At 44.3% G+C, this 119,836-nt stretch overlaps 5 protein-coding genes and 2 long non-coding RNA genes across 20 annotated transcripts; 3 read left to right on the top strand and 4 right to left on the bottom strand.

Annotated features, from left to right (window-relative positions):
• Positions 1-7,797: 7,797 nt before the first annotated feature.
• Positions 7,798-87,120, top strand: xpo1b (exportin 1 (CRM1 homolog, yeast) b). 4 transcript variants are annotated; one of them, XM_045714168.1, is made up of 25 exons: positions 7,798-8,184; positions 9,913-10,044; positions 12,312-12,413; positions 20,824-20,896; positions 36,054-36,115; positions 36,233-36,277; positions 41,092-41,273; positions 44,072-44,120; positions 44,678-44,797; positions 49,441-49,569; positions 49,644-49,802; positions 50,801-50,998; positions 55,421-55,559; positions 56,379-56,560; positions 60,585-60,741; positions 61,150-61,313; positions 62,402-62,536; positions 65,817-66,000; positions 66,417-66,523; positions 70,003-70,197; positions 71,196-71,364; positions 79,183-79,317; positions 81,137-81,296; positions 84,884-84,980; positions 85,341-87,120. In XM_045714168.1, exons 2-25 carry the CDS (start codon positions 9,919-9,921, stop codon positions 85,485-85,487), a joined length of 3,216 nt encoding a protein of 1,071 aa, XP_045570124.1. In that variant the 5' UTR covers positions 7,798-8,184; positions 9,913-9,918; the 3' UTR covers positions 85,488-87,120. The 4 variants fall into 4 exon arrangements, with proteins under 4 accessions (XP_045570124.1, XP_045570126.1, XP_045570125.1 ...); XM_045714170.1 differs by having other exon boundaries at positions 9,880-10,044; XM_045714169.1 differs by having other exon boundaries at positions 7,802-7,915.
• On the bottom strand, positions 17,815-18,546 carry LOC123740649 (uncharacterized). 3 transcript variants are annotated; one of them, XR_006768499.1, is made up of 4 exons: positions 18,487-18,546; positions 18,354-18,422; positions 18,110-18,252; positions 17,961-17,976 (listed from the first exon to the last, which is right to left on the bottom strand). It is a non-coding gene; the product is annotated as an uncharacterized lncRNA (long non-coding RNA). The 3 variants fall into 3 exon arrangements; XR_006768500.1 differs by lacking the exons at positions 18,354-18,422; positions 18,487-18,546 and adding an exon at positions 17,815-17,838 and having other exon boundaries at positions 17,871-18,008; positions 18,110-18,216; XR_006768498.1 differs by lacking the exon at positions 17,961-17,976 and having other exon boundaries at positions 18,242-18,257; positions 18,322-18,422.
• On the bottom strand, positions 19,176-19,922 carry LOC123740648 (uncharacterized). 4 transcript variants are annotated; one of them, XR_006768495.1, is made up of 4 exons: positions 19,884-19,922; positions 19,544-19,612; positions 19,226-19,479; positions 19,176-19,193 (listed from the first exon to the last, which is right to left on the bottom strand). It is a non-coding gene; the product is annotated as an uncharacterized lncRNA (long non-coding RNA). The 4 variants fall into 4 exon arrangements; XR_006768496.1 differs by having other exon boundaries at positions 19,226-19,442; XR_006768497.1 differs by lacking the exon at positions 19,544-19,612 and having other exon boundaries at positions 19,226-19,543; positions 19,884-19,900.
• LOC123740647 (general transcription factor II-I repeat domain-containing protein 2A-like) lies at positions 26,456-30,415 on the top strand. Its single transcript, XM_045714174.1, has 2 exons — positions 26,456-29,500; positions 29,554-30,415. The coding sequence occupies exon 1, from the start codon at positions 26,771-26,773 to the stop codon at positions 27,671-27,673; it is 903 nt and encodes a 300-aa protein (XP_045570130.1). The 5' UTR covers positions 26,456-26,770; the 3' UTR covers positions 27,674-29,500; positions 29,554-30,415.
• LOC123740646 (uncharacterized) lies at positions 83,108-84,877 on the top strand. 2 transcript variants are annotated; one of them, XM_045714173.1, is made up of 2 exons: positions 83,108-84,445; positions 84,605-84,877. In XM_045714173.1, the coding sequence occupies exons 1-2, from the start codon at positions 83,151-83,153 to the stop codon at positions 84,786-84,788; spliced, it is 1,479 nt and encodes a 492-aa protein (XP_045570129.1). In that variant the 5' UTR covers positions 83,108-83,150; the 3' UTR covers positions 84,789-84,877. The 2 variants fall into 2 exon arrangements, with proteins under 2 accessions (XP_045570129.1, XP_045570128.1); XM_045714172.1 differs by having other exon boundaries at positions 83,108-84,525; positions 84,601-84,877.
• Positions 87,121-90,262: 3,142 nt separating the features above from the next.
• On the bottom strand, positions 90,263-108,856 carry sanbr (SANT and BTB domain regulator of CSR). Of its 5 annotated transcripts, none has more exons than XM_045714165.1 (21): positions 108,764-108,856; positions 107,752-107,903; positions 106,913-107,102; positions 103,154-103,244; positions 102,695-102,936; positions 102,389-102,447; positions 101,307-101,467; positions 101,140-101,226; positions 100,805-100,915; positions 97,395-97,518; positions 97,061-97,213; positions 96,399-96,553; positions 96,189-96,306; positions 95,538-95,570; positions 95,180-95,279; positions 92,437-92,525; positions 92,327-92,355; positions 92,173-92,246; positions 91,975-92,063; positions 91,237-91,328; positions 90,263-91,042 (listed from the first exon to the last, which is right to left on the bottom strand). In XM_045714165.1, exons 2-21 carry the CDS (start codon positions 107,899-107,901, stop codon positions 91,006-91,008), a joined length of 2,184 nt encoding a protein of 727 aa, XP_045570121.1. In that variant the 5' UTR covers positions 107,902-107,903; positions 108,764-108,856; the 3' UTR covers positions 90,263-91,005. The 5 variants fall into 5 exon arrangements, with proteins under 5 accessions (XP_045570121.1, XP_045570119.1, XP_045570120.1 ...); XM_045714163.1 differs by having other exon boundaries at positions 108,286-108,829; XM_045714164.1 differs by having other exon boundaries at positions 108,296-108,829.
• Positions 108,857-109,086: 230 nt separating this feature from the next.
• pex13 (peroxisomal biogenesis factor 13) lies at positions 109,087-118,074 on the bottom strand. Its single transcript, NM_001173852.1, is given in 4 exon segments — positions 109,087-110,915; positions 116,264-116,386; positions 116,681-117,435; positions 117,928-118,074. Coding segments are annotated over 4 exon segments (1,362 nt in total). The 5' UTR covers positions 118,005-118,074; the 3' UTR covers positions 109,087-110,508.
• Between the last annotated feature and the right edge of the window lie 1,762 nt (positions 118,075-119,836).

Raw genomic sequence — 119,836 nt, 5'->3', positions numbered from 1 at the left:
CTCAAACAAAACCAGGAGAGTAAGAGAGACTCCAGATATTACGCACGGGTGTAAATCAACCCTCAAACAAAACCAGGAGAGTAAGATAGACTCCAGATATTACGCACGGGTGTAAATCAACCCTCAAACAAAACCAGGAGAGTAAGAGAGACTCCAGATATTACGCACGGGTGTAAATCATATGCTGCCTGATTTGTCTGCCAATCTATTAATATGTTATATTCAAATCAGACAAACTGTCATTTCAAGCGCAGGCTTGTTACTGTGCCTGCAGCCTGTCACGTTAGTAGGATCTGGAAATCACCTTATTGATTAATGAAGATAATCCATGTACACAACAGTCTTCTTCTCTCTGTAGGCGGCCTGATGAAGGCTAGCGAATGATAAACCTGTTGGTTTTGTATCAATAAAGAACAATGTTTCTATCAATTTCAATTGTCTTAGAAGTTGTGACTGAATAATACCTGACATATCTGTTCCTCATACCTATTCATTGAACCCTTTGCAATGTAAACAACAGAAACTGAACTTATATAGCCTTTATTTAACCAGGTTAGAATCCCTTTGAGAATAGAAACCTCTTTTCTCTTGAGGCAGACCTAAAACTCAGAATCTTAATTCAACAGTCTGTGCACACTCTGCATCCCAAATGGCACCCTATTCCCTTCATAGTGCACTACTTTTGACCAGGGCCCTATATAATGCACTACTTTTGACCAGAGCCATATGGGACTAGGGTGCCATTTGAGCCGTCCGTTTGTCTACCTGTTAAATTTAAACCTGAAGGAGCTGAGATCACTGAGGGAGGTTACTCAAACGCTTTTTTTCTCAAGTTCCTGGAAAGTCGACAGCCCTGTTTGTTTTTCTTTCAAGGTGGAATTTCTTGGAATTTGACATTGACTTCAAGAGAAGGGGAAGATGAGAGAAAATCTAAGCCAGAGGGGACTACACACACTCTTTCAAACATTTACTGAATGAACTGCATGGCTGAGGACTTATCTTGGCTTGTGTATATATATATATATATATATATATATATGGTTTACCTGATTTACTCTTAATTGCTGTTATCTTTCAGGCTTGGCTGTAGTAGGCTAGTGAAGGCATCAAGTTCACAAATAGACAGGAAGATAACAATTTTTTTCTGTGTAGCCAGCACATATTGTTAAAATATGCTTCAACCCAAAAAGCTTTGTTGAATACGGGTGAATTGACAAATATTCTTCAACCCAAACAGCTTTGTAGAATACGGGTGAATTAACTAATATGCTTCAACCCAAATAGCTTTGTAGAATACAGGTCAATTAACAGTTGACAAAAAAAGGAAAATGTGAACTTCCACTGGACACCTGCTCGTCGAACATCTCATTCCAAAATCATGGGCATTACTATGGAGTTGGTCCCGCCTTTGCTGCTATAACATCCTCCACTCTTATGGGAAGCCTTTCCACAAGCTGTGAGTGTTGCAACTGAGGACAGGCAATATTTGTGCGCTACGCCCTTCAGCATTCGGTGGTCCCTTAGAACTTGTGTTTGGCCTACCACTTAGGGCTGAGCCGCTGTTGCTCCTAGACGTTTCCACTTTACAATAACAGCACTTACAGTTGACTGGGGCAGCTCTAGCAGGGCAGAAATTTGACGAACTGACTTGTTGTAAAGGTGGCATCCTATGACAGTGCCACGTTGAATATCACTGATCTCTTCAGTACGGGCCATTCTACTGCCAATGTTTGTCTATGGAGATTGCATGGCGGTGTGCTCAATATTATACACCTGTCAGCAACGGGTGTGGCTGAAATAGTCAAATCCACTAATTTGAAGGGGTGTCCACATACTTTTGGTCATGTAGTGTGCATTGTATAATGGCAATCAAAATTTTGCAGAATAGCATGCAATGACATTGTGCATGGTCTGCTTATTTGATGACCATGTTTGTTTGTGTGCAAAAGTATAGAAAATTAAAACCACACACTGATTATTGCACATGTGTAATAGCCATGTAATGATTGAAAATCTATTATTAATGTCTCTCTCTATGATAGCTCAAACCACACTGAGCACATTGAATTTGAGGGTAACAGTGTTGTGTTGCTGGGTAAGGTAGCCTATAGAATAATGAACGTACGTCCTTCTGAAACCCCGCTCTCAATTATGTTAGCGGATGACTTTACTAGTACAGCTTGCCAACACTAAATCCAGTATTTTTCCATCAAGTGGCACGCTGGGTCACGTGACAGTGAGGGTTAAAAAAAAACGCTGTCATGTTTGCATCCTTTACAGAGCAGCAATGATACTACATATTTGTTTAACTCTCCTAAATTGCAATCTGGACTAATGTTACATGGTCTTTGATGCTAGCGTCATGTTCTGAACTGAAGAGGTACACCACATAGGTAGAGGTACACCTCACATCTATAGAACATCTACAGTACATCTATAGAACATCTACAGTACATCTATAGTACATCTACAGTACATCTATAGAACATCTACAGTACATCTACAGTACATCTATAGAACATCTACAGTACATCTATAGAACATCTACAGTACATCTACATCTATTATTATTATTAGTATTATTTACCTCATCTGAATTCCACAACAGAAGCTAGCAAGAGGTTAGCCATTTTCACTGGCTAACGTTGAAGTTCAGCTAGCCACGGTTAGCTGTCCTCAGCTATCCATTAGCTCGAAAAGCTATCGCCAGTTTTTGTACAGCGCGACTCAGACCAGAGCATACCGGACCTATTCTCTCTCCTTTCCCCGACTTCTACCGCAGGCTCTGGACATTTACACCTGGATCTTGCAGCTAACTAGCTGCTACCTGAGTGACTATTGGCAACGTCGGTCACGGAAATAACACACATTATTACGGAGCTAGCCAGCTAGCCAGCTGAAGAGTTCCGTCAGCCACTCCTGGGCTATTCCTGAGCTAGCCAGCTGAAGTGTCTCCTGGGCTACAACTCACCTATCCTGACCCGTTTTACTGCCGATCCGGAGCCCCATCGGGTCTTCACGACTGGACCACCGACGTTATCTGCCCGAGGGAGTTATCCAACTGGCCCCTCCGTCGCGACGTAACCTGATCGCCCATCTGCGGCCCGCTAATCGTTAGCTGTCTTTTCGGCTGCGATCTGAATAGGTCTATCGGACACTTTTCTTGGGCCACTATAACTAACTATTTTGCCAACTTGGACAGGTCCCCCCTTCCACACGGAACCCCACTAACCCACAGACGGAAACGCACGAGCTGGCTAAAAAACAGACCTCCCTCCCATCTTCCACCAGCTTGCTACCTATGGCCCGGCTAGCTGTCTGAATCTCACTGGACCCTTTGATCACTCGGCTAAGCATGCCTCTCCTTAATGTCAATATGCCTTCTCCATTGCTGTTCTGGTTAGTGTTTATTGGCTTATTTCACTGTAGAGCCTCTAGCCCTGCTCATTATACCTTATCCAACCTCTCAGTTCCTCCACCCACACATGCTATGACATCTTCTGGTTTCAATGATGTTTCTAGAGACAATATCTCTCTCACTATCACTAAATGCCTAGGTTTACCTCCTCTGTACTCACATCCCACCATACCTTTGTCTGTACATTATACCTTGAAGCTATTTTATCGCCCCCAGAAACCTGCTCCTTTTTCTCTCTATTCTGGACGTCACAGACGACCAATTCTTATAGCTTTTAGCCGTACCCTCATACTTATTCTTCTCTGCTCCTCTGGGGATGTAGAGGTGAATCCAGGCCCTGCAGTGCCTGGCTCCACTCCTACTCCCCAGGCGCTCTCTTTTGATGACTTCTGTAACCGTAATAACCTTGGTTTCATGCATGTTAACATTAGAAGCCTCCTCCCTAAGTTTGTTTTATTCACTGCTTTAGCACACTCCGCCAACCCGGATGTCCTAGCTGTGTCTGAATCTTGGCTTAGGAAGTCCACCAAAAACTCTGAAATCTTCATCCCTAACTACAACGTTTTCAGACAAGATAGAACGACCAAAGGGGGCGGTGTTGCAATCTACTGCAGAGATAGCCTGCAGAGTTCTGTCCTGCTATCCAGGTCTGTACCCAAACAATTTGAACTTCTAATTTTAAAAATCCACCTCTCCAAAAACAAGTCTCTCACCGTTGCCGCCTGCTATAGACCCCCTCGGCCCCTAGTTGTGCTCTGGACACCATATGTGAACTGATTGCCCCCATCTATCTTCAGAGCTCGTGCTACTAGGTGACCTAAACTGGGACATGCTTAACACCCCAGCCATCCTACAATCCAAGCTTGATGCCCTCAATCTCACACAAATTATTAATGAACCCACCAGGTACAACCCCAAAGCCGCAAACACTGGCACCCTCATAGATATCATCCTAACCAACGTGCCCTCTAAATACACCTCTGCTGTTTTCAACCAAGATCTCAGCGATCACTGCCTCATTGCCTGCACCCGTAATGGGTCAGCGGTCAAACGACCTCCACTCATCACTGTCAAACGCTCCCTGAAACATTTCAACGAGCAAGCCTTTCTAATCGACCTGGCCCTGGTATCCTGGAAGGATATTGACCTCATCCCGTCAGTAGAGGATGCCTGGTTATTTTTTAAAAATGCCTTCCTCACCATCTTAAATAAGCATGCCCCTTTCAAGAAATTTAGAACCAGGAACAGATATAGCCCTTGGTTCTCCCCAGACCTGACTGCCCTTAACCAACACAAAAATATCCTGTGGCGTTCTGCATTAGCATCGAACTGCCCCCGCGATATGCAACTTTTTAGGGAAGTTAGAAACCAATACACACAGGCAGTTAGAAACGCCAAGGCTAGCTTTTTCAAACAGAAATTCGCCCGTGCAACTCCAACTCTAAAAAGTTCTGGGACATTGTAAAGTCCATGGAGAATAAGAACACCTCCTCCCAACTGCCCACTGCACTGAGGATAGGAAACTCTGTCACCACCGATAAGCCCACTATAATTGAGAATTTCAATAAGCATTTTTCTACGGCTGGCCATGCTTTCCACCTAACTACCCCTACTGCATTCAACAGCACTGCACCCCCCACAGCAACTCGCCCAAGCCTCCCCCATTTCTCCTTCTCCCAAATCCATTCAGCTGATGTTCTGAAAGAGCTGCAAAATCTGGACCCCTACAAATCAGCTGGGCTTGACAATCTGGACCCTTTCTTTCTAAAATTATCTGCCGAAATTATTGCAACCCCTATTACTAGCCTGTTCAACCTCTCTTTCGTGTCGTCTGAGATTCCCATAGATTGGAAAGCAGCTGCTGTCATCCCCCCTCTTCAAAGGAGGTGACACTCTTGACCCAAATTGCTACAGACCTATATCCATCCTACCCTGCCTTTCTAAGGTCTTCGAAAGCCAAGTCAACAAACAGATTACCGACCATTTCGAATCCCACCGCACCCTCTCCGCTATGCAATCTGGTTTCAGAGCTGGTCATGGGTGCACCTCAGCCACGCTCAAGGTCCTAAACGACATCGTAACCGCCATCGATAAGAAACATTACTGTGCTGCCGTATTCATTGACCTGGCCAAAGCTTTTGACTCTGTTAATCACCACATCCTCATCGGCAGACTCAGTAGCCTTGGTTTCTCAAACGATTGCGTCGCCTGGTTCACCAACTACTTCTCTGACAGAGTTCAGTGTGTCAAATCGGAGGGCCTACTGTCTGGACCTCTGGCAGTCTCTATGGGGGTACCACAGGGTTCAATTCTTGGGCCAACTCTTTTCTCTGTATACATAAATGATGTCGCTCTTGCTGCTGGTGAATCTCTGATCCACCTCTACGCAGACGACACCATTCTGTACACTTCTGGCCCTTCTTTGGACACTGTGTTAACAACCCTCCAGACGAGCTTCAATGCCATTCAACTCTCCTTCCGTGGTCTCCAACTGCTCCTAAACACAAATAAAACTAAATGCATGCTCTTCAACCGATCGCTGCCTGCACCTGCCCGCCTGTCCAGCATCACTTCTCTGGACGGTTCTAACTTAGAATTTGTGGACAACTACAAATACCTAGGTGTCTGGTTAGACTGTAAACTCTCCTTCCAGACTCACATCAATCATCTCCAATCCAAAGTGAAATCTCGAATTGGCTTCCTATTTCGCAACAAAGCATCCTTCACTCATGCTGCCAAACATACCCTCGTAAAACTGACCATCCTACCAATCCTCGACTTCGGCGATGTCATTTACAAAATAGCTTCCAATACCCTACTCAACAAGCTGGATGCAGTCTATCACAATGCCATCCGTTTTGTCACCAAAGCCCCATATACTACCCACCACTGCGACCTGTACGCTCTCGTCGGCTGGCCTTCGCTTCATAATCGTCGCCAAACACATTGGCTCCAGGTCATCTACAAGACTCTGCTAGGTAAAGTCCCCCCTTATCTCCGCTCACTGGTCACCATAGCAGCACCCACCTGTAGCACGCGCTCCAGCAGGTATATCTCTCTGGTCACCCCTAAAGCCAACTCCTCCTTTGGTCGTCTCTCCTTCCAGTTCTCTGCTGCCAATGACTGGAACGAACTACAAAAATCTCTGAAACTGGAAACACTTATCTCCCTCACTAGCTTTAAGCACCAGCTGTCAGAGCAGCTCACAGATCACTGCACCTGTACATAGCCCATCTATAATTTAGCCCAAACTACTACCTTCTTCCCCTTCTGTATTTATTTATTTTATTTATTTTGCTCCTTTGCACCATATTATTTATATTTTATCTTTGAACTTTCTTCAAACTACAAATCTACCATTCCAGTGTTTTTCTTGCTATACTTTATTTACTTTGCCACCATGGCATTTTTTTGCCTTTACCTCCCTTATCTCACATCATTTGCTCACATTGTATATAGTCTTATTTTTTTATTATTATTTTTTTTTTTTTTTATTCTACTGCATCATTGATTGTATGTTGTTTTACTCCATGTGTAACTCTGTGTTTTTGTATGTTGTCGAACTGCTTTGCTTTATCTTGGCCAGGTCGCAATTGTAAATGAGAACTTGTTCTCAACTTGCCTACCTGGTTAAATAAAGGTGAAAAAATAAATAAAATAGCGTGGACATTTCCCTTCCATGTCATTTTTGTCAGCTTGTGCAGTGCGCGGATTCATTGTAACCACTCCCACTCGTGGCTGGTGGAAAATTACCAGCAACAGGCTCACGAGTCAGGCGATTGTATTGTGGACTGTATCTCCTCTACCTAATGTAAACACGTTTGTGTAGTGTGTGGTCTTTGTATCTCGTGTAGGTTGCACAGCACAGATTAGTGAATTGCAATGTCATGATCACAACAAAACAGCGTGATGGTGAGCTGGGTCGATAACGAAATGAAATGCTGTTCTGATAAGTCACACATCCTTTTGCAATGGATACAGTGTTAGAAAAATACATTTCTCTAAACGTCAATCAAGTCAAGACTATTGAGCAATACTAGCGACACTTCTGAAGTTGCAAAGTGACTGTAGATTGTAACAAACGCGCACACAATGGCAAAACAATATTGAAAGCACTATTTGCCATTCACGTTAGAGGCATCGAAAAGTCCATTCTGCTTGATCGGAGTCCGCCCTCTTTTTCTGACCACGGGCGGGAGCAGTCGCGTGGGTGCCTGGACGAATTTAAGTTGATTGACAATGGAGTTACCCAATAGAGTTAAAGCAACGATGTCCGTAAAAAACAACCCCACCAATGGGAGTGTAAAGTGGGCGTGACGTTAGTCCAAACTTTCCGCGGCGCCATCGGCTGAAAACTAAACCGAGATGGAATCTCCCAGTCTGAACCGGTTTCAACCGGTTATGTGAGTTAGTTGCTTCAACGAGGAGAAGAGGCGCAGGAATACAATCTCTCAAACCGCCCCGCTGCAAAAAAATATTATAGTAAAGAATTAAATTGTAAATCAAGGTTTATTTTATTTCGTAAAATGAATCGGAGTATATTACTGAGCGTGCCGTGATAATAGTTGCGGAATCCACATCTGTGATCCTTATTAACTAGCCATCAATACACATTGTGGAATTGGAGCCAGCTAACGTTTCAGAGATAACAGTAACGTTAGCTAGTCTATTTCTTACTAAACAACAACGATATTGTATATAGCCTTGTAGCTAGCTTCCCTGGGGGGAAAATACAATCTTCTTTCAGTCAGAGGCTTGGACTTTTGGTAGGTAACTCAGGGGTGCAAAGTAGCATTTGACTTGGGGGTAAAAATCTATATTTTAGACTTTAATTTCACTTTTGGAATGTAAAATCCAGAGAGCATCAGTAATAAAGTGTAACTACTAGTTAGGTAAGTAAGTGGTAACGTTGCTGTGTGATGCACTTTACAAGGGATGCTGGTGTGTGAGGAACTCCTAGGGTTGGGTGTGAGTAGTGTGTGGTGATGATAGCAGGCAATGCTGAGGACCGGGGGTGACAACAACATATATATGAATTCGTCCACTACTTCCTCAGAAACAGCGTCCGAGGTGTGAACGGATGTATTTTGTTGCTAGTTTGCTAACGTTAATTGTGCTAACTTTACCAGTGATGCGCCGTGTTCGTGCGCTGTTTTGAACTATTATTTTACTAAGACATAAAAACATTAAGATGCATTAGGGTCATAGCTACTTTTCAAAGTTATTTAAAAAAAAAAAGATGTATTTTGTTAGTCGTGTATTACTTGCAGTAGTTAACCCGAGGCCAGCCTGCAGTGGGAGGGTTGGGGAGGCGGGTGTCTGGTAGTCAGGGTGATGATAGTTAGCTAGCTATGGAGGACCACACGGTTTCTCTGGTGGAGGAGACTTCCTTTTGTCTTGACATCAACGACAGTCTTATCAATAGCTTGCTACCGAATCACAATTTAGCCAGGGGCAATGCGCTGCTGGTGCTGAGTGTATTTACTATTTTTTATCGAATTGAGATTGTTGAATTTTCCCCCAATTTTTTTAAACGAACTTGTAAACTAGCCTACCTGTATCCAGTTTCGCTAACTTGTTATTGCTTACGAAGTGTTGCAGGTAATGGATAAATGTCACGTGGGCTGTTTACCCCACGTTTTATTGCCGCGTTCATATCAACTGGGAACTAGTACATTTCCATGTCCGACTTCAGTGTCGGGGGAAAAATCGATTTGAACAGTCATCAAACTCGGGCCTCTTTCTAGAGCTCCGACTTCCCCACCTGAAGATCAAAGACGTCATGATTTGACTTTGTATTTTTCCGTGTCCCCAGTTGTTTTGAACGCGGCATTATATAGACCTGGAACGCACCCAATACCACCTAACGTTATCTACACCGTCACACGGTAGCTATCAACCGAAGTTGGTGGTTGTGTTAAGCGAGATAAACTGATTGATTTCATCGGATGTAAGACGATAAAGTAGCATATTTCAGTATTCTTCTACATTCATCAGTGTTTAAACTGTCAAAATAAGGTGTGTTTGAACTTCAAAATAACCACGCCTGTCAGGTACCAGATGTAAACAAAGTGACGTCCTGTGGCACGTGGTTCGATTGTGTTCTGGAGGTGGCATGATAATGTGATATTTTCAGTCTGTCAGACAATCTTTCATGTTTGTTTATTAAACGATATCAGAAAAAGCTTTTTATGAATTGTCAAAATACAACTGTCAGAACGTTCCTTTATGGAAAGGGTATATGCCTGATCTAAACTTAGCTGTCTGTCATTGTGTTTTGTTTTTCAGTGTATTTTCTTATTTATAACTTTGGGTAGTTTGTGTGACAAGATATAACTAATTGGAAAAAGTGAGCAAGGTGCCAGCTCATGTCACACACACACACACACACACACACACACACACACACACACACACACACACACACACACACACACACACACACACACACACACACACAGTCTAACCCCCCTCCTTGCTGTCCATCCTTGCAGAGCTCTATGCCAGCAGTTATGACAGTGTTAGCAGACCATGCAGCGCAGCAGCTGCTGGACTTCAGCCAGAAACTAGACATCAACCTGTTGGACAACGTGGTCAACTGTCTGTACCACGGGGTCGGAACACAGGTAAGTAGTACTGGCACTTGACCTTTTCCCCCCTTACTATAACTGACTTCTCCCCTTACTACCACTGACTTCCCCCCTTACTACCACTGACTTTCCCCCCTTACTACCACTGACTTCCCCCCTTACTACCACTGACTTCCCCCCTTACTACCACTGACTTCCCCCCTTACTACCACTGACTTTCCCCCTTACTACCACTGACTTCCCCCCTTACTACCACTGACTTCCCCCTTACTACCACTGACTTCCCCCCCTTACTACCACTGACTTCCCCCTTACTACCACTGACTTCCCCCTTACTACCACTGACTTCCCCCCTTACTACCACTGACTTTCCCCCTTACTACCACTGACTTTCCCCCTTACTACCACTGACTTTCCCCCTTACTACCACTGACTTCCCCCTTACTACCACTGACTTTCCCCCCTTACTACCACTGACTTTCCCCCCTTACTACCACTGACTTTACCCCTTACTACCACTGACTTTACCCCCTTACTACCACTGACTTTACCGCCTTACTACCACTGACTTTACCCCCTTACTACCACTGACTTCCCCCCTTACTACCACTGACTTTACCCCCTTACTACGACTGACTTTACCCCTTACTACCACTGACTTTACCCCCTTACTACCACTGACTTTCCTGATAGCTACTTTATTGAGGACAAATGTACTGACTATGACTGAGATGTGTGGTTGTCCCACCTAGCTATCTGTAGATGAATGTACTGACTGTAAGTCACTCTGGATAAGAGTGTCTGCTAAATGACTAAAATGTAGTTGTCAAGTAACCACAAAGCTGGTGGAGTTTTGCGGGATTTGTAATTTTGCTATGATGGTCGCTTGCCCAGGTGCCTTACTAAGTTTTACTTCTAACTTTTTGGGGACAGATAGAAGAACAGGGAGTGAAACAAGTTAGTATTGCAGAAAATAATGTCTGAAATGGTGACGTATGAACAGGACATCTTTTCTATCACACTCTGTCATTGGTGAGGGGTTTACCGGACACTCAGATTTTTTACCAGACAAAATATATATTTTTTCTGTTAAAAATGGCAGAAATGGATGAGAATGCTTTATAATGTTTCTAAAACAATAAATGTATTACTAGAAATAAGTAATGTGGCTGGTATATTTCTTATTTATTTCATTTTTTAACCAATATGCCGACGTTTATATATACACTACTGTTCAAAAGTTTGGGGTCACTTAGAAATGTCCTTGTTTTAGAAAGAAAAGCACATTTTTTTATTCATTAAAATAACATCAAATTGACCAGAAATACAGTGTAGACATTGTTAATGTTGTAAATGACTGTTGTAGCTGGAAACGGCTGATTTTTTTTAATGGAATATCTACATAGGCGTACAGAGACCGATTATCAGCAACCATCACTCCTGTGTTCCAACAGCACGTTGTGTTAGCTAATCCAAGTTTATCATTTTAAAAGGCTAATTGATCATTAGAAAACCCTTTTGCAATTATGCTAGCTGGCCTTCTAGGCAGAGTTCCTCTGTCCAGTGTCTGTGTTCTTTTGCCCATCTTAATCTTTTCTTTTTATTGGCCAGTCTGAGATATGGCTTTTTCTTTGCAACTCTGCCTAGAAGGCCAGCATCCCAGAGTCTCCTCTTCACTGTTGACGTTGAGACTGGTGTTTTGTGGGTACTATTTAATGAAGCTGCCAGTTGAGGACTTGTGAGGCGTCTGTTTCTCAAACTAGACACTCTAATGTACTTGTCCTCTTGCTCAGTTGTGCACCGGGGCCTCCCACTCCTCTTTCTATTCTGGTTAGAGCCAGTTTGCGCTGTTCTGTGAAGGGAGTAGTACACAGCGTTGTACGAGATCTTCAGTTTCTTGGCAATTTCTCGAATGGAATAGCCTTCATTTCTCAGAACAAGAATAGACTGATGAGTTTCAGAAGAAAGTTCTTTGTTTCTGGCCATTTTGAGCCTGTAATCGAACCTAGAAATGCTGATTCTCCAGATACTCAACTAGTATAAAGGCCTGTTTTATTGCTTCTTTAATCAGAAGTACAGTTTTCAGCTGTGCTAACATAAGACCAATAAAATTTGATTTGATTTGAAATGGACATCTTACTCGCCAATGTCTACCCGCATTTGGCAGGTGGCGGGTGTTCATTTTAGGCCGTGTGTGTGTGTGTGTGTGTGTGTGTGTGTGTGTGTGTTTGTGTGTGTGAGAGATAGGCACACACTCTATGTTTCAAAATCGGATTTCATCCATTCTTGTTCCTGCATTGCAGCAAAGGATGGCTCAGGAGGTTCTGACCCAGCTGAAAGAGCACCCGGATGCTTGGACCAGAGTGGACACCATACTGGAGTTCTCCCAGAGTATGAACACCAAAGTAAGTGAAAAACCTGCAGGGAGCACGTGCTGGTGGAGGGTCGCAGCACTCTAGCTGTGAGTAATCTGCAGGGAGCACGTGCTGGTGGAGGGTCGCAGCACTTTAGCTGTGAGTAACCTGCAGGGAGCACGTGCTGGTGGAGGGTCGCAGCACTCTAGCTGTGAGTAATCTGCAGGGAGCACGTGCTGGTGGAGGGTCGCAGCACTTTAGCTGTGAGTAATCTGCAGGGAGCACGTGCTGGTGGAGGGTCGCAGCACTTTAGCTGTGAGTAATCTGCAGGGAGCACGTGCTGGTGGAGGGTCGCAGCACTTTAGCTGTGAGGAACCTGCAGGGAGCACGTGCTGGTGGAGGGTCGCAGCACTCTAGCTGTGAGTAATCTGCAGGGAGCACGTGCTGGTGGAGGGTCACAGCACTTTAGCTGTGAGTAATCTGCAGGGAGCACGTGCTGGTGGAGGGTCGCAGCACTCTAGCTGTGAGGAACCTGCAGGGAGCACGTGCTGGTGGAGGGTCGCAGCACTCTAGCTGTGAGGAACCTGCAGGGAGCACGTGCTGGTGGAGGGTCGCAGCACTCTAGCTGTGAGGAACCTGCAGGGAGCACGTGCTGGTGGAGGGTCACAGCACTCTAGCTGTGAGGAAGTTAGGTGCTGGTAGTTACAACTCACTTGTCACTCAGTCGGTAGAGCATTACGCTTGTAACGCCAGGATAGTGGGTTCGATTTCCCCACATCACATGTATGTGAAATGTACCTAAAAGTCTCTTTGGATAAAAACGTCTGCTAAATGGCAGATACAGTGTTGTTACTTACTCAGGCCTTTTTCCCTTGAGGAGCATATGGCATCGCCAGCAGCGCTCTCACATAGAACAACAACTTCAAACTAAAACACACACTCAAACATGAGTTGTTAAGTTCTGTCTGCCGAGCCCAATGGTAGGTTATCATGTAGTTCTGTCTGCCGAGCCCAATGGTAGGTTATCATGTAGTTCTGTCTGCCGAGCCCAATGGTAGGTTATCATGTAGTTCTGTCTGCCGAGCCCAATGGTAGGTTATCATGTAGTTCTGTCTGCCGAGCCCAATGGTAGGTTATCATGTAGTTCTGTCTGCCGAGCCCAATGGTAGGTTATCATGTAGTTCTGTCTGCCGAGCCCAATGGTAGGTTATCATGTAGTTCTGTCTGCCGAGCCCAATGGTAGGTTATCATGTAGTTCTGTCTGCCGAGCCCAATGGTAGGTTATCATGTAGTTCTGTCTGCCGAGCCCAATGGTAGGTTATCATGTAGTTCTGTCTGCCGAGCCCAATGGTAGGTTATCATGTAGTTCTGTCTGCCGAGCCCAATGGTAGGTTATCATGTAGTTCTGTCTGCCGAGCCCAATGGTAGGTTATCATGTAGTTCTGTCTGCCGAGCCCTGTCGTTCTCCCTTTGTCACAAATGACCTGATTTGCCAGTAATATTTCTGGAGGGATGGTTGGTTGTTTTGGTCTGTCTTTGGTGTTGATAGATTTGGGAGTTGTAACACTGATGTAGGTTTACTCTGTTACTCCTCCTGAGAGACCCCCTACCACCCCCATCCTACCACCCCCATTCTCAGGACCCCGCTCTATCAGCTTGAGTCAAACTAGGCATCTCCACAGTGAAATCCCTTAGTGTGGTACTCACTACACGTAAATACAATCATAGTGAGCAATAGTAACAGCGTCTTTTTGTAGGGACTAACGGAGGATAAGTGGGCAAAGCCTATGGGGGAGATTCATGTTTTGTTGTCTAAACTCTGAAAATAACACAGGCTTAGAATAACTTCTGTTTTGTTCTATGAGATAATCTTCATCAGCTAAAATACATTTTTGTGAATTTTTTAAGAATTTATGTAATCAAAAAAGCTACCAATGTGCTGACATGTAAACATGTTAAATACACTGCATGCACAGCTTCATCTAAATGGACATCCAAAATCTGGTTAAATAGCCGTGTAACACAGCTCTGTTAAATAGCCGCGTAACACAGCTCTGTTAAATAGCCGCGGAACACAGCTCTGGTTAAATAGCCGTGGAACACAGCTCTTGTTAAATAGCCGTGGAACACAGCTCTGGTTAAATAGCCGTGGAACACAGCTCTGGTTAAATAGCCGTGGAACACAGCTCTGGTTAAATAGCCGTGGAACACAGCTCTGTTAAATAGCCGTGGAACACAGCTCTGGTTAAATAGCCGTGGAACACAGCTCTGTTAAATAGCCGTGTAACACAGCTCTGTTAAATAGCCGTGGAACACAGCTCTGGTTAAATAGCCGTGTAACACAGCTCTTGTTAAATAGCCGTGTAACACAGCTCTGGTTAAATAGCCGTGTAACACAGCTCTGGTTAAATAGCCGTGGAACACAGCTCTTGTTAAATAGCCGTGGAACACAGCTCTGGTTAAATAGCCGTGTAACACAGCTCTGGTTAAATAGCCGTGGAACACAGCTCTGGTTAAATAGCCGTGGAACACAGCTCTGGTTAAATAGCCGTGTAACACAGCTCTGTTAAATAGCCGTGGAACACAGCTCTGGTTAAATAGCCGTGTAACACAGCTCTTGTTAAATAGCCGTGTAACACAGCTCTGGTTAAATAGCCGTGTAACACAGCTCTGGTTAAATAGCCGTGTAACACAGCTCTGGTTAAATAGCCGTGGAACACAGCTCTGGTTAAATAGCCGTGGAACACAGCTCTGGTTAAATAGCCGTGGAACACAGCTCTGGTTAAATAGCCGTGGAACACAGCTCTGGTTAAATAGCCGTGGAACACAGCTCTGGTTAAATAGCCGTGGAACACAGCTCTGGTTAAATAGCCGTGTAACACAGCTCTGGTTAAATAGCCGTGGAACACAGCTCTGGTTAAATAGCCGTGGAACACAGCTCTGGTTAAATAGCCGTGGAACACAGCTCTGTTAAATAGCCGTGTAACACAGCTCTGTTAAATAGCCGTGTCACACAGCTCTGGTTAAATAGCCGTGGAACACAGCTCTGGTTAAATAGCCGTGGAACACAGCTCTGGTTAAATAGCCGTGTAACACAGCTCTGGTTAAATAGCCGTGGAACACAGCTCTGGTTAAATAGCCGTGTAACACAGCTCTGTTAAATAGCCGTGGAACACAGCTCTGGTTAAATAGCCGTGGAACACAGCTCTGGTTAAATAGCCGTGTAACACAGCTCTGGTTAAATAGCCGTGGAACACAGCTCTGGTTAAATAGCCGTGTAACACAGCTCTGTTAAATAGCCGTGTAACACAGCTCTGTTAAATAAGTTAGTATGTTATATTTGCCTCCCCAAATTGTTTGGTTAGTTGTAAAGGGGTACGAAGACAGGAGGGAGATTCCATGCTAGCTAGCTAGCCAAGCTAACGTAGCTAACATGCTTAGCTTACCTTATAAGACATACCCTAAGTCTCCTCTTGACAACACCGTTCGGGAAACAATAAAACAAGCACCTTCCTGCTGAAGAGCTATGGGTGCAGGCTGGAGCAAAACAATATACCATCCTGGTAAGCAGAAAGCTAACAAACTTGTTTAGCTAAGTAGTGGCGTGAAATTTTTTCAACCTAATGTTGTTGTTCCAATTCTATTACAGTTAGCAACAGACTTATTTTGAGCACATAAAGGCTTCATAGTCCATAAAGGTCATGTTAACTGACTGATATTTGCTCATAGAACAAAACATATATAAGTTCTCCTAAGCCTGTGGTCACCTCAAACCCCATTAATTTCCCTCACAACAAGTGCCAATGAAGCAGAGGTAGAAAATGCTAACTCATTTCTGTTTTTTAGGACTACAAGCTGGGCAGCTCTATTCCTTCCTTGCACTCGCATACAGCTTAAATAGCTCTACATACTGAAAGCTTATGCACACATCCAAATCAACTTGACAATCCAATGATAGGTATTACTTTCTAGTTTATTTGCAAAACAAACACACATTAAGGTGGGCAAAGGGAGGGTTCTCCTGTCCAGTATTTGTGTAACCATCAAAGGGGCTCTTGTTTAGATCTCTGTATTTTCTATAAGTGTTGAAAATGAAATGTAATTTTTAAGTTTTCCTCAAAGTGATGGTAATGTTTGCCTTTTCCTTTTTGTTGCTTGCCTGTTGCCCTTTAACCCTGACATCCATTACTAATGTCTTGAGTTGATCTACCAACAGTATTGTTATAGTTTCAAATTCATTACTTGCCCCAAAATGAGGTCTTTAGAGGAAAAGACAGGAAAGAAGGAATCAGAAAAGGTAAAACACCTCTTGGATTTGTCTAAATTCTGCATTCACCTTTTTCTTTCATTTATTGACAAAATAAAAGAGACAACAGTGCATCATTTTTTGACTAAAGCACTTGTTGTGAACATTTGGGTTTATTAATAGTTGATAACTACTTTCAAATAACTTAGTTTTCCTAAAGAAATTGAATTGAATGAATTCAAGTTGTTACTACTTGCTATTTGCTATTGATATGAATCCTAATGTTCCGTTATGTTGATTGGTTGTAATAGGAGGAAAAGGGGTGTCTCATCCTGTGCACCTTGACACTGCTAGGCTTTGACGGCAGGCCTACACAAGGTCTACCCTTTTCATTCCCTTTGACTCTGTTCTGTTCAGCACTTTCTATTACATCTGCTTCAGTGGGCTGAGGAAGTGGGGTACAGACTGAAGTCAGTCAGTCATTAGGGTAGAGGAAGTGGGGTACAGACTGCAGTCAGTCATTAGGGTAGAGGGAGTGGGGTACAGACTGCAGTCAGTCAGTCATTAGGGTAGTAATAATATAGATGAGAGGTCTAGTAGTGAGCGACTTGATATTTCACCTGAAGGGATCACAACTCTGTCTATTTCTATGTCTCTCTCTGTGTCTCTCTCTCTCTCTCTCTCTCTCTCTCTCTCTCTCTGATCTTCTCTCCATCCCTAAACCTTGCAATGCGGCGCCGGTGGCAGCGGAAAAAGTGTTGCAAGACCTCACCCTCTGTCTTTCATTTAATTTTTACCTTGTTTTATTTCTGCCCTGTTTTATTTCTGCCTTGTTTTATTTCTGTCTGGTGATAATTGAAGGTGTATCAGTCAAAAGGTTCTCAAGATGTTCACTAGGCATCGCCTGACACCTGCTATTGGTGGAGACCAACAGTTAGTAGTGATGACAGTGTAGTGCACCTTTAATGAACCGCCCCACCAGCTTTAAAACTAACAACTTTCAATCTCATTTATTTGTTGAATCACTGACTGTCTTCCATCTTACCTTTTGAAACAGTGATCCCTACTGTCTTCCATCTTACCTTTTGAAACAGTGATCCCTACTGTCTTCCATCTTACCTTTTGAAACAGTGATCCCTACTGTCTTCCACCTTACCTTTTGAAACAGTGATCCCTACTGTCTTCCATCTTACCTTTTGAAACAGTGATCCCTGTTGTCTTCCACCTTACCTTTTGAAACGGTGATCCCTACTGTCTTCCACCTTTTGAAACAGTGATCCCTGCTGTCTTCCACCTTACCTTTTGAAACAGTGATCCCTACTGTCTTCCACCTTTTGAAACAGTGATCCCTGCTGTCTTCCACCTTACCTTTTGAAACAGTGATCCCTACTGTCTTCCACCTTTTGAAACAGTGATCCCTGCTGTCTTCCACCTTTCCTTTTGAAACAGTGATCCCTACTGTCTTCCACCTTTTGAAACAGTGATCCCTGCTGTCTTCCACCTTTTGAAACAGTGATCCCTACTGTCTTCCACCTTACCTTTTGAAACAGTGATCCCTACTGTCTTCCACCTTACCTTTTGAAACAGTGATCCCTACTGTCTTCCACCTTACCTTTTGAAACAGTGATCCCTACTGTCTTCCACCTTACCTTTTGAAACAGTGATCCCTGCTGTCTTCCACCTTTTGAAACAGTGATCCCTGCTGTCTTCCACCTTTTGAAACAGTGATCCCTGCTGTCTTCCACCTTTTGAAACAGTGATCCCTGCTGTCTTCCACCTTACCTTTTGAAACAGTGATCCCTACTGTCTTCCACCTTTTGAAACAGTGATCCCTGTTGTCTTCCACCTTTTGAAACAGTGATCCCTGCTGTCTTCCACCTTTTGAAACAGTGATCCCTACTGTCTTCCACCTTTTGAAACAGTGATCCCTGCTGTCTTCCACCTTTTGAAACAGTGATCCCTACTGTCTTCCACCTTTTGAAACAGTGATCCCTACTGTCTTCCACCTTTTGAAACAGTGATCCCTACTGTCTTCCACCTTACCTTTTGAAACAGTGATCCCTGCTGTCTTCCACCTTACCTTTTGTAACAGTGATCCCTGTTGTCTTCCATCTTAGCTTTTGAAACAGTGATCCCTGCTGTCTTCCACCTTACCTTTTGAAACAGTGATCCCTGTTGTCTTCCATCTTACCTTTTGAAACAGTGATCCCTACTGTCTTCCACCTTACCTTTTGAAACAGCGATCCCTGCTGTCTTCCACCTTTTGAAACAGTGATCCCTACTGTCTTCCACCTTTTGAAACAGTGATCCCTACTGTCTTCCACCTTACCTTTTGAAACAGTGATTGATCCCTGCTGTCTTCCACCTTTTGAAACGGTGATCCCTACTTTCTTTCACTTTACTTTTGAAACGGTGATCCCTACTGCCTTCCACCTTACCTTTTGAAACAGTGATCCTACTGTCTTCCACCTTGCCTTTTGAAACAGTGATCCCTACTGTCTTTCACCTTTCCTTTTGAAACAGTGATCCCTGCTGTCTTCCACCTTACCTTTTGAAACAGTGATCCCTACTGTCTTCCACCTTACCTTTTGAAACAGTGATCCCTACTGTCTTCCACCTTTTGAAACAGTGATCCCTGCTGTCTTCCACCTTACCTTTTGAAACAGTGATCCCTGCTGTCTTCCACCTTACCTTTTGAAACAGTGATCCCTACTGTCTTCCACCTTACCTTTTGAAACAGTGATCCCTACTGTCTTCCACCTTACCTTTTGAAACAGTGATCCCTACTGTCTTCCACCTTACCTTTTGAAACAGTGATCCCTACTGTCTTCCACCTTACCTTTTGAAACAGTGATCCCTGCTGTCTTCCACCTTTTGAAACAGTGATCCCTACTGTCTTCCACCTTTTGAAACAGTGATCCCTGCTGTCTTCCACCTTTTGAAACAGTGATCCCTGCTGTCTTCCACCTTACCTTTTGAAACAGTGATCCCTGCTGTCTTCCACCTTTTGAAACAGTGATCCTTACCGTCTTCCACCTTTTGAAACAGTGATTCCTACTGTCTTCCACCTTACCTTTTGAAACAGTGATCCCTACTGTCTTCCACCTTTTGAAACAGTGATCCCTACTGTCTTCCACCTTTTGAAACAGTGATCCCTACGGTCTTCCACCTTACCTTTAGTAACAGTGATCCTTACCGTCTTCCACCTTACCTTTTGAAACAGTGATCCCTGCTATCTTCCACCTTTTGAAACAGTGATCCCTACTGTCTTCCACCTTACCTTTTGAAACAGCGATCCCTGCAGTTGAAATACTGTTGATCCAAATAACAATAGACCAAATGATAAAATACACTAACTTGTAACATTTAAGTCCTTTTTAAATGTTTGTTTTGCTTGACTTTATAAAAGCATATCATTCATTTGATAGATAAAGGACAAATGAAAACCTGTGGCTGGTCTTGCTGTTTCTTATGAGACACACAAATTTAAGGTGAAAATTGGTCCATGTCTAGAATGGTACCCTATTCCCTCTATAGTGCACTCCTTTTAACCAGAGCTGGTAGTGCACTATATAAGGGATATGATGCCATTTGGGATGCACACACAACCTGATTAGTTTGGTTCTTATGAGGGAAGGGATTCGTTAGGTGCAGTAAGACACCAGTCTTACCCTGGTTGTTCCTAAACAGACCAACGTTTTCATTTCTGATAACAACCTCTTAAACCAATTGCTTAGACATAGTTTTAATACCAAATCTGCAATGTCTCTCAGGCTACTAGGTGTAAGGTAACTAATAATATCTTTATTTTATATAGTATTTTTTATTACAAGTAGAATCTGTCACTTTAAAAACCAAATAAACAGTAGTATTTAACAAAACAAATGTTGTGAGGTGTATTAGTGTTCTTCCCCTCGGTCTTTCACCTTCTGGTGTGGTCCTGGGAGAAACAGCAGGACTTCTACATGCCTTCAGCCCTACGGTGGCTCGTAGAGAACAAAACTAAAATACCACTTTTATTCAAATGTTTACATACTAAAAATCTGCATGAAATGTAGTTCAATCCGATTGAAACAGATGAAAAATATTTTAGGCAGTCTCAATTCATGTTTTTTGTTGTTTCTGTTGCTCCAAAATATACACCAAATGTTTTTAATGTTCAGCGTTGCTATGACCACTGTCACCTCACGCTGTTTCTCTCCTTGTGCGTTACAGTACTATGCTCTGCAGATTCTGGAAACGGTTATCAAAACAAGATGGAAGATTCTACCCAGAAACCAGTGTGAAGGTAAGCCTCGCTGCCCCTGCACAAATCACATTTATTTTCGAAAGCCCTTTTTATGTCAGCAGTTGTCGCTAAGTGCTTTACAGATACCCAGCCTAAGAGCAAGCAATGCAGAATTAATTTATTAACCTTAATTTAACTAGGCAAGTCAGTTAAGAACAAATTCTTATTTACCATGACGGCCTACACCGGACAAACCCAGACGACGCTGGACCAATCGCCTTATGAGACTTCCAATCACAGCTGGTTGTGATACAGCCTGGATTCGAACCAGTGTGTCTGTAGTGACGCCGCTAGCACTGAGATGCAGTGTATTAGACCGCTGCGCCACTCGGGAGCCCAGTGGCACACTGTCTAGAAAAACTCCCTGGAAGGCAGAAACCTAGAGAGGAACCAGGCTCTGAGGGGTGGCCAGTCCTCTCCTGGCTGTACTGGGTAGAGAGGAACCAGGCTCTGAGGGGTGGCCAGTCCTCTCCTGGCTGTACTGGGTAGAGAGGAACCAGGCTCTGAGGGGTGACCAGTCCTCTCCTGGCTGTACTGGGTAGAGAGGAACCAGGCTCTGAGGGGTGGCCAGTCCTCTCCTGGCTGTACTGGGTAGAGAGGAACCAGGCTCTGAGGGGTGACCAGTCCTCTCCTGGCTGTACTGGGTAGAGAGGAACCAGGCTCTGAGGGGTGACCAGTCCTCTCCTGGCTGTACTGGGTAGAGAGGAACCAGGCTCTGAGGGGTGGCCAGTCCTCTCCTGGCTGTACTGGGTAGAGAGGAACCAGGCTCTGAGGGGTGGCCAGTCCTCTCCTGGCTGTACTGGGTAGAGAGGAACCAGGCTCTGAGGGGTGACCAGACCTCTCCTGGCTGTACTGGGTAGAGAGGAACCAGGCTCTGAGGGGTGACCAGTCCTCTCCTGGCTGTACTGGGTAGAGAGGAACCAGGCTCTGAGGGGTGACCAGTCCTCTCCTGGCTGTACTGGGTAGAGAGGAACCAGGCTCTGAGGGGTGGCCAGTCCTCTCCTGGCTGTACTGGGTAGAGAGGAACCAGGCTCTGAGGGGTGGCCAGTCCTCTCCTGGCTGTACTGGGTAGAGAGGAACCAGGCTCTGAGGGGTGGCCAGTCCTCTCCTGGCTGTACTGGGTTGAGAGGAACCAGGCTCTGAGGGGTGGCCAGTCCTCTCCTGGCTGTACTGGGTAGAGAGGAACCAGGCTCTGAGGGGTGGCCAGTCCTCTCCTGGCTGTTCTGGGTAGAGAGGAACCAGGCTCTGAGGGGTGGCCAGTCCTCTCCTGGCTGTACTGGGTAGAGAGGAACCAGGCTCTGAGGGGTGGCCAGTCCTCTCCTGGCTGTACTGGGTAGAGAGGAACCAGGCTCTGAGGGGTGACCAGTCCTCTCCTGGCTGTACTGGGTAGAGAGGAACCAGGCTCTGAGGGGTGGCCAGTCCTCTCCTGGCTGTACTGGGTAGAGAGGAACCAGGCTCTGAGGGGTGGCCAGTCCTCTCCTGGCTGTACTGGGTAGAGAGGAACCAGGCTCTGAGGGGTGACCAGTCCTCTCCTGGCTGTACTGGGTAGAGAGGAACCAGGCTCTGAGGGGTGGCCAGTCCTCTCCTGGCTGTACTGGGTAGAGAGGAACCAGGCTCTGAGGGGTGACCAGTCCTCTCCTGGCTGTACCAGATGGGCATTAAGGCCAGATTGTTGTCAAACAATCACCTTTCGCCCCTCTCAGCCTCGCTCGCCAACCAAACCATTCCCTCACCTCATGTCTGAGGACAGGGTGGAACAGGACAGCAGACTGTTCAATGTGTGTTGACACGACTGTAGGTGAATTTGGACACGGTATTTGTGTCTTAGTTTCACTGCTCTGTCTCTTAAGACACATGTTCTTGCTCATTAAGAGTTGGAGAAGAACCCATGGGGAGAATCAGCTGTCCTTTGGAATATTGCTCCTGACAACTCAAGACGTCTTAATTGTGGAGGCAGCGACACCCTCTCTCTCTCCCCTTAACCCGGCCGACGTGCGGTTGCCAAGATGGGCCGTGTTCCCCTCTAAGCACGCCGGTTCACTTTCTGCTTGGCTGAGTCCTGTTCACTTCTGCAGAAAGGCTGGGTTCTGTCTCTGGCAGTTCTTTACACAAGGGAAAAGCTAGGGGGAAAGAATAAAACAGGCTGCTGTTCGTTGAGGGATTGTAAAGGGACTTGTGCTGTAACTTTAGCCAGCGACCACTGGTGTGAGTCTATCCGTCCCAGCATGTTCATCTTAGTTAAAACATGTAGATAGAAAGCCATGACAGACAGGCTGAGGCTCAATATGTTGGTCGAAGATCTAGCATCAGCTACACAGGAGATCTGATCAATTTAGGGACCAATAAGGCTCTGACCTTATTGTGCAATCCCGGTCACTTGAATCATTTGAATCATTTTCTTCACTAGGTAGTGTGTATATTAGACTTGGGCAGTATACTGTGTACAGGGGATTTGGAAATGGCCACCGAATGGTTTTTCAATACAGTCCATACTGTTGAAACTACTGTATTTCTTTGAAGTTTTTCAATAAATTGTAATATTTGTAGCTACTTTTTAAGTAAATACCTGCAGTGCAATAGGTTAGGAGATAAAGCAGGTTGGGTTCTTCATTTCACCTGTCACATTATTTTACATTATGAAGCTTAGTGTTGTTCCCCAGAACAGTTGAGCCAGTCATGTGTTTGTAATTAGCACAATGGGAGAAAGCAGGAGTCAAGCTGTGTATTGACAGGGCTCAGTGTTCTATATGGAAAGTCAACAGAGTTTTTGTTGCTTCAATAGAGTGATCAGAGACATGTAACTATAGTGTTCCTTCACAGAAAATACATCAGTGCTACACATTCAGCAGAAAACAGCCTCATTTTCATCAGATGACAACAAAAGTGCAACTCTATTTGGCTGGCAGCCACACCAGTAAATACTTTTGCAATGAAAAAGCAATGTGTTATTGATGGATGATGGAGAACAGTAGCTCCACATCAGAGTGCTGTCTGCTGATAGAATGATGGAGAACAGTAGCTCCACATCAGTCAGAGCGCTGTCTGCTGATAGAATGATGGAGAACAGTAGCTCCACATCAGTCAGAGTGCTGTCTGCTGATAGAATGATGGAGAACAGTAGCTCCACATCAGTCAGAATGCTGTCTGCTGATAGAATGCCTTTTTTCTGAATTCTCATCCGAGCGGAGAAGTGCAGCTGAAGCACAAAATTAGTCTGATGCTGAGCAGAAATTACAATAAGAAGCATTCTACATCTGTGTTTACAAAACGCAGCAAGACATTCTGCGTGAAAAACGGAGAGATTGTGCGTTAATGCGACCCCTAATATCAACTTGCTAGTTATCTAAGTAGTGACTGAATTAATAAGGTGATGGGCATCGTATTGTGTTAGCTTTCCGCCGTGTTTGAGAAGTCAAAATAATTTGATTGAGTTATCTGTATAGCTGTCAATCTTCATTTCCTATAGATTTTTTTCCCTCTCTTCGTTCTCGCCCGTCTTCTCAGAGCAGGCAGGCCCGTTGCCCTAGCGACTCGATTCCACACAGACACAGCAGGTACACATTCTGCTCCAGAGCCACTACTGTTCTTCCTTTAGACAAGCATGGTCAAAACTTTGTTCATTTTCACAATGTCTCTCATTCACATTCTCTTTTAAATGTCCAAACTCACCAAAAATGACATTCGGTAGCTCCTACCTATATATGTATAACTTTATGAGTTGGATTGCCTGTCTTTGCGATTTGTTTATTTTCGTTTGCACTCGTTATCATATTTAGCTAATAACCGACCATGGAAATTCGCTATTACTTGTGCTGATATGCACCAATTTGTAAGTCGCTCTGGATAAGTGTGTCTGCTAAATGACATAAATGTAACCGCAATGCAGATTTTTTTAGTTGTTGTGTGTTTTTGGCGCCCACTTGTGTACTAAGCCGGTAATACCGTAACTCCGGGGATGAAAGGACGATATGAAAATCTGCATACCGCCCAACGCTAGTGATATATTTATTATTATTATTATTATTTAAATCAATCAACTGAGATTCGAAACACTCTGTCTGCCCCCAAAACTGAGCCAGTATTCAAACTCAGCATGCACTACTCGCTATAATTGCCCTACTCGCTATAAATCAAATCAAAAACTTTATTTGTCACATGCGCCGAAATGCCATGAAATGCTTACTTACAAGCCCTTAACCAACAGTGCAGTTCAAGAAGAGTTAAGAAAATATTTACCAAATAAACTAAAGTAAAAAATAAGAAGTAACACAATAACATAACAATAACGAGGCTATATACAGGGGGTACCGGTACAGAGTCAGTGTGGAGGTACCAAGTCAGTGTGGAGGTTATATACAGGGGGTACAGGTACCGAGTCAGTGTGGAGGTTATATACAGGGGGTACCGGTACAGAGTCAGTGTGGAGGTTATATACAGGGGGTACCGGTACAGAGTCAGTGTGGAGGTTATATACAGGGGGTACCGGTACAGAGTCAGTGTGGAGGTTATATACAGGGGGTACCGGTACAGAGTCAGTGTGGAGGTTATATACAGGGGGTACCGGTACAGAGTCAGTGTGGAGGTTATATACAGGGGGTACAGGTACCGAGTCAGTGTGGAGGCTATATACAGGGGGTACCGGTACAGAGTCAATGTGGAGGGTATATACAGGGGGTACAGGTACCGAGTCAGTGTGCGGGGGTACAGGTTAGAGGTAATTTGTACATGTAGGTAGGGGTGAAGTGACTATGCATAGATAATAAACAGTGAGTATCATCAGTGTACAAAACAAATGGGGGGGGTCAATGTAATAGTCCGGTGGCCACTTGATTATTTGTTCAGCAGTCTTATGGCTTGGGGGTAGAAGCTGTTAAGGAGCCTTTTGGTCCTAGACTTGGTGCTCCGGTACCGCTTGCCGTGCGGTAGCAGAGAAGACAGTCTATGACTCGGGTGACTGGAGTCTCTGACAATTTTATGGGCTTTCCTCTGACACCGCCTATTATATAGGTCCTGGATGGCAGGAAGCTTGGCACCAGTGATGTACTGGGCCGTACACACTACCCTCTGTAGTGCCTTACGGTCAGATGCCGAGCAGTTGCCATACCAGGCGGTGATGCAACTGGTCAGGATGCTCTCTGGTGCAGCTGTAGAACTTTTTGAGGATCTGGGGACACATACCAAATATTTTCAGTCTCCTGAGGGGGAATAGGTTTTGTTGTGGCCTCTTCACGACTGTTGGTGTGTTTGGACCATGAAAGATCGTTGGTGATATGGACACCAAGGAACTTGAAACTCTCGACCCGCTCCACTACAGCCCCGTTGATGTTAATGGGGGGCCTGTTCGGCCCGCCTTTTCCTGTAGTCCACGATCAGCTCCTTCATCTTGTTCACGTTGAGGGAGAGGTTATTGTCCTGGCACCACCCTGCCAGTTCTCTGACCTCTCCATAGGCTGTGTCATCGTTGTCGGTGATCAGGCCTACCACTGTTGTGTCGTCTGCAAACTTAATGATGGTGTTGGAGTCGTGTTTTGGCCACGTAGTCGTGGGTGAACAGGGAATACAGGAGGGAACTAAGTACACACCCCAGAGGGGCCCGAGTGTTGAGGATCAGCGTGGCTGACGTGTTGTTGCCTACCCTTACCACCTGGGGGCGGCCTGTTTAAACAATGAGTTTAAACGCTATGTGCATGATAACAGCATACCCATTCATAAACTGGTCGCGGTCACTACAGACGGGGCACCAGCAATGCGTGGGCTGCATTCGGGCTTCGTTGCACTGTGCCGTCGTGATCCGATTTCCCAGAGTTTTTGAACGATCACTGTGTGATCCATCAGCAAGCACTAGCTAGTAAAGTCGTGGACTTGTCTCATGTCATGACACTAGCTAGTAAAGCAGTGGACTTGTCTCATGTCATGACACTAGCTAGTAAAGTAGTGGACTTGTCTCATGTCCTGACACTAGCTAGTAAAGTAGTGGACTTGTCTCATGTCCTGACACTAGCTAGTAAAGTAGTGGACTTGTCTCATGTCATGACACTAGCTAGTAAAGTAGTGGACTTGTCTCATGTCATGACACTAGCTAGTAAAGTCGTGGACTTGTCTCATGTCATGACACTAGCTAGTAAAGCAGTGGACTTGTCTCATGTCATGACACTAGCTAGTAAAGTAGTGGACTTGTCTCATGTCCTGACACTAGCTAGTAAAGTAGTGGACTTGTCTCATGTCATGACACTAGCTAGTAAAGTAGTGGACTTGTCTCATGTCATGACACTAGCTAGTAAAGTAGTGGACTTGTCTCATGTCATGACACTAGCTAGTAAAGTAGTGGACTTGTCTCATGTCATGACACTAGCTAGTAAAGTAGTGGACTTGTCTCATGTCATGACACTAGCTAGTAAAGTAGTGGACTTGTCTCATGTCATGACACTAGCTAGTAAAGTAGTGGACTTGTCTCATGTCATGACACTAGCTAGTAAAGTAGTGGACTTGTCTCATGTCATGACACTAGCTAGTAAAGTAGTGGACTTGTCTCATGTCATGACACTAGCTAGTAAAGTAGTGGACTTGTCTCATGTCATGACACCTGTCTTTATGATTGTTAATTCGATTAGTGCAAAAGGACTTCAGCACCGCTTGTTTAAATCTTTATTAGATGAGCTTGATGCCGCGTACGGTGACTTGATTCTCCACACTTGCGTAAGGTGGTTGAGTCGCGGGAAAGTACTGCAGCGATTTGTTGACTTGCTGCCCGAGATCAAATCATTTCTGGAGTCATGAAGTGAGGAGCGTGAGGGACTGTCTGATGATGCATGTCCTCACGGACATAACAGCCAAACTGAACCAGCTCAACTACGAGCTTCAGGGAAAAGACAAAGACGTGATACACATGATCAGTGCTGTCAATGCCTTTAAGGCCAAGGCCTTTCAGCTGAGGAATGGAAGGCTGGTGCACTTCCCAAACCTGGAGAAAATGTCACTAAACATCGGAAACAAAGATTATTTTCTCCCTCCAAGAATTCTGTTCCCACCTGGAGAAACAGGCATCTGAATTCAACAGGTGTTTTCAGGAGTTAAATGACACGGGGAGGTTGTAACATTTTATCTCAAACCCTTTCCTCTCCATTGACATGGAGGAGGTGTCCGCCAAATTCCAGCAAGTATTTGCTTTACCAGTCGGAGTTGACATGGAGATAATTGAATTGCAAAATGACATCGAGTTGAAAGCAAGATCAAGAAATGGTGACTTGAGGTCTTGTAAACACTGAAAAGTTTCCCCTCCTTTCATCCTGCACACTTAAGGTGAAGGTCTACTTTGGATCAACTGTATCTCTGTGAGATGGCCTTTCCACAGATGAAAAGAGTCATGTCAAAGAACAGGTCTTTTCGATCTAATAGACGTCTTACAGACCGTGTTAGACTTCCTGATAGTGTGCGATCACAGCCGTCACATTGAATGTGTGTGTGGGGAGAGGGGATCTCATCCACAGCCGTCAGAGGGAGTGAGTGTGTGTGGGGAGAGGGGATCTCATCCACAGCAGTCATATTGAATGTGTGTGTGGGGAGAGGGGATCTCATCCACAGCCGTCAGAGGGAGTGAGTGTGTGGGGAGAGGGGATCTCATCCACAGCCGTCAGAGGGAGTGAGTGTGTGGGGAGAGGGGATCTCATCCACAGCCGTCAGAGGGAGTGAGTGTGTGGGGAGAGGGGATCTCATCCACAGCCGTCAGAGGGAGTGAGTGTGTGTGGGGAGAGGGGATCTCATCCACAGCAGTCAGAGGGAGTGAGTGTGTGGGGAGAGGGGATCTCATCCACAGCTGTCAGAGGGAGTGAGTGTGTGTGGGGAGAGGGGATCTCATCCACAGCTGTCAGAGGGAGTGAGTGTGTGTGGGGAGAGGGGATCTCATCCACAGCTGTCAGAGGGAGTGAGTGTGTGTGGGGAGAGGGGATCTCATCCACAGCCGTCAGAGGGAGTGAGTGTGTGTGGGGAGAGGGGATCTCATCCACAGCCGTCAGAGGGAGTGAGTGTGTGTGGGAGAGGGGATCTCATCCACAGCAGTCAGAGGGAGTGAGTGTGTGGGGAGAGGGGATCTCATCCACAGCTGTCAGAGGGAGTGAGTGTGTGTGGGGAGAGGGGATCTCATCCACAGCCGTCAGAGGGAGTGAGTGTGTGTGGGGAGAGGGGATCTCATCCACAGCCGTCAGAGGGAGTGAGTGTGTGTGGGGAGAGGGGATCTCATCCACAGCCGTCAGAGGGAGTGAGTGTGTGTGGGGAGAGGGGATCTCATCCACAGCCGTCAGAGGGAGTGTGTGTTGCCAGTTGTAAATGTGTTTATGATGTGTGATCTGTGTTGTATGTTGTTCCAAAAGGGAAAGTGAAACATTACTGTACATGATTGGCTTAGGCCTGTAATTGACTGATTATTGAGGTTATATATGAATGGTAGTAGGCCTGTAATTGACTGGTTACGGAGGTTATATATGATTGGCTTAGGCCTGTAATTGACTGATTACTGAGGTTATATATGAATGGTAGTAGGCCTGTAATTGACTGATTATTGAGGTTATATATGAATGGTAGTAGGCCTGTAATTGACTGATTACTGAGGTTATATATGAATGGTGAATAAGTAGTAGGCCTGTAATTGACTGATTACGGAGGTTATATATGAATGGTAGTAGGCCTGTAATTCACTGGTTACTGAGGTTATATATGAATGGTGAATGAGTAGTAGGCCTGTGGAAATATTGAAACATGTAATATGACTGTTATAAAATGTTGAATAATAGTGCTATTTTATACGATTATACTATTTTTATAATTAAATGAATACTTTACTTGTGACTGACAAGTAACAAAATAAAGAATGTCAAAGTGGAACTACGTTGTGGCCTTGTTATGTCCTCATTTTGTGGTAGATCTTGGTTTACATTTGGACTTGGGATGTGATCTTAGGCTTGAAAAGGTTGGTGACCACTGCACTATAATTACCCTACTCACTATAATTACCCTACTCACTATAATTACCCGACTCACTATAATTACCCTACACACTATAATTGCGCTACTGAATATATTTATGACACTGACTTGGCCCATAGTACTGCCTGCATCTTACTACTGACAGTGGGCTGTACACAGTAAGTTCTGATAAATAAGGAAATGTAGTTTATTGTTAACTGTAGCTCCAGCCATGTGCTATTCTGTGTCTTTACAAAGTGTTTATCTTGTTTCCTGTCCTGTTGTTAAACCGACGCACAACAAAAGTGTAATGATGTGTTTTTTTCTACTTCTGGAACTTTCTCCTCCTGCTGACTGGTGTTCTCAGCTACCACCTACTGGTGTGGCCCTGTAATGTTTATCAGGGAAACAGTTCTAATCTACTGGGGTGGCCCTGTAATGTTTATCAGGGAAACAGTTCTAATCTACTGGGGTGGCCCTGTAATGTTTATCAGGGAAACAGTTCTAATCTACTGGGGTGGCCCTGTAATGTTTATCAGGGAAACAGTTCTAATCTACTGGGGTGGCCCTGTAATGTTTATCAGGGAAACAGTTCTAATCTACTGGGGTGGCCCTGTAATGTTTATCAGGGAAACAGTTCTAATCTACTGGTGTGGCCCTGTAATGTTTATCAGGGAAACAGTTCTAATCTACTGGGGTGGCCCTGTAATGTTTATCAGGGAAACAGTTCTAATCTACTGGGGTGGCCCTGTAATGTTTATCAGGGAAACAGTTCTAATCTACTGGGGTGGCCCTGTAATGTTTATCAGGGAAACAGTTCTAATCTACTGGGGTGGCCCTGTAATGTTTATCAGGGAAACAGTTCTAATCTACTGGGGTGGCCCTGTAATGTTTATCAGGGAAACAGTTCTAATCTACTGGTGTGGCCCTGTAATGTTTATCAGGGAAGCAGTTCTAATCTACTGGGGTGGCCCTGTAATGTTTATCAGGGAAACAGTTCTAATCTACTGGGGTGGCCCTGTAATGTTTATCAGGGAAACAGTTCTAATCTACTGGGGTGGCCCTGTAATGTTTATCAGGGAAACAGTTCTAATCTACTGGGGTGGCCCTGTAATGTTTATCAGGGAAACAGTTCTAATCTACTGGGGTGGCCCTGTAATGTTTATCAGGGAAACAGTTCTAATCTACTGGGGTGGCCCTGTAATGTTTATCAGGGAAACAGTTCTAATCTACTGGGGTGGCCCTGTAATGTTTATCAGGGAAACAGTTCTAATCTACTGGGGTGGCCCTGTAATGTTTATCAGGGAAACAGTTCTAATCTACTGGGGTGGCCCTGTAATGTTTATCAGGGAAACAGTTCTAATCTACTGGGGTGGCCCTGTAATGTTTATCAGGGAAACAGTTCTAATCTACTGGTGTGGCCCTGTAATGTTTATCAGGGAAACAGTTCTAATCTACTGGTGTGGCCCTGTAATGTTTATCAGGGAAACAGTTCTAATCTACTGGGGTGGCCCTGTAATGTTTATCAGGGAAACAGTTCTAATCTACTGGGGTGGCCCTGTAATGTTTATCAGGGAAACAGTTCTAATCTACTGGTGTGGCCCTGTAATGTTTATCAGGGAAACAGTTCTAATCTACTGGTGTGGCCCTGTAATGTTTATCAGGGAAACAGTTCTAATCTACTGGTGTGGCCCTGTAATGTTTATCAGGGAAACAGTTCTAATCTACTGGGGTGGCCCTGTAATGTTTATCAGGGAAACAGTTCTAATCTACTGGGGTGGCCCTGTAATGTTTATCAGGGAAACAGTTCTAATCTACTGGGGTGGCCCTGTAATGTTTATCAGGGAAACAGTTCTAATCTACTGGTGTGGCCCTGTAATGTTTATCAGGGAAACAGTTCTAATCTACTGGGGTGGCCCTGTAATGTTTATCAGGGAAACAGTTCTAATCTACTGGGGTGGCCCTGTAATGTTTATCAGGGAAACAGTTCTAATCTACTGGGGTGGCCCTGTAATGTTTATCAGGGAAACAGTTCTAATCTACTGGGGTGGCCCTGTGATGTTTATCAGGGAAACAGTTCTAATCTACTGGGGTGGCCCTGTAATGTTTATCAGGGAAACAGTTCTAATCTACTGGGGTGGCCCTGTAATGTTTATCAGGGAAACAGTTCTAATCTACTGGTGTGGCCCTGTAATGTTTATCAGGGAAACAGTTCTAATCTACTGGGGTGGCCCTGTAATGTTTATCAGGGAAACAGTTCTAATCTACTGGGGTGGCCCTGTAATGTTTATCAGGGAAGCAGTTCTAATCTACTGGGGTGGCCCTGTAATGTTTATCAGGGAAACAGTTCTAATCTACTGGTGTGGCCCTGTAATGTTTATCAGGGAAACAGTTCTAATCTACTGGTGTGGCCCTGTAGTGTTTATCAGGGAAACAGTTCTAATCTACTGGTGTGGCCCTGTAATGTTTATCAGGGAAACAGTTCTAATCTACTGGTGTGGCCCTGTAATGTTTATCAGGGAAACAGTTCTAATCTACTGGGGTGGCCCTGTAATGTTTATCAGGGAAACAGTTCTAATCTACTGGGGTGGCCCTGTAATGTTTATCAGGGAAACAGTTCTAATCTACTGGGGTGGCCCTGTAATGTTTATCAGGGAAGCAGTTCTAATCTACTGGGGTGGCCCTGTAATGTTTATCAGGGAAACAGTTCTAATCTACTGGGGTGGCCCTGTAATGTTTATCAGGGAAACAGTTCTAATCTACTGGGGTGGCCCTGTAATGTTTATCAGGGAAGCAGTTCTAATCTACTGGGGTGGCCCTGTAATGTTTATCAGGGAAACAGTTCTAATCTACTGGGGTGGCCCTGTAATGTTTATCAGGGAAGCAGTTCTAATCTACTGGTGTGGCCCTGTAATGTTTATCAGGGAAACAGTTCTAATCTACTGGGGTGGCCCTGTAATGTTTATCAGGGAAACAGTTCTAATCTACTGGGGTGGCCCTGTAATGTTTATCAGGGAAACAGTTCTAATCTACTGGTGTGGCCCTGTAATGTTTATCAGGGAAACAGTTCTAATCTACTGGTGTGGCCCTGTAATGTTTATCAGGGAAACAGTTCTAATCTACTGGGGTGGCCCTGTAATGTTTATCAGGGAAACAGTTCTAATCTACTGGTGTGGCCCTGTAATGTTTATCAGGGAAACAGTTCTAATCTACTGGTGTGGCCCTGTAATGTTTATCAGGGAAACAGTTCTAATCTACTGGGGTGGAAGTTGCAGAGAATTATCACAACGTTCAAGTGTGAGCTCAGCAGATTAGCTCAGTGGCTACATTTTGTTGAGGGAACATTGGATAGTAGTGGAGGGGAAAAGGGTGCATGTGTTTGGGCATTGATAAACACACCAGTCTGCATTAATGATAGGTAGTAAAATAAAGACGCCACTTCTAAAAGCCTATTTCACACCATATCCTGATGAATTTGCAAGAACTTTTCTTTTCATTTTGATTTTGGCACAAATTAAAATGTTCCACCGACTCACCCATAGATTGATGTTTCAGCATTGTCTCAATGAATAGTTCTGACTCACCCATGGATTGATGTTTCAGCATTGTCTCAATGAATAGTTCTGACTCACCCATGGATTGATGTTTCAGCATTGTCTCAATGAATAGTTCTGACTCACCCATGGATTGATGTTTCAGCATTGTCTCAATGAATAGTTCTGACTCTCCCATGGCTTGATGTTTCAGCGAATAGTTCTGACTCACCCATGGCTTGATGTTTCAGCATTGTCTCAATGAATAGTTCTGACTCTCCCATGGCTTGATGTTTCAGCATTGTCTCAATAAAGAGTTCTGACTCGCCCATGGATTGATGTTTCAGCATTGTCTCAATGAATAGTTCTGACTCACCCATAGATTGATGTTTCAGCATTGTCTCAATGAATAGTTCTGACTCTCCCATGGCTTGATGTTTCAGCGAATAGTTCTGACTCACCCATGGCTTGATGTTTCAGCATTGTCTCAATGAATAGTTCTGACTCTCCCATGGCTTGATGTTTCAGCATTGTCTCAATAAAGAGTTCTGACTCGCCCATGGATTGATGTTTCAGCATTGTCTCAATGAATAGTTCTGACTCACCCATAGATTGATGTTTCAGCATTGTCTCAATAAAGAGTTCTGACTCGCCCATGGCTTGATGTTTCAGCATTGTCTCAATAAAGAGTTCTGACTCGCCCATGGATTGATGTTTCAGCATTGTCTCAATAAAGAGTTCTGACTCGCCCATGGATTGATGTTTCAGCATTGTCTCAATGAATAGTTCTGACTCACCCATAGATTGATGTTTCAGCATTGTCTCAATGAATAGTTCTGACTCTCCCATGGCTTGATGTTTCAGCGAATAGTTCTGACTCACCCATGGCTTGATGTTTCAGCATTGTCTCAATGAATAGTTCTGACTCTCCCATGGCTTGATGTTTCAGCATTGTCTCAATAAAGAGTTCTGACTCGCCCATGGATTGATGTTTCAGCATTGTCTCAATAAAGAGTTCTGACTCGCCCATGGATTGATGTTTCAGCATTGTCTCAATGAATAGTTCTGACTCTCCCATAGATTGATGTTTCAGCATTGTCTCAATAAAGAGTTCTGACTCGCCCATAGATTGATGTTTCAGCATTGTCTCAATGAATAGTTCTGACTCTCCCATGGATTGATGTTTCAGCATTGTCTCAATAAAGAGTTCTGACTCGTCAATGGATTAGCGATGGGCGGACGAGCAATTATCCACCGTCGTAGTACGAATGAAGCCTGAGCTGGAATGTGAAGCTAACTGAAGCTGGTTAGCTTTAGAAAACCCAGAGTAGATGTAGCTAGGATACCCCTCTGGTGTTATGAGATCTGATGAAGCCTGACTGCTATGAAGACAACCTGGACACACCCGTTGTGTTGAATGTGTCCACCCTTCTGTATTCCTACTCAGTTAGTCTCATGGCACTATGGTAAGAGTAAGGGTGTTATCCCCGCTGTGTTGGGATGTATTCACTTGGATCCAAACAGAACCGGGGAGGGACCCTCCCCGAATTTGTCCAATAGAAAGTCTCGTTTTCGCTGCAAAACGTTTTCCGTTTTACAACGGTTTGTACTAATGATCCCCCCCGGCTAAATAACCAATATGGTCCTCAAACCATCATAGCCACCTAATCATCCCCAGCTTCCAATTGGCTCATTCATCCCCTCTCCCCTGTAACTCTTCTCCAGGTCGTTTCTGTAAAAGACAATATGTTCTCATCAACGTAGCTGGTCAAATAAGGGTTAATAATAATGGCGCTGTACAGAAAAGTAGGTAGTCTGTGTGCAGCTTGTTTAAAAGCAGCCAGCATCAGTCCAGTTCAGCAGCTAGCTACATTACACAGTAACAGTATGCATGACAGCAAGCAGCAGACTAGCAGACACTTATCAATACTCTGCTTGCTCACTAGGTTCCACTAAAGCAGATATGTGGATCAGCCAATGCCCAGCTGTTGGTTCAGTAGATTCTAGATTCACACCTTGTGAAGCAGCACTGTGTTCTGGGTCACTGATTATGTTGTTACCTGCTCTGTAAGGATGTGTTGTGTACAAACCTGTGTCCTGTACGTTCTGGTGGAGGCTGACTGATCTGGTCCTGTTGTTTCTGCTGGTCTCTGATCTGGTCCTGTTGTTTCTGCTGGTCTCTGATCTGGTCCTGTTGTTTCTGCTGGTCTCTGATCTGGTCCTGTTGTTTCTGCTGGTCTCTGATCTGGTCTTGTTGTTTCTGCTGGTCTCTGATCTGGTCTTGTTGTTTCTGCTGGTCTCTGATCTGGTCCTGTTGTTTCTGCTGGTCTCTGATCTGGTCCTGTTGTTTCTGCTGGTCTCTGATCTGGTCCTGTTGTTTCTGCTGGTCTCTGATCTGGTCCTGTTGTTTCTGCTGGTCTCTGATCTGGTCTTGTTGTTTCTGCTGGTCTCTGATCTGGTCCTGTTGTTTCTGCTGGTCTCTGATCTGGTCCTGTTGTTTCTGCTGGTCTCTGATCTGGTCCTGTTGTTTCTGCTGGTCTCTGATCTGGTCTTGTTGTTTCTGCTGGTCTCTGATCTGGTCCTGTTGTTTCTGCTGGTCTCTGATCTGGTCCTGTTGTTTCTGCTGGTCTCTGATCTGGTCTTGTTGTTTCTGCTTGTCTCTGTAGGTATTAAAAAGTATGTTGTTGGACTTATTATCAAGACGTCGTCGGACGCCACAATGGTCGAGGTGAGGGCTGAAACATGTGTCATGTTAATATGAGTGTAAACTCCCGTCACATGATGCTGGTAACAATGATGATAACAGCATGTTGACGTTGACTCCGTTCTCATTTACCTTTTTCAGAAAGAGAAAGTTTACATTGGAAAGCTGAACATGATCCTTGTGCAGGTAAGAGAGAGTGTGTGTGTGTCTGTGTGTGTGTGTGCACCTACTAACATTGCTGTTCTCTTATCTGTGAATGAACTAGGATGCTCTCTTTATAAACTAGGACTCAGGTGTGCTGCTCAGCTTCATCTGAGCAGAGTCCTCCAATCTGTGTGTGTGTGAGTTTATTCATATGTGTGTACCACGTGTATCATGTGTGTGTACAGCTGACTGTAGCTGCATGAGTCTCTGTGTGTCATTTAGTGTGAGTCAGTGTGTCTGCGTCAGCTGATGTTGTTTTGTCCTGAAGAGACCAACCAGGTCAGAGTGTCTCAGCGTCTACTGTCTGTTCTGACTGGTTGGGTGTGAGGGGGTAGTGTGTGTGTGTAGGGGGTGTGTGTGTGAGGGGTGTGTGTGTGAGGGGTGTATGTGTGTGAGGGGTGTGTATGTGTGGGGGTGTGTATGTGTGGGGTGTGTGTGTGTGGGGGTGTGTGTGGGGGTGTGTGTGTGTGGGGTGTGTGTGTGGGGGTGTGTGTGTGAGGGGGTGTGTGAGGGTGTGTGTGGGGGTGTGTGTGTGGGGGGTGTGTGTGTGAGAGGGGGTGTGAGGGGGTGTGTGTGTGTGTGGGGGTGTGTGTGTGAGGGGTGTGTGTGTGTGGGTGTGTGTGAGGGTGTGTGTGTGAGGGTGTGTGTGTGTGAGGGGTGTGTGTGAGGGTGGTAGTTTGGTGAATCACACACTTAAGGAATGAGTAACCTTCTCCGAGAGCAGCATTAGCTCCCAGAACTAATGATGTCTATACAGTGCCTTGCAAAAGTATTCGGCCCTCTTGAACTTTTCGACCTTTTGCCACATTTCAGGCTTCAAACATAAAGATATAAAACTGTAATTTTTTGTGAAGAATCAACAACAAGTGGGACACAATCATGAAGTGGATTTATTGGATATTTCAAACTTTTTTAACAAATAAAAAACTGAAAAATTGGGCGTGCAAAATTATTCAGCCCCCTTAAGTTAATACTTTGTAGCGCCACCTTTTGCTGCGATTACAGCTGTAAGTCACTTGGGGTATGTCTCTATCAGTTTTGCACGTCGAGAGACTGAAATTTTTGCCCATTCCTCCTTGCAAAACAGCTCGAGCTCAGTGAGGTTGGATGGAGAGCGTTTTCAGTTCTTTCCACAGATTCTCGATTGGATTCAGGTCTGGACTTTGACTTGGCCATTCTAACACCTGGATATGTTTATTTGTGAACCATTCCATTGTAGATTTTGCTTTATGTTTTGGATCATTGTCTTGTTGGAAGACAAATCTCCGTCCCAGTGTCAGGTCTTTTGCAGACTCCATCAGGTTTTCTTCCAGAATGGTCCTGTATTTGGCTCCATCCATCTTCCCATCAATTTTAACCATCTTCCCTGCCCCTGCTGAAGAAAAGCAGGCCCAAACCATGATGCTGCCACCACCATGTTTGACAGTGGGGATGGTGTGTTCAGGGTGATGAGCTGTATTGCTTTTACGCCAAACATAACGTTTTGCATTGTTGCCAAAAAGTTCGATTTTGGTTTCATCTGACCAGAGCACCTTCTTCCACATGTTTGGTGTGTCTCCCAGGTGGCTAGTGGCAAACTTTAAACGACAATTTTTATGGATATCTTTAAGAAATGGCTTTCTTCTTGCCACTCTTCCATAAAGGCCAGATTTGTGCAGTATACGACTGATTGTTGTCCTATGGACAGAGTCTCCCACCTCAGCTGTAGATCTCTGCAGTTCATCCAGAGTGATCATGGGCCTCTTGGCTGCATCTCTGATCAGTCTTCTCCTTGTATGAGCTGAAAGTTTAGAGGGACGGCCGGGTCTTCGTAGATTTGCAGTGGTCTGATACTCCTTCCATTTCAATATTATCGCTTGCACAGTGCTCCTTGGGATGTTTAAAGCTTGGGAAATCTTTTTGTATCCAAATCCATCTTTAAACTTCTCCACAACAGTATCTCGGACCTGCCTGGTGTGTTCCTTGTTCTTCATGATGCTCTCTGCGCTTTAAACGGACCTCTGAGACTATCACAGAGCAGGTGCATTTATACGGAGACTTGATTACACACAGGTGGATTCTATTTATCATCATTAGTCATTTAGGTCAACATTGGATCATTCAGAGATCCTCACTGAACTTCTGGAGAGAGTTTGCTGCACTGAAAGTAAAGGGGCTGAATAATTTTGCACGGCCAATCTTTCCGTTTTTTATTTGTTAAAAAAGTTTGATATATCCAATAAATTTCGTTCCACTTCATAATTGTGTCCCACTTGTTGTTGATTCTTCACAAAAAATTACAGTTTTATATCTTTATGTTTGAAGCCTGAAATGTGGCAAAAGGTCGAAAAGTTCAAGGGGGCCGAATACTTTCGCAAGGCACTGTAGGCTTTAGCACAGCAAGCTAACATACAGAGCCTTCAGAAAGGGTTTTGTTTGTATTTATTATGGATCCTCTTCCTGGGGTCCAGCAAAATTACGGCAGTTTATACAATTTTAAAAACATTACAATACATTCACAGAATTCACAACACACTGTGTGCCCTCAGGCCCCTACTCCACCACTACCACATATCTACAGTACTAAATCCCTGTGTGTGTGTGCGTGTGCGTGTGTGTGTGTGCCAATGTTTGTGTTGCACACAGAGTGAGTATTCATACCCCTTGATTTATTCCACATTTTGTTGTGTTACATCCTGAATTCAAAGTGGATTAAATATTTTTTTTAATCTCACCCATCTACACACAATACCCCATAATGACAAAGTGAAAACATTATTTTTCAAAATTTGTGCACATTTTTTAAATTTGTATAATATGTTTTATTATTTTTCAATAATAATAAAAATAAGACATTTATTGACATTCATTGTATTGTTGAATGGGATGGCAAATTTAGAGGAGAAAACTCAACTTAACTCACATATAGAAAACATAAAATAAATCCTATTAGGTGGTACATATTATTAGAAGACAGCATATAGTCATTACAAGAAGTGTAGTGAAACCCAAAATAAATATTGAGTGGAGTACAACACAGAGTAGCAGCACATCTTAACCCAGTTATGAAGGGGGAATAAACCATTTATCCTGTACCAGCTGACATATTTTATAAAACATTGGACTATTGAAGGTATTGTGTTGAATCTTGTGGCCATTTATTGAAAATGAACTACAGAAATATCTCATTTAGATAAGTATTCAACCCCCTGAGTCAATACATATTAGAATCACCCAGTGATTACAGCTGTGAGTCTTTCTGGGTAAGTCTCTAAGAGCTTTCTACACCTGGATTGTACAATATTTACACATTATTCTTTTTAAACTCTTCAAGCTCTGTCAGATTGGTTGTTGATCATTGCTAGACAACCATTTTCAAGTCTTGACATAGATTTCCAAGTAGATTTAAGTTAAAACTGTAACTTGGCCGTTCAGGTACATTCAGGGTCTTCTTGGTAAGCAACTCCAGTGTAGATGTGGCCTTGTGTTGTAGGTTATTGTCCTGCTGAAAGGTGAATTCATCTCCCAGTGTCTGTTGGAAAGCAGACTGAACCTGAAACTCCCTTGCCTATGACAAGCGTACCCATAACATGATGCAGCCACCACCATGCTTGAAAATATGGAGCGTGGTACTCAGTGATGTGTTGTATTGGATTTGCCCCAAACATAACACTTTGAATTCAGGACAAAAAGTGAATCGCTCTGCCACATTTTTTGCAGTATTACATTAGTGCCTTGTTGCAAACAGGATGCATGTTTTGGAATATTTTTATTCTGTACAGGCTTCCTTCTTTTCACTCTGTCAATTAGGTTAGTATTGTGGAGTAACTACAATGTTGTTGATCTATTCTCAGTTTTCTCCTATCACAGCCATTAAACTCTGTAACTGTTTTAAAGTCACCATTGGCCTCAAGGTGAAATCCCTGAGCGGTTTCCATCCTCTCCGGCAACTGAGTTAGGAAGGACGCCTGTATCTGTGTAGTGACTGGGTGTATTGATACACCATCCAATGTGTAATTAATAACTTCACCATGCTAAAAAGGATGTTTAACATCTGCTTTTTTTTTTATTTCTACCCATCTACCAATAGGTGCCCTTCTTTGCGAGGCATTGGAAAACCTCCCTGGTCTTTGTGGTTGAATCTGTGTTTGCAATTCACTGCTGGACTGAGGGACCTTATAGATAATTGTATGTGTGGGTTACAGAGATGAGGTAGTTATTACAAAATCATGTTAAACACTGTTATTGTACACAGAGTGAGTCCATCCAACTTACTATGTGACTTGTTAAGCACATTTTTACTCCTGAACTTTAGGTTTGTCATAACAAAGGGGTTTAGTACTTATTGACTCAAGACATTTCAGATTCTCATTTTTGTATTAACTTGTAAAAATCTAGAAAAGATGATGAAAAAAAAATCTCAATATAATCAATTTTAAAATCAGGTTGTAACACAATGTGGAATAAGTCAAGGGGTGTGAATACTTTCTGAAGACACAGTAGTCTGGTGGTGTGCAGACCACATGGGTTCAAACCTAATTGGTCACGTGTGTGTGTGTGTGTGTGTGTGTGTGTGTGTGTGTGTGTGTGTGTGTGTGTGTGTGTGTGTGTGTGTGTGTGTGTGTGTGTGTGTGTGTGTGTGTGTGTGTGTGTACCTACAGTATGTCTGTATTGTGTGTGTGTGTGTACCTACAGTATGTCTGTATTGTGTGTGTGTGTGTGTTGGCATGCATCCGCGAGTGGGTGTGCATGTGTTTGCATGTATGAATGATTGTATATATTAAAGTGTGTGTATACCTCTCCTCCTTTCTCTCCAGATCCTAAAGCAGGAGTGGCCCAAGCACTGGCCCACGTTCATCAGTGACATCGTGGGAGCCAGCCGCACCAGCGAGAGCCTCTGTCAGAACAACATGATCATCCTCAAGCTGCTCAGTGAGGAGGTGTTTGACTTCTCTAGTGGGCAGATGACCCAGGTCAAGGCCAAGCACCTCAAAGACAGGTAATATAGAAATTTACTGTATATCTTAACATAGCAGATTTTGTATATTTGTGTGTGTGTGTGTATATATATATATATACACACTGCTCAAAAAAATAAAGGGAACACTTAAACAACACAATGTAACTCCAAGTCAATCACACTTCTGTGAAATCAAACTGTCCACTTAGGAAGCAACACGGATTGACAATAAATTTCACATGCTGTTGTGCAAATGGAATATTCAACAGGTGGAAATTATAGGCAATTAGCAAGACACCCCCAATAAAGGAGTGGTTCTGCAGGTGGTGACCACAGACCACTTCTCAGTTCATATGCCTCCTGGCTGATGTTTTGGTCACTTTTGAATGCTGGCGGTGCTTTCACTCTAGCGGTAGCATGAGACGGAGTCTACAACCCACACAAGTGGCTCAGGTAGTGCAGCTCATCCAGGATGGCACATCAATGCGAGCTGTGGCAAGAAGGTTTGCTGTGTCAGTCAGCGTAGTGTCCAGAGCATTGAGGCGCTACCAGGAGACAGGCCAGTACATCAGGAGACGTGGAGGAGGCCGTAGGAGGGCAACAACCCAGCAGCAGGACTGCTACCTCCGCCTTTGTGCAAGGAGGAGCAGGAGAAGCACTGCCAGAGCCCTGCAAAATGACCTCCAGCAGCCCACAAATGTGCATGTGTCTGCTCAAACGGTCAGAAACAGACTCCATGAGGGTGGTATGAGGGCCCGACGTCCACAGGTGGGGGTTGTGCTTACAGCCCAACACCGTGCAGGACGTTTGGCATTTGCCAGAGAACACCAAGATTGGCAAATTCGCCACTGGCGCCCTGTGCTCTTCATAGATGAAAGCAGGTTCACACTGAGCACGTGACAGACGTGACAGAGTCTGGAGACGCCGTGGAGAACGTTCTGCTGCCTGCAACATCCTCCAGCATGACCGGTTTGGCGGTGGGTCAGTCATGGTGTGGGGTGGCATTTCTTTGGGGGGCCGCACAGCCCTCCATGTGCTCGCCAGAGGTAGCCTGACTGCCATTAGGTACCGAAATGAGATCCTCAGACCCTTTGTGAGACCATATGCTGGTGCGGTTGGCCCTGGGTTCCTCCTAATGCAAGACAATGCTAGACCTCATGTGGCTGGAGTGTGTCAGCAGTTCCTGCAAGAGGAAGGCATTGATGCTATGGACTGGCCCGCCCATTCCCCAGACCTGAATCCAATTGAGCACATCTGGGACATCATGTCTCGCTCCATCCACCAACGCCACGTTGCACCACAGACTGAGGAGATCCCTCAGGAGACCATCCGCCACCTCATCAGGAGCATGCCCAGGCGTTGTAGGGAGGTCATACAGGCACGTGGAGGCCACACACACTACTGAGCCTCATTTTGACTTGTTTTAAGGACATTACATCAAAGTTGGATCAGCCTGTAGTGTGGTTTTCCACTTTAATTTTGAGTGTGACTCCAAATCCAGACCTCCATGGGTTGATAAATTGGATTTCCATTGATTATTTTTGTGTGATTTTGTTGTCAGCACATTCAATTATGTAAAGAAAAAAGTATTTCATAAGATTATTTCTTTCATTCAGATCTAGGATGTGTTGTTTAAGTGTTCCCTTAATTTTTTTGAGCAGTATATATATATATATATATATATATATATATATATATATATATATATATATATTCATTTAGCAGACACATTGATCTAAAGCCACTTAGTCATGTGTGTATACATTTTCTGTATATGCCCCGGGAATCGAACCCACAATCCTAGCGTTTCAATCAGCATCCTCTACCAACTGAGTCATACATACCGGACCAAACTCTTTTATATAATGTAGCACCTCAAAGCTGTTAGCACCCTGCTCTACCAAAAGCTGTTAGTACCCTGCTCTACCAAAAGCTGTTAGTACCCTGCTCTACCAAAAGCTGTTAGCACCCTGCTCTACCAAAAGCTGTTAGCACCCTGCTCTACCAAAAGCTGTTAGCACCAGGCTCTACCAAAAGCTGTTAGCACCCTGCTCTACCAAAAGCTGTTAGCACCCTGCTCTACCAAAAGCTGTTAGCACCAGGCTCTACCAAAAGCTGTTAGTACCCTGCTCTACCAAAAGCTGTTAGCACCCGGCTCTACCAAAAGCTGTTAGCACCAGGCTCTACTAAAAGCTGTTAGCACCCTGCTCTACCAAAAGCTGTTAGTACCCTGCTCTACCAAAAGCTGTTAGTACCCTGCTCTACCAAAAGCTGTTAGTACCCTGCTCTACCAAAAGCTGTTAGCACCAGGCTCTACCAAAAGCTGTTAGCACCCTGCTCTACCAAAAGCTGTTAGCACCCTGCTCTACCAAAAGCTGTTAGCACCCTGCTCTACCAAAAGCTGTTAGCACCCTGCTCTACCAAAAGCTGTTAGTACCCTGCTCTACCAAAAGCTGTTAGCACCCGGCTCTACCAAAAGCTGTTAGTATAGCTGAGAAAAGACTAGATCTTAAAACGTTGTGGTGTTCTGATATGTGCACTGTGACTGCTTCCTGGTAGCAGTTTCATATCAATGTGGATCCTGAGATTGATCAGCAGTGCAGCGTGACTGCAGTAAAGACCACCTGGAACGCGCCCCTGGTCTGCACCTCAGACAGTGATGCCCTACATATCTCAGAGACTGATAAACTCTCACCACAATCAATAGGCAAGAATGTCTGCACCACAGAACTGGCATGAGTTGTATTTGTCTGGTGTGAGCTATGCTGTCTTCCTGTGACCCTGAAAATGGAAATAAAATCCTGACTCTGTCGTAACACTCACTGTCTCTCTTTCAGCATGTGTAACGAATTCTCCCAGATATTCCAGCTCTGCCAGTTTGTCATGGTACGTGAAGCCTCTTCCTTTACCTCAGACCAGTTTAGAATATATTATAAACTGGGTGGTTTGAGCCCTGAATGCTTTTTGTCTGAAAGCTGTGGTATATCACACCGTATACCACGGCTATGACAACATGTATTTTTATTGTTCTAATTATGCCGGTAACCAGTTTATAATAGCAATAAAGCACCTTGGGGGTTTGTGGTATATGGCCAATATACCGTGGCTAATGGCTGCATCCAGGCACTCCACGTTGTGCCGTGCATAAGAGCAGCCCTTAGCCGTGGAGTATTGGCCATATACCACAACCCCTCGGGCCTTATTGCTTAAATAATATATGCCATTTAGCAGACGCTTTTATCCAGAGAGACTTACAGTCAAGCTGCATACATATTATATATGGGTGGTCCCAGGAATCAAACCCACTACCCTGGTGTTACAAGCTCCGTGCTCTACCAACTGAGTTACAGAGGACATAAACATCAATGGCACTTTTCCTCATCTCTCCTCCACTGTTCTTATTTGGTCGTCAACGTTTCCCCCATGTGTGTTCTGTTCTCCAGGAGAATTCCCAGAATGCACCACTGGTCCACGCCACTCTAGAAACGCTGCTGAGGTTTCTCAACTGGATTCCTCTGGGGTACATTTTTGAGACCAAACTCATCAGCACACTCGTCTACAAGGTAGATATCTCTGTCTCGCTCTCTCTCTGTCTCTGTCTCTCTCTGTCTCGCTCTCGGTCTCTCTCTGTCTCTCGGTCTCGCTCTCGGTCTCTCTCTCTGTCTCTCTCTCTCTGTCTTGCTCTCTCTTTGTCTCTGGCTCTCTGTCTCTCTCTCTCTGTCTGTCTCGCTCTCTCTCTGGCTCTCTGTCTCTCTGTCTCTCGCTCTCAGTCTCTCTCGGTCTCTCTCTCTGTCTCTCTCTCTCTGTCTCGCTCTCTCTTTGTCTCTGGCTCTCTGTCTCTCTCTCTCTGTCTGTCTCGCTCTCTCTCTGGCTCTCTGTCTCTCTGTCTCTCGCTCTCAGTCTCTCTCGCTCTCAGTCTCTCTCTGTCTCTGGCTCTCTGTCTCTCTGTCTCTGGCTCTCTGTCTCTCTGTCTCTGGCTCTCTGTCTCTCTGTCTCTCGCTCTCTGTCTCTCTCTCTCTGTCTCGCGCTCTGTCTCTGTCTCTCTCTCGCTGTGTGTGTGTTCACATCCGTGTCTAGTTTACTGCCCTGGTCTAAATCAACCTATTTCCTAGGCCCTTGTGTAGCTAGATAGCTATGTGTGAAAGGATTGGATAGTTTCCATCTAGCCTAACAGAGGACAAGGTAAAGCTATTGCCGTATTGCAAATACCAATCCTTTTTAGAGTGTAGGGCAGTGTTTTTTGGGAAACCCTGGACTAGGGCTTGTTTTAGGACCTCTCTCGCCAACACGTGGGTCGTATTCTCCAGGTCAAGCACACCGATCGTAGCAAAACATGTTGCAACGGAAAACAAGCGTTTCAGTCTGTTTTCTTCTGTTTGGCGCCTAATGAATACAACCCTGGACAGTTAACCTGTTGGGGATAGGGGGCAGTATTTGCACGGCCGGATAAAAAACGTACCCGATTTAATCTGGTTACTACTCCTGCCCAGTAACTAGAATATGCATATAATTGTTTGATTTGGATAGAAAACACCCTAAAGTTTCTAAAACTGTTTGAATGGTGTCTGTGAGTATAACAGAACTCATTTGGCAGGCCAAAACCTGAGAAGATTCCAAACAGGAAGCGCTCTCTCTGACTATTTCTTGATCATCTCTATCCAAAACAGGGGATCTCTGGCATAAGGTGACATTTTCTAACGCTCCCATAGGCTCTCAGAAGGCGCCAGAACGTTGAATGGTGACTTTGCAGGCCATGGCTGAAAAACAGTAGCGCATTTGGATAGTGGTCGATCTGAGAACAAGGAGACTGGGGGCGCGTGCACGAGCCGACACCATGTTTTAATTTTTTCGCCTTTGAACGAAAACAGGGTTTCCCAGTCGGAATATTATCGCTTTTTTACGAGAAAAATCGCATAAAAATTGATTTTAAACAGCGTTTGACATGCTTCGAAGTACGGTAATGGGATATTTGGCATTTTTTTGTCACGAAACGAGCCGGGCGCGTCACCCTTCTTTACCCTTTGGATAGTGTCTTGAACGCACGAACAAAACGCCGCTATTTGGATATAACTATGGATTATTTGGAACCAAACCAACATTTGTTATTGAAGTAGAAGTCCTGGGAGTGCATTCTGACGAAGAACAGCAAAGGTAATCCAATTTTTCTTATAGTAAATCTGAGTTTGGTGAGTACCACACTTGGTGGGTGTCAAAATAGCTAGCCCGTGATGGCCGGGCTATCTACTCAGAATATTGCAAAATGTGCTTTCACCGAAAAGCTATTTTAACCTGTTAGGGCTAGGGGCAGTATTTACACCGCCGGATAAAAAACGTACCCGATTTAATCTGGTTACCACTCCTACCCAGTAACTAGAATATGCATATACTTATTACATATGGATAGAAAACACCCGAAAGTTTCTAAAACTGTTTGAATGTTGTCTGTGAGTATAACAGAACTCATTTGGCAGGCAAAAAACTGAGAAGGTTTCATGCAGGAAGTGGCCTGTCTGACAAGGTGTCGTTCTTCTTGTCTCTGTTTATTGAAGAGTGAGGATCTTAGCTGTCCCGTGACACTTCCTACGGCTGGCATAGGGTCTCAGAAGGCGGTAAAAAGCTGAATCGTGGCTTTGCAGGCTCTGGCTGAAAAAAAGTAGCGCGTTTGGGTAGTGGCTGGTAACAGTACTGTGAGACTCAGGCTCGTGCCCGCGTCGACCGAAAGCTTTGTTTACTTTCCTCTGTTTAGCTAAATGGACATTCCCGGTCGGAATATTATCGCTTTTTACGAGAAAAATGGCATAAAAATGGATTTTAAACAGCGGTTGACATGCTTCGAAGTACGGTAATGGAATATTTAGATTTTTTTGTCACGAATTGCGCCATGCGCGCGACCCTGATTTACCATTTCAGATAGTGTCTGGGACGCACGAACAAAACGCCGCTATTCGGATATAACGATGGATTATTTTGGACCAAACCAACATTTGTTATTGAAGTAGCAGTCCTGGGAGTGCATTCTGACGAAGACAACAAAAGGTAATCAAACTTTTATAATAGTAAACCTGATATTGGTGAGTGCTAAACTTGCCGGGTGTCTAAATAGCTAGCCCGTGATGCCTGGGCTATGTACTTAGAATATTGCAAAATGTGCTTTCACCAAAAAGCTATTTTAAAATCGGAAATATCGAGTGCATAGAGGAGTTCTGTATCTATAATTCTTAAAATAATTGTTATGCTTTTTGTGAACTTTTATCGTGAGTAATTTAGTAAATCGTTAGTGAATTCGCCGGAAGTTTGCGGGGGGTATGCTAGTTCTGAACGTCACATGCTAATGTAAAAAGCTGGTTTTTGATATAAATATGAACTTGATTGAACAAAACATGCATGTATTGTATAACATAATGTCCCAGGGTTGTCATCTGATGAAGATCATCAAAGGTTAGTGCTGCATTTAGCTGTCTTCTGGGTTTTAGTGACATTATATGCTAGCTTGAAAAATGGGTGTCTGATTATTTCTGGCTTGGTACTCTGCTGACATAATCTAATGTTTTGCTTTCGTTGTAAAGCCTTTTTGAAATCGGACAGTGTGGTTATATTAACGAGAGTCTTGTCTTTAAATAGCTGTAAAATAGTCATATGTTTGAGAAATTGAAGTAATAGCATTTCAAAGGTTTTGAAAATCGCGCCACAGGATTCAACTGGCTGTTACGTAGGTGGGACGAATTCGTCCCGCCTAGCCCAGAGAGGTTAAAATCGGACACCGCGATTGCATAAAGGAGTTCTGTATCTATAATTCTTAAAATAATTGTTATGTTTTTTGTGAACGTTTATCGTGAGTAATTTAGTAAATTCCCCGGAAGTGTTCGGTGGGAATGCTAGTCACATGCTAGTCGCATGCTAATGTAAAAAGCAGGTTTTTGATATAAATATGAACTTGATTGAACAAAACATGCATGTATTGTATAACATAATGTCCTAGGAGTGTCATCTGATGAAGATCATCAAAGGTTAGTGCTGCATTTAGCTGTGGTTTTGGTTTTTGTGACATATGCTAGCTTGAAAAATGGGTGTCTGATTATTTCTGTCTGGGTACTCTGCTGACATAATCTAATGTTTTGCTTTCGTTGTAAAGCCTTTTTGAAATCGGACAGTGTGGTTAGATTAACGAGAGTCTTGTCTTTAAAATGGTGTAAAATAGTCATATGTTTGAGAAATTGAAGTAATAGCATTTCTAAGGTATTTGAATATCGCGCCATGGGATTCCACTGGCTGTTGAGAAGAGGTTAGCCCATAGAGGTTAATGGAGAAGATGAGGGATTCCTCTTTTATAAATACATTTCTGGGAGCATTCAGCCAGGAGAGGACTGGCCACCCCTCAGAGCCTGGTTCCTCTCTACCCAGTACAGCCAGGAGAGGACTGGCCACCCCTCAGAGCCTGGTTCCTCTCTACCCAGTACAGCTAGGAGAGGACTGGTCACCCCTCAGAGCCTGGTTCCTCTCTACCCAGTACAGCCAGGAGAGGACTGGTCACCCCTCAGAGCCTGGTTCCTCTCTACCCAGTACAGCCAGGAGAGGACTGGCCACCCCTCAGAGCCTGGTTCCTCTCTACCCAGTACAGCCAGGAGAGGACTGGTCACCCCTCAGAGCCTGGTTCCTCTCTACCCAGTACAGCTAGGAGAGGACTGGTCACCCCTCAGAGCCTGGTTCCTCTCTACCCAGTACAGCCAGGAGAGGACTGGTCACCCCTCAGAGCCTGGTTCCTCTCTACCCAGTACAGCTAGGAGAGGACTGGTCACCCCTCAGAGCCTGGTTCCTCTCTACCCAGTACAGCCAGGAGAGGACTGGCCACCCCTCAGAGCCTGGTTCCTCTCTACCCAGTACAGCCAGGAGAGGACTGGTCACCCCTCAGAGCCTGGTTCCTCTCTACCCAGTACAGCTAGGAGAGGACTGGCCACCCCTCAGAGCCTGGTTCCTCTCTACCCAGTACAGCCAGGAGAGGACTGGTCACCCCTCAGAGCCTGGTTCCTCTCTAGGTTTCTTCCTAGGTTCCTGCTTTCCAGGGAGTTTTTCCTAGCCACCGTGCTTCTACATCTGCATTGCTTGCTCTCTGGGGTTTTAGGCTGGGTTTCTGTACAGCACTTTATGACATCTGCTGATGTAAGAAGGTCTTAATAAATGACATGTGATTGGTTGATTGATTCTGTAGTTCCTGAACGTGCCGATGTTCCGCAACGTGACGTTGAAGTGTCTGACGGAGATCGCCGGGGTCAGTGTCAGCCAATACGAGGAGCAGTTTGTCAACCTCTTCACACTCACCATGTGTCAACTCAAACAGGTATACACACACACACACACACACACTTTCCCAGTCAATCGTCCATTCCTAATCGCCGTGGTCTCCCTCTCCAGATGCTTCCCCTGAACACCAACATTCGTCTGGCGTATTCCAACGGTAAAGATGACGAGCAGAACTTCATCCAGAACCTCAGCCTGTTCCTCTGCACGTTCCTTAAGGAACACGGACAGCTCATCGAGAAGAGGCCCAACCTCCGAGAGACACTCATGGAGGTAAGAAACATACCACAACCGTTTCTCCCAAAACGGCACTTTTCTCATTTCCTGAACGCTGCTGGTCTTAGTTGATTCAAGCCCACTGGTTACATCCTGGGACTGGGTGGAACAGAGGACATGGTTACATCCTGGGACTGGGTGGGACAGAGGACATGGTTACATCCTGGGACTGGGTGGGACATAGTGGAGAACAGAGGACATGGTTACATCCTGGGACTGGGTGGGACATAGTGGAGAACAGAGGACATGGTTACATCCTGGGACTGGGTGGGACAAAACCACTAAACACTAACTATACAAACAGATTCTTCAAATTAAACAAAGTAACCTCTCCTCCCCTCTCTCCCCCTCTCTCCTCCCTCTCTCTCCCCTTCCTCTCCCCTCTCTCCTACCCTCTCTCTCCCCTTCCTCTCCCTCTCTCCTACCCTCTCCCACCTCCTCTCCCCCCCTCTCTCCCCTTCTCTCCCTCCTCTCTCTCCCCTTCCTCTCCTCCCCTCTCCCACCTCCTCTCCTACCCTCTCTCTCCCCCTTCCTCTCCCCTCTCTCCCCCTCTCTCCTACCCTCTCTCTCCCCCTTCCTCTCCCTCTCTCCCTCTCTCTCCCCTTCCTCTCCCCTCTCTCCTACCCTCTCCCACCTCCTCTCCTCCCCCTCTCTCCCCCTTCTCTCCCCTCCTCTCTCTCCCCCTTCCTCTCCTCCCCTCTCCCACCTCCTCTCCTCCCTCTCCCCCCTCTTCGCCTCCCTCTCTCTCCTCCCCCTCTCTCCTCCCTCCTCTCCCCCTCTCTCTCCTCCCCTCTCCCACCTCCTCTCCTCCCTCTCTCCTCCCCTCTCTCCCCCTTCTCTCCCCCTCCTCTCCCCCTCCTCTCCTCCCCCTCTCTCCCCCTTCTCTCCCCCTCCTCCCTCTCTCTCCTCCCTCTCCCCCTCCTCTCCCCCTCTCTCCTCCCTCTCTCTCCTCCTCTCCCCCCTCTCTCTCCTCCTCTCCCCCTCCTCTCCTCCAGGCTCTCCACTACATGCTGCTGGTGTCTGAGGTAGAGGAGACAGAGATCTTTAAGATCTGTCTGGAGTACTGGAACCACCTGGCTGCAGAGCTTTATAGGGAGAGTCCCTTCTCCACCTCCACCTCCCCCCTGCTGTCTGGATCACAACACTTTGATGTCCCTCCTCGCAGACAGCTCTACCTGCCTGTACTCTCCAAGGTGACCAGACAGACAGACAGACAGACAGACAGACAGACAGACAGCTCTACCTGCCTGTACTCTCCAAGGTGACCAGACAGACAGACAGACAGACAGACAGACAGACAGACAGACAGCTCTACCTGCCTGTACTCTCCAAGGTGACCAGACAGACAGACAGACAGACAGACAGACAGACAGACAGACAGACAGACAGACAGACAGACAGACAGACAGACAGACAGACAGAGAGAGAGAAAATTTGTTGGCACATGGTCAGAGTGTGTGTGGTCCAAAGAATTTGTTGGCATGAAGTGAGTGTGTGTGTAGTCAGTCTGTGTCTCTGTGTGTGTCTCTCTCTCTCTCTGTGTGTGTCTCCCTCTCTGTGTGTGTGTCTTTCTCTGTGTGTCTCTCTCTCTGTCTCTCTGTGTGTCTCTCTCCGTGTCTCTGTGTGTGTCTCTCTCCGTGTCTCTGTGTGTGTCTCTCTCCGTGTCTCTGTGTGTGTCTCTCTCCGTGTCTCTGTGTGTGTCTCTCTCCGTGTCTCTGTGTGTGTCTCTCTCCGTGTCTCTCTCCGTGTCTCTGTGTGTGTCTCTCTCCGTGTCTCTGTGTGTGTCTCTCTCCGTGTCTCTGTGTGTGTCTCTCTCCGTGTCTCTGTGTGTGTCTCTCTCCGTGTCTCTGTGTGTGTCTCTCTCCGTGTCTCTGTGTGTGTCTCTCTCCGTGTCTCTGTGTGTGTCTCTCTCCGTGTCTCTGTGTGTGTCTCTCTCCGTGTCTCTGTGTGTGTCTCTCTCCGTGTCTCTGTGTGTGTCTCTCTCCGTGTCTCTGTGTGTGTCTCTCTCCGTGTCTCTGTGTGTGTCTCTCTCCGTGTCTCTGTGTGTGTCTCTCTCCGTGTCTCTCTCTGTGTCTCTCTCCGTGTCTCTGTGTGTGTCTCTCTCCGTGTCTCTATGTGTGTCTCTATGTGTGTCTCTCTCCGTGTCTCTGTGTGTGTCTCTCTCCGTGTCTCTGTGTGTGTCTCTCTCCGTGTCTCTGTGTGTGTCTCTCTCCGTGTCTCTCTCCGTGTCTCTGTGTGTGTCTCTCTCCGTGTCTCTCTCCGTGTCTCTGTGTGTGTCTCTCTCCGTGTCTCTGTGTGTGTCTCTCTCCGTGTCTCTGTGTGTGTCTCTCTCCGTGTCTCTGTGTGTGTCTCTCTCCGTGTCTCTGTGTGTGTCTCTCTCCGTGTCTCTGTGTGTGTCTCTCTCCGTGTCTCTGTGTGTGTCTCTGTGTGTGTCTCTCTCTGTGTCTCTATGTGTGTCTCTCTCCGTGTCTCTCTCTCTCCGTGTCTCTGTGTGTGTCTCTCTCCGTGTCTCTGTGTGTGTCTCTCTCCGTGTCTCTGTGTGTGTCTCTCTCCGTGTCTCTGTGTGTGTCTCTCTCTGTGTCTCTGTGTGTGTCTCTCTCCGTGTCTCTGTGTGTGTCTCTCTCCGTGTCTCTGTGTGTGTCTCTCTCCGTGTCTCTGTGTGTGTCTCTCTCTGTGTCTCTCTCTGTGTCTCTGTGTGTGTCTCTCTCCGTGTCTCTGTGTGTGTCTCTGTGTGTGTCTCTCTCTGTGTCTCTGTGTGTCTCTCTCCGTGTCTCTGTGTGTGTCTCTCTCCGTGTCTCTGTGTGTGTCTCTCTGTGTGTCTCTGTGTGTGTCTCTCTCCGTGTCTCTGTGTGTGTGTGTCTCTGTGTGTCTCTGTGTGTGTCTCTTTCCGTGTCTCTGTGTGTGTCTCTCTCCGTGTCTCTCTGTGTGTCTCTCTCCGTGTCTCTCTGTGTGTCTCTGTGTGTGTCTCTCTCCGTGTGTCTGTGTGTGTCTCTCTGTGTGTCTCTGTGTGTGTCTCTCTCTCTGTGTCTCTGTGTGTGTCTCTCTCCGTGTCTCTGTGTGTGTCTCTCTCTGTGTCTCTGTGTGTGTCTCTCTCCGTGTCTCTGTGTGTGTCTCTCTCCGTGTCTCTGTGTGTGACTCTCTCCGTGTCTCTGTGTGTGTCTCTCTCTGTGTCTCTCTGTGTGTCTCTGTGTGTGTCTCTCTCCGTGTCTCTGTGTGTGTCTCTCTCTCTGTGTCTCTGTGTGTGTCTCTCTCCGTGTCTCTGTGTGTGTCTCTCTCTGTGTCTCTGTGTGTGTCTCTCTCCGTGTCTCTGTGTGTGTCTCTCTCCGTGTCTCTCTGTGTGTCTCTCTCCGTGTCTCTATGTGTGTCTCTCTCCGTGTCTCTCTGTGTGTCTCTGTGTGTGTCTCTCTGTGTGTCTCTGTGTGTGTCTCTCTCTCTGTGTCTCTGTGTGTGTCTCTCTCTGTGTGTGTCTCTCTCTGTGTGTGTCTCTCTCTCTGTGTCTCTCTCTGTGTCTCTCTGTGTCTCTGTGTGTGTCTCTGTGTGTGTCTCTCTCCGTGTCTCTATGTGTGTCTCTCTCCGTGTCTCTCTGTGTGTCTCTGTGTGTGTCTCTCTGTGTGTCTCTCTGTGTGTCTCTCTCCGTGTCTCTGTGTGTGTCTCTCTCCGTGTCTCTGTGTGTGTCTCTCTCTGTGTCTCTGTGTGTGTCTCTCTCCGTGTCTCTGTGTGTGTCTCTCTCCGTGTCTCTGTGTGTGTCTCTCTCCGTGTCTCTGTGTGTGTCTCTATGTGTGTCTCTCTCCGTGTCTCTGTGTGTGTCTCTCTCCGTGTCTCTGTGTGTGTCTCTATGTGTGTCTCTCTCCGTGTCTCTGTGTGTGTCTCTCTCCGTGTCTCTGTGTGTGTCTCTATGTGTGTCTCTCTCCGTGTCTCTCTCCGTGTCTCTATGTGTGTCTCTCTCCGTGTCTCTATGTGTGTCTCTCTCCGTGTCTCTATGTGTGTCTCTCTCCGTGTCTCTATGTGTGTCTCTCTCCGTGTCTCTGTGTGTGTCTCTCTCCGTGTCTCTGTGTGTGTCTCTCTCCGTGTCTCTGTGTGTGTCTCTCTCCGTGTCTCTGTGTGTGTCTCTCTCCGTGTCTCTGTGTGTGTCTCTCTCCGTGTCTCTGTGTCTGTCTCTCTCCGTGTCTCTGTGTGTGTCTCTCTCCGTGTCTCTATGTGTGTCTCTGTGTGTGTCTCTCTCCGTGTCTCTGTGTGTGTCTCTCTCCGTGTCTCTGTGTGTGTCTCTCTCCGTGTCTCTGTGTGTGTCTCTCTCCGTGTCTCTGTGTGTGTCTCTCTCCGTGTCTCTGTGTGTGTCTCTCTCCGTGTCTCTGTGTGTGTCTCTCTCATGTGTGTCTCTCTCCGTGTCTCTCTCCGTGTCTCTATGTGTGTCTCTCTCCGTGTCTCTGTGTGTGTCTCTCTCCGTGTCTCTGTGTGTGTCTCTCTCCGTGTCTCTGTGTCTGTCTCTCTCCGTGTCTCTGTGTGTGTCTCTCTCCGTGTCTCTGTGTGTGTCTCTCTCCGTGTCTCTATGTGTGTCTCTCTCCGTGTCTCTCTCCGTGTCTCTATGTGTGTCTCTCTCCGTGTCTCTGTGTGTGTCTCTCTCCGTGTCTCTGTGTGTGTCTCTCTCCGTGTCTCTGTGTCTGTCTCTCTCCGTGTCTCTGTGTGTGTCTCTCTCCGTGTCTCTATGTGTGTCTCTGTGTGTGTCTCTCTCCGTGTCTCTGTGTGTGTCTCTCTCCGTGTCTCTGTGTGTGTCTCTCTCCGTGTCTCTGTGTGTGTCTCTCTCCGTGTCTCTGTGTGTGTCTCTCTCCGTGTCTCTGTGTGTGTCTCTCTCCGTGTCTCTGTGTGTGTCTCTCTCCGTGTCTCTATGTGTGTCTCTCTCCGTGTCTCTCTCCGTGTCTCTATGTGTGTCTCTCTCCGTGTCTCTGTGTGTGTCTCTCTCCGTGTCTCTGTGTGTGTCTCTCTCCGTGTCTCTATGTGTGTCTCTGTGTGTGTCTCTCTCCGTGTCTCTGTGTGTGTCTCTCTCCGTGTCTCTGTGTGTGTCTCTCTCCGTGTCTCTGTGTGTGTCTCTCTCCGTGTCTCTGTGTGTGTCTCTCTCCGTGTCTCTGTGTGTGTCTCTCTCCGTGTCTCTGTGTGTGTCTCTCTCCGTGTCTCTATGTGTGTCTCTCTCCGTGTCTCTCTCCGTGTCTCTATGTGTGTCTCTCTCCGTGTCTCTTTGTGTGTCTCTCTCCGTGTCTCTCTGTGTCTGTCTCTCTCCGTGTCTCTTTGTGTGTCTCTCTCCGTGTCTCTCTGTGTCTGTCCCTCTCCGTGTCTCTCTGTGTGTCTCTCTCCGTGTCTCTCTGTGTGTCTCTCTCCGTGTCTCTCTGTGTCTGTCTCTCTCCGTGTCTCTCTGTGTCTGTCTCTCTCCGTGTCTCTCTGTGTGTCTCTCTCCGTGTCTCTCTGTGTCTGTCTCTCTCCGTGTCTCTCTGTGTCTGTCTCTCTCCGTGTCTCTGTGTGTGTCTCTCTCCGTGTCTCTGTGTGTGTCTCTCTCCGTGTCTCTGTGTCTGTCTCTCTCCGTGTCTCTCTGTGTGTGTCTTGACGGCTGTTGATGTTGGTAACAGGTGCGTCTGCTGATGGTGAGCCGCATGGCCAAGCCGGAGGAGGTGCTGGTGGTGGAGAATGACCAGGGAGAGGTGGTACGAGAGTTCATGAAGGATACAGACTCCATCAACCTCTACAAGAACATGAGGGAGACACTGGGTAAGTCACGTGTGTGTGGTGGGGTGATGCTTGATGAGTGCAGGAACCAGATACAGCAGCTGTTTGGAATAGTCTATGTGTTACTTTCTACATTTAGACTGATTGTCAGTTTCCTTTGTGGACATCACATAACTGTACAGCACTACTACATGTTCAATAAGGACTATAGTCTATTGACTGGATCTACACTCTAAACTCTCTGTGATCGTCTCCTCTCTCTCTCATGCTCTCTCTCACTCTGTCTCTCGCTCTGTCTCTCTCGCTCTGTCTCTCTCACTCTGTCTCTCGCTCTCTCTCACTCTGTCTCTCGCTCTGTCTCTCTCTCGCTCTGTCTCTCTCTCTCGCTCTGTCTCTCTCGCTCTGTCTCTCGCTCTGTCTCTCGCTCTGTCTCTCTCACTCGCTCTGTCTCTCTCACTCGCTCTGTCTCTCTCACTCGCTCTGTCTCTCTCACTCGCTCTGTCTCTCTCACTTCGCTCTGTCTCTCTCACTCGCTCTGTCTCACTCGCTCTGTCTCTCACTTGCTCTGTCTCTTTCACTCGCTCTGTCTTTCTCACTCGCTCTGTCTCTCTTTTGCTCTGTCTCTGTCGCTCGCTCTGTCTCTGTCGCTCGCTCTGTCTCTGTCGCTCGCTCTGTCTCTCTCTCTCGCTCTGTCTCTCTCTCTCGCTCTGTCTCTCTCACTCGCTCTGTCTCTCTGTCTCTCTCTATCTCCGTCTCTCTGTTTGTCTCTCTCTGTCTCTGTCTCTCTCTGTTTGTTTGTCTCTCTCTCTCTGTCTCTCTGTCTCTCTCTCTCTCTCTCTCTGTTTGTCTCTCTCTCTCTAGTGTACCTGACCCATCTGGACTATGCAGACACGGAGCGTATAATGACAGAGAAGCTTCATAACCAGGTGAACGGTACAGAGTGGTCCTGGAAGAACCTCAACACACTGTGCTGGGCTATAGGGTCCATCAGTGGAGCCATGCACGAAGAGGACGAGAAGAGGTTCCTGGTTACCGTCATCAAGGTACGGAGGCCACCTATGGACAAGTAGAGCGGTATAACGGAGAGAGTAAAATGGGATTCATGTAGAGACTTGATGACCAGAAGGCTTTAGGAGAATGTTGAGCTGAATCTTTCTCTCTGGGAGAATGTTGAGCAGAATCTTTCTCTTCAGGAGAATGTTGAGCAGAATCTTTCTCTTCAGGAGAATGTTGAGCAGAATCTTTCTCTTCAGGAGAATGTTAAGCTGAATCTTTCTCTTCAGGAGAATGTTGAGCTGAATCTTTCTCTTCAGGAGAATGTTGAGCTGAATCTTTCTCTTCAGGAGAATGTTGAGCTGAATCTTTCTCTTCAGGAGAATGTTGAGCTGAATCTTTCTCTTCAGGAGAATGTTGAGCTGAATCTTTCTCTCTGGGAGAATGTTGAGCAGAATATTTCTCTTCAGGAGAATGTTGAGCAGAATCTTTCTCTTCAGGAGAATGTTGAGCTGAATCTTTCTCTTCAGGAGAATGTTGAGCTGAATCTTTCTCTCTAGGAGAATGTTGAGCTGAATCTTTCTCTTCAGGAGAATGTTGAGCTGAATCTTTCTCTTCAGGATAATGTTGAGCTGAATCTTTCTCTCTGGGAGAATGTTGAGCAGAATATTTCTCTTCAGGAGAATGTTGAGCAGAATCTTTCTCTTCAGGAGAATGTTGAGCTGAATCTTTCTCTTCAGGAGAATGTTGAGCTGAATCTTTCTCTCTGGGAGAATGTTGAGCAGAATATTTCTCTTCAGGAGAATGTTGAGCAGAATCTTTCTCTTCAGGAGAATGTTGAGCTGAATCTTTCTCTTCAGGAGAATGTTGAGCTGAATCTTTCTCTCTGGGAGAATGTTGAGCTGAATCTTTCTCTCTAGGAGAATGTTGAGCTGAATCTTTCTCTTCAGGAGAATGTTGAGCTGAATCTTTCTCTTCAGGAGAATGTTGAGCTGAATCTTTCTCTCTAGGAGAATGTTGAGCAGAATCTTTCTCTTCAGGAGAATGTTGAGCTGAATCTTTCTCTTCAGGAGAATGTTGAGCTGAATCTTTCTCTACTGGAGAATGTTGAGCTGAATCTTTCTCTCTAGGAGAATGTTGAGCTGAGTCGTTCTCTTCAGGAGAATGTTGAGCTGAATCTTTCTCTTCAGGAGAATGTTGAGCTGAATCTTTCTCTCTAGGAGAATGTTGAGCTGAATCTTTCTCTAGGAGAATGTTGAGCTGAATCTTTCTCTTCAGGAGAATGTTGAGCTGAATCTTTCTCTTCAGGAGAATGTTGAGCTGAATCTTTCTCTTCAGGAGAATGTTGAGCTGAATCTTTCTCTCTAGGAGAATGTTGAGCAGAATCTTTCTCTCTAGGAGAATGTTGAGCTGAATCTTTCTCTCTAGGAGAATGTTGAGCTGAATCTTTCTCTTCAGGAGAATGTTGAGCAGAATCTTTCTCTTCAGGAGAATGTTGAGCTGAATCTTTCTCTCTAGGAGAATGTTGAGCTGAATCTTTCTCTTCAGGAGAATGTTGAACTGAATCTTTCTCTTCAGGAGAATGTTGAGCTGAATCTTTCTCTCTGGGAGAATGTTGAGCTGAATCTTTCTCTTCAGGAGAATGTTGAGCAGAATCTTTCTCTTCAGGAGAATGTTGAGCTGAATCTTTCTCTTCAGGAGAATGTTGAGCTGAATCTTTCTAGGAGAATGTTGAGCTGAATCTTTCTCTTCAGGAGAATGTTGAGCTGAATCTTTCTCTTCGGGAGAATGTTGAGCTGAATCTTTCTCTTCGGGAGAATGTTGAGCTGAATTTTTCTCTCTAGGAGAATGTTGAGCAGAATCTTTCTCTTCAGGAGAATGTTGAGCTGAGTCTTTCTCTTCAGGAGAATGTTGAGCTGAATCTTTCTCTTCAGGAGAATGTTGAGCTGAATCTTTCTCTTCAGGAGAATGTTGAGCTGAATCTTTCTCTTCAGGAGAATGTTGAGCTGAATCTTTCTCTTCAGGAGAATGTTGAGCTGAATCTTTCTCTAGGAGAATGTTGAGCTGAATCTTTCTCTCTAGGAGAATGTTGAGCTGAATCTTTCTCTAGGAGAATGTTGAGCTGAATCTTTCTCTTCAGGAGAATGTTGAGCAGAATCTTTCTCTCTAGGAGAATGTTGAGCAGAATCTTTCTCTCTAGGAAAATGTTGAGCTGAATCTTTCTCTTCAGGAGAATGTTGAGCTGAATCTTTCTCTTCAGGAGAATGTTGAGCTGAATCTTTCTCTTCAGGAGAATGTTGAGCTGAATCTTTCTCTCTAGGAGAATGTTGAGCTGAATCTTTCTCTTCAGGAGAATGTTGAGCTGAATCTTTCTCTTCAGGAGAATGTTGAGCTGAATCTTTCTCTCTGGGAGAATGTTGAGCAGAATCTTTGTCTTCAGGAGAATGTTGAGCAGAATCTTTCTCTTCAGGAGAATGTTGAGCTGAATCTTTCTCTTCAGGAGAATGTTGAGCTGAATCTTTCTCTTCAGGAGAATGTTGAGCTGAATCTTTCTAGGAGAATGTTGAGCTGAATCTTTCTCTCTAGGAGAATGTTGAGCTGAATCTTTCTCTTCAGGAGAATGTTGAGCTGAAACTTTCTCTCTAGGAGAATGTTGAGCAGAATCTTTCTCTTCAGGAGAATGTTGAGCTGAATCTTTCTCTAGGAGAATGTTGAGCAGAATCTTTCTCTTCGGGAGAATGTTGAGCTGAATCTTTCTCTTCGGGAGAATGTTGAGCTGAATTTTTCTCTCTAGGAGAATGTTGAGCAGAATCTTTCTCTTCAGGAGAATGTTGAGCTGAGTCTTTCTCTTCAGGAGAATGTTGAGCTGAATCTTTCTCTTCAGGAGAATGTTGAGCTGAATCTTTCTCTTCAGGAGAATGTTGAGCTGAATCTTTCTCTTCAGGAGAATGTTGAGCTGAATCTTTCTCTTCAGGAGAATGTTGAGCTGAATCTTTCTCTCTAGGAGAATGTTGAGCTGAATCTTTCTCTCTAGGAGAATTTTGAGCTGAATCTTTCTCTTCAGGAGAATGTTGAGCTGAATCTTTCTCTTCAGGAGAATGTTGAGCTGAATCTTTCTCTCCAGGAGAATGTTGAGCTGAATCTTTCTCTTCAGGAGAATGTTGAGCTGAATCTTTCTCTTCAGGAGAATGTTGAGCTGAATCTTTCTCTTCAGGAGAATGTTGAGCTGAATCTTTCTCTTCAGGAGAATGTTGAGCTGAATCTTTCTCTTCAGGAGAATGTTGAGCTGAATCTTTCTCTTCAGGAGAATGTTGAGCTGAATCTTTCTCTTCAGGAGAATGTTGAGCTGAATCTTTCTCTCTAGGAGAATGTTGAGCTGAATCTTTCTCTAGGAGAATGTTGAGCTGAATCTTTCTCTTCAGCAGAATGTTGAGCTGAATCTTTCTCTTCAGGAGAATGTTGAGCTGAATCTTTCTCTTCAGGAGAATGTTGAGCAGAATCTTTCTCTCTAGGAGAATGTTGAGCAGAATCTTTCTCTCTAGGAGAATGTTGAGCTGAATCTTTCTCTTCAGGAGAATGTTGAGCTGAATCTTTCTCTTCAGGAGAATGTTGAGCTGAATCTTTCTCTTCAGGAGAATGTTGAGCTGAATCTTTCTCTTCAGGAGAATGTTGAGCTGAATCTTTCTCTTCAGGAGAATGTTGAGCTGAATCTTTCTCTCTAGGAGAATGTTGAGCTGAATCTTTCTTTCTAGGAGAATGTTGAGCTGAATCTTTCTAGGAGAAGGAGAAGAATGGGAGTTTGTTTGGTGGATATTTAGTTGAGCTGATGGACAATGTGACAGAGATGCAGGAGGAAAGATGTGGGGGTAAAACAGTGCTGCCTCTGGACACACTGGACCTCAAGGATGAACATATCGCTCATCTATTGTCCAAAGACTCTCTGTTATCCATCTGTCTAACTGAGTTGGGATTCTGTGTGTGTGTGTGTGTGTGTGTGTGTGTGTGTGTGTGTGTGTGTGTGTGTGTGTGTGTGTGTGTGTGTGTGTGTGTGTGTGTGTGTGTGTGTGTGTGTAGGATCTGCTGGGTCTGTGTGAACAGAAGAGGGGGAAGGACAATAAGGCCATCATTGCCTCCAATATCATGTACATCGTGGGCCAGTACCCTCGCTTCCTCAGAGCCCACTGGAAGTTCCTCAAGACTGTCGTCAATAAACTCTTTGAGTTCATGCACGGTGAGAGAACTAACTCTGTCTGTGTAACTGGTGTACAGAGGTGAGAGAACTAACTCTGTCTGTGTAACTGGTGTACAGAGGTGAGAGAACTAACTCTGTCTGTGTAACTGGTGTACAGAGGTGAGAGAACTAACTCTGTCTGTGTAACTGGTGTACAGAGGTGAGAGAACTAACTTTGTGTAACTGGTGTACAGAGGAGAGAGAACTAACTGTCTGTGTAACTGGTGTACAGAGGTGAGAGAACTAACTTTGTGTAACTGGTGTACAGAGGTGAGAGAACTAACTCTGTCTGTGTAACTGGTGTACAGAGGTGAGAGAACTAACTCTATCTGTGTAACTGATGTACAGAGGTGAGATGTGTGTTTTCCAGCCTGTCTCACCCCCTCCCTCCCTTTCTCCCCCTCTCAGAGACCCATGATGGGGTACAGGATATGGCGTGTGACACTTTCATCAAGATCGCCCAGAAGTGCCGTCGCCATTTTGTCCAGGTGCAGGTGGGCGAGGTGATGCCCTTCATCGACGAGATCCTCAACAACATCAACACCATCATCTGTGACCTGCAGCCACAACAGGTACACACACACACACACACACACACACACACACACACGTGACGAGATCCTCAACAACATCAACTCCATCATCATGACCTTTAACCCCAACAGATAGGTCAGCCTCAGGCCCTAGAAATGCACTGACTAGAGAGAACTATAACTGTCATTCACTCAACCAAAACTAAAAGGCGTGTATTAGGGCATGTTGAAATGGGTTCGAACACATACCAAGCTGTAGAAATGGATTGAGTAGAGAGGACTCTGTCGTCTACTGAAAAAGCGCTGGGATTCAGAACATTTGAGCATTTCCAGTCTAACCAATAAAACCCAGATTGTCTTTCACTGTTTCTTGTATCTGTGTTCATTATTAATAACGCTGACAAAAGTTACAAACCTTGACCATCCCTCAGTGCTGATGTTATGTTTGTGTGTTCGTACCAAGCTGTAGAAACACACTGACTAGATGGGACTTGATCTCTATGTCCACTGAGAAGCATCACGCTGACTCAGAGCAGAATCTAGTATTTGTGTATCTATCTCTCTCTACTGAGAAGCATCACGCTGACTCAGAGCAGAATCTAGTATTTGTGTATCTATCTCTGTCTACTGAGATGCATCACGCTGACTCAGAACAGAATCTAGTATTTGTGTATCTATCTCTGTCTACTGAGATGCATCACGCTGACTCAGAGCAGAATCTAGTATTTGTGTATCTATCTCTGTCTACTGAGATGCATCACGCTGACTCAGAGCAGAATCTAGTATTTGTGTATCTATCTCTGTCTACTGAGAAGCATCACGCTGACTCAGAGTAGAATCTAGTATTTGTGTATCTATCTCTGTCTACTGAGAAGCATCACGCTGACTCAGAGTAGAATCTAGTATTTGTGTATCTATTTCTGTCTACTGAGAAGCATCACGCTGACTCAGAGTAGAATCTAGTATTTGTGTATCTATCTCTGTCTACTGAGAAGCATCACGCTGACTCAGAGCCGAATCTAGTATTTGTGTATCTATCTCTGTCTACTGAGAAGCATCACCCTGACTCAGAGTAGAATCTAGTATTTGTATATGTTATGTCACATGTATCTGTGTGTGTTGTGCAGGTTCATACGTTCTACGAGGCCGTGGGGTATATGATCGGAGCCCAGACAGACCAGGCAGTACAAGAGCATATCATAGAGAAATACATGTTACTACCTAACCAGGTGTGGGACAGCATCATTCAACAGGCCACCAAGGTACGTCACTCCTGTAATAATCAATCTATTCACTCCTGTAATAATCAATCTATTCACTCCTGTAATAATCAATCTATTCACTCCTGTAATAATCAATCTATTCACTCCTGTAATAATGAATCTATTCACTCCTGTAATAATCAATCTATTCACTCCTGTAATAATCAATCTATTCACTCCTGTAATAATCAATCTATTCACTCCTGTAATAATCAATCTATTCACTCCTGTAATAATCAATCTATTCACTCCTGTAATAATCAATCTATTCACTCCTGTAATAATCAATCTATTCACTCCTGTAATAATCAATCTATTCACTCCTGTAATAATCAATCTATTCACTCCTGTAATAATCAATCTATTCACTCCTGTAATAATCAATCTATTCACTCCTGTAATAATGAATCTATTCACTCCTGTAATAATGAATCTATTCACTCCTGTAATAATGAATCTATTCACTCCTGTAATAATGAATCTATTCACTCCTGTAATAATCAATCTATTCACTCCTGTAATAATGAATCTATTCACTCCTGTAATAATGAATCTATTCACCCCTGTAATAATGAATCTATTCACTCCTGTAATGATGAATCTATTCACTCCTGTAATGATGAATCTATTCACTCCTGTAATGATGAATCTATTCACTCCTGTATTAATCAATCTATTCACTCCTGTAATAATCAGTCTATTCACTCCTGTAATAATCAATCTATTCACTCTGTGATCATTCATTTCATATTTTGTAAATGTTTTGTAAATAAGCTAAAATCGCCCAGTGAGAACGTGACTGGATAGGACAGTGAGTAAGACAGGATGGAGGGAGAGCGTTGTTCAGAAGAGCAGTGTGTCTGATTGAAACCCAGGTCAGGACTGTTATGTACATGTGTTCAGCTGCTGGAGAACCCCAGGTCACAGAAAGACCTGTAGTAGCTACCCCTTTCCTGTAGTCAAAGACCTGTAGTAGCTACCCCTTTCCTGTAGTCAAAGACCTGTAGTGGCTACCCCTTTCCTGTAGTCAAAGACCTGTAGTAGCTACCCCTTTCCTGTAGTCAAAGACCTGTAGTGGCTACCCCTTTCCTGTAGTCAAAGACCTGTAGTCGCTACCCCTTTCCTGTAGTCAAAGACCTGTAGTAGCTACCCCTTTCCTGTAGTCAAAGACCTGTAGTAGCTACCCCTTTCCTGTAGTCAAAGACCTGTAGTGGCTACCCCTTTCCTGTAGTCAAAGACCTGTAGTAGCTACCCCTTTCCTGTAGTCAAAGACCTGTAGTGGCTACCCCTTTCCTGTAGTCAAAGACCTGTAGTAGCTACCCCTTTCCTGTAGTCAAAGACCTGTAGTAGCTACCCCTTTCCTGTAGTCAAAGACCTGTAGTGGCTACCCCTTTCCTGTAGTCAAATCACCTAGTGGCCTCATGGCTGGTATGTTATTCATATTTTTCATCATTTCCTAATTAATAAGTTGTATAAATAAAAAATATATTAAAAAAAACCAGAAAATCTGATGTTTCTATGTCAAACAGTTTTGTTATATTTCAGTCTTCTGTGACCCTGATTTAGTCCACTGCAGTGAAAGATTATTAACTTAATCCATTCACGTTTCTGTCACGGTTGTTGTATGGATTGGACCAAAACGCAGCGGTAATATGTATACTCATCTTCTTTTTATTTTGAAGAAAGAGAAACAACTAAATACGTATAGAAAAAGGACAAAACAGTCCTGTCAGGTGCAACAAACATTAACCAAGGAACAACTACCCACAAATCCCATAGAAAAACACCCCTCTTAAATAGGACCTTCAATTAGAAGCAACGAGGAGCAGCTGCTTCCAATTGAAGGTCCACCCAATAAACATCACATAGAAATAGACATACTAGAACTAACATAGAAATAGACTAACAAAGAACATAGCCCAACAAACCCCGAAACACTCTAAACAAACACCCCCTGCCACGTCCTGACCAAACTACAATAACAAATAACCCCTTTTACTGGTCAGGACGTGACAGTTTCAGTCTGATCAATAACCCTGATCAATAACCCTGATCAAGTCACCCACACACCTGGGAAACTGAATATACAAAATCTATTTTCTCTCTAATGATGTCCAGCTGTCTTTATGGGCTATTTGTCCAGGACACAGATAAAGTTTACTCCTGAACTGAAAAAAGTATTCTCCATTGAGGTAATTGATTGTAAATGATTGTTTTGTTCTTTGCGGACCCCAGGAGGAAGAGTAGCTGTTGCAGCTTATTGGCATTATTAAACTCAATATAATCAGAATGAATAAACAGGCTCATCATATCTGTTTCTTCTCTAGTCAACCCCTTTATTATTGTCATGTTTTAACTCCGTCCATTCACGTTTCAGTCTCATGATCACTAAAGTACCCTTCTCTTACATTTCTACCCAGTACAGCCAGGAGAGGACTGGTCACCCCTCAGAGCCTGGTTCCTCTCTACCCAGTACAGCTAGGAGAGGACTGGTCACCCCTCAGAGCCTGGTTCCTCTCTACCCAGTACAGCTAGGAGAGGACTGGCCACCCCTCAGAGCCTGGTTCCTCTCTACCCAGAACAGCCAGGAGAGGACTGGCCACCCCTCAGAGCCTGGTTCCTCTCTACCCAGTACAGCCAGGAGAGGACTGGCCACCCCTCAGAGCCTGGTTCCTCTCAACCCAGTACAGCCAGGAGAGGACTGGCCACCCCTCAGAGCCTGGTTCCTCTCTACCCAGTACAGCTAGGAGAGGACTGGTCACCCCTCAGAGCCTGGTTCCTCTCTACCCAGTACAGCCAGGAGAGGACTGGCCACCCCTCAGAGCCTGGTTCCTCTCTACCCAGTACAGCTAGGAGAGGACTGGCCACCCCTCAGAGCCTGGTTCCTCTCTACCCAGTACAGCTAGGAGAGGACTGGTCACCCCTCAGAGCCTGGTTCCTCTCTACCCAGTACAGCCAGGAGAGGACTGGCCACCCCTCAGAGCCTGGTTCCTCTCTACCCAGTACAGCTAGGAGAGGACTGGTCACCCCTCAGAGCCTGGTTCCTCTCTACCCAGTACAGCCAGGAGAGGACTGGTCACCCCTCAGAGCCTGGTTCCTCTCTAGGTTTCTTTCTAGGTTCCTGCTTTCCAGGGAGTTTTTCCTAGCCACCGTGCTTCTACATCTGCATTGCTTGCTGTTTGGGGTTTTAGGCTGGGTTTCTGTACAGCACTTTATGACATCTGCTGATGTAAAAAGGTCTTAATAAATGACATGTGATTGATTGACTCCCCTCTGTTAGAACGTGGACATTCTGAAGGACCCAGAGACAGTGAAGCAGCTAGGCAGCATCCTGAAGACCAACGTCCGGGCTTGTAAGGCCGTGGGACACCCCTTCGTTATCCAGTTAGGACGCATTTATCTGGACATGCTCAACGTCTACAAGTGCCTCAGTGAAAACATCTCCGCAGCCATCCAGACCAACGGTCAGTGGGGGGGTGTTTGGGGGATGGGGTGGGTTGGGCTGGGGGCTGTGTGTGTGTGTCCTCTCCTCATGCATCTCTTCTGTTGGCGGTGTGTCCTTTCCTCATGCGTCTGTTCTCTTGGCGGTGTGTCCTTTCCTCATGCGTCTGTTCTCTTGGCGGTGTGTCCTTTCCTCATGCGTCTGTTCTCTTGGCGGTGTGTCCTTTCCTCATGCGTCTGTTCTCTTGGCGGTGTGTCCTTTCCTCATGCGTCTGTTCTCTTGGCGGTGTGTCCTTTCCTCATGCGTCTGTTCTCTTGGCGGTGTGTCCTTTCCTCATGCGTCTGTTCGCTTGGCGGTGTGTCCTTTCCTCATGCGTCTGTTCTCTTGGCGGTGTGTCCTTTCCTCATGCGTCTGTTCTCTTGGCGGTGTGCGTTTCAGGAGAGATGGTGACGAAACAGCCCCTGATCAGAAGTATGAGGACGGTGAAAAGAGAGACGCTCAAACTCATCTCCGGCTGGGTTAGCAGATCCAGCGATCCACAGATGGTGAGATACACATATATACACATCTGACAGGAAGATATTGGTACTACATATATCACATATATACACATCTGACAGGAAGATATTGGTACTACATATATCACATATATACACATCTGACAGGAAGATATTGGTACTACATATATCAGATATATACACGTCTGACAGGAAGATATTGGTACTACATGTATCAGATATATACACATCTGACAGGAAGATATTGGTACTACATATATCAGATATATACACATCTGACAGGAAGATATTGGTACTACATATATCAGATATATACACATCTGACAGGAAGATATTGGTACTACATATATCAGATATATACACATCTGACAGGAAGATATTAGTACTACATATATCAGATATATACACATCTGACAGGAATATATTGGTACTACATATATCAGATATATACACATCTGACAGGAAGATATTGGTACTACATGTATCAGAATATATTGTTACTACATACAGTTGAAGTGGGAAGTTTACATACACTTAGGTTGGTTTTTCAACCACTCCACACATTTCTTGTTAACAAACTATAGTTTTGGCAAGTCGGTTAGGACATCTACTTTGTGCATGACACAAGTAATTTTTCCAACAATTGTTTACAGACATATTATTTCACAATTCCAGTGGGTCAGAAGTTTACATACACCAAAGTTGACTGTGCCTTTAAACAGCTTGGAAAATTCCAGAAAATGTCATCATGGCTTTAGAAGCTTCTGATAGGCTAATTTACATAATTTGAGGTGTACCTGTGGATGTATTTCAAGGCCTACCTTCAAACTCAGTGCCTCTTTGCTTGACATCATGGGAAAATCAAAAGAAATCAACCAAGACCTCAGAAAAAAAATTGTAGACCTCCACAAGTCTGGTTCATCCTTGGGAGCAATTTCAAAACGCCTGAAGGTACCACGTTCATCTGTACAAACAATAGTACGCAAGTATAAACACCATGAGACCACGCAGCCGTCATACCACTCAGGAAGGAGACGCATTCTGTCTTCTAGAGATGAACGTACTTTGGTGCGAAAAGTGCAAATCAATCCCAGAACAACAGCAAAGGACCTTGTGAAGATGCTGGATGAAACAGGTACAAAAGTATTTACATCCACAGTAAAACGAGTCCTATATCGACATAACCTGAAAGGCTGCTCAGCAAGGAAGAAGCCACTGCTCCAAAACCGCCATAAAGAAGTCAGACTACTGTTTGAAACTGCACATGGGGACAAAGATCGTACTTTTTGGAGAAATGTCCTCTGGTCTAATGAAACAAAAATAGAACTGTTTGGCCATAATGACCATTGTTATGTTTGGAGGAAAAATGGGGAGGCTTGCAAGCCGAAGAACACCATCCCAATCGTGAAGCACGGGGATGGCAGCATCATGTTGTGGGGGTGCTTTGAGGGACTGGTGCACTTCACAAAATAGATGGCATCATGTGGAAGGAAAATGACGTGGATATATTGAAGCAACATCTCAAGACATCAGTCAGGAAGATAAAGCTTGGTCGCAAATGGGTCTTCCAAATGGACAATGACCCCAAGCATACTTCCAAAGTTGTGGCAAAATGGCTTAAGGACAACAAAGTCAAGGTGTTGGAGTGGCCATCACAAAGCCTTTACCTCAATCCTATAGAAAATGTGTGGCAGAACTGAAAAGGCGTCTGCGAGCAAGGAGGCCTACAAACCTGACTCAGTTACACCAGCTCTGTCAGGAGGAATGGGCCAAAATTCACCCAACTTATTGTGGGAAGCTTGTGGAAGGCTACCCGAAACATTTGACCCAAGTTAAAAAAAAATGTAGGCAATGCTACCAAATACTAATTGAGTGTATGTAAACTTCTGACCCACTGGGAATGTGATGAAAGAAATAAAAATCGTTCTCTCTACTATTATTCTGACGTTTCACATTCTTAAAATAAAGTGGTGATCCTAACTGACCTAAGACAGGGATTTTTTACTAGGATTAAATGTCAGGAATTGTGAAAAACTGAGTTTAAATGTATTTCGGCAAGGTGTATGTTAACTTCTGACTTAAACTGTATATCAGGATATATTGTTACTACATGTATCAGGATATATTGTTACTACATATATCAGGATATATTGTTACTACATATATCCTGATATATTGTTACTACATATATCAGGATATATTGCTACTGCATGTATCAGGATATATTGTTACTACATATATCCTGATATATTGTTACTACATATATCAGTATATATTGCTACTGCATGTATCAGGATATATTGTTACTACATGTATCAGGATATATTGTTACTACATATATCAGGATATATTGTTACTACATATATCAGGATATATTGTTACTACATATATCAGGATATATTGTTACTACATATATCAGGATATATTGTTACTACATGTATCAGGATATATTGTTACTACATATGTCAGGATATATTGTTACTACATGTATCAGGATATATTGTTACTACATGTATCAGGATATATTGTTACTACCGTAATTTCCGGATTATTAAGCGCACCTGAATATAAGCCGCACCCACTGAATAAAAAAATATATATTATTTTGAACATAAATAAGCCGCACATGTCTATAAGCCGCAGGTGCCTACCGGTACATTGAAACAAATGAACTTTACAAAGGCTTTAACGAAACACGGCTTGTAACAAAAATAAATAGGCTTTAACGAAGCACGGCTTGTAACAAAAATAAATAGGCTTTAACGAAACACGGCTTGTAACAAAAAATAAAAAATTAGCAGTAAACAGTAGCCTACCAAGAAAGTCATTGGTCACTATCTTCCTCCTCCTGTGCACTGAAACCACTGAAGTCATCTCCCTCGGTGTCGGAGTTGAATAGCCTCAGAATTGCTTCATCCGATATTGGATCGTTTTCATTGTCGCTCTCGTCACTTTCATCCAGAGGCAAATCCCCCGCTGAGCCCTCTTGATAGTGGATTTTTTGACAATGCTCCACGCTGTCAGGACCCACAAATTTGAAAGCGGGAAAAATCCATATATTAGCCACATCATTGTTTAAGCCGCGAAGTTCAAAGCATGGGAAAAAAGTTGCGGCTTATAGTCCGGAATTTACGGTACATGTATCAGGATATATTGTTACTACATGTATCAGGATATATTGTTACTACATGTATCAGGATATATTGTTACTACATATATCCCAATGGAAGACAGCGGAGGTGTTTCAATGAAAAACTACATGACAGAAAAGACTTGTACACCCTAGACTGTCCAACCTGACTGTTTAAAGCAGTACTTGTCAGTCCTGTGTGTACTCCAGGAACCGTGTTGGTCACTTAGTCCTTAGTAACAAACACACACACACTGACCTCAGTCCTGTCCTACAATAACCTGGTGAGAACATAACAACAACATTCCTCCCTCTGCCGCGTTGATCTGTCCGTTAATCCCATCCTCTCTTCCCTTCCGGTGTTCCTTCCTTCCAGGTGGGGGAGAACTTTGTTCCGCCGCTGCTCGACGCCGTTCTCATCGACTACCAGCGCAACGTCCCCGCCGCCCGGGAGCCCGAGGTCCTCAGCACCATGGCAACCATCGTCAACAAGCTGGGCGGACACATCACCGGGGAGATCCCGCAGATCTTCGATGCCGTGTTCGAATGCACGCTCAACATGATCAATAAAGTACGTATCAGCATTATTAATAGTGGGTATTGTCCTAAACTTTCATCTTGAAAATGTATAAAATGTACTCTTAACATGTTGAAGTCAGTATGGCTGTAAATCCTTGACATAGTAGGCAAAACTTGTCAAAAGTACAAACCAAACTACCAAAACATCCAATGATGTGATTTATAAATAAATGATCTGGGTTCCTGAAAGGACTGATCTCAATAATATATAAACAACTTTTGGAAAGCTCATATTCTGAGCTAGACATTAAAAGAGTCAATTCTACAGATCTAATTGAATCTGAACAACGCTTTAACTGGAACAGAATATGGGAAAATCTGACCTTGGCATCCCGTAATCTGAGGGTGTAGGAAGCATGGTTTCTGGGTGGAGAGGGAGGATGTGGGTGGGTGGATGGGGACTGAGGGGGGGAATGGGTCGGGTTACCTTGTATGCATTGATTTGATTGTTTTTGTACCTGTAACCCCCCTCTGAAAAAATAAAAATGACAGCAAAAGAAGTCAATTTTAAAGAGGTAGTTCACTGAGATCTCCATTTCCATACTGACTGTAGGGGGTCTCTCTCCATGGAGTGTTCCATTTCCATACTGACTGTAGGGGGTCTCTCTCCATGGAGTGTTCCATTTCCATACTGACTGTAGGGGGTCTCTCTCCATGGAGTGTTCCATTTCCATACTGACTGTAGGGGGTCTCTCTCCATGGAGTGTTCCATTTCCATACTGACTGTAGGGGGTCTCTCTCCATGGAGTGTTCCATTTCCATACTGACTGTAGGGTGTCACTCTCCATGGAGTGTTCCAATTCCATACTGACTGTAGGGGGTCTCTCTCCATGGAGTGTTCCATTTCCATACTGACTGTAGGGGGTCTCTCTCCATGGAGTGTTGTGAACAGTTCTTCTACCAATACCAAGGCCAACCTATCTTTTTAGTGCCTACAACTGTTGTCGGTTGGTTCTCATCAATATGGCCCGTTTCACTCTCTCCCTCCAGGACTTTGAGGAGTACCCGGAACACAGGACTCATTTCTTCTACCTGCTGCAGGCGGTCAACTCCCACTGTTTCCCAGCATTCCTGGCCATCCCTCCGGCCCAGTTCAAACTGGTGCTGGACTCCATCATCTGGGCCTTCAAACACACCATGAGGAACGTGGCCGACACCGGTGAGAACACACACACACAACACACACACACACACACACACACACACACACACACACATGCTGCAGAAATCTTCTTTAAAGCAGTATCCAAATCCATTGGATGTACTGAACACAATATAGTAGCCATATCTAGGAAAACCAAAATTCCAAATGCTGGGCTTAATATAGTGTATAAGAGGTCATACAATAAGTTTTGTAGTGATTCTTATGTTAATGTAAATAATATTTGCTTGTCTGTGGTGTGTAACGAGGAGCAACCAGACGCTGCACTTGACACATTTTATGAAATTGCTTATTCCAGTTACTAATAAGCATGCACCCATTAAGAAAATTACTGTAAAAACTGTTAAATCCCCTGGATTGATGAATAAAAAAAACTATTGTATGGTTCATGGGAATGAGGCAAAAAGAATGACAAATAAGCCTGGATGCTCAACGGATTGGCAAAAGTACTGCAAATTGAGAAATAATGTGACTAAAACTGAATTAAAAGAATAAGAAACTATACTATGAAACAAAGATAGATTATATAAAGAATGATAGTAAAAAGCTTTGGAGCACATTCAATTACATTTGGGGCAAAAAGGCAAACTCAGCTCCATCATTCATTGAATCAGATGCCTCATTCATCACAAAACCAACTGATATTGCCAACTACTTTAATTATTTTTTCATTGGCAAGATTAGCAAAGTTAGGCATGACATGCCAGCAACAAATGCTGACCTTACACATCCAAGTATAACCGACTGATTATGAGACAAGCACTGTAATTTTTAATTCCGTAAAGTGAGTGTGGAAGAGGTGAACAAATGATTGTTGTCTATCAACATAATAGCGGACGATATTGGCACTCCTATTTGCCATATCTTCAGTCTCAGCCTTCAAGAAAGTGTGTGCCTTCAGGCCTGGAAGGAAGCTAAATTCATTCTGCTACCCAAGAATAGTAAAGCCCCCTTTACTGACTCAAATAGCCAACCAATCAGCCTGTTACCAACCCTTAGTAAACTTTTGGAAAAAATGGTGTTTGACAAGATACAATGCTATTTTACAGTAAACAAATTGACAACTGACTTTCAGCGCTCTTATAAGGAAGGACATTCAACGTGCACGGCACTTACACAAATGACTGATGATTGGCTGAGATAAGTTGATGATAAAAAGCTTGTGGAAGCTGTTTTGTTAGATATCAGTGCATCTTGACATTATCAATCATAGTCTGCTGCTGGAAAAACGTATGTGTTATGGCTTTACATCCCCTGCTATATTGTGGATAAAGAGTTACCTGTCTAACAGAACACAGAGGGTGTTCTTTAATGGAAGCTTCTCCAACATAATCCAGGTAGAATCAGGAATTCCCCAGGGCAGCTGTCTAGGCCCCTTTCTTTTTTCAACCCTTACTAATGACCTTTGAGTAAAGCCAGTGTGTCTGTATGTGGATGACTCAACACTATACACGTCAGCTACTACAGCAAATTAAATCACAGCAACACTTAACAAAGAGCTGGAGTCAGTTTCAGAATGGGTGGCAAGGAATAAGTTAGTCCTAAATATTTACAAATCTAAAAGCATTGTATATGGGACAAATCATTCACTAAACCCTAAACCTCAACTACATCTCGTAATGAATAATGTGGAAATTGAGGAAGTTGAGGTGACTAAACCGCTTGGAGTAACCCAGGATTGTAAACTGTCATGGTCAAAACATGTTGATACAACAGTAGCTAAGATGGGAAGAAGTCTGTCCATAATAAATGCACAGCTCTGCCTTCTTAACAACACTATCAACAAGGCAGGTCCTACAGGCCCTAGTTTAGTCGCACCTGGACTACTATCCAGTCGTGTGGTCAGGTGCCACAAAGAGGGACAGGAAAATTACAATTGGCACAGAACAGAGCAGCACGGCTGGCCCTTAAAAGTACACAGAGAGCTAACATTAATAATATGTATGGAAATCTCTCCTGGCTCAAAGTAGAGAAGAGAGTGACTTCATCACTACTTGTTTTTGTAAGAAGTGTTGACATGCTGAATGCACCGAGCTGTCTGTTTAATCTAGAGGTCGACCGATTAATCGGAATGGCCAATTAATTAGGGCCGATTTCAAGTTTTCATAACAATCGGTAATCGGCATTTTTGGACACCGATTATGGCCGATTACATTGCGCTCCACGAGGAGACTGCGTGGCAGGCTGACTACCTGTTATGCGAGTGCAGCAAGGAGCCAAGGTAAGGTGCTAGCTAGCATTAAACTTATCTTATAAAAAACAGTCAATCTTAACATAATCACTAGTTAACTACACATGGTTGATGATGTTACTAGTTTATCTAGCTTGTCCTGCGTTGCATATAATCGATGCGGTGCCTGTTAATTTATCATTGAATCACAGCCTACTTCGCCAAACGGGTGATTTAACAAGCGAATTCGCAAAAAAAGCACTGTCGTTGCACCAATGTGTACCTAACCATAAACATCAATGCCTTTCTTAAAATCAATACACGTATATATTTTTAAACCTGCATATTTAGTTAACCTGTTATGGCTAGGGGGCAGTATTTTCACGGCTGGATAAAAAACGTGTCCGATTTAATCTGGTTACCACTCCTACCCAGTAACTAGAATATGCATATACTTATTACATATGGATAGAAAACACCCTAAAGTTTCTAAAACTGTTTGAATGGTGTCTGTGAGTATAACAGAACTCATTTGGCAGGCAAAAACCTGACAAGGTTTCAGGCAGGAAGTGGCCTGTCTGACAAGGTGTCGTTCTTCTTGTCTCTGTTTATTGAAGAGTGAGGATCTTAGCTGTCCCGTGACACTTCCTACGGCTGCCATAGGGTCTCAGAAGGCGGTAAAAAGCTGAATCGTGGCTTTGCAGGCTCTGGCTGAAACAAAGTAGCGTGTTTGGGTAGTGGCTGGTTACAGTACTGTGAGACTCAGGCGCGTGCCCGCGTCGACCTTTGTTTTCTTTCCTCTGTTTAGCTAAAAGGAGATTCCCGGTCGGAATATTATCGCTTTTTTACAATAAAAATGGCATAAAAATGGATTTTAAACAGCGGTTGACATGCTTCGAAGTACGGTAATGGAATATTTCGATTTTTTTGTCACGAATTGCGCCACGCTGCGACCCTGATTTACCATTTCAGATAGTGTCTGGGACGCACGAACAAAACGTTGCTATTCGGATATAACGATGGATTATTTTGGACCAAACCAACATTTGTTATTGAAGTAGCAGTCCTGGGAGTGCATTCTGACGAAGACAACAAAAGGTAATCAAACTTTTATAATAGTAAACCTGATATTGGTGAGTGCTAAACTTGCCGGGTGTCTAAATAGCTAGCCCGTGATGCCTGGGCTATGTACTTAGAATATTGCAAAATGTGCTTTCACCAAAAAGCTATTTTAAAATCGGACATATCGAGTGCATAGAGGAGTTCTGTATCTATAATTCTTTAAATAATTGTTATGCTTTTTGTGAACGTTTATCGTGAGTAATTTAGTAAACTCTTAGTGAATTCGCCGGAAGTTTGCGGGGGGTATGCTAGTTCTGAACGTCACATGCTAATGTAAAAAGCTGTTTTTTGATATAAATATGAACTTGATTGAACAAAACATGCATGTATTGTATAACATAATGTCCTAGGGTTGTCATCTGATGAAGATCATAAAAGGTTTGTGCTGCATTTAGCTGTCTTCTGGGTTTTTGTGACATTATATGCTAGCTTGAAAAATGGGTGTCTGATTATTTCTGGCTTGGTACTCTGCTGACATAATCTAATGTTTTGCTTTCGTTGTAAAGCCTTTTTGAAATCGGACAGTGTGGTTAGATAAAGGAGAGTCTTATCTTTAAAATGCTGTGAAATAGTCATATGTTTGAAAAATTGAAGTTTTTGTATTTTTGAGGAGTTTGTATTTCGCGCCACGCCCATCATTGGATGTTGGAGCAGGTGTTCCGCTAGCGGAACGTCTAGATGTAAGAGGTTAATATTGCCTGCTAACATGAATTTCTTTTAACTAGGGAAATTGTGTCACTTCTCTTGCGTTCTGTGCAAGCAGAGTCAGGGTATATGCAGCAGTTTGGGCCGCCTGGCTCGTTGCGAACTGTGTGAAGACCATTTCTTCCTAACAAAGACCGTAATTAATTTGCCAGAATTGTACATAATTATGACATAACATTGAAGGTTGTGCAATGTAACAGCAATATTTAGACTTAGGGATGCAACCCGTTAGATAAAATACGGAACGGTTCCGTATTTCACTGAAAGAATAAACGTTTTGTTTTCGAAATGATAGTTTCCGGATTTCACCATATTAATGACCTATGGCTCGTATTTCTGTGTGTTATTATATTATAATTAAGTAACTACATAGAGCCATGACTACATGGAACTCTATTCCACATCAAGTAACTGATGCAAGCAGTAGAATCAGATTTTCAAAAACAGATTAAATACACCTTATGGAACACCGGGGACTTTGAGGAGACACACATGCATACATATGGATTTTCTATTGTAAATGCACTACATATACAAAAGTATATGGACACCCCTTCAAATTTGTGGATTTGGCTATTTCAGCCACACCCGTTGCTTACAGGTGTATAAATTCTAGCACACAACCATGCAATCTCCATAGACAAACATTGGCAGTAGAATGCCCTTACTGAAGAGCTCAGTGACTTTGAACGTTGCACCGTCATAGGATGCCACCTTTCCAACAAGTCAGTTGGTAAAATGTCTGCCCTGCTAGAACTGCCCCGGTCAACTGTAAGTGCTGTTATTGTGAAGTGGAAACGTTTAGGAGCAACAACGGCTCAGCCTTGAAGTTGTAGGCCACACAACACTCAGTACCAAGTTCCAAATTCCCTCTGGAAGCAACGTCAGCACAAGAAGTGTTCGTCGGAGCTTCATGAAATGGGTTTCCATGGCGTAGCAGCCGCAAACAAGCCTAAGATCACCATGCGCAATGCCAAGCGTCGTCTGGAGAGCTGTAAAGCTAGCCGCCATTGGACTCTGGAGCAGTGGAAACACATTCTCTGGAGTGATGAATCACGGTTCACCATTTGGCAGTCCGACGGACGAATCTGGGTTTGGCGAATGCCAGGAGAACTCTACCTACCCCAATGCATAGTGCCAAGTGTAAAGTTTAGTGGAGGAGGAATAATGGTCTGGGGCTGTTTTTCATGGTTCAGGCTAGGCCCCTTCATTCCAGAGAAGGGAAATCTTAACGCCACAGCATACAATGACATTCTAGATGATTCTGTGCTTCCGACTTTGTGGCAACAGTTTGAGGAAGGCCCTTTCCTGTTTAAGCATGACAATGCCCCTGTGCACAAAGTGAGGTCCATACAGAAATGGTTTGTCGAGATCGGTGTGGAAAGACTTGACTGGCCTGCACAGAGCCCTGACTTCAACCCCATCAAACACCTTTGGGATGAATTGGAACGCTGACTGCGAGCCAGGCCTAATCGCCCAACATCAGTGCCCGACCTCACTCATGCTCGGATTGACTGACCTTCATGTCTTAAAGTAATGATGGACTGTTGTTTCTCTTTGCTTATTTTGGGGGTGGCAGGTAGCCTAGTGGTTAGAGAGTTGGGCCAGTATCTGAAAGGTTACTGGATTGAATCCCCGAGCTGACAAGGTAAAAATCTGTTGTTCTGCCCCTGAATAAGGCAGTTAACCCACTGTTCCTAGGCTGTCATTGTAAATAAGAATTTGTTCTTAACCTGTTGGGGCTAGGGGGCAGTATTTTCACGGCTGGATAAAAAAACGTACCCGATTTCATCTGGTTACTAATCCTACCCAGTAACTAGAATATGCATATACTTATTATATATGGATAGAAAACACCCTAAAGTTTCTAAAACTGTTTGAATGGTGTCTGTGAGTATAACAGAACTCATTTGGCAGGCAAAACCCTGAGACATTTTCTGACAGGAAGTGGATACCTGATGTGTTGAATTACCTTTAAGCTTATGCCATTGAAACACACAGGGGTTGATTAATGTTTTGGCACTTCCTATTGCTTCCACTAGATGTCACCAGCCTTTACAAAGTGTTTTGAGTCTTTTACTGTGAGATCTGACCGAACAAGAGCCATGGAACCGTGATGGCCGATTAGACTCTGGCGCGAAGTTCATGTTGGGTACCCTCGTTCCAATACGTTATAAAAGAGAATGCATTCGTCCACCTTGAATATTATTCATGTTCTGGTTAAAAAAGGCACTAATGATTTATGCTATACAATGTTTGACATGTTTGAACGAACGTAAATATATTTTTTCCCCTCGTTCATGACGAGAAGTCCGGCTGGCTTAGATCATGTGCTAACAACACGGAGCTTTTGGGATATAAATGATGAGCTTTTTTTAACAAAACTACATTCGTTATGGACCTGGGATTCCTGGAAGTGACATCTGATGAAGAGAATCAAAGGTAATGGATTATTTACATAGTATTTTCGATTTTAGATCTCTCCAACATGGCCGTTTGTCTGTATAGCAAAGCATATTTTTCTGGGCGCAGTGCTCAGATTATTGCAAAGTGTGATTTCCCAGTAAGGTTATTTTTAAATCTGGCAAGTTGATTGCGTTCAAGAGATGTAAATCTATAATTCTTTAAATGACAATATAATATTTTACCAATGTTTTCTAATTTTAATTATTTAATTTGTGGTGCTGACTTGACTGCCGGTTATTGGAGGAAAACGATTTCCTCAACATCAATGCCATAGTAAAACGCTGTTTTTGGATATAAATATGAACTTGATAGAACTAAAAATGCATGCATTGTCTAACATAATGTCCTAGGAGTGTCATCTGATGGAGATTGTAAAAGGTTAGTGCATCATTTTAGCTGGTTTTATGGTTTGGTGACGCCCGTCTTTGAATTGACAAAACATTACACACAGCTATTGTCAATGTACTCTCCTAACATAATCTAACTTTATGCTTTCGCCATAAAACCTTTTTGAAATCGGACAACGTGGTTAGATTAAGGAGATGTTTATCTTTCAAAGGGTGTAAGATAGTTGTATGTTTGAAAAATGTGAATTTTGACATTTATTTGGTTTCAAATTTGCCGCTCTTGAAATGCACCTGCTGTTGATAGGGTGCACCACGGGTGGCACGCTAGCGTCCCACATAGCCCCAAGAAGTTAACTGACTTGCCTAGTTAAATATAGGTAAAATAAAATTTCAGCTATTCTTGCCATAATATGGACTTGGTCTATTACCAAATAGGGCTAAATTTTGTATACCGCCCTACCTTGTCACAACACAACACATTGGCTCAAACACATTAAGAAGGAAATAAATTCCACAAATTAACTTTTAACAAGACACACCTGTTTATTGAAATGCATTCCAGATGACCACCTCATAAAGCTGGTTGAGAGAATGCCAAGAGTGTGCAAAGCTGTCATCAAGGCAAAGGGTGTCTACTTTGAAGAATCTAAAATATATTTTTATTTGTTTAACACTTTTTTGGTTACTACATGATTCCATAGGTGTTATTTCATAGTTTTGATGTCTTCACTATTATTCTACAATGTAGAAAATAGTACAAATAAAGAAAAACCTTTGAATGAGTTGGATACATTGGACACAGTTTTTGCTTTGTTATTATGGGGTATTGTGATGTCATTATGGGGTATTGTGATGTCATTATGGGGTATTGTGTCGATTGAGGAAAAAAAACAATAATCAATTTTAGAATAAGGCTGTAACGTAAGAAAATGTAGAAAAAGTCAAAGGGTCTGAACTTTTCGAATGCACTGTATATGATACATATTGTGTATGTTCCTGTGGCAGGTCTTCAGATCCTCTACACTCTACTGCAGAACGTGACTCAGGAAGAGGCTGCAGCACAGAGCTTCTACCAGACATACTTCTGTGACATCCTCCAACACATCTTCTCTGTGGTCACTGACACATCACACACTGCTGGTGAGTACAGTACACACATGGATGCAACGCACACACACGGATGCAACGCACACACACACACTGACGATGAGCACGCACACACACCCCAGCTAGCACATTTGGTTCCTTGGAAGTTGTGGGAACTAACGTTTTTTGTTTCCCAATGGTTCTGGGGACGAAGCCATACGTTTCCTGACTGGTAAATGTAAAAAACATTTTTTTTTACTTTCTGAGAATGGAAGTGAACATTTTTCCTGTTCTTGTAACGTACTTTTATAGGTTGCAGGGAGGTTCTGAGAACCTTTTACTCTGGTTCCTTGAAAGTTTTCCTAGAAGGTTTTATTAATTCTCTGAGAACGGAAATTATAGGTTATTTTGAGATTTTTAAATAACTTCCTTAAAACTTTCACTGAACCTAACACTGCTAGGTTATTTTGGGTTATTTTTTAACTCCACGCACTGATAGGATACATGGAAATGAATTTCCTTAGGCATTAATCATGAGAACACATAGTGATGGGGGGAAAATGTATACAGTTACAGATTGGGATATTATTTTTGATGATGTATTGGTTTGACAATATTATGTTAGTGCTAGTTGGCTTTACCTGCACCAAAACTCCAGTATTTTTCCTTCATAGCTTGTTCTCCATCTTTTTAAAAAAGGGGGACAATTTGTTTTCAGCACTTTTTTATTTCCAACTCATTGTCTCATGGTTCTCTCTTGTCCCTCTGCAGCAGACATATGGTGAGAAATATGTTTGGAACATCAAATCGCAATAAAATCACAGTATCGAATACATATAATATCAGCACTTAAGTATTGTGATATCGTATCGTGAGGTCTCTGGCAATTCTCAGCCCTACAAGCACATTTCTGTTTTACTGTGAAACGGCATCAGTGGGATTCAAACCTATAATCTTCTATTCATGGAATTAGTCCACTGACCCAGAAGGATGGAGCTAGCATGCCATATGTTTTACACATACAAAGCTGTTCCTTTTAGTCTATTCAAACAGACCCCATTTCAAAGGAAACAAGGACTCATTAAGATCAGCTGTGGCCAATCAGTGGGCACGGCTAACACCTGAACACACTTAACAAGATGGAGAATAGAGATTTTGTTGATGCTGAGAACGGAATGTATATGTTTTTAAATAACATTCTTAGAACGTTACTAACGTTTACTTTACGTTCTGAGAATTAATGTTTTTTCCAATTACATCCTTAGAATGTTCTCTGACCGTTACTAATGTTTTCTTGTGTTTTTTTAATGGAAAGTTTTCTTAACGTTCTTGGAACAAATTGAGAACATGATTTTAAATAGAACCATGAGGAAACCTGTAGGAAATGTTATGCTGAATTACTGAAATTCCCAAAGAACAACTGTTTCTTAAGGTTCTCTGGACTATTTGAGAACATTCCCAATGTCAAACCAGTCGGAGAACGTTCCTAGAACATTACCAAAATTGTAACCATGTAAATGTAATCATGTTTGAACTTTTAGGAAACGTTTTGTTAAAGTAATGATTTACAAAGCAAATAGCGTTTTTCTTTTGTCAAGTTAAATGTGCAGAGAATGTTCCAAAGCCAAGCAACTATCCTGCACCATTCCCAGGAAGTTGTGGCAAGGTTGTATGCTAAATAACCATAGGACAACCACGCTCTCACCAAGTTCTAAGTAACATATGGTTCTCAGAACGTTATGTGTTAGCTGGGACACACGCACAAACTGCCAGGAAGAACACACATCTCTTGTTCTGTTTTACCATTTTGTATAAATCCATGTCACGTAACTGTGCATGTCTGGTTGTGTGTGTCTCTCTGCCTCTCCCCCAGGCCTGACGATGCATGCCTCCATCCTGACCTACATGTTTAACCTGGTGGAGGAAGGGAAGATCAACACCCAGCTCAACCCCTCCAACCCCAGCAACAACCAGGTCTTCATACAGGAGTACGTGGCCAACCTGCTCAAAACTGCTTTCCCACATCTACAGGAGTAAGTACCTTTATGAACAAAATAAAATTCATCATTATTTCCATACCATTATTAGAGAATCAGGAAAATTATGCTACCCTCTGCCTATTGGCTACTTAGCTATTCCACCCTGTCTCAAAATACACAAAATACAAATGCATCTACTCATGACCGCTCATGCTGTAAAAACAGTCCAGTTGAAAGTGAATGGCACAAATCCATATATGGACGAAAGCTGAAGAACATAGGCACATCCAGGTACTTTTAGCAGGTGCTGGAGTTGTAGATGAACTCATGGAAAACAGAAAGGAAAATGCCGCACAGATCCATATATGGCAATGGTCTATTTGCATATAGGCCTACTGCAGCTATGATTGGTTATGGTACCGGTCTGTGTAGAGTACGGGCTTGAGTCGTGCCTGTTAATGCAATAGAATCCTACTCCGATGCGTTCTGCCTACAAGAAAATATCTTGCATAATTAGTTTTGCATACTAAGTCTTGCATAGTTCGTTTAGTTTCGGTATGTTTAATTGAATGTGGTTAATATTGCGTTGATTCAATTACAATTCCCACAGTAAAGGGAAACGTTGATAGTTTTAACTAAAGGGGAAAACTCTTTAAAGTTGAGTGAAGTTTAATCTCATGCATCTCTGCACGGGCTGATATTTCTTCTGTGCGGCAGTCTCCCAGGGGAGCTGCGTGCCCGCACACGCACGCACCTTAGAGGGAACATTGCTTACTGCTATTAGCCCATACTAACACATTGAATAACAGATTCACTACATAGAACAACAAGATAGTCCTTACTGCTATTAGCCAATAGAAACACATTGAATAACAGATAGTCCTTACTGCTATTAGCCAATAGAAACACATAGAATAACAGACAGTCCTTACTGCTATTAGCCAATAGAAACACATTGAATAACAGTCCTTACTGCTATTGACCAATAGAAACACATTGAATAACAGATAGTCCTTACTGCTTTTAGCCAATAGAAACACATTGAATAACAGACAGTCCTTACTGCTATTAGCCAATAGAAACACATTGAATAACAGATAGTCTTTACTGCTATTAGCCAATAGAAACACATTGAATAACAGATAGTCCTTACTGCTATTAGCCAATAGAAACACATTGAATAACAGATAGTCTTTACTGCTATTAGCCAATAGAAACACATTGAATAACAGATAGTCCTTACTGCTATTAGCCAATAGAAACACATTGAATAACAGATAGTCTTTACTGCTATTAGCCAATAGAAACACATTGAATGACAGATAGTCCTTACTGCTATTAGCTCATACCAACACATTGAATAAGAGATTCACTACATGGAACAACAGATACAACAACAGAAAGTTTGTTCTGAAGTGTTTGTCCTATATCTGAGGGATATAAGAAAGATCAGAAAACTATTATTATTTTCCATGTATTTATCCCCATATTTTAGGCACTAAACTATCTCCATGTTCAGTGCATTCTGAAAGTATTCAGACCCTTTGACCTTTTCCACATTTAGTTACATTACAGCCTTATTCTAGAATGGATTACATTTCATAAAATACTCAGCAATCTACACACAATACCTCACAATGACAAAGCATAAACAGGTTTTACAAATGTTTGCAAATGTACTAAAAATAAAAAACAGATACCTTATTTACATAAGTATTCCTTTGCTATGAGACTCACAATTGAGCTCAGTTGCATCCTGTTTCCATTGATCATCCTTGAGATGTTTCTACAACTTGATTGGAGTCCACCTGTGGTAAATGAAATGGATTGGACATGATTTGGAAAGGAAAACACCTGTCTATATAAGGTCCCACAGTTGACAGTGAATGTCAGAGCAAAAACCAAGCCATGAGGTCGAAGGAATTGTCTGTAGAGTTCCGAGTCAGGATTTTGTCGAGGCACAGACCCAGTACGTCATGTGTTTCAGTCAAACCAACATGCAGTGTACCCAGTACGTCATGTTTCAGTCAAACCAACATACAGTATACCCAGTACGTCATGTGTTTCAGTCAAACCAACATACAGTATACCCAGTACGTCATGTGTTTCAGTCAAACCAACATACAGTGTACCCAGTACGTCATGTGTTTCAGTCAAACCAACATGCAGTGTACCCAGTACGTCATGTTTCAGTCAAACCAACATACAGTATACCCAGTACGTCATGTGTTTCAGTCAAACCAACATACAGTATACCCAGTACGTCATGTGTTTCAGTCAAACCAACATGCAGTGTACCCAGTACGTCATGTGTTTCAGTCAAACCAACATACAGTATACCCAGTACGTCATGTTTCAGTCAAACCCAACATGCAGTATACCCAGTACGTCATGTGTTTCAGTCAAACCAACATACAGTATACCCAGTACGTCATGTTTCAGTCAAACCAACATACAGTGTACCCAGTACGTCATGTGTTTCAGTCAAACCAACATACAGTATACCCAGTACGTCATGTTTCAGTCAAACCAACATACAGTATACCCAGTACGTCATGTGTTTCAGTCAAACCAACATCTAGTGTACCCAGTACGTCATGTTTCAGTCAAACCAACATACAGTATACCCAGTACGTCATGTGTTTCAGTCAAACCAACATACAGTATACCCAGTACGTCATGTGTTTCAGTCAAACCAACATACAGTATACCCAGTACGTCATGTGTTTCAGTCAAACCAACATACAGTATACCCAGTACGTCATGTGTTTCAGTCAAACCAACATACAGTATACCCAGTACGTCATGTGTTTCAGTCAAACCAACATACAGTATACCCAGTACGTCATGTGTTTCAGTCAAACCAACATACAGTATACCCAGTACGTCATGTGTTTCAGTCAAACCAACATACAGTATACCCAGTACGTCATGTGTTTCAGTCAAACCAACATACAGTATACCCAGTACGTCATGTGTTTCAGTCAAACCAACATGCAGTGTACCCAGTACGTCATGTGTTTCAGTCAAACCAACATACAGTATACCCAGTACGTCATGTGTTTCAGTCAAACCAACATACAGTATACCCAGTACGTCATGTTTCAGTCAAACCAACATGCAGTATACCCAGTACGTCATGTGTTTCAGTCAAACCAACATACAGTATACCCAGTACGTCATGTGTTTCAGTCAAACCCAACATACAGTATACCCAGTACGTCATGTGTTTCAGTCAAACCAACATACAGTATACCCAGTACGTCATGTGTTTCAGTCAAACCAACATACAGTGTACCCAGTACGTCATGTGTTTCAGTCAAACCAACATACAGTATACCCAGTGTTTCAGTCAAACCAACATACAGTATACCCAGTACGTCATGTGTTTCAGTCAAACCAACATACAGTATACCCAGTACGTCATGTGTTTCAGTCAAACCAAACATACAGTATACCCAGTGTGTTTTCAAGTGTCCGGTTATCACACAGTCTGCCTTACCCGTGGTGGAGAGATACAGAGAGGGAGGTAGAAATGTACCCTGAGGGTCATGGTGTGGTCCAGAGTCGGCGGTGTGCGACCACGACTAGACCACTGTTGTCCTGTTTTTCTATGTCTCCTAAGTTGTCTTGTCCCCCAGTGCCCAGGTCAAGGTGTTTGTAACAGGACTGTTCAGTCTAAACCAGGATATTGCAGCCTTCAAGGAACACCTGAGGGACTTCCTGGTACAGATTAAGGTGAGCCTTTTCCTCCAACCGAGGTTCCTCAGTAGAAATGACCTTGGGGGGGCATTCAAGGTCATCTTTATTGCAGTTGCAGTCAGATGATGAGATCTCAGAACGCCTTGGAAGTGTTTAACATCTTAGGAACCACATTAGTATGATGTAACAATCTTGGAAAAGTATTTGTGTTTATATACACGGACCCCCTTCTCTCCTTCTGTAGGACAGGACACCACAGACCTGTTGTCTGTCTGTCTGTATTTGTGTGTGGTAATGTTTCTCTCTCCTCCTGTAGGAGAGGACACCACAGACCTGTTGTCTGTCTGTCTGTATTTGTGTGTGGTAATGTCTCTCTCTCTCTCTCTCCTCCTGTAGGAGTTTGCAGGGGAGGACACCACAGACCTGTTCCTGGAGGAGCGGGAGGCATCGCTGCGTCAGGCGCAGGAGGAGAAACACAAGCTGCAGATGTCAGTTCCTGGTATCCTCAACCCACATGAAATACCTGAGGAGATGTGTGATTGAGACGTCCAGCCCCTGCGACACGCCACATGAACCAAACTGCTGTTACTGTACATACAGGCATACCAACAAACACACACAACTAACCCTAACAGAACAGAGGTGGGAGGCCCCCGGTCACTTTGCTGAGGTACGGAGAGAGCAGACACGCACGTCCTCATCCATCAGGTGTTTTGTCGACCAAAACCATGTCAATATGTAAATGACGACGTACCACGTCACCCCGTGGCCGTTATACATAGCACCTACGCTACGTTTTATATGGAGACTTCTGGGTGATATGTTTCCACTGTTTAACCCAAACTTGTATTGTTAATTTGGTCATGGGTCATCACCCCCCCTAGCTGTCATGGGTCATCACCCCCCTAGCTGTCATGGGTCATCACCCCCCCTAGCTGTCATGGGTCATCACCCCCCCTAGCTGTCATGGGTCATCACCCCCCCTAGCTGTCATGGGTCATCACCCCCCCTAGCTGTCATGGGTCATCACCCCCCCTAGCTGTCATGGGTCATCACCCCCCTAGCTGTCATGGGTCATCACCCCCCTAGCTGTCATGGGTCATCACCCCCCCAGCTGCAGACGTATGTGGATAAGACTTCTGAACTTTACTTGTTTTGTTTCCTTCCCTCCTTGTTCTCCCCTTCACATGTTATCTCTCTCTCTATATATATATATAGAGAGAGAGAGAGACTGAGGAAAGTTTTTGTGAAACAAGGCATATGTGTCAAAAAGTTCTCAGCAAAGAGGCTTCTAGAACTATTGTGTGACAGACGGACAGACTAGAAGGAATGAAGTGGTATTCTAGAAGTATGTGTGTGCACCCTGCGTCTGATTCCCAACCCAATGCATTGTGGTTAGAATGTGAAGCTAGCGGATTATGAAGGAAGGAAGTCAGAGATGCTGCTGCTTTGTGTGTCAGGTGGTCAGGCTAGCGGCCGTGCTCATTGGTTGAACCTCCGCCCAACTGAAAGAAACCTACTGCGTTTGGTCGCCTGGCTGTGACGAGGCGGGAACTAGGAAGACAGGAAGGAGCATCATCGGAGCAAGACAGTCAGATTATGTGCATATCATCCCAATTCTATAGCACATGAATTACCATGGGAACATCATTATTATTTACTGTATTTTTGTGGGTGTGTTGAGTGCGTGTGCTGTCGCCTAGACGACATGGGCGTTTAGTTTTCCTCTGCGAGGATCGTTGCTCCCGTAGTGAGCTCTTCATTAAAATGGACCTTTAACTGAAAGAAGAAGCGGTTATTGAAATTTTATTTATGGGTTCAAGATGGCTGCATCTTTATAACAAACTCCTGTTTAACTTGTGTCAGTCTGAATTGGAACTAATTGACATTGTTTACCATGCTAGTAGTGCTTCAACAACACTACCTAGAAGACAAGCAAAAATAACAACAACTCGGTTTACATTTCATTTGGATCTTTATAACATCTCTTCTATCCAAAATAAAACAAAAGGCTTTTATTCCAGAGTGAAATAAGTAGTTGACAACAGTTTAATTAAGCAACAAATGTATAAATCCTAATCCACACTCAATCTGTAAATGGCAAATAGTTCCCCTTCTCTACTCGTTCCAGTTGTTGTGAAACTTTTTGAACTGATTAAAGTTGAGGATTTTATAACCAATGCCTCTGGGCTCTATTTCTTTTCCGTACATCGCTTTTTTTGTGGTGGTAGTAAGTGTAACTTTTATTTTTTAAATATTCATATTCTCTAAAGTAGCGGTCACCAACCCTGGTCTGTCTGTATTTGTCTGTAGTAACTTCTGTCTCCTGAGAGAGAGCCAAGCACTAAAACACATGACCCTGATCAACTAATAATCAATACCCGAATTGTTGAGTAAAAAGTGTTTCAGTGCTGGGCTGTAACAAAAACCTACAAACCCTTTAGCTCCTTCAGAGCAACAGTTCAGACTGAGGGACGGTGGTAACTGCTCTGATAGAGCTGCTCTGATAGAGCTGCTCTGATAGAGGTGAGAAACAACTGTTCTGGTAACCATCACTGGCTACAGGCCCGGTCTCCTGTCATCTATACTGACAGCCTGGCAGAATCCTGCCCACTTCCCCTCTCTCTGGCTGAGGTAAACACACACCAACTGATTTCTAGTGAAACATGAGGCTGATGATGTGCCTCTGCGTCACTCTGCCCTCTTTATGCCAGTGTCTGAGCTCTCTCACCCACAACACACACTAGATTTTCCTGTGGCGTGTCAATTTCCATTTTGACGTCTTTGGCCAAGGTTGGGCTGCAGTAAAACACCCCCCCACTAATCACTGATAACATACTGGTATTCCACTAAAGGTTACGCTGACTGTCTCGCACTGAAACAAAATACTCTGTTTATGGAGCGAGGTCCAATACTCTATATCATGGATTCAATGCCTGTGACGAGCACAAGCTCCAGCGATACACAGGACAGTTTAGAAAGAGAATCTCCATTAGAAGCACTACAGCCCCATTCTGCTGACCTCGTCTCCATTAGAACCACTACAGCCCCATTCTGCTGACCTCGTCTCCATTAGAAGTACTACAGCCCCATTCTGCTGAACTCGTCTCCATTAGAAGCACTACAGCCCCATTCTGCTGACCTCGTCTCCATTAGAAGCACTACAGCCCCATTCTGCTGACCTCGTCTCCATTAGAAGCACTACAGCCCCATTCTTCTGACCTCGTCTCCATTAGAAGCACTACAGCCCCATTCTGCTGACCTCGTCTCCATTAGAAGCACTACAGCCCCATTCTTCTGACCTCGTCTCCATTAGAAGCACTACAGCCCCATTCTGCTGACCTCGTCTCCATTAGAAGCACTACAGCCCCATTCTGCTGACCTCGTCTCCATTAGAAGCACTACAGCCCCATTCTTCTGACCTCATCTCCATTAGAAGCACTACAGCCCCATTCTGCTGACCTCGTCTCCATTAGAAGCACTACAGCCCCATTCTTCTGACCTCGTCTCCATTAGAAGCACTACGGCCCCATTCTTCTGACCTCGTCTCCATTAGAAGCACTACGGCCCCATTCTGCTGACCGTTGTTCATGTTCAGCCATGTTTTGTTTAGTGATGAAGTCAGCCATGCAACTTTTTGGTAATAATTCATGAACGCAGAGCTTGTGCTGAAATGATCATTAAACCCATCTCACACAGGGGGCAGTTCTCTAGGGGTAACAAGAGACCCTCTCCCCTATGACCCACTTCCAGGGAACAAACCTGGGTTCAAATACTATTCAAAATCATTTGAAATACTGTATAGGTGCTTGATTGAGCTTGCCTGGCTTAATGGAACCAATGAAATAGTTTTAAAAGTCCAAACCCTGCCCACCTGGCACTCCAGGAAGACTAGAGCAAACGCTTAACGTTTTTGAAAGATGTTGAGTAGTATTTGAACCCAGGTCTGCTTCCAGTGAGCCATAGCCCTGGTATGGCATCCCTTTTGAAGAGCTCACAGCACCGCTGGGAAGGTGTCCAGATACACTCCAAATGGCATCCTAATCCCTATATAGTGCACTGTATAGGGAATAGGGTGCCATTTGGTACAGAATCCTAGCCCCCGCACATGGCTCCATGCTGAGGTTATAAATTTAGACTTCTCAGAGTTGTGGTGGAAGCCTGTTACCTAGCAAACCACCCAGCTGGCCAGCCACATGGCGAGAAAGAGCGTAAGAGAGACCCCAATGCCCATACTGTATGGGAGGGGGGAGGAGAGAATAAACCCCCATACAAACTCATGCCCAGGCGTTCCTAGTTTTACTCACCCCGCCTCGTCTTTCCAAGAACAACTTTTAAAAACCCTAGTAGATCGACGCACCCGTGCGTCACATGGTGACGTCATTTAAACTACTGAACAGGTCCGGGTGTGTTTATACTAGACGTGCCGTTTCTTGTAGTGGCTGCAGCTCAATCCCCTCTTTCGGCCGATATAAGGTTTGGCCTATTCCATAACACGGGGCTTTGTGACAGCAGTCTTTTTCTCAAAATTAGAGGATCCGGAAAAGAAAATCGTCACGAAATTGTCTATAAAACCCGAACCATTTGCGTGACAAACTAATATGAACAACGTGACCAAACAGGGTTCTACTTGTTTTACTTCCCAGAGTTTTATTTTCTCTCTCGGAGATATAGGACAGACACTTAAACCTTATTATGCATTTTCTGACTGTCTCTTTTGCCATGTACAAATGTGTTATTCATTGCGTTTCTATTGGCTATAGCAGTAAAGGCTAAATTCAATGTTTCATAAAACATTTTTATATATATATATATCCTAAAATTCCAAATCAAATGGCTAAATGATCCATTTTATGACCATCTTAAAACAATTCCATATGTTCGCTTAGTAGATATTGCAATTTAAGGGCTTAGACCTTAACTTGCCTAGTTAAATAAAAGACCTAGAGGTTTTAACAATATGCGTTACCCTTCTTATCAAAAGCCCATATTCTCCCTTTGTCTCGAATGTATCATTTTCTTTCTCCGAGGGGAAGACAGCCAGAATGAACCGCACAACCAATAGTAAAACAATGCCATGCAATCTAGGTGAGGTGGTGTCCTTGGTGGGGTCTGTGGGGTAAAGTGGATTTGACAGGCAGAAACTGTTCTGTAGTCAATGTAAAAGACAATGCTGCCATCTAATGGACAATAATGGCATTTTTAGGTTATATTAGAGTTGAATGAGTAAAGCTTATATTAGAGTAGTTGAACTGAACAAAATGCCCATGTACCTGCACCCTCATGCAAGACACTGAAAAGAAGCTCAGGCACAGATAAATGGTGGGAATGTAACTTTAATTTCTGACTGGCTAGTCCACCCATGTCCTCTTAGTCCCAGTAGTGTGAGATACGGCCAACACAGACATATAATAGAAACAGCAGCAACAGGTATTTCATTCACCATCATCTACCTACTGCTAACCATTCCTATTACTCACCACAAGGTAGCTTCTATGTTAAAGTCGATTATATTCTATGGCATACAGGTTTAGAGCTAGGTGACCTATTGCATTGTAATATACAGTTAATGGGAGGTAGGAGGAGATGTGATCGTTACAAAGACACCCGAGTCAGGCTGACGGGCTGGACTGGGTTCTAAGTGGGCTAGAAAGCCCTACGGCAAAACCAGGCCTCCTGAACTAAAGACGACCAATGCAGGACCAGGGCCTGTACTTATCAAGTGTCTCAGAGTAGGAGGGCTGATCTAGGATCAGGTCTCCCCTGTCCATTCAGTATATTCTAACAAGACAAACTGATCCTAGATCAGCACTCCCTACTCTTAGGCTCTTTATGAATACAGGCACAAATATTAACAGGAGCACAGTGGAGCAAGCAAGGTGGGGTTGAGAGGGTTAGCTGTTGCCAGTACACATTTGGGTCAGTTTGCTCCACTGAGTTCTCACATGAGGATCTCTTCCTCCTCTTCTCTCTCCTCCTCTGCTCTCTTCCTCTCATTTCTCCCTCCTCCTCTTTCTCCCTGTCTTCCTCCTCTTCTCCCTTCATCTCCTCTTTCCAATATCTATGTGGTCCGAGCTTGACTGACGCGTGGCTTCACTCTAAAAGAGACAGAAAGGAGGGACAACTAATTCAGAAAAGGGGGAGACAGACAGAGGAGGGTAGGGGTAGACAATGTGCCTGTGTGTGTGTGTGTGTGTGTGTGTGTGTGTGTGTGTGTGTGTGTGTGTGTGTGTGTGTGTGTGTGTGTGTGTGTGTGTGTGTGTGTGTGCCTGTGTGTGTGTGTGTTACGTACCTGAGGCTTTTCTCAGGGCCACTCTGTCGTCCGCTGGCCTGGGAGGAGGACTTGAACTGGGCCTCTAGCCTGGAGTAGATCCCTGCTGCACGCTGGAACAATCACAACCACGATCACACAACCACAAATTATACAACCACGATTACACATTATACAACCACACATTATTCAACCACACATTATACAACCACAACCACACATTATACAACCACACATTATACAACCACAACCACACATTATACAACCACAACCACACATTATACAACCACAACTACACATTATACAACCACACCACATTATACAACCACACATTATACAACCACAACCACACATTATACAACTACACATTATACAACCACGACTACACATTATACAACAACATATTATACAACCACGACTACACATTATACAACCACAACCACACATTATACAACCACACATTATACAACCACACATTATACAACCACAACCACACATTATACAACCACACATTATACAACCACAACCACACATTATACAACCACACATTATACAACCACACATTATACAACCACACATTATACATCCACACATTATACATCCACACACATTATACAACCACAACAGGGGGTGGGGGGGTACACCAGTGATAACTACACTATACACACACAATGTAAATGAAGACAGTTTCATGTTTCAACTTTCTAGTGTTTTATCCCCTACTAAAAACAAAGGTGTAATCGACTCAGTAAAACACACCTCTTTAGTGTCCTTGGACTTTCTCTGTTCCTGATCTCCAAACCTAATCTTAGTCAGATGGCCAATGATCTCCACCATACGCCGCTGGTCTGGGGACAGGGAGAGAGAAAGAGGGAGGGAGGGGAGAGAGAGGACAATTAGAATGCACACAACTATCATAACACACGCACACACAAAGTTAACTGAGACCCGTGTTACCTTCCTCTCTTTGGGCATCTTGGTTGTAGCGAATGGAGCGAGAGCTGTCCCATTTACTCTTCTGGGCACTCACTCTGGAAACACAGACAATTTCAAACATAGATACAGTGATGAAATAGATGAAGAAGCATGTAGTTGATGAAGTTGAGCTCACCTGAATGGAGTGTTGTCCCTCGAAGGGGTCTGTAAACAACCAGCAGAATTTGGAAAAGTAATTAAATTGCAATTATTTAAGTGTCAGGTAAACGAGTTAAGTACACTCACTTTGTCCACTGCTTTGTCTTTGCGATGGAAATTAGGTGAAGACATCTGCCTCTTCAGAGGTTTGCTCATCTTCCTGGCCTTCTTAGCAGCTAACAGTGAACACATAGAAAACCCATATGTTGTTACAACCATAAGCAGTGTACACATACATTCATGATTCAATTACAACCGATAGCTCATAGCTGCAGACAGATATCAAAATGTATACAAACCCAATGCAATTTCAAAATGAGCAGCCCATGCACCAATAAGGTACTGCCATCTGCTGGCTATAGTGGGGATTCATCATAACATACTGTGTGGTCTTATGACATAGGGAGAATCTCGATTTGATTCCTCGCCTCCTCCTCAAAACCCATTAGATGAGGTCAGAGGTCCCTCCCCTCTGACCTTCTCATCCAATTGGTTTTCAGAAGAAAGCGAGGAATCAAATCGAGATTCTCCCTATGTCATAAGACCACACTGTATGTTATGATGAATCCCCACTGTGTTTATTGAAATAAATGAATATAAATAAATGAAGGAGGAGAGCGGACACAAGGAATCAAGAAAACGTCATTGAACCCCCCCGTCCCGTCCCGTCCCCCATTTCAAAGCCTCTTTGGTAATTGGCATTTATTAGGATCCCCATTAGCCACTGCCAAAGCATCTGCTACTCTTCCTGGGGACCACATGAAATAATACAGAACATTATCAGTCAAGGACTGAACTACATTTTAAAGGCCACACACAGCCCACATATCAGTACATACACACAATATCTAGGTCTAATACATAGTAGAGTGCAATTTACAATACAATAAATATGAAAACGGCTGTGTCTCTTCACAGGCCCCTTTGTGATGTAAGGTGTTCTTCATCTGGTTTTTGAATCTGGTTTTATTGCTAGCTTGAGTTACCTGGGTTACCAGAGAGTTCCATGTAGTCATGGTTCTATTTAATACTGTGTGTTTCCCAGCCTCTGTTCTGGACCTGGAGACTGTTGAAGAGACCTCTGGCTGCATGTCTTATGTTGTACAGATGATTGTCTGAACTGTGTCCCAACTGCTTGAACAGACAGTTCTGTACCTTCAACACAAAGATCAATAGTGACGCAGTCAATCTCTCCTCAACTTTGAGCCAGGAGAGATTGGCATGCATGTTACTGACACTTGCCCTCCGTGTACATCGAAGTGCGATACTTGCTATTTTGTTCTGGACCAACTGCAATTTACCTACGTCCTTCTTTGCCGCACATGACCACACAGCTGGGCAGTAGTCCAGGTGCCACAAAACTAGGTCCTGTAGAACCTGTCTGGCCGACTGAGATGTCAAGGCAGAGCAACGCCCTATCACGGACAGACCTCATCCCATTTTAGCAACCATTTAGTCTATATGTTTTGATGACAGCTTGCTATCTAGAGTGACACCCAGCAGTTTAGTCTCCTTAACTTGCTAAATCGCCACATTATTCAATAACAGATCTAAATGAGGTTTAGCGTTGAGAGAGTGATGTGTCCCAAAAACGATGCTTTACATATTTTTTTATATTTATCACCAGCCTATTGCTAGTTATCCATTCTAAAACTGACTGGAGCTCTATGTTAAGGGTGTCTGTTATTTATTTTACTGTTGCAGCCGACATCTACACGGTTGAGTCGTCAGCGTACATAGACACACAGGCTTTATTCAAAGTCAGTGGAAGGTCATTAGTAAAAATAGAAAACAATAATGGCCCTAGTCGGCTGCCCTGCGGAACACCACACTCAACTGCATTTTCATGAGAGAGGCTTCCATTTACAAAAACCCTCTGTGTTCTATTAGATAGGTAACTCTCAATCCATAATAAGGCAGAGGAAGCAAATCCATAACACCCATGTTTTTTTCAGCAATAGGTTACGATCAATGACATCAAAAGCTGCACTGAAGTCTAACAGAGCAGCTCGCACAATCTTCTATCAATTTATTTTAGCCAAGCATCAGTCATTTGTGTCAGTGCCAAGCATGTTGAGTGCCCTTCCTTAAAAGCATGCTGAAAGTCTGTTGTTAATTAGTTTTCTGTAAAATAACTTTGTATTTGATCAAACACAATTTTTTCCAAAGGTTTGCTAAGCACTTGTAACAGACTGATTGATTGGCTGTTTGAACCATTAAAAGGGTGCTCTGCTAATCTTGGGTAGCTGAATGACCTTTGCCCCCCCCCCTCCATGTCTGAGGGCATACCATCTTCTAGCCTTAAACTGAAGATGTGGCCAACAGGAGTCACAATGTATTCCTCTACCAACCTCAGTAATTTACCATCCAGGTTGTCGGTACCAGGTGGTTTGTCCTTATTTATAGATTAGCAGCCATTTTGTTCACCTCTTCCACACCCACTTTGTGGAACTAAAAACTACAGTGCTCGTCTTTCATTATTTGGCCCATTATGTATGTATGTCATGCCTACATTTTCTAATCTTGTCAACAAAAAAATATTCAAGTGGTTGGTATTAATATTAAAGGGTTTTGTTATGAACAAGCCATCTGCCGCAATAACAGATGAGTTTGCTGTTTTTTTGTCTAGAATTTCATTAAATGTACTCCAGAGCTTCTTTTTTTCCATAGTATAGTTTCTTCTTTTAGTTTAGTGATTTCTATATTTACTGTATGTTTACCAGTCTACTTTGTTGTCAGACAGATTTGCTTTTCCCTTTGCCTCACCCCTCTCAGCCATACAGTTTTTCCTATTAGAGTATAAACCAATCAGAGAGCCTAATTACTCTACCTTGTTTCTTGCTGGCCTCCTCTTCATCCCCCACCTCATCCTCAGTGACCTCTGACCCCGTGGTATACTCCTCATCCTCAGACAGCAGCGTCTGCTGCCTCTGACACAGGGCAGAGGAGGGCATATCAGGGTTTAGATAGGCTAGACCCACAGATCTGTTTGGACCAGCCTAACACCACAGCTCATTAACTAAGCATGAGGAGTTGGCATGACAGCACAAACAGACTGGCCCTCAGGCTTCTGCTGGTTCAGCTGGTACAAAGGTATACTATGTCACACTCATATACACACAAACATACAAACACGGACACACACACTGCAGCACAATTACATTTGGAAACAATAACGTTGATCATACCAGTTGCCGGCTCCAGTTTTTCAACAGGGAAAACTGCAAAGCAATAGGTTGAGTTAGTTAGACTATAGTCTATCTATTTGAAATAGGTTGAGTTAGTTAGACTATAGTCTATCTATTTGAAATAGGTTGAGTTAGTTAGACTATAGTCTATCTATTTGAAATAGGTTGAGTTAGTTAGACTATAGTCTATCTATTTGAAATAGGTTGAATTAGACTACAGGCATATCTATGACTCCACAAATCAAGCGCTGGTCGACCTTTATTGTCGTCAATCTTGCCCTGGAGGCAGACCTGAGTGATTTCCGAAGATGGGCCAGCTGCAAAGTCAAAATTGTCTATATCGTAAAAATTATTTAAAACAAAAATGGCCTTTTTGGTCTTCATTTAAGGTTTTGTTTGATTATATGCATTAGGGTTAGCAGTGTGGTTACGTTTGGGTTTAAAATCAGATGTTCTGCAGTAATGTAGCTAGTAGACAGATGTGTAGCCAGATAGGTATATCAATGAGGTCTGCTTGTCATTGTAAATAAGTTTGAGCAAGCACACTAAACTTTCTTAAAACGTATCATTCTAGTTGTGAGTATGAATTTGATCTCAATTGACTTGCCTGGATAAATAAATAAATAAATAGATAAATAGTTGTAAACTCACAGTGGTGCCCTCTACTCTCTGAAGCCCCGGGTCTACCAGGATGTCACAGTCCAGTACTCGCTCCCCTCTCTCCCCCCTCTCCCCCCTCTCTGAACCACTGGAGGGGGAGTCTACAGGCCTGGCACATAGATACACAGAGAGAGAACAGGGGATCACTAAACGCAAAACCTATCATAAGATACAAAAATACACACCCAAACAGTTTCTTACCCTGTCTCTGGTAGGGGTGTGTTGGGTACACACACTGTCTCTCTGTGTAGTAGCAGGTCGTTGAGTAGTCTGGTCTGGGCTGAGTTTACCTGGTGGTCCCCAGTACAGTCTCCACTGTCTGACGCATTCACTATGTGGTCCTGCATCTTACAGCCCTGAGACACACACACACACCGTTTTGACAAGAATCAAGTGTGAAATGTGTAAAATATGTATTGTGTGAGATGCAAACTATTCAAAGCATGGTCACCTCACAACTCCACGTGTGTGTGAGTGTGTTCCTACCTTGGGTATGCCGCCTGTGGGGTCAGTGTGAGTGTGTTCCTACCTTGGGTATGCCGCCGTGGGGTCAGTGTGAGTGTGTTCCTACCATGGGTATGCCGCCTGTGGGGTCAGTGTGAGTGTGTTCCTACCTTGGGATTGCCGGTGGGGTCAGTGTGTGAGTGTGGTCCTACCTTGGGATGCCGGTGGGGTCAGTGTGTGAGTGTGTTCCTACCTTGGGCGCGCCGGTGGGGTCAGTGTGTGAGTGTGTTGCTACCTTGGAGCGCCGGTGGGGTCAGTGTGTGAGTGTGCTCCTACCTTGGGAATGCCGGTGGGGTCAGTGTGTGAGTGTGTTGCTACCTTGGAGCGCCGGTGGGGTCAGTGTGTGAGTGTGCTCCTACCTTGGGCATGCCGGTGGGGTCAAAGCGTAGTGTCCTCTGGTTGCAGCAGGGGTAGATGCCCGTCCCGTGCCAGCCCTGCTCTGTCCCCATGCCCGGGTACAACACAACCTCTGGGTGATATCGACAGTGGGACAGCTCTGCACACACAAACGTCTGGAGACACAAATACACACGGTTTTGCCTTGATGCACAATGCCTGGAGTATGCATGAACACACCCAAACCTGCTCTCCTACCTGTTGGCAGTGGGAGCAGGTGAGATGGTTGACAGCCCCCCCCTCCTCCCTACCTGTTGGCAGTGGGAGCAGGTGAGATGGTTGACAGCCCCCCCCTACCTGTTGGCAGTGGGAGCAGGTGAGATGGTTGATGGTTCCCCAGATCCTCCAGTAGACCAGCACCCAGGACTTCAGCTCCTCATACAGTTCTGTCATGTAATCATGGACCTCCCATCTCTTCTGCCTACAGACCACAGGTAGTGATAGAAATGACTCTCCTTTATTCTGTCCATGTTTCTCAAAGCAGCTCCACCACAAAACAATGTTGGCCAGCCTGGTCCTTGGAACCAACTCAGTGTCCACCCTGAGATTGGAAGGTCAGGAGTTCTGCTTGGAACTCAGCATTAAGGAGATAGATTGGGGGTAAGGCCCTGTGATAGACTAGTGTCCTGTCCAGGGGGTGTACTGAGGTGATAGACTAGTGTCCTGTCCAGGGGGTGTAACAGCAGAGGGAGCACCCCCCTATCCACACTGACGGGACAGCAGTGGAGGAGGTGGAACGTTTCAAGTTCCTCTGCGTACACATCACGGACAAACTTAAAATGGTCCACCCACACAGACAGATTAGTGAGGCTGAAGGAATTAGGCTTGTCACCTAAAACCCTTACAAACTTCTAGATGCACAATCGAGAGCATCCTGTTGGGCTGTATCACTGCCTGGTACGGCAACTGCACCGCCCACAACCGCAGGGCTCTCCAGAGGGTAGTGAGGTCTGAACAACGCATCACCGGGGGCAAACTACCTGCCCTCCAGGACACCTACACCACCCGATGTCACATGAAGGCCAAAAAGATCATCAAGGACAATAACCACCCGAGCCACTGCCTGTTCACCCCGCTATCATCCAGAAGGCAAGGTCAGTACAGGTGCAACAAAGCTGGGACAGAGAGACTGAAAAACAGCTTCTATCTCAAGGCCATCAGACTGTTAAACAGCCATCACTAACACAGAGAGGCTGCTGCCTACATACAGACTTGAAATCATTGGCCACTCTAACAAATGGATCACTAGTCACTTTATTAATGCCACTTTAATAATGATGTTTACATATCTTGCATTACTCATCTCATGTATATACTGTATTTTATACCATCTATTGCATTTCGTCTATGACGCTCTGTCATAGATTTGTGTGTATTAGGTAGTTGTTGTGAATTTGTTAGATTACTTGTTAGATATTACTGCACTGTCGGAACTAGAAGCACAAGCATTTCGCTACACTCGCATTAACATCTGCTAACCGTGTGTATGTGACCAATAAGATTTGATTTTACACCATGCTGCCTCGCTACAGAAACAGATTACTGGTCTCACTGGTTCTTGGAGCCGGATATCCTGTTTTACTGTGCTTTATTGCTAAGTACACTACCTGGGATATACTTTGAAATGACATGGTAAATTGTAGCTCTAATATATACTGCTCAAAAAAATTAAGGGAACACTTAAACAACACATCCTAGATCTGAATGAAAGAAATAATCTTATTAAATCCTTTTTTCATTACATAGTTGAATGTGCTGACAACAAAATCACACAAAAATAATCAATGGAAATCCAATTTATCCCCCCATGGAGGTCTGGATTTGGAGTCACACTCAAAATTAAAGTGGAAAACCACACTACAGGCTGATCCAACTTTGATGTAATGTCCTTAAAACAAGTCAAAATGAGGCTCAGTAGTGTGTGTGGCCTCCACGTGCCTGTATGACCTCCCTACAATGCCTGGGCATGCTCCTGATGAGGTGGCGGATGGTCTCCTGAGGGATCTCCTCCCAGACCTGGACTAAAGCATCCGCCAACTCCTGGACAGTCTGTGGTGCAACGTGGCGTTGGTGGATGGAGCGAGACACAATGTCCCAGATGTGCTCAATTGGATTCAGGTCTGGGGAACGGGCGGGCCAGTCCATAGCATCAATGCCTTCCTCTTGCAGGAACTGCTGACACACTCCAGCCACATGAGGTCTAGCATTGTCTTGCATTAGGAGGAACCCAGGGCCAACCGCACCAGCATATGGTCTCACAAGGGGTCTGAGGATCTCATCTCGGTACCTAATGGCAGTCAGGCTACCTCTGGCGAGCACATGGAGGGCTGTGCGGCGCCCCAAAGAAATTCCACCCCACACCATGACTGACCCACCGCCAAACCGGTCATGCTGGAGGATGTTGCAGGCAGCAGAACATTCTCCACGGCGTCTCCAGACTGTCACGTCTGTCACGTGCTCAGTGTGAACCTGCTTTCATCTGTGAAGAGCACAGGGCGCCAGTGGCGAATTTGCCAATCTTGGTGTTCTCTGGCAAATGCCAAACGTCCTGCACGGTGTTGGGCTGTAAGCACAACCCCCACCTGTGGACGTCGGGCCCTCATACCACCCTCATGGAGTCTGTTTCTGACCGTTTGAGCAGACACATGCACATTTGTGGCCTGCTGGAGGTCATTTTGCAGGGCTCTGGCAGTGCTCCTCCTTGCACAAAGGTGGAGGTAGTCCTGCTGCTGGGTTGTTGCCCTCCTACGGCCTCCTCCACGTCTCCTGATGTACTGGCCTGTCTCCTGGTAGCGCCTCCATGCTCTGGACACTACGCTGACAGACACAGCAAACCTTCTTGCCACAGCTCGCATTGATGTGCCATCCTGGATGAGCTGCACTACCTGAGCCACTTGTGTGGGTTGTAGACTCCGTCTCATGCTACCACTAGAGTGAAAGCACCGCCAGCATTCAAAAGTGACCAAAACATCAGCCAGGAAGCATAGGAACTGAGAAGTGGTCTGTGGTCCCCACCTGCAGAACCACTCCTTTATTGGGGGTGTCTTGCTAATTGCCTATAATTTCCACCTGTTGTCTATTCCATTTGCACAACAGCATGTGAAATGTATTGTCAATCAGTATTGCTTCCTAAGTGGACAGTTTGATTTCACAGAAGTGTGATTGACTTGGAGTTACATTGTGTTGTTTAAGTGTTCCCTTTATTTTTTTGAGCAGTGTATTTACCAAATAATGACATGGTTTCTTTAGCATTTATCACTATAAACATCCATAGAACAGTGATGTCTCTTGATAGAGCACAAGTATTACAAGCCATATAGCATCAGTTTTTATCCAAAGCGACTTAACCGTAAATCACAGTCCACAGACGCTGAGAGGCGTTGGTCCCATTGTGACATAGCTACGCAGCTCTGAGACCATCATCCGCGGGGCACGCACCTCCCCACAAATCCCAACCAACAACTTTCCGGTACACGTCCTCTATTCATTTGAATGTGTTGACAGTTGGAGAAATTGCTTGAGCTGCGCTGAGAAATCAAAAAGTATGAAAGCCAACGTTGCAATATTCTAGAACACTGCTGTGCATATGGCGTCCAAATATGGTACTCTGATAGACCCTTTACAGTCATGCACGCTTACATTTTACATATGGGTGGCCACAGAGGGCATCGAACCCACAACCAAGGTGTAACTGGGTGGTACAGGACCTGCTGTGAGTGTAGGTGATGTCTCCTCGAGGGTTGATGTTGATCTTCCCTGGGATGCAGGAGATCTTCCTCTCTGTGTCCTTGGTCAGCAGTTTCAGGCACAGACCACACCTGGGAAAGACAAGTTGCAGTTCGGTGGTTAGGCGAGGTTAACATGAGTCGTATTCATTGGAAACCAAACAGAAGAAAACAGACCAAACAGGTAGCAATCTACCTACACTTGTCCAGTGAGAAACGCCCATTTTCGTTTTGTGATGCAAAATGTTTTCTGTTGTGTGCCCAAATGAATAAGACCAATGACAGACAAAGCAATGCATCCCAGAGCTGCCACACACCTGTACAGAGTTGATGCGTTGCCTGGGGAGTCCTGGTTCTTATAGTCAGGATCGAAGAGACACTCAATTTTCTTCTGGAATAACTTACTGAGGAAAGGGAGAAATGAAAGGCGTTGGCTGAAGCGGAATGATCTGTCTACCAGGTCTACCAAAATCATCAGGTCTACCTTTTGAACTTGTCTTTTCTGTCCATGATGTCGTCTGCCTCGTTGTGGCTGAAGAGGTCAGAGATGTCCGCTGCCAGGTTACTGTTGATGCAGTTCATGTTGCAGGGTGTGGCCACGATGGCACTCATGTGCTTGTGACAGTACTGAATACACTCCTCCACCTATGAGAGGTCAACATGTGACAGTACAGTATACACTCCTCCACCTATGAGAGGTCAACATGTGACAGTACAGTATACACTCCTCCACCTATGAGAGGTCAACATGTGACAGTACAGTATACACTCCTCCACCTATGAGAGGTCAACATGTGACAGTACAGTATACACTCCTCCACCTATGAGAGGTCAACATGTGACAGTACAGTATACACTCCTCCACCTATGAGAGGTCAACATGTGACAGTACAGTATACACTCCTCCACCTATGAGAGGTCAACATGTGACAGTACAGTATACACTCCTCCACCTATGAGAGGTCAACATGTGACAGTACAGTATACACTCCTCCACCTATGAGAGGTCAACATGTGACAGTACAGTGCTATACACTCCTCCAGCTGAAAGACAGGTCAACTTAAATAGGTCATTGAGTTTGTTCAATGCCTTGGAAGTCATGTGTCACTTACTTGCAATAAAAGTAACATGTTACAATTCTAAAAACAATTGTAATGGTAACCATGCAACAGGAAGTGAAGCGTTCCAAAGGCCCTTCGTTTTCTGTTTGAGACTAAAGTGAAGAGTGAAGCCTATTTGCCTAATAAGCTTATTGGTTTTCAGTTTTTTTCTTGAGTGCTATTTTATTCAACGACCAACAAAAGCTTGCTGGTTCATTTACTGTAGCAGAGAGGAAGAGGCGAAGCGACAAGTTTCACTCCTCGCCCCAAAAAATAAATTAATAAAAATATATATATTTTTAAATCAGTCCAAAATATTTTATTTTGTTGTAAAAGGTTCCCAAATAGCCTTTTTCCCCAATGTCAGTTCAGCCACTTTGCGTTGGTTCTTCAGCTACAACAGAAAACCAGGGCCCCCGAAACGTACGCTACATGGGAACTGGTTCCCTCCATTACAACACTTACTAACGTGTCCATCTTCAAGAACTCGGAGGAGATGAGGATCGAGATCACATTGCTGGGCTCTGTAACCACACAACCAACAAACACCACGTAACCAACCAATGTTAGCACACAACCAACAAACACCACATACCGACCAAACACACTGCCAGGCCAACCAACAAGCACACCACTATTGGTGACCACAGCATTGCCGTCTCCATGGTTATCATTTGCCAGGCCCAGGTAAGTGATGGTATATAACTGTACAAGCATCAGTGTATGTAGCTACAGTACGTATGATGCGAGAGCATATATTACATTTTTTACCGAGCTTTGGTTTGTCATTGTTGCCATCGACGGCCATTTTGTGCCTCTTGACGTAGTTCATGAGCCAGTCGAAGATCTGCACGTCACAGTGTACAGAGATGTCCACCTCCTCCCAGCGCTGGGGGTCAACAGAGAGGTACTCAGCAAAGTAACGCATCTCGTTGATCAGAAGGTCACGGGGACACATGAAGTCCTGCTTCAGGTTCTTAGCCTCGTCACACACGTGGATCACCATATTGGGCCTGTGTGGGGAGAGATATACAGAGATACAGACAGGCAGGCAGACACACACAGACACAGAGAGGAATAACTCTTGATTTTTGTATTAGAGTACATTTGAGTATTTGTTAGCAGACTAAGTTCTTGATCCTGCTCTATGAAACTCTTTGATCACCTTGACTTGAGCTGGACTGGTTAACAGTTTATTTCTGTTTGACGGTAGTTAGACCAGGCACTCACCCTTTCCCCTCCTGGGGCTTCTCGCCCTCCTCTGCAGACTCCCTGCTCTCTTTCTCCACCGAGCTACCTCTTGAAGGGTTCACCGCCAGGCCTGGAGAGTGGATACACCAAACAAGACTGTGTAGCTCACTGAACTAAAGCCTAGATATTCAGACATGAAGAGTCTTCAGGTCTTACTGCCTGCTACACTGGACGCAGAACTTTGGCATCTTGACTGGCTGCATCACCGCTTGGTATGGCAACTGCACCGCCCTCGATCACAAGGACGCTACAGAGGGTGGTGCGGACGGCCCAGTACATCACAGGGGCTGAGCTCCCTGCCATCAAGGACCTATATACCCCAGCCATAGACTGTTCTCTCTGCTACTGCACGGCAAGCGTTACCGGAGCACCAAGTCTGGGACTAAAAGGTACCTGAACAGCTTCTACCCCCAAACCATAAGACTGCTGAACAGGTAATCAAATGGTTACTTGGACTATTTGCATTGAGCCTTATACACTGGCTTTGTGCACACTCACTGGACTCCACACACACACACATATAGACACTTATCTATCCTGATTGTCTAGTCACTTTTACCCCTACCTACATGTACATATTACCTCAACTACCTCGTACCCCTGCACATTGACTCAGTACCAGTACTCCTTGTATATAGCCTCATTATTATAATACTACAGGGGTACTGGTACTCCTTGTATATAGCCTCATTATTATAATACTACAGGGGTACTGGTACTCCTTGTATATAGCCTCATTATTATAATACTACAGGGGTACTGGTACTCCTTGTATATAGCCTCATTATTATAATACTACAGGGGTACTGGTACTCCTTGTATATAGCCTCATTATTATAATACTACAGGGGTACTGGTACTCCTTGTATATAGCCTCATTATTATAATACTACAGGGGTACTGGTACTCCTTGTATATAGCCTCATTATTATAATACTACAGGGGTACTGGTACTCCTTGTATATAGCCTCATTATTATAATACTACAGGGGTACTGGTACTCCTTGTATATAGCCTCATTATTATAATACTACAGGAGTACTGGTACTCCTTGTATATAGCCTCATTATTATAATATTACAGGAGTACTGGTACTCCTTGTATATAGCCTCATTATTATAATACTACAGGGGTACTGGTACTCCTTGTATATAGCCTTATTATTATAATACTACAGGAGTACTGGTACTCCTTGTATATAGCCTCATTATTATAATACTACAGGAGTACTGGTACTCCTTGTATATAGCCTCATTATTATAATACTACAGGGGTACTGGTACTCCTTGTATATAGCCTCATTATTATAATACTACAGGAGTACTGGTTCTCCTTGTATATAGCCTCATTATTATAATACTACAGGAGTACTGGTACTCCTTGTATATAGCCTCATTATTATAATACTACAGGAGTACTGGTTCTCCTTGTATATAGCCTCATTATTATAATACTACAGGGGTACTGGTACTCCTTGTATATAGCCTCATTATTATAATACTACAGGAGTACTGGTCCTCCTTGTATATAGCCTCATTATTATAATACTACAGGAGTACTGGTACTCCTTGTATATAGCCTCATTATTATAATACTACAGGAGTACTGGTACTCCTTGTATATAGCCTCATTATTATAATACTACAGGAGTACTGGTCCTCCTTGTATATAGCCTCATTATTATAATACTACAGAAGTACTGGTCCTCCTTGTATATAGCCTCATTATTATAATACTACAGGAGTACTGGTCCTCCTTGTATATAGCCTCATTATTATAATACTACAGGGGTACTGGTCCTCCTTGTATATAGCCTCATTATTATAATACTACAGGGGTACTGGTTCTCCTTGTATATAGCCTCATTATTATAATACTACAGGGGTACTGGTACTCCTTGTATATAGCCTTATTTTCTGTTATTTATTGTGTTACTATTTTCTATTTGCTAATTTTCTTACTTTTTAACTCTGCATTGTTGGGAAAGGGTTCGTAGGTAAGCATTTCACAGTGAAGTGTACACCTGTTGTATTCTGCGCATGTGACAAATTACATTTGATTCGATTTTTAGTTGAGACGCTCCTATTCATTTAGTGCGAGACGCTCCTATTCATTTAGTGCGAGACGCTCCTATTCATTTAGTGCGAGACGCTCCTATTCATTGAGTGCGAGACGCTCCTATTCATTTAGTGCGAGACGCTCCTATTCATTGAGTGCGAGACGCTCCTATTTATTTAGTGCGAGACGCTCCTATTCATTTAGCGCGAGACGCTCCTATTCATTGAGTGCGAGACGCTCCTATTCATTGAGTGCGAGACGCTCCTATTCATTTAGTGCGAGACGCTCCTATTCATTTAGTGCGAGACGCTCCTATTCATTTAGTGCGAGACGCTCCTATTCATTTAGTGCGAGACGCTCCTATTCATTTAGTGCGAGACGCTCCTATTCATTTAGTGCGAGACGCTCCTATTCATTTAGTGCGAGACGCTCCTATTCATTTAGTACGAGACACTCCTATTCATTTAGTGCGAGACGCTCCTATTCATTTAGTGCGAGACGCTCCTATTTATTTAGTGCGAGACGCTCCTATTCATTTAGTGCGAGACACTCCTATTAATTTAGTGCGAGATGCTCCTATTCATTTAGTGCGAGACGCTCCTATTCATTTAGTTGAGATGCTCCTATTCATTTAGTGCGAGACACTCCTATTCATTTAGTTGAGATGCTCCTATTCATTTAGTGCGAGACGCTCCTATTCATTTAAATGGAACTCTGTTTCTATTTCCAAGATGTCCAGTCGCGGCTCAAACCCAGAACACCAGGATAAAATGGCTCGCACTCTGATCACGCTGGTACATTTTTTTACTGCATTTGGGACGCCCTAGCAGCTCCTACGTTAGGCAGGCTGACCCCCAGCAGATCCTACGTTAGGCAGGCTGGCCCCCAGCAGCTCCTACGTTAGGCAGGCTGGCCCCCAGCAGCTCCTACGTTAGGCAGGCTGACCCCCAGCAGATCCTACGTTAGGCAGGCTGGCCCCCAGCAGCTCCTACGTTGGCAGGCTGGCCCCAGCGCTCGTTAGGCAGGCTGACCCCAGCAGCTCCTACGTTAGGCAGGCTGACCCCCAGCAGCTCCTACGTTAGGCAGGCTGACCCCCAGCAGCTCCTACGTTAGGCAGGCTGACCCCCAGCAGCTCCTACGTTAGGCAGGCTGGCCCCCAGCAGCTCCTACGTTAGGCAGGCTGACCCCCAGCAGCTCCTACGTTAGGCAGGCTGAGCCCCAGCAGCTCCTACGTTAGGCAGGCTGACCCCCAGCAGCTCCTACGTTAGGCAGGCTGACCCCCAGCAGCTGCTTAGGCAGGCTGACCCCTAGCAGCTCCTACGTTAGGCAGGCTGACCCCCAGCAGCTCCTACGTTAGGCAGGCTGGCCCCCAGCAGCTCCTACGTTAGGCAGGCTGACCCCCAGCAGCTCCTACGTTAGGCAGGCTGACCCCCAGCAGCTCCTACGTTAGGCAGGCTGACCCCCAGCAGCTCCTACGTTAGGCAGGCTGACCCCCAGCAGCTCCTACGTTAGGCAGGCTGGCCCCCAGCAGCTCCTACGTTAGGCAGGCTGACCCCCAGCAGCTCCTACGTTAGGCAGGCTGACCCCCAGCAGCTCCTACGTTAGGCAGGCTCGTCATCACAGACATAGTTCCCCAAACCACTACATATGCACTAGCACATCAACACCAGTCAGCCTTACCCGTAACTGAGATGGAGCTCTGATTGGTCCGCGTCTCCCCCACGTCTCCCGTGGTGTCCAATAGTGTGGATTTGATGTAGGTGGACAGCGAGTCCACAGGGGAGGACCCTCCTGCCGTCAGCGCGTTGCATTGGTCGTCCACGTGATGGGACCCTCCCGTGCTCTTCAGCTCCTCGAACCTCTGCGCACACTGAAGGTAGGCACGACAACCACCATGGCAACCATGTCACTACTACACCATGACAACAACAACCCTCAGACCACATCATCTTGGTTCCAGTGACCCCTGTACAACATTCAACAGCAGTCCGAACTAAACTAAGCTATAGGACAGCTGACCTAATAAGACATTGGTGGACTCTTCTATTTATCATGTGACACACTTGTACAAGTGCAATGGAAATGTGTTTCTGGCATATCCCACCTCCCCCTGAAACAGACGTGGACAGTGGGGTCAAGTCTAGGGTCACCATTTTCCAGCACCCCCGGAGCAATTGCGGTTAAGTGCCTTGCTCAAGGGCACAGCGACAGATTTTTCACCTTGTCGGCTCTAGGATTCGAACTTTAGATTACTGGCTCAACACTCTTACCTCGAGGCTACCTGCCACGCCAAACAGTGACCATAGGGAGTTGGTAAGACAACACAGACAGATCTCAGACCAGGCTAATAGCCTTTTACGATCTCTCCTTAGTGGGAGCAGTGGTTAGCAAGCTTGCCTACAGACTGGGAGACCCGGGTTCGTCATCCACAAGAGGTGTTGCACTGTAGCCGTTAGCTACTATAGCTTCAATCAATCAATATGTTTATTGTCCCAATTTGCAGTGCATGTAGCGCTTACCTCCTTGGGTGTGAAGCCAGGGACCAGCATGGCCACGTTGTCCCAGTTGATGGGCTGTGGAACACTCCAGAGAGAGCTCAGCACCATGTCCAGGACCAGCAGGTTGTTGTCATTGGGAAAGTTGTTGTTCAGGGTGCAGTAACGACTCATGTCTGTCAGCAGTTAAGGGTGAGAGATGTCAAGGTTGACTCAGCGATATGACATTATCATACATTATTACATCTGAAGGGTGAGAGAGATCAGAGCATTATTCTGTTAAAGGTAGACTCAGTGATATGACACCATCATACAAAGGTGGAGGTCACTTTATCCTCACAGAAAGCTGCGGTTTCTTCAATCAACAATAGTAAATGGGACTGTCTACTTGACATAGATACATAAGAATAACAAGAGCATGTATAGAAAGCCTTGACATCCAACAGCATCTCTAAACCAAATTCTGGAATAGGCTACTCCTACTTTGTCCCACCATTGTCACTGTCATTGAAAAGCTGACTGTCAGTAGCATACGCGGTGAACAGCGCACACACATACTTTTGGCTACGTCGATGATCTTCTTGCAACAAGGATGGATTCTCCTCCCTTGGAATGCCCCTTTGTCTTTGGCTGTAGACTAACTGCCCAACGCTAATTTAATGGCATTTTTGTCAGACGCTTATTCTAGCAAGCTAGCTACCTACAGTGCACATCACTGCACTAGAAGCTAAATACGATACGTTTGTATTATAGTTCCAAAACACTTGTAGTATCTAGTTGGCTGTACGGTTATCTTGCATCTTATTGATTCAATGATGACACCTGATTCTTCTGTGGTCCGGATGATAGGACGTTCGGTGTACAGGAGCCGTCATCCACTTCTAACGCTAATGCTACTACCTAGCTAGCTATAAGTACACTCTCTCTGCAGTATCATCCCGGCAACGATTTGATGGACAGACAAGACATTCAATCAGCATTGCATACGGGATGGAAACACCCTAAAACTCTCGGTAATGACGTTTAGATAACGAACCGCCAGTCGTTGCAACGTCCCCAAATCTTCTTCTCCTGCTGCGTTGATTCCGTTTTTCTGGTGCCGCAGTGCAGCAGCGGTTCCGCGTCCCGGGGTTGCTTAGCGACAGAAGTGCCCTTTGCCACGAAAAGGGAAATGATTTTGTATCCAGCAGGTGTGTAACTACGTGTTTAACCTTGTTATAATGGACGCATTACATTTACAAAACAATTAACATCCAACGATATTAAACTAAACAGGTTAATTAAGTTAGCCATTTATTTTTGCCATGTGATGTGTATAATACATTTTTCATTTGTTAGTAAGAAAAAGCCAACGGCCACTTTTGAGGTTTTGGAAATGTTTATTTCCAAAATAATTGTATTTACATAATTACAGTTTTTCAGGAGAGTAACGACTAAAACTGACACTGAAACACCCCAAGATGAGGAGCTGCTATTTCAGTTCTTACACGAATGCATTCAACAAAACTTATTGATTTAATACATCTTGATATTGGATGGTTCAATTTTCCAAGTTCAAAACTTCACTTTGAATATTTAGGACATTTTACAGGACATCTAATATATAGTTGGACCATTCCCGAATTTCAAACAACATTTTACAACCATATTAACACCGATTAAAAACCAAGTCAATCCTTCCATTGGAACCAAATCTGAACCTTGATAGTCATTTATCCATAGAAATAGAATGACTAGAAAGAGGGTCTCCAAGTCAATGATGACATAATAGGTGGACTGGTAGACATTGAGTGTACCCATGCCTAGGTTTAAAATATTCCCATCTTCAACCTAGACCCATGCCAGGAAGTACAAGTAGGACGTGTACCCTTCAATTGGGGCTGTGATGTCAACTCAACTGACATTACAAAAAATATATACATTCCATTGCATGAGCCACATCAGCAAGCCTCATTTGAATAAATGTTTTACATTACCATGGCAACCCAGCAGTTGATAGAACATCCCAAAATACCATGGAAATGATTGAGTCACAATCAGGCAGCCATTGCGAGTGTACCCATGAGTTTACCAGTCAAATTGCCAGGGTTAGAGCTTCCAAGCCCGTTCTATTCCCATGAATTTATCTTTAAATATCAAACCAACGACATTAACTTGGAACAAAACGATGAATTTCAGAAACATAATATTATGGCTTTGTCCTGTCAACGTCAAACGATGCAATATTCTACCAAATATTTGCATAATCTCTTAGCGTACTTAATTTGATCTTAATGTACTCATTCACTGTTAATTAAATAAATCTATATCAAAAACATTTAAATATGCATCATTATTGGGCTAAAATGTAGTGTGACCGTACTGACAAGGCTGGTACAGGATAGGTATAGGTTGGTTTGGATAACCACTGACAAGACATCCAAACCAAGACAGTGTTCTGGAAACACTCATACCCAGATAATGTTCTAGAAACACTCATACCCAGATAATGTTCTAGAAACACTCATACCCAGATAATGTTCTAGAAACACTCATATCCAGATGTCTGACAGATAACCCCTTTCTTTATCCAGGTACTCAATACCTCATATACCAACCTCACTAATTGCTTCCAGGCAGATTAAATGTCAAACCAAAGCCACTGAATTTTGAACATGAATCACCTTCTGGATGTAGATCAAGTGGTTCCCCACCGCTGGACGTGACCGAGCTATACAGAACAGCTCATCAACAAACCACGTACAGCCTCAACGGATGTGTGGGAAAACACAAAGTCAGACATCACAGGTCAATCTTCTCTGGTATGGTGAGCACTGTGCTTGAAGCTGGAGTGGTGCTGGACACTACACCCAGACCCAGGCTGCTGTAACCAGCTGGTGTTTCCCTATACACGCACTCCAGCAGCTCCTCTGGGATAGTTACTGGGACGGCTTCAGCTGGGCCTAGGCCTGAAAACAAGCCTGGGGCTACAGTTGGCACTGGACCCGTAGCCAGGTTAGGCTGGGGGGCTTGAAGGGTGGTGCCCAGTGGGTTCCCTGGCTGGGCCTGAACCTGGGCCAGCCTCTCCAGCTCAGCGTGCTTCCTGCCTCTCCTCTTCCCCAGGACCTTGACGTAGTTGGCAGGTATGAGGCCTGTGGTCTGGCCGTCTACACTGGCCAGCAGCCACCCACGCACCCTGGGTTGATGCTCTGCACACAGGGGAGAGAGAGGATAGAACATGGTCATTTAGCAGTATGTAACCCATTCTGAATGGCGTTCTGTTGACCTGCCTGCTACAGTGCTAGCTTTCTTCCTCCCAAGGCCTCCAGCACTCTTTCCCCCTGATCACACATATTGTGGTAACCGCAGTACTTCATTTCTAAATCGGAAGGTGCCGGAACAAAAGTGAGTGCAAGAGAGAAGGAGGGGGCTTCGAGGTACCAGAGCGCATGAGAAAAAAATTAAAATAAGTAACCAACAATGCAGCAGATAAATCATACTGGTATACGCACAGCAGAAAACCCCCAAAACCCATCGATTTAAGATGTCTTTGGTAAATAATTGATCTAGGCCTACTGCAAAATTAAACAAACTCTAGTAATCGTCTCTAAGTGTGGACCCTACCTCCTTGTTATCTCGTCATTGTGGTTTTACCAGGGCTGCTGTCTACGTCAATTCTCCCCCATCTCGTTTCTCAAGTCTGCGTTACACACACACAGATATTTCCACCTGCGGTGACATCACAATGGTGACACTGTAGGAGGGATAACCCCAGAGAGAACCCAGAGTATAATGTTTACTGTTCATTTTCTATTGTTTATTTCATTTATTTCATTTTCATTTATTATCTATTTCACTTGCTAAGCCAAAGTAAACATGTTTCCAATGCCAATAAAGCCCCTTGAATTGGAAGAGAGAACACAGAGAGAGAGAGGCAGAAAGAGAGAAAGTGTGGGCTGATGTGAAACATGGTCACCGTACGTGTGTGTGGGGGTGTGACACATTTGGGCTGTCAAAACCGTTAATGTATGTGTATATGTGTGTGTGTGGGGGGGGGAGACCTATATCTCTGTGTGTGGATGAGTAGGTCTAAGAGTCTGTGGGTTGAATCTGTGACGTTTCTAACCACCCTATCTAGGCACTAGCTGTGTGTGAGGCTGGGGGAACCTCCCACGTGGCCCATGTCAGAGCCCAAACACTCTGCTACTACGGACCATAGAGAAGGTGTTAAGGGTAGACGTCTTGTAAGACACGCTCTAACGCGCTACTGCGCACACCCCCATATAAGAATGGTCCTGCCCCAGCCAAAGCAGGGGGCAGGATAATTAACGAGGAGTCAACTTGATTTCTCTTTGATCGCACTTAATATCCTTTTTACATTGCAAACAGTGACAATTGTGTTTCATGCCATCAGAAGTGCCTGGCAAGTAGGTTCCAGAACATAGGCATCCAAAATGAGGTGCCGGATCCCGTTCCTGCAGTCAGGGATTGAAATGAAGGGCGTCCTGTCGTCTCAAGAACGATAAAGTATGTCTGGGACGGTTCTAAACAGACGGTGGGACAGTTGCCGGAACGATAGGCCAGAAAAATATCAAATGCATTCAGTGGTTCCATAGTCAAATGATTAAACACAAAGACAAGGCTGATGAAACATATCACATGTAGCTTCAAAGTTGATCTATGAATACATTTATATCACAAGCACAGCAACGTGTTCACTCGTCTCACCCATTTACGTCAATGTTCCAAAACTCCACTACAGGAGAACACCGTTCTCAAACGCGCACCTCATGCCAGCAGTTTTTAATAAAGCGACAGAGATGGCTATTCTGCCTAATGGTAGAAACGTAGAAAGGAGGGAATATCTGAAGGTGCAACAATAGGATTGTGTCTTACTGCCTTTGGACAGTAGAAGAACAAATGCTGGTTTCACTGGCATATCAGGAAATCTTAGATTTGTTTTCTATGGTCAGATTTTTTCTGTAGGCTGTTAAAAAGCAAGGGCTATGGAAAACATCCAGGTTTCAAACAATGATATGGTTTGCTAGGCATCACATATATAAATTATTTAGGTTATGGAAATAATAGAATATCATTCCAATGTTGGGCAATTAGGCCTATTAGAATGAACATTTAAAGGTGCTGCATGGTGTGCTGGTTCATTTCTGGATTATCAAATGAGGAGAGACAAACTTAACACACAAGTCAGAGTTAAAACTAAATCTTTATTAGTGAGAGCTTTGCAATAGCTGGTCGACGAATCACCCTCAGATGATTCGTTGAGAGTCCCGAGACAAAAGTCAAGGTTTTTTACAGCTAAGATACACCCGTTTCAACCTACACAACAAACAACAGATATATAGAATGGTCACAAGGTTAACATCTGTATGAAAGATATCTATAATACATAGCAGACAGCTGTGTCAACCGTTTGTGTAGAGACCAGTGTCTGGTCCTCCTACTCCAAACTGGAACCATCTCTCCCTGGTACGGTATAGAACAGAAACATTAACTCATGCTCTGGAATGCTCTTTAGGTTTTATCACCCAAAAGACATGGTGAATCTCCTGTCAGTGTTATCTCCCAGAGGCCCATCCTCAGTAGAACACACACAATATATAGAATACTCTATTCTGTTGAATAAAACAACCATTTGATGCAATAAAAGTATTATAACATAATCTTGCAATTTTCCACCATAATGGTCAAACCGACATCTGCATTGGCCGTGCAGCATTTACGGTGAAATGGCCTCTGCAGAAGTCAGAGCATTTATACTTCTTGCACTTCGCTAACATGGCCGGGGACCTTAACGCAGGCAAACTTAAATCCATTCTACCTCATTTCTACCAGCACGTCAAATGTGCAACCAGACATCAAAAATTTTACTCTAGACCTTTACTCGCCCTCTATTTGGCAAATCTGACCATAATTATATCTTCCTGATTCCTGCTTACAAGCAAAAACTAAAGCAGGAAGTACCAGTGACTCGCTCAATACGGAAGTTGTCAGATGACGCGGATGCTACAGGACTGTTTTGTTAGCACAGACTGGAATATGTTCCGGGATTCATCCAATGGCATTGAGTTGTATACCACCTCAGTCACCGGCTTCATCAAGAAGTGCAGATTACCAGGGCGTGTACTCAACGCATGCACAGACCAACTGGAAAGTGTTTCCACTGACATTTTCAACATCTCCCTGACCCAGTATATAACCTCTCCCTGACCCAGTATATAATGCCTACATGTTGCAAGCAGACCAGTCCCTGTGCCTAAGAACGACATGGTAACCTGCCTAAATGATCATCGCCCCATAACACTCACGTCGGTAGCCATGAAGTGCTTTGAAAGGCTGGTCATGGCTCACATCAACATCATCCCGGGAAACCCTAGACCCGTTCCAATTCACATACCGCCCCAACAGATCATGCAATCTCTATTGCACTCCACACTGCCCTTGCCCACCTGGACAAAAGGAACACCAACGTGAGAATGCTGTTCAGTGACTACAGCTCAGCGTTCAACACCATAGTGCCCACAAAACTCATCACTAAGCTAAGGACCCTGGGACTGAACACCTCCCTCTGCAACTGGATTCTGGACTTCCTGACGGGCTGCCCTGATGTGGTAAAAGTAGGCAACACCACATCTGCCACACTGCTCCTCAACACCGGGACCCCTCAAGTGCGCGACTTAGCCCCCTCCTGCACTCCCTGTTCACCCACGACTGCATGGCCAAGAACGACTCCAACACCATCAAGGTTGCTGACGACAACAGTGGTAGTGTGATCACCGACAATGATGTGAGAGCCTATAGGGAGGAGGTCAAAGTCCTGGTAGTGTAGTGCCAGTCTCCCTCAGGAGCTGATCATGGACAACGGGAAAAAGAGGGCCGATCACGCCCCCATTCACATCGACGGGGCTGTAATGGAGCTGGTCAAGCACTTTAGTGTCCACACCACCAACAAACTAACATGGTCCAAACACACCAAGACAGTCATGAAGAGGGCACGACAACACCTATTCCCCCTCAGGAGACTGAAAAGATTTGTCATGGGTCCTCAAAAAGTTCTACAGCTGCACCATCGAGAATATCCTGACTGGTTGCAACATTACTACACACAGATCATAAACGTAATGTTAGCTGGCGAGCCAGCCATCTAATGTCAGCTAGCTAGCTAACAGTAAGCTTTAACTTGCAATGAAAACAACTTTGACAAAATTAGAAAAATATAATATCTGAAACTGTAGCTAGATGCTTATCCGTCTACATGGATGAACACTTCACGGCAGACTGCAACCCCTTTCATTAAATAAGACGTCCTGTGTCGTTTCCCTTGTCTAATTTAACAATTGTATTCGTATTTACAGATTGCATACAAGTTCGTTATTAAAAGGCACATGAAAGTTCACATGTTCGAGACTGCATTTCTGTCAAAAAAACCATTTAGACTATTATTATTTCTTTTTTTTAAGTTTATGATCTCCTGTGAAGTAGTGACCCATAACATACATCTAGTTTCTGAAACGGGGTCACCTATAGTATTCTAGAGAATATGGTTGTATCTCACTGACCTGAACCAAACGCATTTCTGCCTCACGCTGCAACACTTCCTGTCTGGGTGTTGCGCGCACATGAAGAGCTGAATGACAGGTTCATTTTTAGAAGTCTTGCGCACAGACATAAAAGTTTGTTTAATTTACTTGAAACGAAAGTCTACCGAAGTGAGACTTGGTCCTTGTGTTTTCTTGGCTATTGACATTGTTTTGTTCACAAGCTAGGTTGTGGTCGGAGTCCAAACACAAAGTAGACAGACAGCCCTCGGCCCTAAACCCTCAGCCTTTGAATGACATTTTACATCGTCACATCCAAGTGTACCTCAGCTATGTTGACTAAATAACACTTCGAGGCCACCAGAGTTTGACACGTGACTACAGTTTGCATTGAATTGTGGGTCATATCAACCCCACAAGCGATCAAAGTAGTTCACTCCCTCCCTCGAGCTAAATCGATGGCCGAAGGGGGGGAGTAACGTTTGTGAATTGGACCTCCACTTAAGATGGCAATCAAACTGCATCTGGTTTTGACAGGGATTCCCCGAGGGAAGTGGCAAGCGCGAGGTCTGAGGGGGGTAAAATGTCCATGTTTGGACTACAGCCCTCAATCTCACAGGCACAAACAAGACAAGTCCCATTACCACTGTATTTCCGACTACATCGAGTCGCTGACAGTTGATACCTGCAAAAATGAATATTCTTAAACCCTTACCTTTATAATAAAAGGTTCATCTAATACAACCACCGACCGTTTCCTCGTATCGACTAGATGTAGTCTCCGCTCAACTACGTTGATGTGAAGTTACGGACAAACATAGCTGATTCAACTCATCGAAGGCTTGATGACTAGCTAACAAGTTGAATGAGGTGTCCGGGGCTACAAAAAATATAAAAAGGTGAACTGTTGGGGGTACTGGAGGCCTGGAGTTGAGAAACACTGGGTTAGAGCATGGTGCTGGTTGTGGGTTGGATTCCCCCCTCTCCTCCTAGAGTCTTACCTTTAGGAGCCAGGTTGAGCATGTCTCCAGCATTCAGTGAGAGCTCCTCCTCCGACGCAGCTGTGAAGTCATACTCCGCCCTGGCAACCACATGGTCATCCTCCCCACTAGCCCAGTTGGTGACTGCATAGGGATTTAATCAATCAAAATGTAATATATAGTCCCTGTAGGGAATATTAATGAAGTAAAAATGTAAAAGACATCCTTTTGGTAAGGTGCTGACTAACGTAACAAACAAAAAATGTATGTAGCACACTTCTCTTTCTTATGAGCATACACAGAGACAGATTAGCAGTGTATGTTCAGATTAACCCTGACCCATCTGTTTGAGGTCACGAAACTGTGGTTAACAGACAGGCAGTCAGAGAGACAAAGGATATTCAGGAAAGCCCACACACAGACATTAAGGGGCCTCACCGCTCTCCTCGGGCCCCTGGGCGGAGCTCAGCAGCTTCCAGATGAGATAGGGCCCTCCTAGGACCACGGCCAGAAAAAGGAAGATGGGCCACGACTTCACCGCTCCGGCTCTGGGGTCTTCCATTGCAGCTCCAGCCCCTCTGGTCGCAAGAACAGCTCCTTCACTGTCTGCCCACAGGTCCTCCACCTCACCGTCCCGCCTCAGCCCCAGCATTCTCTGTATGCGGCGGTACAGGTAGCGCAGGGTGCGCACCAGGGCGAAGGCCGACAGAACCTTGGTAAAGTGCATCCGTAACCGTGTCAGGTGATTGGCTACATCCAGCACGGCTCGGAAGCTGTTGTAGACGGCCGAAAAGGTGGCGTCCATCATCATGCTGACCGAGGTGAAGGCCTGGACGATGCTCTCGATGGACTGGAAGGCGCCGCGACTGCTCTCCTCTGCCTGTTGGACAAACCGACTGGGCGCCACGTCTTCACCACCGGTTTGGCCGAAGCGGCTGTAGCCCAGGCTCCCACCGAGCCCCCCTCCCATGCCATAGCCACCACTGTAGGGGCTGTATGCTCCGCCATAGAGGCTGGAGCTACCATAGGGGTTGTATGAAGAGCCAGGGAAGGAGCCGTAGGAGGGACGGTAGGACTGGATGGACTGGACAGGGCGAGGAGGGACGGGGGGCACCATGCGGGTCAAGACGGGAGGACCGGCGGGACCAGAGAGGCCGGAGGTGGAGGGACCTGGTGGGGCAAAGTCAGTCGACCTGGTGGATGGGAAAGAGGGCGTAACTTATAAATCAGTGTGAACATTCAATTCAATCACGTGTTCGTGTTGTCAAAATGTTAAAAAATAAAACGCCTCAAAACTAGTTTCCTTTGGTTTCGTAGTTAAAGAGAAGTATGAGCAATCTATTAGTGTTGCAATGGGTTACGTCTCTATTAGCTAACGTTAGCTAGTAACACAACAAAGGACATGCCAGTCACGGGTAACGACGTGCTAGCTACTAACGTTATAACTACATTGGAACCCAGTGGGCACTTGTGGTTGAGTTATTATCCAATAACAGTCCAATACTAAACTATCGTCAAATATAGAAATCTAGCTAGTTCTGGCCGTTAGGCAAACGCAAAACAACAAGCTCCGACCTAGTTAGGGTCTCGGCCTAGCCCTAAATTAGAAGCTAACGCTAGCTAGCTAACTCATACATAGTTAGTCCATAGACAACAACTCGACAAGTAAGCAATATCTTGCTAACCGATAGTTAACTGGTGCACTCATGGCTGCTCCTGGAATCCGCCTTTCCCACGGTTTAGGAGGAGGCTGCGATGCCATCGTACAAATTGTCTGAAGTTACACCGTTTTTAACCGTTTTCCCTTCACTTCCCCGTAGTAACTAGCAAATTGCTAGCTATCTAGCTCCATGGCTGGCTCCTGTTTGCCAGACCAAAATAATCAATTATACGATACAGAAAACGTTTTAAACAATACATAATTGGTTTAAAAGGATAAAGCCAGAGAGGATTTCTTTTATAACGCATTTTATATTGTATTTTCATTCTTGCTTGGCAAGTTTAACGTCTCTGAAGTCAGCAACTTTGTTGTATCTTTTCGGCGTTGATTAGTAGAGCCTAGAGGGCTTTGGCTCCATTGCATTATTCCGTCCCAAGTCGTCCTGAGGCGGATGGAAATAACACTAAAGTATCAAAGATGAGGTGGGACACTTTTTTCAAATGAGAGAACTGGGAGCGAAAATACGCAACACCATTGGTGTATTTGACTGACAGAACCAATACTAATACAACATTTACCAAATTTATTGTCCATGTCAAATGATCTCAATCGTTAATTCTTTTTAATATAAAACGAGGTCTATTTTTTTTAAACATAGATCATTGTATTATTTATGATATTCTGAATGTCAGACTGCTATTTTACTTTGCTGTTAACAATGCAAAAAAATCGAGACAATACTAATACTGTCCAGAGAACTGTATTGTTTTCCTAGACATTTAAAAAATCAAACAGACAGAATTCACATGTAGAAATAACATTTATTTCAATAAACAGGAATCAAATTACAGAGATAAAGATTAATGACTTGCTTAGATTGAACCAATTTCAAAGATTGTTTATTTCACTTTACCTTGTTTAAGAAAACAATAAATGGGGTAGTTAAAAAAAACAAGTATGATCAAGTTATACATACTGTACATTCCCCTTTCCTGTCCTCCATTAGAAAACCAAACTGATAAATGTTAAAGTGCGTATGAATAGATCATTATGTGATTTAGTACTGAAATGCATCCCAAAAGGCTTTAGTAGGTTGACATAGGGAAAAAAAGAATTCTGCCGTTTCAATATCTGATTAACAAAACACACAATGGTTAAAGTCAAAGTTGAATCTCTGTCTTATGAAATCATTACATGGGTAAATGTCATTCATTGTTTTGAGATCAAGTTCTTTAGCGTGATAAAGGAAAATGATCTAGTTCTTATTCTGACTTCTAGTGAAGTCTTGTAACATATTTCATTTTCAAAGGTGAAGGGAAACGCTCTGCAGTAAGATTTGTTCTTCAGACTAACATTTATAAGGATAGCTAATAACTCAGCCGTAAGAATGAACAGTAATGGTGAGCTGGGACATCCTTGACGAATTCCTCTCTTCACGTCAAATCATTTAGATGTTCCATGTTGAAGAGATACTGAACTATTATTACCATCATATAACATTCCAATCACCTTTACACCGTTTTCACCCAAACCTACATATTCCAGTGTTTGTAACATACATGGGTGTTCAATCATATCAAAAGCTTTATGAAAATAAATTAAATAAAAAATAACTATCATCATCAATCATATGTCTGTAATATAATAGGTCAGATTGAGTATCACTTATTAATAATGTCATGCCCTCTTTCAGTCTGTTAATAATCACATAGGTAAACACCCCTTGTCATCTACATTAAGTCATCTACATTAAGTGATCTACATTAAAGTCACAGGGCACAGATTGTCTTTATATATCATCTTTACCAGGTTTAGGTATAATAGTTGTAAACCCTTGTTTCCTAGTTGGCATCAAACCATTATTTTGTTGGGGACCCTCCCCCCTCCAAGCGGGCAAAACATTTTTGTGCCCCCCCTTGACTGCAGAGAGAAGA

This window comes from Salmo salar, unplaced genomic scaffold (assembly GCF_905237065.1).
Source record: "Salmo salar unplaced genomic scaffold, Ssal_v3.1, whole genome shotgun sequence".
NCBI lineage: Eukaryota > Metazoa > Chordata > Actinopteri > Salmoniformes > Salmonidae > Salmo > Salmo salar.
Note: the sequence above shows the minus strand (reverse complement) of the source record. Positions and strands in the feature narration are given on the sequence as shown.

What these genes read in the sequence shown, in the direction of transcription:
- xpo1b (XM_045714168.1), top strand. Translation starts at nt 9,919, where the DNA reads ATGCCAGCAGTTATGACAGTGTTAGCAGACCATGCAGCGCAGCAGCTG. An exon ending in GCCAAGCACCTCAAAGACAG is followed by an intron (nt 41,274 to 44,071) that starts GTAATATAGAAA and finishes TCTCTCTTTCAG; the next exon opens with CATGTGTAACGAATTCTCCC. An exon ending in CGCTCAACATGATCAATAAA is followed by an intron (nt 70,198 to 71,195) that starts GTACGTATCAGC and finishes CTCTCCCTCCAG; the next exon opens with GACTTTGAGGAGTACCCGGA.
- LOC123740647 (XM_045714174.1), top strand. Translation starts at nt 26,771, where the DNA reads ATGACACTAGCTAGTAAAGCAGTGGACTTGTCTCATGTCATGACACTA.
- LOC123740646 (XM_045714172.1), top strand. Translation starts at nt 83,151, where the DNA reads ATGAGGTCGAAGGAATTGTCTGTAGAGTTCCGAGTCAGGATTTTGTCG. An exon ending in GTCATGTGTTTCAGTCAAAC is followed by an intron (nt 84,526 to 84,600) that starts CAACATACAGTG and finishes TTTCAGTCAAAC; the next exon opens with CAACATACAGTATACCCAGT.
- sanbr (XM_045714165.1), bottom strand. Translation starts at nt 107,901, where the DNA reads ATGAGTCGTTACTGCACCCTGAACAACAACTTTCCCAATGACAACAAC. An exon ending in AAGCCCCAGGAGGGGAAAGG is followed by an intron (nt 102,937 to 103,153) that starts GTGAGTGCCTGG and finishes CTCCCCACACAG; the next exon opens with GCCCAATATGGTGATCCACG. An exon ending in AACGCATCAACTCTGTACAG is followed by an intron (nt 100,916 to 101,139) that starts GTGTGTGGCAGC and finishes TGTCTTTCCCAG; the next exon opens with GTGTGGTCTGTGCCTGAAAC.